General features: G+C 41.0%; 1 protein-coding gene across 1 annotated transcript; it reads right to left on the minus strand.

Moving 5' to 3' along the window:
* Positions 1 to 49,719: 49,719 nt before the first annotated feature.
* Positions 49,720 to 116,537, minus strand: OTC (ornithine transcarbamylase). The gene is made up of 10 exons (XM_081222105.1): positions 116,337 to 116,537; positions 108,712 to 108,850; positions 107,163 to 107,244; positions 87,721 to 87,808; positions 66,649 to 66,802; positions 64,479 to 64,601; positions 58,939 to 58,992; positions 58,709 to 58,858; positions 56,942 to 57,079; positions 49,720 to 50,725 (listed from the first exon to the last, which is right to left on the minus strand). Exons 1-10 carry the CDS (start codon positions 116,411 to 116,413, stop codon positions 50,666 to 50,668), a joined length of 1,065 nt encoding a protein of 354 aa, XP_081078231.1. The 5' UTR covers positions 116,414 to 116,537; the 3' UTR covers positions 49,720 to 50,665.
* Positions 116,538 to 141,994: the final 25,457 nt, after the last annotated feature.

Genomic DNA, 141,994 nt, shown 5'->3' on the forward strand with positions numbered 1-141,994 from the left:
TTCCTCATAGTGACCTTGAACTGATAAGGGGTGGGAATTAGTGTATAAATATCTCGGTGTCCTCAGCTCTCAGTAGGACAATTCTGAGACATGTTTTACACAATGTCTCAGAAAGTGCCCAGTGAGATGGAGCCCTGGGTTTCCCACAGCTGTTAACACTTTCATTTATACACATTTTATCAGTTTTCCTTCCTTCCTTCCTTCCTTCCCTCCTTCAGCATGTTTCTGGAGATCATACCTCTCCCAATAAACTACTTGTGCCCAAATCCTTGCTGAGGGTCCACTTTTTCAAAACCCCAAGCTAAGACAAAGATGAAGTAATAAATTAGGTGTTACAGTCTCTATTGACTCTAGGAACTTCTGGAAGAACCCATTCTGTTCTCCCTTTATCCTCCAAACAGTGTGCCTCACCCTTCTGCCCCTACAACCTTGTGCCATACATTGCTCATGACTTTGCCCTTAGGTAGGTAACAGTCTATCTTCACTGTGTTGATGGTCCTGGGGAGACCTGGCCTGAAAAGCTCCCACTTCCATGCAAAGCTGCTTTTATTCTGGTATCCGCTAGGCGAGTGATTTGGCTGCCTTTCAACTTTCAGTTAAAATCGTCACATTTGGGGGGCACTGAGACCATTGCCAGTCACTGTAGCTTCCTAAATATTCATAAGTATAACAGCTGGGGCTTGGTAAACACATTTTTCCAGACAGTGGTCGTTCGGAATTCTCTGAGTAATGACAACCTTAGTACTGGGATCAGCTATAAATTTATTCATCTAAACATCAAGGTCATGGACCCACTGAGACTCAAGAAGAACACTTGAGCCTATTTCTCTGAAGCAAATATTAATGAGCCGGATGTCTATTCTTGAGTCAGCTCACATTCCAATTATTATTAGCGGCTTGCATCAGTAAACTTGTATTTAGCATGACACCTGTTGCAAAGAGGATCATGTTTCTTTATGCCTGTAACAACAATTTAAATCTCTAGGAGCAGTCAGACCTTGACATTGAATCTATTTCTATAACAGCATTGACTGGAAAATCTTTTTGGCATGGTCAGATAGAGTGAGAACTAAGACCAAAAGAAGAAATTGGAATGTGATGCCTTTTCAAATGACTAACCAAGAGCTAGTAAGAATTGTGAAAGTATGTATTAAAAATGGAATTTACTAAATTCCATTTATTTATTTATAAAATCAATATATAAATATAAAAATCAATAATGGGGATGGTGGTTAAGTGGATATATACTTTTATTAAAACTCATTGAACTGTACACATAAAATGTGTGCATGTTGCATGTAAATTATACCTTCATAAAGTTGATTAAAATTAATACACTTTAGGGCTTCCCTGGTGGCACAGTGGTTGAGAGTGCGCCTGCCAATGCAGGGGACACGGGTTCGTGCCCCGGTCCGGGAAGGTCCCACATGCCACGGAGCAGCTGGGCCCGTCAGCCATGGCCGCTGAGCCTGCACGTCCGGAGCCTGTGCTCCGCAATGGGAGAGGCCACAACAGTGAGAGGCCCACGTACCGCAAGAAAAAAAAAGTTAATACACTTTATATATAGAAGCAATAACAAGTTAGAAAATATAATGGAAGAGAAGACCCCATTTAAAACAGCAAATAATAAACCAAAATAAATAAAATATAATACCTAGTTGGAAACTTATTTTTTTTTTTTTTTTTTTTGCGGTACGCGGGCCTCTCCCGTTGCGGAGCACAGGCTCTGGACGCGCAGGCCCAGCGGCCATGGCTCACGGATCCAGCCGCTCCGCGGCATGTGGGATCTTCCCGGACCAGGGCACGAACCCGTGTCCCCTGCATCGGCAGGCGGACTCTCAACCACTGCGCCACCAGGGAAGCCGGAAACTTATTTTTAAAAACTCCAAAACCTATATGAGAAAAACTATAACACACTTCTGAAATACACAAAAATACACAGGAACAAATAAAAACACGTACCATATTCTGGTTAGGAAAATGTATATCACTAAGATGTCAATTCACCTTAGGTTAATTTCTTAGTTCACATACTAACTGAATATTTAATAGTATTGAAGAATTATTGTTAATTTTTGGATGTGATAATGGTATAGCAAAAGAATCCTTATCTTTTGGTAATACGTTTTAAAATATTTATGAATAAAATAATATGATTGTCTGGGTTTTGCTTCAAAAAACTCCAGTGGTGGGAAGAGGGGAGAAGTGGTTGAAGGTATAGATGAAACAAGATGACCATTTTCGGGCCTCCCTGGTGGCGCAGTGGTTGGGAGTCCGCCTGCCGATGTAGGGGATACGGGTTCGTGCCCCGGTCCGGGAGGATCCCATATGCCGCGGAGCGGCTGGGCCCATGAGCCATGGCTGCTGAGCCTGCGCATCCGGAGCCTGTGCTCCGCAACGGGAGAGGCCACAACAGTGAGAGGCCCGCTTACCACAAAAAAAAAAATTTAAAAAAAAAAAAGATGACCATTTTCACGTCAAGTAGTTAGATAAAAAGTGTACATAGTCTGTTTTTAAGTAAATCAAATTCTATTTACAGATATCATTATAATTTTCTATTTTCCCTCCTTACAGTGGTTGACCAGACAAACAAAACCTGAAACATATAAACCAGTATTTCCCAAAACCAAAAGGAAAGGAAAGGAAACAAAAAGGAAAGAAAGGGAAGGAAAGGAAGGAAGGGTAAGGAAGGAAGGAGGAGTAAAGAGGAAGGAAGGGATGAAGAGGGGGAGGGAGGGAGAGAGGGAAGAAAAAACATTTATATGATCAAGTAAGGTTGGAATATATTTCAGATATTTTCTTTCTTTCTTTTTTTTTTTTTTTGCGGTACGCAGGCCTCTCACTGTTGTGGCCTCTCCTCTCGTTGCGGAGCACAGGCTCCGGACGCACAGACTCCGGACGCGCAGGCTCAGCGGCCATGGCTCACGGGCCCAGCCGCTCCGCGACATGTGGGATCTTCCCAGATCGGGGCACAAACCCGTGTCCCCTGCATCGGCAGGCGGACTCTCAACCACTGCGCCACCAGGGAAGCCCCTCAGATATTTTCTTACTCTTATAGATTCACAGTGCACATTAGCCAGTGATTCTTTTGTTTGTTTGTTTTTGTTTTGTTTTTGTTTTTTTTGCGGTATGCGGGCCTCTCACTGCTGTGGCCTCTCCCGTTGCGGAGCACAGGCTCCGGGTGCACAGGCCCAGCGGCCATGGCTCATGGGCCCAGCCGCTCCGCGGCATGTGGGATCCTCCCGGACCAGGGCACGAACCCACGTCCCCTGCACCAGTAGGCGGACTCTCAACCACTGCGCCACCAGGGAAACCCGCCAGTGATTCTTAATCAGGTGAATATCAGAACTATCCAGAGAGTGATATTTTTTTTCTCTTATTCCGTAGATCTGGGTGGGACCCAGTCATCTGTAGTATTTTAAAGTTCCCCAGGTGACTCGAATGTACATTTTTGAGTGGGAGTCACTATGAGCATATAAAATACCTAGAAAATTCCTGCAGTCAAGAAACTTGTTTGATATTACTTACCTTGATATTTCCAAAACTTATGTTACCAAGGAACCCTTTTATCGTATAACACTTACTAAGATCTCCCAAACCAGTGGTCTGTAACAGGCAGTAAAACACAAGCTCAAGCTTCCTTGAATGCTATGTAAACAGTAGGAGCTTAGATTAGATTACCTCCAAGGTATCTTCTAGCTATAAAATTTGCAAATTGTAAGGCCCAGATCTCTAGGGGTGAAAAGTAACTACCAACATAATTAACTTGTACCTTTATATTCAGCCAAATGATTCCCCCAATCAATAATATACTGATGAATTTAGATGTACTTTTAGTCCGTAATTTTGCTAGCTTTGTGTCTTCCAAACTTGCTCCCCTGTTTCATCCCCTACCTTTCAGCTTAAATATATCATCCGAGTAAGATTAGTAAAGTCTTTCCAATGTCTTTCTCACTTTTTAAGTGGAAGAAGTAGAATTTATGGCACTACCTTGAAAAATAAACTCTACCAATAGGATGTTTATAGCTTTCAAAAACAAAAGTTTAAGAAAGTAGCTTTTTATTGACCCCTCCAATTAAAAAGCAAACATCAGTGGGAGCAGAGGCCTTTGGGAATTAATGGTTGTTGCTGGGGTGACCAACCATTCTGGTTTGCCAGGGACCGAGCTGTTTCCCTGGATGCAGGACTTTCAGTGCTAAAACAAGAACAATCTCAGACAAATCAGGACAGTTGTTGCCAACTGCTGTTTGAAAAGGATGGAGAAGGTGTGCACTTTTCCCCGTGGTTCGTTACGCAATTGCTTTTATCTTCTGGACTTTTTCTACTCCTACCATCATAGTGGCTGACTGTGGCTCAATGTCATTCATTCCATTATTACCTTTTCTTGCTGTGGGAGTTGAAGGGCTGCATGCTTTTCAGTTTTACTTCTATCTTCTCTGAGTTTTAATCTGTCGTCCCATGGCAACAAGAGGCATAGAGAGCTGGAGAAAGCATGCTTGGCTAATGTCCATTTACATGACAACTGTGCTATATGTGGGTGGGGATGCAGGGACAGGAACAGGCACACACTGGAAAACATGATGTTGACTGGGAGTCACCGAACCTAACTTTACTTATCACTGCGCAGTAAGCCAGCTGGTACCCAATTTGCATTGTCCCTTATTGATTAATTGATTGAAACAAGCAGAAAGCCAAAAGCTTATTTTGGATGCATTAAAAAAATTCCTTACCCAATCCTCACTCCTAATTTATTTGTTGTTTACTTGGTTCTAAGGGCACCAAGTACCAATCACACTGGAAAGTTAATGCTTTTCTAGCGGTTTATTGCCACCATCCTAGCTAAGTTTATTGGACTGTGAAAGCACCAGAGGTGATAGATTATTGGTTAGAATTTTTATTGGTAAGTCACTGAGCCAGAAGTAGTTAAGTGTTACACAGAATAACAAGCCTGCCTCTGCTTTCCAGGTAGCAATTGTTTTTTTGTTGTTGTTTTGGTTTGGGTTAGGTTGGGTTTAGGTTTTTTTTTTTAAATACCACACATTTATTATCTCCCAGTTTCTGTGAGTCAGGAATTCAGGCACAGGTTAACTGAGCCCTCTGGCTCAGGAACTCTCATAGGCTGCAATCAAGATGTGGACTGTGGCTATAGTCTCACTGGGGAAGGATTCACTTCCAAGCTCACTCAGGTGGTTGTTGGCAGGATTCAGTTTCTTGCAAGTGTTTGGACTGAGGGCCTCAATTGTTTGCTGGCTCTTGACTGGAGGCCACCAGGAATTTCTTATCACATCGACCTCCCCAGCATGGCAGCTTGCTTCATCAAAGCCAGCAAGAGGGTCTGCTAGCAAGAAGGAATTCACAATCTTGGAACTGTCATGGAAGTATCATCTCATCACCATATTCTGTTTGTTAGAGGCAAGTCACTAGGTCCAGTTCACACTCAAGGAGAGAGGATTACATTCAGGTGTGAATACTAAGAAAGTGATCATGGGGTGAGGGGCATCTTAGATGTAGTTGCTTCCATTTAGCAATTTTGGAAGCAGCATAGCAAAGTGGTTGACTGAACTGCCTCTGAAGCCTTGTTTGGATTCCTGGCATTGCAACCTCATAGCTGTATGGCCTTGAAAAAGTTACTTAACCTCTCTAAGCTTCAGTTTCCCCATCTGTTAGTTCAGAATAATAACAGTACTTAGCTCTCAGAGTGGTTGTGAGGGTTAAATTTAAATGAAATTACTTATGTACACGTTTAGCATGGTGCCTGGCATGCGGTAGGTACTCAGAAATGTTCCTTGTCTTAGCCAAGGTTTCCTAGCAGCACCCTGAGAGACAGGCAGATGGGTTAGGGAGCAGGGCAGAAGAGGAAGTCAAGCCAGGGTGATATCTCAGCAAAAATCCTGCAAGGGTTAACTTCAGCCTGATCCTGCAGAGGAACTCTCAGTGTGAGTTAGCCCTCCGAGTTGTATCATCTTGAGGTCAGGCAGTTGGGCTTTCATACTCCCATGCTCGATATCAACAACTGGTCAACAACCACCCACCCCAAGGTAGAGTGGGGGGACGAAAACTCCCAGCACTAGCCCTCTGACCCTCTACTGGCAAAGCAGCTCCAGTAGCCTGAGGGCAGCTCTCTGAAGAAGAGCTGCCACAGGTGCTGGCCTGGCAATTCAAAGAACACTGACATTGGTGGAGGGAGGCCACAGAATAGGAAAATGGCAAAAAGGGATCTGGGTGGAGCGCTGATATTGTCCAATATGTTACCCAATTTAAAAAAGGAGGTTCCAGGCTGAGCGGGGGGGTAAAACAAGTTCACAGAAAACTGTAATTAGATGCAAAATGTAATCATTGCTGTAATTGAAGTTTCAGATGGTGTCTTGGCAGAAGTTTCAGCCAGATATTTACAAGGGAAGATAGGAAAGAAGGCATCCAAAATGATACTGAATATTGATCAAAATTTTAACAAGCAGAGATGAGGGTAGTGGTATGAACAGAGGCATGGAGATAGGGAATATGGGAACAGATTTAGGGAACAAGTAATTCGGTTTTCTTGTAGGGTATAGAGGGGGAGTGGGGGAAAAGCCAAGCATAGACGGGTTGGGGATAGATCACAAAGAAGCTTGAATGTGGGGATGATAAATTTGCACTTAACTGAGAAGAAACTAAGGAGCCATTCAAGGTTTTTGAACAGGGAAGCTATCATTGCTCTACTTTAGGAAATTAATTTGACTTTGCTGAATGTGATGGCTTAGAGTAAGAAAGGAAAGATAGGTAGAGAGAAATTAGAAGCTTATTACAAAAGCAATATGAGTGATTGTGAGGATTGGGAATAGGGTAGTGAGAATGGGAACGGGGGGCAGACGCAGATGTTACAAAGGCAGAGAGCTTACATATTTGGCAATTGACTGGATAAAGTGAGGAACAAAGAACAGGCTTCCAGCCTTTGGGAAAGGAGATAATTTGTGGGAGAACATAATTTATCTTGGGGCCTGTTGAGTTTGAGATGTTGTTGGATTATGCAGAGCCATCAGGAAGCTGTGAACACAGGGATAGAGCTTGAGGAAATAATTGAATTAAGAGATAGAGGTTTGGCAGATGAAAGCATGGACATTGATGAACTCAAGGTTCAAAAGTGAGAAAAAAGTAACGACCAGGGCTTCCCTGGTGGCGCAGTGGTTGAGGGTCCGCCTGCCGATGCAGGGGACGCTGGTTCGTGCCCCGGTCTGGGAGGATCCCACATGCCGCGGAGCGGCTGGGCCCGTGGGCCATGGCCGCTGAGCCTGTGCGTCCGGAGCCTGTGCTCCGCAGTGGGAGAGGCCACGGCAGTGAGAGGCCCACGTACCGCAAAAAAAAAAAAAAAAAAAAAAAAAAAAAAGTAACGACCAGTGGCAGTCTTGGAAAGCATCTAGGAGCAAGAGGAGGAAGAAAATCAGTGCAGAACACAGAGAAGGAGCATATGCAGAAGTAGAGTGAAGAGGCTTCAGTGTCATAACAGTCAGAAGAAGATGGGCTTCCCTGGTGGCACAGTGGTTGAGAGTCCGCCTGCCGATGCAGGGGACACGGGTTCGTGCCCCGGTCCGGGAAGATCCCACATGCCGCGGAGCGGCTGGGCCCGTGAGCCATGGCCGCTGGGCCTGCGAATCCAGAGCCTGTGCTCCGCAACGGGAGAGGCCACAACAGTGAGAGGCCCGCGTACCGCACAAAAAAAGTCAGGAGAAGAGACGGGCTCAAAGAGAACAACATGAAAAAAAACGGAGAGGTGGAGAGGAATAGGGAGAAGGAGACAGCAGTGGGATTGACAATTAGTTCATCTATGACATTTGGTGAGTGGTTTCATTGGGGTGGCAAAAATGGAATCCACACTTCAAAGGGATAAGCAATGAGCAGGTTATGAGAATTTTTTCAAGAAGTCTGATGGCAGTGAGTTTGGCAGCTTGTGAGAGGTAGGGTATAATTATTTTTCATACAGGATAAACCTAAAAATGTAAGCAAGGGGAAGGGACAATAAAACAGGAGTAATTAAAATATAGATTGATGGAGCCAGATCTAAAATATCACCAGAAGAGACTGAGGTCAAGAGAATATATGTATTCTTGCTGTCCTTGCCAGCACTGGTCAGGTAAATAACCCATTACAGCTTCCTGTGGCTGACGTAGTTGTCATCCCCTGCCCCCATCTCATTCCCTTTAAACTTCAAATCTTTCAAATTTTTACTCAAATAGTGTCTCTAGTAAAGTGTCTAATTTCAGATGAAGTTTGCCATTTGAGAGAGTAATTTGCAAAAGATGACTATAGCAGGGTGAGGAATAGCGGATGCGTGACTAGCAGTGAAAACTCACAAATCCACCCACCACACTCATCATTATGGAGGAGAGCAATTACCCTAGAACAAAATGCAATTTCCACATCTAATTTTTGGTTTCTGTGTTAACTAAAGGTTACACCAGCACACAGATAAAATATCCTTCAGTTGAACTTCATATGCCCAGTCACTCGAGATAACTCTAAAGGTAAAAGATCTGGGGACAAGTTTATTAGTCAAAGGCTCTAAATAGAATCAAAACTGAAAGAATCTTAAAAGTAGTCACTATATGATCTTCAATATATTTTTGTTGTTGTTGTTTGTGTTTCTTTTCTCAGATACTAGGAGAAGGGATTTGGGGTTCTAAAGTGAGCCTGGACATGAAGAAAGTAAAGCTACCTCTGTGACATTATTACAGTTTTCCCAGAGTATCATCCTGAATTACAAACATGAAATTAAGCTTCTTAGATGAAGCAAGGCTCTGCCTCGTGCATACAGTGACAGTGGCAGCTGTCTTCCCCTATTAAGGGATTAGTGGTGGTGGTGGTGATAGTGACCTCTGAAAGCTGTGCAGAACCATGCTGCACTGTGTAGTCACTTTCCTGCTGCTAAATTTATATGTGCCATGGTTAAAAACTTGGAATTAATTTAGCCATATCATATGTGCATGAGGTAGTTTCTTTTCACCAATCTGTAGCCTATAAGGAAAAAAACCTAAGGACCAAACAATGCAACAGGAAAAAAAATTCACACACATAAATTGAGAAAACACTGCTGAAATTAAAAAGCCTTTGAATATACAGATGGGAATGGCATGATATATCCCAGGAAAATTTGATACTGAATGAGCATGCTAGTTATTAATCTCTCAGCTCCAAATATACCCTTCTTTTATACTCCACTTGGTGATGCTGTGGCTGAGAATCTGGAAATTACATTTTTCATTTGCCAGATGGTTTCTCGTTAGGCTCTACCAATATTGGAAGGCAGGAGGAGGGAGCATCCTTCCTTCTCTTTGTATGATACTCCCCATCAGCATAGAACCAGCAAAGGTACTTTATTGGTTCCTGTCTCCAGCTTCTTTGGGTATTTCCATTACTGATTGGTCTTACCCCTTTGAGATAACAGCAGCAGCCAGAAGTATACACTCTTCAGAGGTCTGAGGTTCAACTCTGCAGGGTCTCTTCAAGCTCCTGAAGTAACAACACCAGACAACCAGCCAGGCAGCACCCCATTCTTGGGGACTGGAGTCCCCTCCTCCAAGCTTCTGGGTTCTGATCACCTCCTCCCTTTATTTTCCCAGTCTTAGAAGTGATCGCTGTTTTCCACAGGTGTAACCTCTGGGTTACCTCAGTGTTCTCCTTTTGTTCTTTCAGCCCTCTTACACCCATACAAAGTTCCCTATATTAAATACCCTCTGTTGAAATACCTAGCATGATGTCTGTTTTAATGACTGGACCCTGACTGATAGAATGAGCAAGAACAAAGCATATCCCAGTAAATTTCCTATACTTCAAAAACAAAGTGTCCTGTGGGCAGTAAAACATAAAGATAAAAAAAAGTGAAACATAAAAAAAAACATAAAGATAAAGATTTTTAAAAAAAGGTTGACTTTTGACTTCTGCTCAGTAATATTCAACCCTAGAAGATAGTAAATACAACAATGCCTATAAGCTTCTAAGGGAAAAAAGAGCCCTAAGAAGATTATAACCATCTAAAATGTTGTTCAAGTGTAGAGCCAACAGATAAATATTTTCAGACATGCGAGAATTCAGGAAATATATTCCTTTAAAATATTCTTGATGAAACTAAAATAAGGAATTTTCTCAAACAAAAGATGGAGTGTTTATGACAAATGAACTGGCAACAGGCATTAACTTCTCTTAAATATATCCCTCAGAAACTAACACACCATTGTAAAGCAATTGTACTCCAATAAACATGTTTAAAATATAGATATATGTAGACTGCAAATGTAAAATATGGCAATAAGCCAAAAATTTACTAACAAAACTCAAGAAGTAGAGGAGATACGTTTTCTAACAAATTGTCAACTGTTTGTAGAAATGCAGTAGACTTTTATACATTTTTTTAAATTCAGGGAACCTGCCAAACTTTTAACTCTTGTAAATTATAAATTCTGTCAGATTTTCTACATAATCACATCATCTGCTATAATGACAGCTTTTCCTTTTTTCTATACTTGTACATTAAAATTTTTTTCTTGTTTGGTTGCACCGGCTAGGATGTCCAGTACAATTGAATAGAAATGGTGATAGAAGGCCCCTTTGTCTTTTTTTTTTTCGGATCTTAATGGTAACCCTTTCATTTTGTCACCATTAAGTGCAATAATTGCTATCAATATTGATAGATGTCTTTTATCAGGTAAGAGAAGGTCCCTCTTATTTCTAATTTGCTGACTGTTATGATCATGAGTATGTATTAACTTTATTTTCAGACCGATTTTCTGTATCCATGTGGTTTTTCACCTTTAAATTGTCAATGTGGTGAATTACATTGATCAATTTTCTAATATTAAATTAATCTTGCATTTATGGAGTAAACTAAGCATGATCATCTTTTTAAACCTTACTAAATTCAGTTTGTTAACATAGTGTTTGGAGTTCCTATATCTATATTCTTCATTGAGAACAGCCTGTAATTTTCCTTTCTTGTACTATCCTTGATTTGTGTTTGGAGTCAAGGTTGTGCTAGCTTCATCAAACGAGTTGAGGTGCATCCCCTCTTTCTCTGCTTATCTTATGGTCTACCATATAATAAGTTTTTATAAGTGTTCTCTATGTGCATGAAAAAATGTGCTTTCTCCAGTTTGGGCCTGCAGTGTTCCATGAATGTCCACTGGACCAAGCTTCCTGATTGTCACATTAAAATCTTCCATATCATTACTGATTTTTCCGCTTAATTTGTCAATTCCTGAGAAAGATGTGTTAAAATTTCCCATCAATGTAGTGGATTTCTTTATTTCACCTTGTTTCATATTCTTACATATATTAGGCACATACAAATTTAGAAGGTTTATACTATCTTGACGATACCCTCCTCCTGAACAACACAAGGACCCTAATATTATCTCTGATTGCCACTCTTCATGCTTACATGTTTGTCCAGTATTTTTTAAATTTATTTATTTATTTTTGGCTGCATTGGGTCTTTGTTGCTGTGTGCAGGCTTTCTCTAGTTGCGGTGAGGGAGGGCTACTCTTCATTGCGGTGCGCAGACTTCTCACTGCAGTGGCTTCTCTTGTTGTGGAGCACAGGCTCTAGGTATGTGGGCTTCAGTAGTTGTGGCTTGCGGGCTCTAGAGCACAGGCTCAATAGTTGTGGCACACGGGCTTAGTTGCTCCGTGGCATGTGGGATCTTCCTGGACCAGGGCTTGAACCCATGTCCCCTGCATTGGCGGGTGGATTCTTTTTTTTTTTTTTACATCTTTATTGGAGTATAACTGCTTTACAATGTTGTGTTAGTTTCTACTGTATAACAAAGTGAATCAGCTATATGTACACATATGTCTCCATATCTCCGCCCTCTTGTGTCTCCCTCCCACCCTCCCTATCTCGCCCCTCTACGTGGACATAAAGCACCAAGCTGATCTCCCTGTGCCGTGTGGCTGCTTCCCACTAGTTATCAGTTTTACATTTGGCAGTGTATATATGTCAGTGCTACTCTCTCACTTCATCACAGCTTACCCTTCCCCCTCCCTGTGTCCTCAAGTCCATTCTCTACATCTGCATCTTTATTCCTGTCCTGCCCCTAGGTTCATCAGAACCATTTTTTTCTTTTTTAGATTCCATATATATGTGTTAGCATACAGTATTTGTTCTTCTCTTTCGTCTGACTTACTTCACTCTGTATGACAGACTGTGGGTCCATCCACCTCACTACAAATAACTCAATTTCGTTTCTTGTTATGGCTGAGTAATATTCCATTGTATATATGTACCACATCTTCTTTATCCATTCATCTGTCGATGGACACTTAGGTTGCTTCCATGTCCTGGCTATTGTAAATAGAGCTGCTATGAACATTGTGGTACATGACTCTTTTTGAATTATGGTTTTCTCAGGGTATATGCCCAGTAGTGGGATTTCTGGGTCATATGGTAGTTCTATTTTTAGTTTTTTAAGGAACCTCTATACTGTCCTCCATAGTGGCTGTATCAGTTTACATTCCCACCAGCAGTGCAAGAGGGTTCCCTTCTCTCCACACCCTCTCCAGCATTTACTGTTTGTAGATTTTTTCATGATGGCCATTCTGACCGGTGTGAGGTGATACCTCATTGTAGTTTTGATTTGCATTTGTCTAATGATTAGTGATGTTGAGCATCTTTTCATGTGTTTGTTGGCAATCTGTATATCTTCTTTGGAGAAATGTCTGTTTAGGTCTTCTGGCAGGCAGATTCTTAACCACTGTGCCACCAGGGAAGTCCCTGTCGAGTACTTTAGTTCTATCTTATTTTTCATTTTAAATATTAGACATTACTCTCTATATATCCACTTATTTTACTGTTTTATATACCCAATTTGGATTTTATCCATTATCTTTCCTTCTTTCATTTCAGATCTTACATCTGAGATTATTTTCTCCTACTTGAATGACAATCCTTTAGACTTGACTTTACTGAGGATCTGTTGATCCAGCTGTTTTAATTTTTGTTTTTCTGAAAAATATTTTTATTTCATTTTCATTCTTGAAATGTAGTTTCTGTGGGTGCAGAATTCTAATCTGACAGTCATTGAATTTCAGAATATTAAAGATATTATTCCACTGCTTTCTGGCTCCACTTGTGGCTATTGATCTAATAGCCGTTCCTTGTAAGTGACTATTAGTCTTTTCTCTATGGCTAATTTTGACATTTTCTCTGTGTTAATCCACAGTTGCACTAGGATATATGAAGGTGTGGATTTCTTTTTAGTTATCCTGTTCGGGATGCATTAAGACTTCATAATGAGATTTAGTGTCTGTCACCTATTCTGGAAAAATCTCATCTGTGATCTCTTTAAATAGTTCCTTTCCTGCATGTCATTTAATCTTTCTTTTATAGTTTTTATCTCCTGTTTCTGGGCTACATTCTAGGGAGTTCCTTTAGGTCTCCTGCCTATTGCTGCTACAACATATTCTTCTGATGGCTAAGCCTGTTTCCTCCCATGCTGCAGTGGTGCAGCAGGACTGGAACTCCCAGTTGCATCTTCTCTCTGTTCACGTGGGATTCATCTTCTGTCCCTCTCAGGAAACGAACTTAATTGGGGTTTGTTCCTGGAACCGTCTGTGGTTGGTAGTCCCTCACCTTGCCATCTGTTCCCAATTTTTGTTCTCCTCCTCCAGTAGTACAGGGACAGTCCAGGAAGTCTCTGACTAAGGAGACAGCCAATGAGAGAGTGGAATTCCAGTCACCTTTTCTAGTAGGCATCTATAACTTTATGAGTAATTCTCTTGAAACCCCCATCTTGGCTTTGAAAAAGGGGAGCATCCTCCCTCATCCCAATCAGAGAAAGGATGTATGGTAATGGTGACGGGTTAAAACTGCTCACTTTACAGATACTGAAAGGCAGTGGGCTCTCCCTTAGTTCTCCCTTTGTATTAACTAGGAGAAGGATGGCATAGGGTGGATGTGGTAGTGTCTGTTTTTTTGCTCTCCACTTCATACTCCTTGCAGGGGGTTGGCTAGCCCCAACTCTAAATGCTTGATGAACTTAGATTTAGAGTAATTAGTCTTTTGTTATCAACTTTGGGCCTTACTGTAACTCCAGGGCAACAGAAAAACCCACTCAATATCTGGTTATACATCAAAGCATTATTGTTGAGAAAGGTTGATCAATCATTAGGCTACTCAACTGTTACTGTCAGTTGTATTCCCAACTATACTTCTTAATTTACTGTGTTTAACTCAGATAACTAAATGAATATGTGTTTAGAAGAATCACAGTATCTTTCTGCATTCTTAGTTTTGATATAGTAATTTACTTGTAATTTCTAAAATTGCATCTGCTCTAAGGAATAGCTTGTCAAACACTTCAGAATGCATGAAGTTTACACAATTCAGTACACCCTAGCCTCATCGTGGGTTTTCCCCCAAACAATAGCAAACCAAAACATCAGCTTCTGGTTAGCTTTCCAAATTAGAGTATGTACAAGCACAGTCTATTGATTGTCTGGGATGAACACACACTGGCATCATCCATTAACAGCTCTAATTAGGGGAGCCATCAATTAAAGTAAAGCAGGCCTTGGGCTGAGAATAAACATGACAGAAAACAGGCATGATCTGCTAATTGTCTAATCACTAATGGACATTAGTGAATTGAAGGACATTATGACTCTCATAAAAACAGTGGAATTTTAAAATAAAAGGACATATGCTTATTGTAAAACAAGTTAAATAAAACAGAAGAGATAAAAATCTGTACAAATCCCCTGACTTAGAGATAAACACTATTAATATTTTGGTAAACAACCTTATAGACGTATAGATGCTTGCCTTTTGAAGGAATCATATTGTCAGTGTTTTGGGTAACTATAACACACATTACTATTTCAGATGCTTCTCAGTAGTCTCCATAACCTCTTGACATTCTTTCATTTTATAGAAGTAAGATAAATGACTAGCCAGTGTCCATTTATAGACACTTCTGAAGGGTGGTAATAGGGGCAATCTCCAGAAGCTGGGAATGTGAAGAAGCTATAAAAAATATTGAGAAGCATCCAAAAATTCAGGAGTTGCCCATAATTTTAGAGAAATTCCCCAACTATGATAAGGAAGACTGTATTTAAAGGCGTGACATTAACAAGTTAGTTTTGCCCTGTTGATCCCATGCTGGTGTTAAATCAATGGTAATTTCTTTTTGGTTTTCTTCTGTGTGGATCTTCTTTATAATTGTCTTTCTGGTGTCTCCTTTAATTGCCTAAGCAGGACTGCCACCTAGCTTCAGTTGCTAAGCTTTCAGAATGTCAGCGCTTCCTTCAAATAATGAGCGGCCAACTTGAAGTTCCCTTCAAATGCCTTTATCACTTATCACTTCAAGTGCCTTTATCCCAGGACAAAGGAGCTCTTCATTTGGACTATTATAGTTCAAGCTTTGTTATATTATCACTGCAGGCATTGAAGTTTTCAGAGGAAAGAGTAGAATGATTTATCCTTGTGTGAACAGAGGATAACAAGAATGAGCAGGACCTTTGACCACCCAGAGGATGGAGCAAAAGGGATAATGCCATGGTCCTTGGTTCAGGGTGGGGGGCAGGGGTATCATTCTTCCCCAGGGAGATTTTTTAAGTTTCGTATATCACTCAGAATATCAGGTGCCTTATAATAGAAATAATTACTTGATTACTGTCAGAATCAGTGATTCTCAACCCTGACTGCGCATTAGAACTACCCTGGAAGCTTTGAGACAGTACCGATGACTAGGCGCCACTTCCCGAGACAGTGATTTAATTGTTCCAAAGTGTTTCTCAGGCATCAGTATTTTTAGGCTTTTCAGTGATTCTAATGAGCACACAGGGTTGCAGAGCACTGGTCGAAATAAATAGAAGAGAATGGAAGTCTCATTATATGTACAGTTTAGATTCTGCAAGATGTCAGTTTGAGCATCTTTGGGAGAAGGAAAAATGGAAAAAAGGTAGGAAATTTTCCCATTTTGGTCATTTGTGCTTTAATGCTGTTTCCTTATAGGTAGGATAACCATATAGTTTATCATCCAAATCAGGACACTTGTGAAAGTGAAAGAGGGAGCTATTCACAATTATGCCAGGACAACAGTTGTTAACTATAACTGTCCAGGCAAACTGGGACCAATTGCCACTCTGCTTACAGCTGTGGCCTGCCTCTCCTCTTGGTCTCAGTAATGGCCCAAAGTTAAGCTATGCTGTTGCTGATGTTTTAATATTTGCCCATTAGAAGACTTTTAAGTCACTTTTTCAAAATGTGCTTTTACCATGTGAAATTTTGGCAATTGGTTTTTGGAAAGTCATTTTTTTGGGGGGGTGGTTAAAAAAGTCTACTTTCCCAAGATTCTTATATCACTTCACCACCACTCTCTTGCATGATGAGGCATGAAAGGAAACCCACATACATTGCATTTATTTCCCCCATTGTGGATACTTTTTAGGGCCTCCACCAAAGTTTAATGAGCGAGAAGTTAGAAACTACTTGTTCTAATTAAGTTTTTAGTTGTGTGTGGATTTTGCACACACATACTGTGTCCATTTCCCATTAACAAGGATAATTAAATGTTAACTGAATTTAACACATTTGTGAATGCATAGTCTTAATTAATTGCCTTTATTGATTAAGTTTGTTGAAAGCTCTATAAAGAAGTGTCATATAAGTGGAAGACATTATTTTATCACGGAAAGTTTGTATTTTAAAACGGGGAGTGGGGGGCTTCCCTGGTTGCGCAGTGGTTAAGAATCCTCCTGCCAATGCAGGGGACACAGGTTCGAGCCCTGGCCCGGGAAGATACCACATGCCGTGGAGCAACTAAGCCGGTGCGCCACAACTACTGAGCCTGCGCTCTAGAGCCCGTGAGCCACAACTACTGAGCCCGCGTGCCACAACTACTGAAGCCTGCGCACCTAGAGCCCGTGCTCCACAACAAGAGAAGCCACCGCAATGAGAAGCCCGCACACAGCAACGAAGAGTAGCCCCCACTCGCCGCAACCAGAGAAAAGCCTGCATGCAGCAACGAAGACCCAACGCAGCCAAAAATATAAATAAATAAATAAAACAGAGGGAATCCTCATTTTCCTGGGATGATTTGATTCAATGGGTTTTCAATTTTCTTTTTTAACCTCAGAACAATTTTAGCAAATGAAATCTTATGTGGAAATTCAATAGATAAAACAAGCTAAAGACCAGCTGCTTGGGTTGAGGTGAGGAGAGGTGATTGGGGTGAGAGTGAGGGGACAGGGCCTGTTTGCCTGTTCAGTCCACACCCCTCATCCCCACCCTTTCAGGATAAGGGAGCAACAAGAGAATAGAGGTAGAGGAGGAACTTCGGGCTTGGGAAATCTATATTATGTTCCCAATTTCAGTCCCGGATTTCTGCTACAGCTCAAGATATTAGTTTACTTCCAGATGTTTCCTTTACATTTGAGGGAGGATAATTGATTCTGCCATCTGCTTGCCACTCAGGAATGATATGTGAGCCAAAGGTGATAAATATGACATGCTTTGATTTCTGCCAATGACAATTTACATAAATCTAAAGTATTTTAGGTTTGTATAATAAAATTATTACTAATTATTTAAAAAGCAACAGGCCCAGAGAGAAAAAAGGAGGCAGAAATTTAGTTGTCAAGGTAAAGAATATTTTTGCAAGAATCCCACTCTCTTTATATCTTCTGTTATTCATAAAGTCAAAGTGGCAGGTCTACAATTCTGTGTGTTTCAGATTTCCTTCTTTTACAACCATTTTGTCCATCAATTGGTCTATGGAGAGGCAAATTGTGGTATATCTACACAGTGGAATATTATTCAGTAATAAAAAGAGATGGGCTTTTGATACACACAAAAACATGGCTGAATCTCAACATCACATTCAAGTAAAGGAGCCCAACACAAAAGATCATATACTCTGTGGCTTTCAGAAAAGACAAATCTAATCTATAGTAACAGAAAACAGATCAGCAGTTGCCTGGGGCTGGAGGTAGGGAGGATTGACTAGAACCATGTTCAAGGGCACATTTTGAGGTTTTGGAAATGTTTTGCATCTTGATTGTGGTGGTGGTTACACAGGTTTATAAATTCATCAAAACTCATCAAAATATACACTTAAAATAGATTAATTTTAGTGTAGGTAAACAACATGTCAATTTAGTTTATTAAAAAGTTTCATTTTCTTAGGACAAACAGTTTGTTCTTGGCACTGATGCTGGTGGAACAAGATGAAATATTACATTGAACTAGTCCCATTCAAGATATAGATCAGTTGGCATGCTTTTATCTCTTGGACATTATATCGAATACTAGAAGCTTAAACTCTAGATATAAATATTATTGTTGTATCTACTTCTATTTTTTTCTCCTAGTTCCACTTTATCCTCTGATTTATTTCTTCATCCCATTTTTAATGCTTGCTATTTTTTTTATGTTGAGATGCACCCATGCAAGTTATGTGAAATCCTTTCTAGTACAAGGTAGAATATAACTTTTTAAAAAAATAAAATAAACGTATTTGGGTTTCTTTTATTATAGACAAAAATAATGTATGTTTTCTCCTCACTATACTTATACACTTACTAGTATACACAAACACACATGCACACAATTACTAACCATTAATAGATTTAGAAATCCAATAAAGTTGGTGGATTTGAGAGGATAGTCCTTAACTGTGTTAGGACTAATAAATGAAATGTTTGTTGTTTCTATGAATCCTCTCCTAAAATAGATAGAACCTTGACCAAATATGACTAATAGTGGACACCCTGTAGTTGAGAAAGTTGGCAAGAAGTAATTCTAGACAATCCATTGGGAAAGTATGGTGTGGATTTAGATATTGTTTACCATGTTAATGGTGGCAATGGAGTTTAGTAGCCTTGCTGTGGTATTTTGGAATACTCAAAATCAGCTTTTCTTTCCTAAAATCAAAGCTGTCTCATGGCATGGATGAAGCGTGTTGTTCAAAGGAGGTTTGCCATTGGGAAATGTGCCCAAAGAAAAGTAAATAAATGAAGCTTTAGATAAGGAATTGATTAAATAAATCTACAAAGAAGCCTTATTAAGCACTTTCCTGTCTTATATATGGAATATACAAGATTTATAAAGAAATATGTTCCTATAAAGTAGGAATAAGGAAATCAGGCTAAAAAACACATAACTCCATTTGTAGGTACAGATGGTACCTGTATGTGATTGTGATAGGAATGGGCAATGCAGATATGTTAATGACTTTTAAATTATCTAAAAATATCAAGTTTAAAATTTGTTCAAAATCCAAAAAACAAAACTAAATAAAAGGTGACTAGTACAGTATAAAAAGTAGAGCAACAACCATCATCTGTAATTTTTATATCAATTAAAACTTGCTTTGTTGTGGGACTTCCCTGGTGGTGCAGTGGATAAGACTCCACGCTCCCAATGCAGGGGACCCACGTTCGATCCCTGGTCAGGGAACTAGATCCCACATGCATGCTGCAACTAAGAGTTCACATACCACAACTAAGGAGCCCACGTGCCACAACTAAGGAGCCGGTGAGTCGCAACTAAGACCTGGTGCAACCAAATAAATAAATAAATATTTTTAAAAAATTTTGCTCTGTTATAAGTTGAGCGCCCTTCCTTTAAACTGTTTTTCATAAACACAATTGAACTATTGGCAATTAATCTCTTTCTCTTCATTATGAATACTCATAAAGGAATAATAATATTACACAAATACTTTTCCTTCCTTAAGTTAAAAGAAGAGATGAACTACAACTAAGTTTCAGGTGTTAGAGATCTGCAGTAAAACTCTGACATCAGTATTATGCCTGCCCTTGACCCTTGCCCCTCAAAGTGTGTTACGTGGGTAGACCAGCAGCATCAGTATCACCTGTGAACTAGAAATGCAGACTTGCAGGTTCCACCCCAGACCTGTTGAATCAGAATTAACATGTTAACAAAATGTCAGGGAATTTGGCTGCACTTTAGTTTGAGAAGCCCTATCCTAAGCCATCCGTGTTGCTAGAATTATTCAAGATATTGCTAAGGTGGCCAACTCTCCTGATTTTCCCTGGACCGAGAGATTACCCTGGATTTAGGACATTCTGTGCTAAAGCTAAAAAAGTCCCAGGCAAATCAAGATGAATTAGTCACTCTAAAATTGACCAAACTTCAACTTTAGAATTGAAGAGAAAAAAAATAAGGATATGAGGAAATTATATGCTGGTTAGATGTCTGTTAATGTTAGCTCTTCTTTTATAGTCTATGCTTCCACTCACTAATTTTAAGCATTAAGAAAATAAATGAAATGTGGAACAGCTCTCTGTTCTGTGAGATGTTGAAATCTTACATCTCTTTAGGTCCTCCTGTGACTCAAGACATGGAGTCCAGAGTGAAAAGTCTAAGAGGTAAAATCTTTTTGCTTTGTCTGTAAACTGCTTGCCACAGGGTTAATACATTTGATAGTCTCAAGCAAGGCATTTTCTATTCCTTTCCTGGTTTCTCATTCAGGATTGTTGAACTGCACCTCTGGCCTGCATATGATTATCCTGCAGTTGCAAAACCTCTAAGGAAAGCCACCTGGGATAGAGCTGTTTGCTCTCATTAATTGGGAAAACAACCCTCTGTTTATTCCTCATGCTAGTGTCAGGGGGATCCTGGTTTAATTCCAGCACAGGTCTAGGTGTTGATTTCACATAAAGGGATTAGCTTAGGCGTCTGTGAAAGTTCTAAGGCAGTCTCCTAGGAGCCATCTGACTCAACACAGTGTGACTAGGGAAAACTGGGTGTACAAAATACACCGTAATTTTCTTTTACCATGTGTGATTAGAAAATATTTATGAAGTCAAATCAAGTAAATAAAATGCCAATGATGCTCTCTCATTTATCATAGACACCGGTGTTGCTTTTGAAACCATGCCTGATAAACGTCCCATTTGTACAGTGCTTACCACCCACCCTCCATGAGTATGGGATGGATAGTCACTCATTGAAGTAGATGCTGCTGGTGTTCTTCCCATAACCACACCCCCCATCCCTTTACCATTTCCATGCGTCTTGGCTCTATGTGGGTTTTCATTCCCAACAGCCAGCAACTACATCTCTTAGTCGGCTGACTACCCTCAGGCAGTTGGAGCATGATTTATTTGCCTAGAGACATGGAAAGCTGGAAGTGCTTGGGAGTCTATATCCCCTGAGAGCAGCCCTTAACCAGTGATTGACAGTGAAGAGAATTAATATTCCAGCTCCCTTGCCCCCTGATGGGGACAATTCTTAGATGTGTTTTCCACTGTCTCCATAACTCCCCTTTGAGATTGACTCAAAGCAATATTCCTTGGAATTTTGCTTTCTGTCGCACCCTGGCTTGGCCTCCTTTCTTTCTTGTCCCATTTCTCCTTTTGCCTACTGCTTTTTCCTAGAAATACCTCCTAATAATTCACTTTCACATGAATCCTTGTCTCAAGATCTGCATCTGGGCAACCTAACCTAAGACACTCAGTGTTACATAATTTGAAGAACATCTAAATCTCTCCTGTCTCGTAAAGACAGAGGTTTATACAAATAGACATGCAAATGGCTCTTAAGCATATGCAAAGATGCTCTACCTTGGTTATGATAAGAGAAATGAAAATTAAAACTACACTGAGATACTACTTCTCGCCTATCAGAAGGGCAAAAATTTTCAAGGTTTAACAATATACTCCATTGGTGAGGCTGTGGGGAAACAGGCACCCTCATTACAGAGCTATTGGAACTCAATGACTAACTTAATAGTCTTATTCTTAATAATAATATTGTTATTTTTGAGACTAGGGTATGTGAAGTAGGATAAATTATTAATTATGTTAATATAATAAAGAATAAATTTTTTCACTGTAAGAGAAAAGGGATACAAATATAAACTCAAGTAAGTTAAGAGCTCTATAAACTTAAATTTGCCTTGGGAATCTCAGTATAAACACATGATTTCTTTTGCACTTTCTAAAAATATACATATTTCTGGGACTTCCCTGGTGGTCCAGTGTTTAAGACTCCATGCTCCTACTGCACGGGGCCTGGGTTCAATCCCTGCTCAGGGAAATAGATCCCGCATGCCGCAACTAAGAGCTTGCATGCCACAACTAAAAGATCCTGCATGCCGCAACTAAAGATCCCGCATGTGGCAACGAAGATCCTGCGTGCCGCAGATAAAAAAAAAGATCCCGCATGCCACAACCAAAAATAAAGAAAAAACGATCCTGCATGCCACAATGAAGATCCCACACGTGGCAAAGAAGGTCCTGTGTGCCACAACTAAGACCCGGTGCAGCCTAAATAAATAAATATTTTTTATAAATAAATCAATAAAAAAATATATATTTCCTAATTCTGTTCACTGAAAAACTATAGAATTGATGAAAGCCCAGTAAGAATGAGGACCATAACATCCCAATTATGGTTTCTAAATAGTATTTGCTACAAAAAGGAATCAGAGGTCCTTAGAGTAATGTTTAGTTCCAAGTCTGGAGCAGGGAGTATATAAAAGAAATCTGAGACATTATGTTATTCTAGAAAGCAAGGAAGCTATCAAAGTGTGTTGGGGTCATGACAGAAAGGTTCCTGCTGGTGAAAGATGGGACAATTTGAGCATCAAAAAGAAAAATGAAGCACACCAGATATATAAATATCCATGATTTTACAATATTTGAAAAAAAGTGAGCTGCTTTGGAAGTTACTGGAACGTCAATTCATTATTCTAAAAATTGACTAAAGAGAAAGAATCCAATATTTATTCTGTTTCTTGTACAAACTATATTTTCAGATAACTACATAGTTGATGCACAGCATTTCTAGCAGAAATCATCATTAGTTGTCAAAATCATTAGGTGGATGTCAATGGGGACCTTTATAATGGAAGGATCACTCTGACGACACCTGAAACCCATGTCATCAGTCAAGCCACAAAAGGAAACAGTATGACCTTGTTGTCATATAAGCCAAATAAGATAATTTAGGACAGTTTAATTAAAGGACTATTTACCAAAGTGTGGACATGGTTAAGGAAAACCAACATGAAATGATGAAGTACCCTAGGACTCACATGAGCCGGGGGCATTGACTCTAGGCCTGAAGGGGTAAAGAGAAGGAGCAGTTACCATAACCTTAAAAGAGAACTGTAGCTTTAAAAGAAGGTCACGCAATGGGATCCGTGGCCTCTGTTAGAGAAGCGTAACCACTGCCAACCTGTGACAACTCAGCAGGGAAGCAACCACGGGGATATATACCTCAACTTTACTCTGTACCCATCCTATGACCTATGGGTGTCTATCATTGGAAAACCAGGAGCCAGAGGACAAAGAAGTCTGTTGATGGAGTCTATAAAAGTCAGCTCCTGGAGCAGAGAGCAGGATAGAGAAGAGTGGAGATAGAACTGGGAGATAAATAGAGAATATCTGACACACAAGTAATACATCCTTTCAGCACTAGTCTAATTCTTAACAGACCTGAACAAAAGACCGACTTCATAAGGATGCGCCCAGCATTCAGAATTTCTCAGTTTCTCCCTGATGTTGAAAACCGATGAGAAGCAGACTGGTGTTGCAATAAATTCCAACAGAGTCCTCAGGATGGAGGCTGCGGTGACCCTATTTGTTCATCCCATTTGCCAGCTGGCAGACTAAAACATCCATAGTGAGATTCAAGATTTGGTTTGGGCTCCAGCGACTCTAGAGAAAGAAAAAATCTGCAACAAATCCAGTCTCTCTGGCCCTTTGCAGTTTCTTTAAGTTGATTTTACACATTAATTTGCTTCAACAAAATCTTGTCAAAACTCCACATCTTCCTTCCTCTCCCACTAATTCTTCCAGAGCTCCTACTCTTTCTATCCATGAAAAGACCTAATGATTTTTGTCAATAACTAGGGTGACCATAATATACAGTTGATCCTCATGGTTCACAGATACCATATTTGTGAATTTGCCTACTCACTAAAATTTATTTGTAACACGAAAATCAATACTCGTGGTGCTTTTGCTGTCATACACATACATGCGCAGAGTGGTAAAAAAAACTTGAGTTACTCATGCATGTGCATGTTCCCACCTGAGGTTGAACGTGGCGATGCTCTGCCTTCTTGCTTCAGCTCTCATACTGTAAACAAGTGTCCTTTCTGTGGTCTATTTAGTGCCACATTTTCCCAACTTCTGTGCTTTTTGTTGGTGATTTTTCTGTTTAAAATGGCCCCCAAACATGTAGCACTGGAGTGCTGCCTAGCATTCCTAAGCACATGAGGGCTGTGATGTGCTACATGGAGAAAACACCTGTATTAGGTAAGCTTCATTCAGGCATGAATTATAATGCTTTGGGCCGTCAGTTTAATGTTAATGAACCAACAGTGTATATGAAATCAGGTATCTTGAAACAGAAAGGCAGATAAAACAAAGTTGTATATTGATAGATTTATGAAAATGCTATGACTAAAAGTTTGCAGGAACCTAATCCTGTATTTTCGCTAAGAGCACTGGTTCAATATTTGGTAATTCAGTGTTTGCACTGACTTTATAGAATGTAACTACTATGAATAGCAAGAATAGACTGTATTAAATAAAATACTTTAGGAAGTGGAAGATGGAATGCTTATAGAGAACAGACTTGTTTCCAAGGGGGTTGAGGGTGGGGAAAGGATGGGTTAGGAGTTTGGGATTAGCAGATGCAAACTAGTGTATATAGGACAGATAAACAACAAGTTCCTACTGTATAGCACAGGAAACTATATTCAATCTCCTGGGATAAACCATAATGGAAAAGAATATGAAAGAGAATATATATATATATATATATATATATATATATATATATATATATCTGAATCACTGCTGTACAGCAGAAATTAACACTGTAAATCAACTATACCTCAATAAAAATAATAATAAAAAAGAAAGATGGAATGCCTAGACAACAGGTGAAAATCGGGACTCATAATACTATAGTGTGTTGCAGCCAGCCCCCACTAGCTTACAGAGCTGATCCTGTGCATCTCTTCCTAACTCCACATTCATTGATGCCACATCAATAGCTTGAAATTTACACATGGAAATTGGTAAATCCTACGAATCAAAGAGCCAGTTGTTAAACATTTACCAGCACACCACTGACTATAACTCTTCATTTCTGTAATTTTCCCCTTAAATTCCTTTTGTTGAAGTACAGGAGTCACAGTGAAGCTGTCACCAATTACCTCAGCTAACTGTAGCCCTGGAGAAAATAATTCTTAGGTGGATGACCAGAGGTGTGTGGCAAAATCCTATGCTTACTGCCTCTTCCCTCATTCCGTCTTTAATTTCTCTCATAGCAAAATCTAACTGGAAGCTTGATGATGAAGGAATCTAGGAAGTATGGTATCCAGGCTTTAAAGGTGGAGATGATACTGAATATCAGTAAACCCTATATGACATGGAAGGAAAATAACTCTGATATTAGTAAATACCAATAAACTATTCAATAAATATTTCCTATGTGCCATCTATATGCCATTCACTGTACTAGGGGATTTTAAGCATTAATTTTCAAACTATGGGGAAAAATTTATAAAAAGTTATATTATTATTTTATTATGTTGTATCCAATGTTATTTTTTAATAAAATTGAACAAAGCAGAATACAAATACAGAAATACATGCATTACATGTAATATGAGTAAATATTGTTTGTAAAACTTTCAGATAGATAGATACATATATATCTATATATGTTTACAAAGTGAAATGCATTTCTTACTGTTGATTACAGTCAAAGTTTTAAAAAAAAAACATAGCTTTTAGAGCAAGGATTAGCAAACCTTTACTCTAAAGGGTCAGATAGGAAATTTGTTACACTTTGAAGACCACATGGTCTCTGCTACAACTATTCCACTCTGCCTCTGTAGGGTGAAAGCAGCATAGATAATAAGAAGATGAATGGATGTGGCTTGTTCCAATAAAACTTTATACACAAAAACAGGTGGATGGCGTCTAGGATTTGACTCACAGGCCATAGTCTGCCAACTCCTGATTTAGAGCAAATGTTTCTCAAACTATCTGTGGTAAAGCACCAGTTTTTTTGTTTTGGTTTATTCCTGCCCAGAACAGGTATACAGCTCACGCCATATGCAACTCATTCCAGCGAGTTCAGCAACAGCCAATCTGACCTATGCCTTGCTCAACAACATGAGTACAGTGAGCATGCACTTAAACAATACAGTAATGTTAATTACATTTCTAGAAAAGATTATAAATACATACTCTCAGTTTATGTACTTATCTTGCTGCGGACTGGCAACAAACAGTTCACAGATCAGGGACCAACCACATTTTGAGTAGCACTACTTTAGAGAATACAAAAAAATAAAAGATACTGCCATTGTATTCAAGAGGTTTATGAACCAATGGAGACAGACCTGTTAACAAATAACAGTAATACAAGGTAGAAAGCAATATGTGCTCTAATACAAAAACCAGTTCATAGCACATGAACATATTTTTCCCAAACTTGACCTATCTATCTGAAATGGCCACTTGTGCTTGAGATATATAGATATGGATATTCCACATCCAAAGAAATTATTTAATGCATATCAACCATTATTAAACCCTTTTTATTTGATAATAATCTGTGTATATATGTATATACACACACATATGTACATACATGTGTGTGTATAGATGTATATATACACACACATGTACATATATGTGTGTGTATAGATGTATATATACAAAAATTGTCTATCTTTTTTTGTTTTGAAAGGTGCTCTATGAAATTTAGAGGACAGAGTTCCTCTCATAGACATCACTATGAACAATTCTTGGTGAATGAAGACTTAGTAAACATCCAACTCATTTACTGCTATAGCTGGGGCTGATCAACTAGAGACAGAGGCTATTGTGGGGTTTTTTTGTTAATACTTTTATTTTTTTGTTTTATATATATATATATATATTTCATTTTTATTGGAGTATAGTTGCTTTACAATGTTGTGCTAGAGGCTATTGTTATTTGCATGTTAAATAGTTTGCTTCTCTCTCCAATTTCTCCCCGGCTTTTTATATATATATATATTTTAGAGTTGAGTTTTTATTTATTGTTAAAAACAAAAAAGCGCAGCCCTGCCGAGGCCCAGTGTCCCCTGGGGGAGCGTCCTCAGTCCAGTGGTCTCGGGGCCGGGGTAGGGGAGGCCTGGCCACAGACTCTCTCTCTGACACACGGACTCGAGAGATGACAACACTTGCTTTGTGTGGATAAAGTACGTGTATGGACACTTGAAAGAAAAGAAAACGTCAATTTTTTTCCAATGTCAAATAGTTTACTTCTCTCTCCAGTGTTTTTGTTTTTCACAGTAGTAACGTTTATTAGGAAGGAGGGATTCAATTAGACTTCCACATCACACACACAAGAAACAGACTGTAACCGTCGTTTCTAAAGAGGAAGGAGGGAGGCAAAGGGCCCTGACTCCCAGGGGTCAGGCCGCTTCAGCTGAACAAGGAGGAGAGTATGGGCTGAGGACGGATAAGGCCACTTCTCACCATTCGTCCAGTGAAGTTTAGTGGCTAAAATACTCCTACACAGCCCCTGCCCCCCAAAGCGAGCAGCCCAGTAGGAAGCTGTGTTCTCTAGCAGACACCTGGGTTATGGCTGGTGGCGGGGAGGAAGAATGTCTTGCTATCGCTTGCTGCTCCTCTGGGTTTCTTTGCCATTGATGACAGGGTTGCTGGAGGGGCCAGGAGGGCCGGCAGGTGTGTGGTTGGGCTGCCTTCGGGTAATTCGGGTGCTGGGGGGTGTGGGCCACCACCAGATCCATTACTCTTTATAAGCTAGTAGTGAAAACCATTTCGGAAATACTTTAAGCTGTATAACTACATAAGATGGTTGATGAGAGCAGGATCATAGTGTGATGGAGTAAAAATTCTTGACACTTGAGAGTTTCTGGCCATTACCCTCCCCATGTGCTTTAAAATGAACTGTTTCCTTGCTCTTTCCTTTTTCTGCCCTCCAAGGAGGGACTTCTGATGACAAGCTGGTTTGAGAGCTTCTGTGCTAGAGAGTCAGAAGAAAATGGTGAAGCAGAGTGTGTGGACGAGGGTTTCATGGGATCAGGAGTTGCTAGATGTGGACAAGACATCCATGTAAGCATGGGTTGCTAATGTCCACGTGTTGACTGGAAGGAGAGGAATAAGGCACCGCCCGTGGCGTGTGATGGGAGTGTATGGGAGAGGACTCAAGGAGGGCGTTTTAAGGCTTATTGCTGAGCACTGTGTTTCCCTTCGTGGAGCTGCTGAAATATAAGAAAAAGATTAACCTATTTAAAACATACCTTTAGTTGTATGAAATACATTCTTTCAAAGACAACACCATGTGAGGAATGGTTTTATAATATTGATATTGTTGTGTTTGAACTAGTAATATTAACTACTGTAGTGATGTTTTGTGCCTTTCCCGGTCAAGGTACTCAAAGGATGTTTGAAGCTTCACCTTCAGAGTCTGTCAGAACCACTAAGTTTTCTTTTGGTGAACGCAAAACTAACATGAATAATGTTGAAAGATTGCCACGAATCACACATTTGACACTTTATCTTGACCATTATAACCTGATTCATTTAAAATTGGATCATCTTTCCCCTTCATCAGAACCTATGGAATGAGGAAGAGATAAGTAATATTATCTTAGTTTTACAAATGGATGAATTTAGGTGCAAGAGATTAGATGCTTGCTCTAGGGTCACTTGGTGAATTGGGTCTCCTGATTAATTAAATGGCAGAGTTGGCATGGACGTCCAGTAAATTTTTGTGCTTAAAAGAATGCCCAGATGATTTTGGTAACTGGATCAGCTACGGATATAAGAATGAGGGGAATATCTGATCACCCTACTGATGTTCCAGCAGTTCCTTCATCTTAATACTGTTACCGAACCAAACTTGGGTCCACTTGCCTGTGTGCAGTAAAGCCAGTCTATTGACACCAGGTTGTGGTGAAGGAAAGTGCGGTGTTTATTGCAGGGCACCAAGCAAGGAGTCCAGGGCAGCTAGTGCTTAAAAGACCCCAACTCCCCAAACTCCCTGAAAGGCTTTCAGGGAAAGGTTTTTAAAGACAGGGTGAGGGAGGGGGGTGTTGTGTGGTATGTGATCAGCTGGTGGACAGTCTTCTGATTGGTTGGTGGTGAGGTAATCAGGAGTCAACATCAACCTTCTGGTTCCAGCTGGTCTGGGGTCTGAGTGCTTGTGGGCAACAGACAGTTAACTTCTTCCACCTGGTGGGGGCTTCAGTGTCTGCAGAACAGCTCAAAGGATTTGGCTCCGAATATTATCTATAGCCCTTGGGGAGGAACTAAAGGTCCTTGACTTTGTTTAATGGCCAAACTATTATTCTTTTGTCTTGCTTTATTGTCTTCCTTTCTTTCTGCATTTTCTCACTTCTCTGATTAAACTTATTCTTTTTTAAATTTTAATTTAATTTTCATTGGCGTATAGTTGATTTACAATGTTGTGTTAGTGATTAAACTTATTCTTTGCCTAAAGCTTTTCTACAGACAAAAGGCAGCTGGAGGACATGGAGCTCTGGGAAGGCTCCGTAGGGTCCTGCTCTGTTACACTATCTTGTGTGAATACCAGAGTGCTCCCCAGAGACCTCACTCTTAAGGAAGGATAATTTGGACTTTCTGTGCTTTTTTCTTTTTTTTGGGGGTGGGGGCGGTACACGGGCCTATCACTGTTGTGGCCTCTCCCGTTGTGGAGCACAGGCTCAGCGGCCATGGCTCACGGGCCCAGCCACTCCGCGGCATGTGGAATCTTCCCAGACCGGGGCACGAACCCGTGTCCCCTGCATCGGCAGGCGGAATCCCAACCACTGCACCACCAGGGAAGCCCGACTTTCTGTGCTTTTAGAAAGGCTTCACTGCCACCTATATCCTGGGCTCCACCTCCAGCCTCTCCTCTCCCCACGCATAGGACAGTCATACCTTCAGTTACTTTAAGTTAGGCTGACATCTGGTGGGATTTCAGACATTGAAATTTTAGAAAATAAGGTTTTTATTTTGCTGTTTGGAGGAACGAAGACCCAGGAAATATTACCAGGACAAGAGTGGGACAGAAGGGGACAGAGTATGAATTTAGCTTCAGTTTATTCTAAGCTGTGAAATAGAAAGCTTAAGTGAGAGAGTGGCATGGACATATATACATTTACCAAACGTAAAATAGATAGCTAGAGGGAAGCAGCCGCGTAGCACAGGAAAATCAGCTCGGTGCTTTGTGACCACCTAGAGGAGTGGGATAGGGAGGGTGGGAGGGAGGCTTAAGAGGGAGGGGCTATGGGGATATATGTATGCATATGGCTGATTCACTTTGTTATACAGCAGAAACTAACACACCATTGTAAAGCCATTATACTCCAAAAAAGATGGTTAAAAAAAGAGGTTATTCTTGATAACATACCCATGAATAAATGGGTCAAGGAGGAGTACTCTGAATCAGTCCTGTCACCAATAAGAGAGGAGAATGTCGCCAGCCTCTGAAACACTCCCCCATGGGTAACAGATCTATTAGGTAGATACTGTCCCACTCCTTGCCAGCAGAACACGGTTAATGTCATGGAGAAAGCTCCACGGTGGCTGGGAAATGCACATTTTATAAAAAAAAAAACCTAACTGTCTAAAACCTGAAATGTATGTATTTCATTTTCTCCAGAAATGCTTTGCAATCATCTTCCCTCATCACTGCATTTTTCCTGATAGAGAAAGCCTTTGTGTTTGTGGTACACGTCAAGTTCTTGGAGTGAATGATAGCACTGCAACTTGGATGATTCAGAAGGACTTTTAATTCTCTTTAATGTATTATTTTAGTAAGTAAACTTAAGGCAAACTGTTTTTCCAGCCTAATTGCTTTTGTGACATTCCCACTGAGTCCCCGTCGTTTATATAATAAGACTGATTCTGTTAGAAGGGAGACCTGCCTGGCCAGAGGGAAGAGAAATCATTGTTGGGCCTAAACTTATTCCCAGGCTTGACACGTCTTCCCAGATGCATTAGCACAATCTTATTTGCCTCGATCAAGGATAGGGCAAGAATGAGACCATTGATCCGAGTCAAGAACTCTTCCAAATTCTGTTCTGGTTCTTCTAAGGCAGGAATGCAAGCTCAGCATCTCGCAAATGGGTCATAACCTTTTTTAGGTCACAGACCTTTTGAGTATCTGATGAAAGCTATGTTGATCCAGGTCCTGTAAGATGGGATTAGCCAGGCAAGAGATTTATTGAAAGCTTGTGAGGAAAAATGAGGGGAGTGTGGAACTGGGGAGGCTAGGAGAGCCCTCAGACTGAGAAGGATATCTGATCTGACTCCCTGTAGAGGAGAGAGGGAGAGAAGGAAGGTTAGGTGGAAGCATCTTAGACTTCAGCGCTGTTTTAAGAGTTCAGTCAGGCTCTCAAGGAGTCCTCGAGCCAAAGTCGCCCATCAGGGCTTCCCTGGTGGCAGAGTGGTTAAGAATCTGCCTGCCAATGCAGGAGACATGGGTTCGAGCCCTCCGGGAGGATCCCACATGCCGTGGAGCAACTGGGCCTGTGCGCCGCAGCTACTGAGCTTGCACTCTGGAGCCCGCGAGCCACAACTGCTGAACCCGCACACCTGGAGCCCATGCTCCGTAACAAGAGAGGCCACCGCAGTGAGAGGCCCGCGCACCACAATGAAGAGTGGCCCCCGCTCTCTGCAACTGGAGAGAGCCGCGTGCAGCGGTGAAGACCCAACACAGCCAAAAATTAATTAATTAATTAATTTTTAAAAAAAGATTAAAAAAAAAAACAAAGTCACCCATCAGAAGAGTCCCACGTCTCCCAGGAACACGCCTGCCTTAGTTTCCCTGACTTACTTGCTCACTGGCTGGAAGCCATTGGGGCTACTGGTCAATTATACTCCCAAAAGTCAGAGGTCTCAGAGGGACATTTTCATGGCCACCAGTCTATTCCTTGCACTGCACAGAGCTACTTGACACAAATTCAGGGAATAGATCCTCTGTGGTTCCCATGGGCCACTCTTCCTGAGGGGAAAACTCATGAAAGAGGAGTTAGTGGGATGAACTACAACTGCTGTTGCTGCAGTTGCTCTTGGAGCTACAATTGGTGCTCATCCTCTGTCTCCTCTCCTATTCATTCTAGATTTCTCTCACCTTCAGGTATCACCTCTGTAGGTCTTGCTGGCTTGACCTGATGGTGTTATATAACCCAAAACTTCATTCCTGAGAGGTCTGAGCCCTTGGGAGTCATACCTTTCTGAGGCTGGGTTGGCTACACTTGCCCACACACAGTCATAATTGGGTAAGAAAGTACCAAGAGGTGCCCAAGTGTATCACCTGGGTAGCACACACATTCTCCATGCTGTCATAATGTAGAAGCAGCCTTATTACCTCCTGATGATCAGCGCCAATTACTCTTGTCACAATTGACTCGTCTTCTTGCCTGCTGGTCCCTGGGCTCAAGGAGTCCAAAGTGTCCTGGTGGTAGCCAGAGCTTGTAGTTCAATGGGACCCTTTCCTGCATTCTCTGGCAAGAATGTGCCCTCTTTGAGGACCATGACCACCATCCTTGTCATGCCTGGAGTTGATGGGACTGGAAGCACAGAGTCCTCCAGTGGTAAGTGGGGCCACTCATGCTTCCACCCCTTGGTCTCTGGATCCATGTATTCTTTCTACTAGGATACACAGTACCAGATACAGGTCTCTGATTTAATATATACACTGTGTCCTGAAGAGCACCCCCTTCTTTCAGAGTGTTGCCCCCAAACTGACACTTTAATTATTGCTTTCAAAAGCCATTCCAGTGTTCTATGAGGCTGGATGCCTCTGGATGGTGTGATGCATGATACCACCAGTGGAGCCCATGGTCATGGGCCCACTCCCTCACCTCCTTTGCTGTAAAATGGGTCCCCTGATCAGATGCCATGTTGTGTGGGATTCCACGCTTGTAGATCAGGCCTTCCATAATCCCCTGGATTGTGGTACTCGCTGAGGCTCTACAGGCAGGAAAGGTAAACCCAAGTCTGGAATAAGTATCTATACCTGCAAGGACAAACTACTGATGCTTCTCAGATGGAAGGGACTCATTGCTGTTGACTTGATACCAAGTGACCAAGAGATAGTGCCAGGTCTGGGAGCTCAGTTTGGGTCTCTACTGCCAACATGTTGGACATTTGGAGGCACCAGTAAACTAGATCAGCTTTGGGAAGTGGGAGTCCATGTTATTGTGGCCATCTTGGCAACCATGGCCACTACATGAATATGCCCATTGTGCCAATTCTGGGGTGGCTGATGACAAAGGCTAGCTGATGTCAACTGGCTGAGTCATTTTGTCTGCTTCGTTGTTAGGTGCCTCTCCTGTGATGGATGATTTCTGGTGGACATTTATGTGTGATACAAAGATCTTCACATTTTATACCCACTCCCATATTTCCATCCACATGCCCTCTACCCCAGAACTCCTTGTATCTGATCTTCTAGTCTTCCCTTCCAGGCCATTGGCCACTGCCCATGAATCTAAATATTCTTACCTCAGACCACTGTTCCTTCCACACAAAGTGGTTGACCAGATGTACCACTTCAGCTCCACCCATTGGGAAGATTATCCCTCCCATTTTCATTCAGGGCCACTCTCGAATGTGATGTAATGTAACCACCATCCATTTTCAGCTTTCCCTCACACACTGAGCAAGAGCTTTATTTTCCTCCTTCAGCTGTTTGTCTGAGAACCCTCCCCCATGTGTCTACAGGTTCAAGCCTTTGTGGGACACTGGTACAACTCTTATGGGTGACATGGGGATGTGGGCTACCTGCTCATGCAGTTAACTTGTGTCCTCTGGTCTTGCTTGAGCCCCATCCTGGATGTAACATTTCCATGTTGTTATGGACTGATGCTAAGCCTGTCTTACTTTATGACTTGACAGTTCAGAAAGAACCCAACTCATAATGTGTAGCTCCAGCTGCATGTTGATGCTCATGATCAAACATTTTGTCTCTACCTTGGCCCACTAAGCTATCAGGACCTGTTTCTTAAAGCGCATATTATTTTCTGCTGTGGATGGCATGCCCTTGCTCCAGATTCCGAAGGCCTACATTGTTTTTCTTCCACTGGAGCTTGCCATAAGCTCCACACTGTATCATTTTCCACCACTGATGCTTGTAACACCTTGGATTGTATCCAGAAGGTCAGCTGGATTGTATGGCCCATGTGGCAATGTTGCTTGTACCATAACCTGGACCTGCTGCAGAACCCTTTCCTACTCTGGCCCCTACTTAAAGCTGGGAGACTTCCATGCCAGAGTAATATTCCAGGAGTAGACTGGGCTGCCTCTAGGACCCAAAGAGGCCTACAAGATGCTGTGCTTCCTCTCTGTAGTAGGGGATGTGAGATTCAGGTCTGTTTTTAACTTTGGAGGGGTATTCCAGCATGCCCCTGACCCCTGGACTCCTCCACTGGGATCACCACCAATGAAATCTTTAGCAGGTAAATTGTTACTTTGTTCCAAGGACTCTCTGTGTCTCACTTACCAACCAGGATAGTGTCATCTTCACCTGCAGGGAAGTGAATGATCAAGTTCCAACTCCACATCTTACTGCCTATATTCTGAGCCACTCCTGGTGCCACTTATGTAGTCCAGGTCCTCTAAGAAGTAGGTGCCACAACAGAACTAGCCATGCAAGAGATTTCTTAGGGACAGTGCCTAAGACAGAAAATGGGGAGGGGATTGGGGGAGGCTGGATACTTCAAAGCAGGTCTGACTCTGGGTGAAGGAGAGAGAGAAGGGAGGAAGAAAGTAGGAAGATTGGGTGGAAGCATCTTAGACTGCAACACAGTTCTGAAGCAGTCTGCAAGACCATCAGGGAGTCCTTGAGCCAGAGGTGACATCAGAGAAGTCCTGCATCATTGGCTTGGAGCAGGCTGTGGGAAGCATGGCCTTGGTATCTACACAATGATACATTTCAGAGTGCAGCAGCTGGGACCATCAGTCACTTACGGTCCTTGCAGTAGGGGATCGGAGAGGTCTATTTTCATGGCTACCAGGAAGGTTTGTTTTCCTTCACAAAAAAGAATACTAATATGCCATGTAAAAATGTGTGTAATTTCATAGGGTTCATGGACCCTCATGGACCCTCTCAAGTCCACTCGTTGGATGGCATGGGTGGTTAAGAACACCTGTTTTCAGAATTTACTGCTGATGTCATTTAACGAGAATAGACTGCTGTGGGGTTTTATCTGAAAGACAAACAACACATCTTCAAAAGACACATAAATTCCTTAAGGATGTATTATAGTCTCTTCATTAAAAGGGGGGCCTATATCCTCTTAATATTATGTACAGTACTATATACATTGTAGATAATCTGCATATCTTGGATGGGTATACAATAAGGATCCCAGCCAAAATAGTCCCATTTTGGGGGCAGTTTTAACAGTAGGACTGGGAAGCAACAAAGGCTTTTCAATCTTGAAACCCTCTCTTGTCCCGTAGTTTAGCAGAGCAGAAGTTTGGTGAATCCACCAATTTCAGAAGGCTCAGAAGTTTGTTCTAATAAAAAAAAATGCCTAATTTCTTTGATCAAATAAAATGTTTTCAATATGTTATTCCTCCTTGGTAAGCAGTGCAGTTGAAGCAGTGTAGTGGAATACATTTACAAATCCAGGCAAAGGATGATCTTGTACAACTCATTTGATCCCTGTGTGTTGGATTCTCCTACCTTTTTAATGTTTAAAAATATAAATACTTTATAATTTTAATTGAGATGAAATTTACATAGTTCAAAGTGCACACATTTTGAAAGAACAGCTCAATAAATTTTTACATACACCCATGTGACCACCAATCAGGTCAAGATATAGAACATTTCCAGGACTCCCAGAAGGCTCCCTCATGTTCCTTCCCAGTCAGTACCTACCCCCTGCACATAAAAGTAACCACTATTCTGACTTCTATAACCATAGATTAATTTTGCCTGTCCTTAAACTTCATGAGCTCCTTTGTGTCCTGTTTCTTCCACTCTGCATTATGTCTGAGACTCATCCATGTTTTTGTGGGTGACTGTACTTCATTTATTTTCACTGTTGTGTAGTATTCCATTGCATGGTTATCTTATCATTTACTGGCCCATTCTACTGTTGATGGATATTAGAGTTGTTGCCAGGTTGGGGCTATTATGAAAAAAGCTGCTGTGGATTCTTGAAGGTGTCTTTTAATGGACATAAGTACTCATTTCTCATTAGTGCATATCCAGGAGTGAAACTGCTGGGTCAGTGAAATATGTGTGTTCAGCTTTGATAGATATTGCCCAATAGTTCTGTAAAGTGGTTGCACTACCAGTTTTCACTCCCATCAGTAAGGTGTCAGAGTTCTAGCTGTTCCCTATCCTATCCTGGCCTCACAGACAGTAGGTATCGTAATTCCTTTATATTTTGGTCATTCTGGTGGGCATTTTCCACTTTTAAGTAGGACTAACTGAGCCATTATCAGTCAGGGAAAAGGCATGTCAGTGCTCTCAGAACCTCTTAAAGAGCTTAGGATGGTTTTACCCCACTGGATACACAAGGTTGTGATGTAGATTTTTTTTACTGACTATTCATTACAGCATTCTTGGTTCTTTGGAAGCACACCTATAGAAGTAACAAAATAAGTTTTATAATTATAAAGGCCCTTAGAAAAGGCAGTGGAAATGATTCTTGGAAACTGAAAGTCTAGTCTATGGCCCAAATTGAAGTGGTACAAAGAGGGAAATGGCCTCTTCAGGGACCAGAGAAGAGGTTAGCTCCAGAGGAAGGAATGGATCGTGCATTTTATTACTGAGAATAACTGTCCATTCTTACTTAAATGTGTATAACTTCTCAGTGGTATTTAAAGGATTAATAATTTAATTATCAAACAACTTGGACTTTGTTAGGTCAGAGAAACAGCGAGGTTTACATCGATAAGGTTCTGCTGTTTTTGAGCTTTTACGGATGAAAGAGGAAGGACAAGAAAGCCATTAATAATTATAACTAAGTAGTTTCCCTACTTTATTCTACTCTCAGATCCATGGACAGGAAATAGGTCTGTTTGATCTATTAATCTGTAAATCAGGATTTGAAGACAAGAATTATAGATTCATCATCTCCTTTAATCCTTTCCCTTAACTATTCTTACCCTATAAAACTGCCTTGATTTGTCTGTGGGGCTCTATTTCTAAATTATTTTAATTCACAATAATTAAAAATGAACATATGTTTATTAATTGCTTTCCTTGTGCTAGGTAAATGGCTAGGGGTCCTTGCATCTATTATCATTTATGCTTCACACCAAGTATCTTGCTTAAGTTCTTCTCATCCCTGTGAAGCTAAGAGATTATATTTTATTAACACTGCTTTAAAGATAAAACTATAAAGGCAAAGAGGTGAAATGACCTGCTTTTGTATGTTTCATTATAATTTCAAGTTCAAAGAGCTTATTCTCTTTCTTTCACTTTTAGATTCAAGTTGCCAAGTCCTGTCAGTTTTCTCTTGGATGAAGGCTTCCTTTTCCACAACTGCTGCTCTTGTTCAGGGAACAGAATAGCCACAAGACTGGTTTCCCAAATAAATCTACACAGTATCACCATATCAATCTTGATGAAACACTGCTTTCATTATGTCCCTCTCTCCTGCCACACTATTCAATGGCTCCCCAAAGCCTGCAGGGAAATTTCCAAACTTAGTAGCTTTTTGGTGAAGGCACTCCTCAGTTTTACACCAACATACTTTTCCAAATACTTTCACACACAAATCCTCCATTTCAAACAATACAGACTACTTACTGACCATCAAATAAGAATTCCAATCTCACACATTTGCTCACAGACCTGCCAACCTGAATGCCCTTCTCCTTTTTCTTTGCCTAATCAAATGTTGCCAGGCCTTCAATGATAGACATCCATCCACTGACCTGAGGGGTTCCCTTATCAGGTATTTTCTCCCATCTCTCAACTCCTGTGGCATTTCATAGTTGTATTAAGGAGACAGCAAATTACGTATAGAATAACAACAGGATGAAAAGTGGCATGGTAGATTTGAAAATAAATTATATACTCCTTGAACTGAAAGAGCTCAAAATGTGAGATGACAATATAAATGGAAAATTTAATTAGGAACTTAAAGATATGTTAGTAGCATTTCTGAGCATGTTCTATGTAGTAGGCCATGCATTATTTTCCCTGGTCTTGCACATTTATTTCTATAAGTAGGCACTGTTATTATCCTCCATTTACTGTTGAGGAGTCTGAGACTCAGATATGTTATAGGACGTAGCCAAGATCATCCAACTAATAAGGGGAGAGGGAGCATTTGAATCGCCCATATTCTTCTTCTTCTTTTTTTTTTTTTTAACATCTTATCCCTTAGGGTATAGTGCACTTAAGATGTGATCTCAAGTTCCACTTGCTCCAGGAAGAAGACAGGGAGATTGAGGGAATGTAAGACATTGGAAGACTAGTAGGAAGGTGAATACAGAGAAACAGAGGAGGGCAAGAATTAACAAAAGAGAAATAAAAAGATGGACTGAAACATGAGCCAATAAAATGGAGCTTAGGATTCTGGAGCTAGCTCTGTCAACATTTGTCTTCCAGGGTCCTCCTTTTATAAACAAGTTGAAGATTTGTAGATTCTTAAATGGCTCAAATTCAGTCAGCCATTTGGTTCTCAGCTTTAAAGCTGTGGCAATGCCATTTTACTGGTTTGTCAGCAGTTGCGAAGACTTTAAGGACGAGCTCATACCAACCAAATATCTAAGAGATTGATGAATAAACCAGCTAACAGTATATTCATGTACAATGACACTATTTTAGAATACAGTCGACTCATAGCTGTCTTCACAGAAACTCCTAATGGATATGTCCTATCAATGGCTTCCCATTGTGCTTAGAATAAAAACCAAAATTCTTGCTTTGGCCTCAAAGGCCTACATGAGCTAACCCCTGTTGAACCTTCCAGACTTGTCTTGTGCTCTTCTCTCCCTTGCTCACTAAACTCTAGCTACATTTACCTTCTTCCAGTTCCTTGAAGAAGCCAAGCACTTTTTCACCTCAGGACCAACCTGTACGCTACTCCCTCTAGCTGGAATAATCTTCTCCATTCTTCACTTAATTAAATACCTTAATTTCTTTTACTGACCTTAGTTAAAGAAATGTAATTTTTACAGTTATATTTAATGAAAAGTCTTGAGGGGAGCTAATCTTATTAGCATAAGCACTTTGAGAATTAATTCAAAATGTCATATTTGTACAACTCTCAGGAAGATAACGAAGAGAACTCAGAGGACATTTAAATTCTAGTGACCATGTGAAAAGGCACTGTTGGAAAAATAGCCAGTAAGAACATAAGTTTTTAAACATTAAGATATGTGCTCTGTTCCTTGTTAGTGAGATGAGATCTTCAGAGAGATGTTCTATGATAAGACTTGTAAACACAAAATGTCTAGTGTAATCACTTCTGCTCATAAAACAGGTTTGTTATAGGAACTGTAGTTATTCACTTCAGGGATAAAGTAATTTCATAATAATAAATGGAATGGGCTCACTTAAGCAGTAAATGAACCTACCAGCCCTATGGCTCAACCTATAGCTGTAGAAGAACTGCCATCACCTCAGACAAATCTGCTCCAAATCCAGTGAAAAGCCTGCCCCCCCCACAATTATTCTTATCACTTAGGATTCAGTTTTAAGGTCACCTTCTCAGAAAGGCTTTCTCTGGGCACTGTATTTATAGCAGCACTACTTAAATTTTGGAAAATCACTTGGTAAAACTACAGATACCCTGCCCCTCCCTATTTCCATAAGCCAGGGCCTCTGTATTCTTTATTAGCTCTCCAGGTGATTCTGATGCTCACTGAAGTTTGAGAACTACTGATCCAAATGTGTACTCTTCCTTTTGTCCCTTTAGTCTCTATTAGAACGTCCTGTTTGTTTCCCTCCCAGCTCCTATCACAATATCTATTTACATGTGGTTGTCTGTCTCCCCTACTAGACTATGAACACCATGAAGGCAGGGATCATGTCTTGTCAATTACTATATCCCCAGCATACAACACAGTGCCTGGCACAAAACTGGGGGTCAAAACAACAGATGGCTCAGTATGCATAGGATGAATGAAATGGATTTTTGTTCATAGTGCACCCAAGACTTGCTTTATAGAAGTGAGTCATAAACTTTTATTTTTCATGAGAATCTTTTTTGGGGATGCTACTAAGTATTACAGATAAAATCAGAGTAGAGTCAGCTGTTCTGGTTAAATCAGGAATGGATGTTCCAGAGTTCTTCCCACTTGGCCTCCCTTGTATCCCTGAAGGAAGTATAGGACCTTGCTTCACAATGGGTGGTCCCTGGACCAGCAGCATCAGTAAATGGTACAAAAGGAATGGTGGGTAAGACTGCTGACACCATAGCACAAATCAAGGCAGTAGAACCAAAAGTCATTTTATTCTTCACTATCATATCCAGGCAGTTTTTTAAAAAAAAGCCAGATTCACTTATTAATGTCCTTGTTGAAGCAGTAAAAAATTATTAATATTAAATTTCAACCCTTGAGTACATGTCTCTTTAATATTCTGTGTGATGACATGAGAAGTAAGCATTAAGCATTTCTGTTGTATAACAAAATATGATAATAAGATATGTTGAAGATAAGAACATATGCAATTCTTTGAGTTGTGTGTTGAACTAGCTGCCTTTTGCATGGTACACAAGTTTTTTGTTTGCTTGTTTACATTTATCTATTTTATTTATTTTTGGCTGTGTTGGGTCTTCGTTGCTGCACGGTCTTTCTCTAGTTGCGGTGAGTGGGGGCTACTCTTCGTTGTGGTACGTGGGCTTCTCATTGCGGTGGCTTCTCTTGTTGTGGAGTATGGGCTCTAGGCACGCGGGCTTCAGTAGCTGCAGCACGTGGGCTCAGTAGTTGTGGTTCGCGGGCTCTAGAGTATAGGCTCAGTAATTGTAGCGCACAGGCTTAGTTGCTCTGCGGCATGTGGAATCTTCCTGGACCAGGGCTCGAACCTGTGTCCCCTGCATTGGCAGGCAGATTCTTAACCACTGCACCACCAGGGAAGCCCCTTGCTTGGTACACAAGTTTTAATTTTTAAAAAAACTGACAAACTATGGTCATTTGGACTTGGGTATTTGGCAGACATCTTGAAAATGAACGAGGTGAACCTTTCACTTCAAGCAAAGTAACTGACAGAATTTGTTGTCAAAGATAAAATTTGAGCTTTCAAGAGAAAATTAGAATTGTGTAAAATTTTTATCTTCTTGGCAATACTTAAAGATTATTCTAATGAGATAGGTGGTTGTCTTAGCCCATTCGGGCTGCTGTAAACAAAATACCATAGACTGGATGACATAAACAGCAGACATTTACTTCGCACAGTCCTGGAGGTTGGGAAGTTCAAGATAAAGGTGCCAGTACAGTTGTGTTCTGGTGAGGACCCTATTCCTGGTTCATAGCGCCTTCTAGCTGTGTCCTTACCAGGTGCAAGGGGCTAGGGAACTCTGGGCAGTCCCTTTTATAAGATGCTAATCTCATTCATGACTTAAGTGCTTACCCTCATGACTTAAGTGCACCCTCATGACTTAAGTGCTTACCAAATATCCCATGTCCTAATACCATACTCTTTGGGTGCTAGGATTTTTTTTTTTTTTTTTTTTTTGCGGTATGCAGGCCTCTCACCACTGCGGCCTCTCCCGTTGCGGAGCACAGGCCCTGGACGCGCAGACCCAGCGGCCATGGCCCATGGGCCCAGCCGCTCCGCGGCATGTGGAATCCTCCTGGACCGGGGCACGAACCCGCGTCCCCTGCATCGGCAGGCAGACTGTCAACCACTGCGCCACCAGGGAAGCCCAGGTGCTAAGATTTTAACATATGCATTTTGGGGGCACACAAACATTCAGACCATAGCAGTGGTGGTATTAACAAATGCAATTTTTAATTTTACATAATGTAATGTGCCATCATTTGGAAGATCTGCATAATTCAGTGAACTAATATTTTCCAAATAACCAGTGTAGAATCACAGATGGGCAAAAGATTTATTCAAAGTGAAGTTTTATGTAACAGTGTAGAAAAGTTCTTGATGTGGTTTCGGATTCCACACTGTAACTAATTTTTAAGGAGCTATCACTTGTAGAGTTTCAGTGTAACATCCAAGAATATTCGTGATTATTTGAAAAGGCTACTTCCCTTTTTTTTTTTTTCTTTTTTTTGCGGTACGCGGGCCTCTCACTGCTGTGGCCTCTCCCGTTGCGGAGCACAGGCTCCGGATGCGCAGGCTCAGCGGCCATGGCTCACGAGCCCAGCCGCTCCGCGGCATGTGGGATCTTCCCAGACCGGGGCACGAACCCATGTCGCCTGCATCGGCAGGCGGACTCTCAACCACTGCGCCACCAGAGAAGCCCCTACTTCCCTTTTTAACTACTTATATCTGTGAGGCTGGATAGTCTTCCTATACTTCAAACCAACATAGTACCACGGATGGAAAGCAGAAACAGGTATGAGAATACAGCTGTCTTCTATTAAGGCAGGCATGCAAAAATACAAATCAATGTCATCCACTCTATTCATTAAGTTTGTTTTGGAAAATATAGTTATTTTCATAAAATATTATAGGTTTACTATTGTTAGCTTTAAATAATATATAAATATTTTGAAAATTTCTCAGTTTTAATTTCTAATGTGATGTATACTGATAGATATATACCATATAAACAAACATCTTTGAGATCTTTATAATTTATGAGAGTATAAAGAGGTCCTGAGAACAAAACATTTAAGAACTGCTGCCTTAAGAACAATTTGAAAACTTCTTCCTTTAAGCAGTTCTAGCCCCAGAGATAAATAAACCCTGATGAGTTGTTCCTAATCCCTTTTCCCTTTTATCAGCTAGACCCCAAGTCTGACAGTTGCTAAGTGCCTCAGATTTATTTCACATAAATGTACATTCCTGTCATGCTTTCCTAAGCAAAAAAGTTGTCACTTTAGGGATGCAAGGATTCTTCAATATATGCAAATCAATCAATGTGATATACCATATTAACAAATTGAAGAATAAAAACCATATGATCATCTCAATAGATGCAGAAAAAACTTTTGACAAAATTCAACACCCATTTATGATAAAAACTCTACAGAAATTGGGCATAGAGGGAACCTACCTCAACATAATAAAGGCCATATACAACAAACCCACAGGAAACATCATTCTCAATGGTGAAAAACTGAAAGCATTTCCTCTAAGATCAGGAATAAGACAAGGATGTCCACTCTCGCCACTATTATTCAATATAGTTTTGAAATCCTAGCCACGGCAATCAGAGAAGGAAAAGAAATAAAAGGAATACAAATTGGAAAAGAAGAAGTAAAACTGTCACTGTTTGCAGATGACATGATACCATACATAGATAATCCTAAAGATGCCACCAGAAAGCTAATAGAGCTAATCAATGAATCTGGTAAAGTTGCAGGATACAAAATTAATGCCCAGAACTCTCTTGCGTTCCTATACACTGACAATGAAAGATGAGAAGGAGAAATTAAGGAAACAATCCCATTCACCATTGCAACAAAAAGAATAAAATACCTAGGGATAAACCTAGACACTGATGAAAGAAATCAAATATGACACAAACAGATGGAGAGATATACCATGTTTGTGGATTAGAAGAATCAATATTGTGAAAGTGACTATACTACCCAGAGCAATCTACAGATTCAGTGCAATTCCTATCAAATAACCAATGACATTTTTTAACAGAACTAAAACAAAAAATCTTAAAATTTATATGGAGACACAAAAGACCCCAAATAGCCAGAGCAATCTGGATGGAAAAAAACGGAGCTGGAGGAATCAGACTCCCTGACTTCAGACTATACTACAAAGCTACAGTAATCAAGACAATATGGTACTGGCACAAAAGCAGAAATATAGATCAATGGAACAGGATAGAAAGCCCAGAGGTAAACCCACGCACCTATGGTCAACTAATCTATGACAAAGGAAGCAAGGATATACAATGGAGAAAATACAGTCTCTTCAGTAAGTGGTGCTGGGAAAACTGGACAGCTACATGTAAAAGAATGAAATTAGAACACTCCCTAACACCATACACAAAAATAAACTCAAAATGGATTAAAGCCTAAATGTAAGGGCAGACACTATCAAACTCTTAGAGGAAAACATAGGCAGAACACTCTATGACGTAAATCACAGCAAGATCCTTTTGGACCCACCTCCTAGAGTAATGGAAATAAAAACAAAAATAAGCAAATGGGACCTAATGAAACTTAAAAGCTTTTGCAAAGCAAAGGAAACTACAAACAAGACAAAAAGACAACCCTCAGAATGGGAGAAAATATTTGCAAACAAATCAACGGACAAAGGATTAACCTCCAAAATATATAAAACAGCTCATGCAGCTCAATATTAAAACAACAAACAACCCAATCAAAAAATGGGCAGAAGACCTAAATAGACATCTCTCCAAAGAAGACACACAGATGGCCAAGAGACACACGAAAAGCTGCTCAACATCACTAATTATTAGAGGAATGCAAATCAAAACTACAATGAGGTATCACCTCACACTGGTCAGAATGGCCATCATCAAAAAATCCACAAACAGTAAATGCTGGAGAGGGTGTGGAGAAAAGGAAACCCTCTTGCACTGTTGGTGGGAATGTAAATGGTTACAGCCACTATGGAGAACAGTATGGAGGTTCCCTAAAAAACTAAAAATAGAACTACCATATGACCAAGCAATCCCACTACTGGGCATATACCCTGAGAAAACCATAATTCAAAACGAGTCATGTACCACAATGTTCATTGCAGCACTATTTACAATAGCCAGGTCATGGAAGCAACCTAAATGCCCATCAGCAGACAAATGGATAAAGAAGATGTGGTACATGTATACAATGGAATATTACTCAGCCATAAAAGGGAACAAATTGGGTCATTTGTAGAGACTGTCATACAGAGTGAGGTAAGTCAGAAAGAGAAAAACAAATATCGTATATTAACGCATATATGTAGAATCTAGAAAAATGGTACAGATGAACTGGTTTGCAAGGCAGAAATAGAGACACAGATGGAGAGAACAAACGTATGGACACCAGGGCGGGGAAGAGGGAGGGGGAGGGGGGGACGAATTGGGAGATTGGGATTGACATATATACAGTAATATGTGTAAAATAGATAACTAATAAGAACCTGCAGGAACTTCCCTGGTGGCACAGTGGTTAAGAATCCGCCCGCCAATGCAGGGGACACGGGTTCGAGCCCAGGTCCGGGAAGATCCCACATGCTGCAGAGTAACTAAGCCCGTGCGTCACAACACTGAGCTCGTGTGCCACAACTACTGAAGCCTGCACACCTAGAGCCTGTGCTCCGCAACAAGAGAAGCCACCGCAATGAGAAGCCCGTGCACCAGAACAAAGAGTAGCCCCTGCTCACCACAACTAGAGAAAGCCTGCGTGCAGCAACAAAGACCCAATGCAGCCAAAATTAAATAAATAAACTTAAAAAAAAGAACCTGCTGTATAAAAAATAAATTAATTAAAATTTTTAAAAAGTGTTATCACTTTGATTAGATTTTTGCACTTGTTGGCTTCCATGATTTGGTTTGGCAAAGAGCCTGGCCGCTCAGCTGGATAACATAGGTATCCACAAAGCAGCTTCTAGAAAGAGATGACTCAAGTGAAGCATCAGCTGCTGGCTTCTGCCAACTTCAGAAGACAAACTCATTCTTTGCCTTTTTTTAGGCAAAAAGCTATTCTACTCAGTGTTTCTGATGGTGGGATATAATTTTGTTACAAAGGGCCAAAGAAAAAATATAAAGTATTAGAAACAATCAATCAAATAAAAGGGGGCTAATATTTATTTAGCACTTGCTTTAAGCCAAATACTCTTATATATGTTAATTCATTTCATCCTTTCAGCAACACTATAAGATGGGCATTATTAGTCTCATTTTACAGATAAGGAAAGTAGGATTAGATGGCTGTTATATAGCAGAGGAGGGATAAAACCCAGGCCTCAGTGGCTCCAAAGACAGATTAATAGTCAGAGGATCTGGGTTATGTCAAATGCTTTATGGTGGTGGTTTATGGATGTGGGGATAAAGACACCTCAAATAATTCTTTAGAATTACCTCATACCAATGATTCTCAAAGTGTGGTCCCTGGACTGGCAGCATTGGCATCTGTAGGAACATGTTAAAATGCAGATTCTCAGGCCCCAATCTAGACCTGCTGAATAAGAAGCTTTGGGGGAAGTGAGGAAGGCAATGCAAAGGGCAGACCAGCTGCCAGAGTTGCCAACCTATAGTGTTTCACTGTGACAGAAATAAACCTGCAATATTGTCAGTTAGCTCAGGTGTACTCTTCTCTGGGGAGAGCAAATTGGTCTCCTATTCCATGCAGCTAATAAATTCCTCATTATGAATTTCAACATGTGACAGGAAAATAATATTTGTTATTTATAATGTTCTGCTTCCTTCTTAAGGAAGACTGATCCTGGTAACCAGAAAAGTTTTTTGCTTGCTTAAGCATGAGCTCTTCACCATTTGTCTAATGGCCTCTTATCTTCCTCCTCCTCCCTTGATGCCTGAAGGATCAGCAGTACAGATCTCTGAAAAATCTTATTCATGGATCTGCTTAGATCAGATTCCCTAGAAGCAGAGCCTGAGTTGGGGATTCCTGTGCAAATGATTTATTGAGGAAGCACTCTCAGGAGAAGAGAAGCAAGGGAAGGAGGTTAAGCATCAGGGAAAGCTAACCAAGGATGTGGTCTCAGACAGATACTGGCTTCCGCCTAATCCCCAGGGAAGGTCTGGAGCATGAATTTCACCACAGGGTTGGTCCTGCCCAGAAGGACGAGAGCCAAGTTTTTGTACACCTCTCTATCAGCTACTCACTGACTGTGGACTGCCAGTAGTGGGATGAGGGTGAGAGTGTAACCTCCTGGGCTAAGTGGTTCCTGATGGCTGAGGGTAGCAAAAGGGGCAGCTGTAAGCCATTAGTATCCCACCCTGACAGCAGCTGGGGGGTGGGCGAACCCAGGTTAATAGACATCTGGTTGAGACACCAACAGCATCTACTACATGAATGCTTTTTGGATCACTGTTCACATCCCTGAAATCTGTATCGATCTCTGCTTAGGTGTGAACTCTCCTCTCATCTGTTGGCCTCATAGAATCCAAGTCCTGGACCAGCCAGTTTCCCATTCCCCATTCAGCCATTGAAGTAAATCAAATCAAGTGGCTACACTTGTACGATCCCAGATAGTTTGCAGAGGGGTGTTGAACACATGCATTATCCCTCCCTGTAGAATATCTTTCTATCCTAGGAACATTTTGTTGTTATTTCCTGTTTCCTTCTTTTGTAAAATGAAGGGATGATCTGGATCATTTCTAAGCCTCATTCCAGTTTAAAAATTCACTTGCCTAAGGATTTTGCTCCAGAAGGCAGCTATTGTACTTGCATTGCCTCTGAGAATGAGTTTCACAAAAACATGGATTAGAAACTAAGTCCAGTGTCATTGATACAAGTCAGGCACTGTTCAAACTGTGAAAAGATTTAGTCCATATAAAGGAGTGCACTTCCATTTGTTCTGACCACGATTCTTTCATCAATAATTGATATTAAATTTACTGGATAATTATTAGGGATGAATTACTTTAAAATATTAAAGAACTGCAGAGTTGATTGCAAATTCCTGCCTCAGTGATCTGTGTCATGTGTTTGCCACACAAAAATGCAGATACTATCATTTCCATTCCCAATATTACAGTGCATCAGCACTTAAATTAAGGGCTTCAGGAAGGTTTCACAATGGCAAAGCAATATATCGTTGAAACTGTGGCAGAAACTGAGGCAAAACTGCAAAAGTATCACTGAAGTGTCCCTATGTGTCTCCTTTTAATCAAATACAAGCTGATATTGAAAAAAATTCCTGATGTAAGTAACTGAAAGTAGGTCTACCCCGACCAGATACTGGCCCTTTGTGTGACTTAAAACAAAGCACCTATTCAGGTTTATAAAACACTGAAAAGTGTCCCCTCTTGCTGGACAACTTACAAAAATGTCATTCCTTCCTCCTGGCTGTAAGGCCTATAAGGAGGCACAAGCCTTGGTATCTGAAGTGCAGACCAGGTTTTAACCCTTACTCACACCTTTTACCTGAGGCCTTTGCACAGAGTACATCTTGCCTGTCAATATATAGTGTTCCTGGTTGTAGATGTCCAATCATTGTGACTTGACCGGTTTTCCATTCTTTGATATGACCTTTCATATTTGTCATCAATCCTACAAAATTGCTGAGTAGCACCATGTCTGAAGACATGCTGCAGCTCATCTCCATTGATGAGAATGTCCAAGACAAAAATGCCCAAAAAAGAATGTGTTCTGGACACCCTCTCTGTATGTATTCTTCATTCCTTTTTATCATATGAGAAGATTTGCCTTGGAACTTTGGCATTGGACCAAGAGGCCCTCAGCATTTTAACTGAAGTTCTAGGGTCGCTTATTTGTGTAGGAGCTCTAATGTGGCATTGCCATGCTAATCTATGCAGATCTTTCTGCCTGGGGGTGTTACAATAGTCAAATTGTTAGCACAATATTTGTTCGAATATCTGACATTGAATTATTTTTCTAAAGTTCCTAGAAACATCACTGCAGAAAAAAAGAAACAACTGATAATTCTTCCCCTACATGGAAATCATTGCAGTGTAATAACATGGTGTTTTTACTTCCAGTGTTACAGTGGAGAAAGCCTGGAAGAAAGGAACTCTTTGACTAGTTATATTAATTAAGTCAATAGGATCTACTACACCAGCAACCCAAGGGTCATTGCTGGAGTTATTGTTAATCTCTGTCATTACAGTAGTTACATAGGAAAGGGAGTGAGGGAGGAAAGGGTAAAAAGAAACAGGAGATAACATAGCTTTGGAAAAATTAATATCAATACTAAATCTTCCTTCCCTGTTTTCTTTATTCCTGACAATATAAATAATGTCTTCTTAAGATGAAAAGTTAAGCAAGCAAATAAATTCCTACAGGCTTAGGTTGAGAACAGTGTTAATTTGTGTGTTCATAAAAAAGAAAGCTCTGGGGCGTTTTGAGGTAAGGTGACTAAATTTTGGCAAGAAAATAATACAAGTTCTTTCTGATTGAGGGAAGAAGATTATACCTTCTATTCGGTTCAGAGAATAGCCAGTAAAGAGATGAGAGCTCATTACCATAGGAGACTATTTAGAAAGTGGAGTGATACTCAGTATTATGTCCTTTGTGTGTAGACACATGGCACCTTCTAGTTAAATTGTTCTTATACCCTCTGCTGAAAGAAGATAGTTCAGGAAACTCCACTCTTTCTTTCTTAAGTGCTCCCAATAAATTACCATAAACATGAAAGTCACCTTTGATATTTACTAGAAAAATTGATTTTTTTCCTATAATATTATGAGCCTTCCCCCATCTCCCTACTAAATATGTTTTATTGCATCTTCATTGCACATCTGATTTGTAATTCATCTCAGACTCCCTCATTTAAGTCATAGCTATCTGCTGAAGAATATCAGTCAGTCAGCCTGGAAACATTCTTCCAATAGTAGAAATGGAATATAAAGGTAATTACTTTTCTTGTCCTCTGTAAAATATGTTACATTTTTAAAGTTTCAGGTATTTAACATTTGAACTAAAGATTTCAAATTATATCATAATAATTCAACAATACACATTGTGTTCACCCACAAGAGACATCTAGCTTTAATTACATAATAATCCAGTAATGAAAATTTTTATTATCTTGAAGAAAAATTAGAGGAAAAAAATGGACTAAAATGTAGCAAGTAGTAGATTTATGGAACTACCCAGTGTGTGGTGTGATTAGATGCATGACGAGCACAAACATGAAAAAATTAAATTGGTCCTGCTGGAGAATTTGAACCTACAAAAATGTCACTAATGGATGTTATATTCCTAGCTAGGTATTCATGGTTTTACCACTTGTTCCCAAAGGCTTCTGTAGGCTTGTAACATTAAGTATTTATTATAGAAAAGAGATGTGTGCTCTTCAAGGACCCTCCTTCCACAAATGACTAGAAAAAACTCCAGAGTTTGGACATAATTATAGCTGTTTTTCTAAGAATTTCATCATTTGCCTCCGTAAGTGAATGTCTGTCTACCTCATTTGCCTGAAAATTGTATTACATAAGCAAGATGGATCATCTGGCTCCCTTGTTGGTCCTAGGGGATATGAGCACAGCCCACATATCTACCAGCAGCTGACTGTCTGGTAAATGTTTACTTATAAATTAGTGTGGGTGATAATTTATTAAGGTAATAAGCGTAGATTACATTTGATGGCTTAGGCATTATGTGTTATGAACACAGTATTTTATGTTTAGTTGAAGCAAATGTATATGATTATGAATATGGTACCCAAATGTAACTCAGAAATTGTGAATTAGAAAGTTTAAACGAAGTTAAGCCACGTGTTACAGTGCATCAGCACTTAAATTAAGGGCTTCAGGAAGGTTTCACAATGGCAAAGCAATACATCATTCACCTATATACCCTGTATCAAGATTTGTTTATTTCTTAGATTCTCTTCTCCTTCCCTCATAAACTGACTCATTCTGTTACTGAAGAACATGGTTTCTCTCTTGAGAAGCATCACGGCATTAAAACTTTGGCTTCTGGAGCTGAGGCGAGTAATCTGTCATCAGGGACACCATGACAGCCTGGGATGACACACAGAGAAAGAGGAAGAAAGAAATGGGTAAACATTAGCAAGAGACTGTTTAGAGACCTACGGAAGAGGGTCCAGGTTGCAGCTTTGAAGGCCTATGGTTGAAATGTGTTTTCCCGAGGAAATGATAAGGGGACGGTTCTGAACTAATATTTATTTTTATTTGGATAAAGGGAGGTCAGGAGGGATCAGGGTGACCCAAATACATACACAAACACCATGCTTATTTAGGCCTCATTCCAGGACTAGTTGGGGAGAGAGCTGAAGTGAGATTCCAAGGTGGTAGCCATGACTGGATTTTCTAGTCATAAGTGAAACCTAGGTATTGGCTGGTTTTAGAGAAATAGAACCCCTCCCATCCTTGTGTTTACCCTGTGGTTTGGCTACTTGTAACCTAGAGAAGTTTAGAATAAATCAGATGTAGAGTAGTTAAGGTAAATCATTTAGGTTAATGAATAATGTCTTTCCGAATCTGGGTCCTCATGAAAGAGTATTTATAACCAAGAGTACAGCTTCCCATTAGGCTGCCAGCTACAAAATGGGAATTTTCACCTTTACTCTTCCCAACTTCCACAATAATGACAATAGTAATAAGATCAGAAACAGTGATGACAAATGTTGATTGAGTGCTTACTATGTACCAGACTGCCTTATCATGTGTTAGTCGGTTAAGAAGTATTTGCCAGGCACTGTGCTAGGTGCTACAGTGAGGTAGAGAGAACTGTTTGTCCATTATCTCATGTAACGCAACAACCTTCTAAGGCAGCTTGTGTTATTATCACTTATAGATGAGAAACTCAATCCTGGAAACAACACAGAGTACAGAATTGGGTTTGGACCCAGGTTTCTCTGACTCCACTCTTAAGAGGTAGTTTTACTGCCTTTCAGGTACTTGCTCTTGCTCTTTTTTTTTTTTTTTTTTTTTTGCAGTGCACGGGCCTCTCACTGTTGTGGCCTCTCCCGTTGTGGAGCACAGGCTCCGGATGCGCAGGCTCAGCGGCCATGGCTCACGGGCCCAGCCGCTCCGCGGCATGTGGGATCTTCCTGGACTGGGGCACAAACCCGTGTCCCCTGCATCGGCAGGCGGACTCTCAACCACTGTGCCACCAGGGAAGCCCGCTCTTGATTTTTGACCAAGCAAGAGCAGGTCTTGTCTTTCAAATGTGCCCATTGAAAGTATTTATTGAAGAGTTACCATGTGCTGGGCCCTGTGCTGACTGCTTTATGTGCATCGTACTATTTATTATCCATTCCTACTATGTGAGGTAGGAAGAGATATAAAATACAGATGAGGAAACTGAAGCATAGGTATTTTCCTGAGTGGTGGTAGTAAGGGGTGGATCTGGACTCGCCTGTCCTGGACCTTGACCACCATTTTCATATGAATAAACTGGGCTTAGAGGAGTTATGGTACTTTCCCAAGATCACGCAGAGAGCCAGAATATTAACCTGATTTCCAAAGCCTATGTTCTAGAACCAACCAGTATTCTGTATTGCCTGCAGGCTACAAAAATGTGTTGAGCACATATTTAGGGTATTTGTCAGGTACCCTTCTAGGTATAATGAAGGACATTACAGACAAGATCAATGCTCTTATGAAGGAGTTTTCATTATAGGGAGGGGACAGGCAAGAAACAAAAAAGAAAATATCAAGGAGTGATAAATGTCATTAGAAAATAAAAAACAGGATAAAGGAGGCTGGGAAACCATTTAAGAGAAGGTGGCCAGGGAAGATCTTGTTAAAGAATGACATTTAAGTTGAGATCTGAATGACAAGGAGAAAATACAAAGGTCAAACACTGGGATAAGAACATGTTCCAGGAAAATATTTTAATCTTTTTTATGGGTTCCTGGGATCACATCTCAGGTTTGGTTTGGTTTGGTTTTTAATGGTCACTGCATATGTCAAATTTATTTTCAAATATTAAATCTTAGAAAGTCAGTTAGGAATGGAGTTGCCAGATTTAGTTAGGCACATACATACATATATACATACATAAATAAATAAATAGGCATTTCAGATAAACAACAATTTTTCTTAAACTATAAATATGTTCCAAATATTGCATGGGACACATCTATACTAAACAATTATTTATTGTTTATTTGAAACTCCAATTTAGCTGGGTATCCTGTATTTTATCTGGCACCCCTAACTTGGAGAGAAGAGACAATAAAATACTATGAACTACGTTCGCAATAGTGTTGTGTATCTAAGGGTCATCACGATAGCAGTGCTTTGAAGTGGAAGATTTTTTGCAGGATCCCTTTAGGTTACTTCAGCTCCACAGTAAAATTTGTAGGCAGAGGAAGAAACCCGACTCTTGATGAGTCCTACAGCCTTAGTAATTATTGAAAAATACAAAATACAAAAGGTAGCTTTGTGGGAAGGAGAGGGTGCAGGTCCGTGTGTGTGTGTGTGTGTGTATATGTGTGCATGTGTGTGCGCGCGCGTGTGTGTGTGTGTGTGTGTGTGTGTGTTTTAAACAAAGAGATCAAAAGGCCTGTGCCCTATGGAGAGAATGATGTGATTACTGGAGTGTTCTGAACAGCACTGCTGGAAATCACCCAGCATGAGGGCCTTAAAAAGCTACTGTGAGTGGGCTTCCCTGGTGGCGCAGTGGTTGAGAGTCCGCCTGCCGATGCAGGGGACACGGGTTCGTGCCCCGGTCTGGGAAGATTCCATATGCCGCAGAGCGGCTGGGCCCGTGAGCCATGGCCGCTGAGCCTGTGCTCCGCAATGGGAGAGGCCACAACAGTGAGAGGCCCAACTACTGCAAAAAAAAAAAAAAAAAAAAAGCTACCGTGAGTGCTCAAAGAGTACACTTTTGCTTTAAAAATGTTACATGCTTTTAGAACAAGCCCTTCACCTTATTTAGTTATTACATTAGTCATTATGGGCACCTCAGAACTTGAGGGTAGATTGTATCTTTCCTTCCTTCTTCTATCCTGATTGTAAATGAAATTGTGTGTGGAAATCATTCTCTAGACAGTAGTGCTATCCAATAGGACTTTCTGCTATGATGGAAATGTTCTATGTCTGTGCTGTCCAATACAAATAGTGTAGCCACCAGCCATATGTGGCTTTTGAGCACTTAAAATGTGGTTAGTATGTCTGAGGAATTGAATCTTGTATTTTATTATCTTTTAATTAGCTTAAGTCTAAATATAGGGACTACCCTGGCGGTCCAGTGGTTAAGACTCCACGCTTCCACTGCAGGGGGCGCCGGTTCTATCCCTGTTCAGGGAACCAAGATCACACATGCTGCACGGCACAGCCAAAGAAAAAAAAACAAAAAAGTTAAAGAGCCACATGCACCTAGTGGCTACTGTATTGGATAGGGAAATTCTAGAGGAAAACAAGTATTGTGCCTTTAGAACATCCCAGAAGACTCTATCACAGCAATGCTGAGCCTAAATGCCATTCTAAATAAGCTGTCTAAGAATAATTTCTTTGCCTATGAAATAGGAATTTAGACAATCTCTAAGGTCTCATCCCTCTTGAAAATGCCATGCTTCTATGAATTGTACAGGCTATGTGGGGACTGCACAGTATTCATTTTTTTATCTCCAGTGCCTGCCAGAGGGCCTGGCACACAGTAGATGCTCAGTATATGATTGCTGAAATGAACTTAATTCAATGGGACTGCCAACTCATCTGGCTCAGAGACATAAAGAGGACAGCATGTGTGTCACCAACCCCCTTCCAGAATCCATGTCAGGTCTCACTAGTCAATTATGCCACTCTTTCCTTCCAAGACCACAGGCAGGCTTAGAACCTTCTGAACATAGGACTCTAAGTAGCCTGTTAATGAGATTGAGGACCTAAGATTAAAAATCATTTGCCATCTATATGGCTTGATCTGCTTATTTCATATGTGAGGAAACTGGGACCCAGAGAGGTAACACTTATCCAATATGACACAGCTGACAGCTGTGACATCAAAGACAGTTATAGAATTCAAGTCTCCTCACTCCCAGTCGAGTATTCTTTCTATTTTAGATTCTCTGCTTTCATTTTAATATGACCATGCCTCTTGTTTTCTTTAAAATACATTTTCCCATTAGGGAAAGGAAGATGGGAGATGGAGAGATGGTGGTAGGACTTAGATGGTGGAAAATGGGTGGCCATAAGATTTCACTGTGTGTATGTATAATATATACACCCTTGTAAACATTTCAATTATGTGAATGCATTAAGTACTTAATTTTTAAAGTAAATTCAATTGAAAGATGTGCATAATAAGCTCTTTAAATATTCAGATGTGCAGAGACTCTTCATAAATGATATTTTAGAAAGCTTACTTTTAGTTTCCCCCTCTGAATTTCAACAAAGGACCTATTTTAACAGATTTGGGTTGAAAAAAATTTATCTTTGTAACTTCAGTCATCTTCTGATAAAGAATAGAGCCTGAGGCAAATTCTTTGCTATGTTTCTTCCTGAGGTATCTGGTTGGAGAGGTCACATTTCCTTTTTGTCATCTGGATCTTTGCTTCTCAAAATGTGGTCCACAGGACAGCAGCATCTGCATTACCTGTTTGCTTGTTAGAAATGCTGAATCTTGGACCCCATCTCAGAACAATTCCAAATCTGCACTTTAACAAGATCCCTAGGTGATTCAAATGGACATTAAAGCTTCAGAGGCACTGGTCTAAATGACATGACAATTGCCATTTTGGCCAAAGTTAGTGTCCTGAGGTGGCAAGCTGGAAGGTACAGTAAAAAAAAAAAAAAAAAAAAAAAAAAAAAAAAAATCATCCCTCTTGTTAGATATGACAAATTTAGGCCTGATACACAACTTTTCATTGCAAAGGGAGTCATGATTGTCTTCCAGTCAGCTATAGTAAGAGCTCAAATCTCTGCTGGTCACTGCATTAGATCAACAATGAAGATGATAATGGTGATGATAATTATAATAACAATATTTACAGTGCGTTAGATAACATACTAAATGTTTTACATGCATTATTTAATGCTCACAATAACCCTATCTATATCCATTTATAGATTACATAAATAATTAGCAGATAGTCCTTTCCAGCTTGTTTTTATCAACTCCGTATACTGAGAGCTATAAACTGCATTTCCCAGACTCCCTTGTAGCTGGAGTGCAGGCATGCCACTCAGCTGCATCTTGCAGCCATAAGTGAACAACATGCAGTGGAAGCCATCTCTGGGAGATTGGATCTTCTGGTTCATATGCAGGTGGGGGAAACTATAATGGACTATCTGGCATTTTGTTTCCAGGGCATTAGGTACCAGGCTATGGGTGGCTGTGTCAGTGGTGTTTTGGTTACAGAAGAACCACAGTGTTGCTGGGCAATTTTCCTGCCTGTGTTGTTTCTGAATATGTGGTATACAAGAATGATTCGCTACACCCTCTTTCTCCAGAGATTCTGAGAGGTGCCTAATGTCTTTTAACAAATTCCTTTTTATTTCTCTACCTGAAGGGGACTCTATTGTTTGCCAGTAAGACCCTGGCTGGTATAGTAATTGAGATCAGTTAAATCGCTAAAAGATGGTGGTACTAAATTATGGCACTGGAGTATTCCATTTTCCAGAAAAGACAATGGTGTTTGGGATATTGTAAAGCAGAGATGTGAGGTTAATATTTCCTAGAATAGTGGTGATGAAGATGAAACTAGTGGCATTTTGTTAAAGGGACTAATAATTTTTAAGATTAGTCTTGCTGCAATTTTGGAAATGTTCTATACCTAAAAACAAACGTGTCTGTGGGGCTAAAGCCAATAGAGAACCAAACAGTTATCTAGGCAAGGAATGAAAGGAAGAAAGAGAGGAGAAAGGAAATAAGATTTCTTTGAATGCCCACTTTGTGCCAGGCACTGAATTTGGGGCTTCTATAAACATTAACAAGGGGATTTTTAAATTATTGTATAAGAATTATACAACTTATCATGGTTGGCAGGCAATGGTGGCTGGTGCTCACACTGATCAAGAACAGTAAGAATTTTGACTAAAATAGATATATTTCAATGGGGGTCAGTTTTACTCCATTGAAAATACACTATAAATGCTTTAAGCAATAATAATCTATTATGAACTTTCTGAAAAAAAAAGTAGATGCCATCTGAGCAAGTAATGTATGTGGGTAATCCCAGCTGCTTATTATTTACCAAAAGGCATGAATGACCAAGTAGGGGGCCACACAGAGAATTCCCTATCCTCCAGTCCCCATTTCTTGCTTACCATGATTGTCCACTTTCTGTTTTCGGCCTCTGGGAACACAAGTGATCGTGGAGAATAAAACACTTCATCGTCCACTTCTTCTGGCTTTCTGGGCAAGCAGTGTAAAAATGTCCAGTCAGAAGCAGCAACTTTAGCCATCTAAAGAAGAGATGGGGTTAAGACTGTGTTTTGACTCTTATATGTGGCTATCACATTTGTCTTCTTCAGTCAGTCTCTGACTCTGACCCGGGGTCAAAGGTCAATGCAAAGGGAGAGATAAAGGGGCAGAGTGAGGGTTTAAGCTCAAGGCACCCATCGGAAATGTATATGGTACTTTCAACTTATGGAACTTTCTAGTCATTTTTTTTGATTTGGGAGATCACCACTCCAAATTAAACCACTAACTCAGTTTTCTGGTACTCTGTCTAGTGAGTTAATGGACACTTCAGTAAAGAACTCTACTAGGGTAATATGTGGCTGATAGCAAAAGTCACCAGTTATACCCCCATGTATTTTAAAGGTTGCCTTTACATGATAGTGTTATATTTTTAGCTTATCTCCAAATTATGGTCTTTGGCACTTGAAGCATACTTCATTACTAGTTAAAACAATTTTGAAAAAGAGCTCTGAGATAGGAGTGCATTAAACAGGATTATGGGCACTATGCACTAGGTGGTTCATTCTTCATGCAAATGTCCTAGTAATTTTAATTTTCTCTAACAGTTAATTCCTGAAAATTACATTTTGCCATCCATTTTCATCGTTCACTTACAGATTCAAAACTACATTCCCTCATAAATTATTACCTCAAAATTACTGCCTTTGTACTAAATTTTTTTGTTTTTGTTAAAAAAACAATAGAAAATAGGCAAAGGATAATATATGAAAGAATATTATAGTTTATAGAAAAAGATATGGAAATGGCCAATAAACATGAAAAGATGTTTAACTTCATAGTAATCGGAGAAATACAAATTTTAAAAAGCATGAGATACAGATTTTTAAAAATTAAAAATGTAAATTGCAACTAAGAATGGAGAGAGTGTGGAGGGAGTATAAATTGTCAATCCTTTTTGGGTGGGCAGTTTAGCAGCATTTCTCATATTTTCAAAAGTATATACCACTTCATCCAGAAATTCTTCTCCCTAGAAGGAGGATTCTATTCTCTAGTAATACCTGCACAAAGAAATATATATAAAATGATCTTCATTGCAGCATTGTTTGTAATTGGGATAATTGGAAATAGCCTAATTTTTCAACAGGAAACATTTTAGGTAAAATATGTTCCACTCATACTTTGGAATTCTATGCAGCCATTAAAAAGAATGAAAAATATCTGAATGAATGGACAAGAAAATCTAAGATTTGTTAGGTGGAAAAAATAAGTCACAATAATATGTCTAACCTACCATTTATGATAAATCATTAGGGGTGGAGGGGTGTGTGTGTGTGTGTGTGTGTGTGTGTGTGTAGGACTATGTAAATACACAGAAAAGGTCTGCAAAGAGACACAAAAGGCAAAGAATTCTGATGCCTCCACCATTGTGAGAGGGAAAAGCTTGCTTCTCTCTTCTGCCTGGGTTTCAATTCCTTCATCCCAGACAAAAGTGTCTTTCCAAAGGACAGAGCTAGTCTTCAGGGGGAGAGAAGTCACTGGGGGATACAGTCAGCGAGTCCTTTATAGGGAACGAAGGGAGAGTCTGTTCTCCCCAAAGTGAATGAGTTGTTAGATGATTCTGGCCTTTATGAATGGAATTAATGAACCTTCAGAGAGGCATCAGTTTGTACCTTCATTGTAACCTGGTAACCCTGGAAAGCCTGGAGCCGCTTTTTCTTCTCCTCTTCTTGCCCCATACTTATCCAAGTGTCTGTAATTAATACATTGCCTCCACGAGCCGCTTCCAATGGATCGTTCATCAGTGACAGCTTGGTACCGTTCTGGCATACACGAGCAAGCCGGTTAAAGAACTTCACGGGACAGGGAAAGACAGTTACACCTTTACATATAAGGAGCATACCTCCTTGGCATACTGCTCTGCCAACTTGGTTATGCTGGGATCAGGCTCATAACCCTGCAGGGGGAAGAATGAACTGTTATTTAGGTAGTTTTCTTATAAATGCCTTCTTATACATGCATTATTTTCCTTTCAACAATATGCCTTATCTCCTTCCTGTTTTTGCTCTAAGTTGTAGCTCAACCATGTTCAGTAGAATATGATGTTGACATCTAGAATTTCAAACCTTAATGGTGCTTTGGGGAATTTAAAAAGGTAATCAGTTAACCCATTTGTCTTTTATTATCTTTGACCTCTTTCGTCATAAAGACAAATGGGGTGTGGTGCTTTCCGGCTCTTGGTAGCACCTCTTCTTGTCCTCTAATACTTTAAGAGGATTATATACATAATTCTACAACTTAATGCATTTTTGTTGCAGAGTCTCTCCACAAGCTGTTTTTTTTAATGCCTTTTTTGTTTGTTTGTCTGAAATGCTTTTTCCCATCCACGCCACGTGGATAATGCTTTGGGGTCTCAGCTCAAATGTTTCCTCCTCAGAGAAACCTTCCCTCACCCCGTGAGCTAAACACTCAGAGCCCACATGCACACATCTTACTCTTGTGCGCTCACCGGCGAGGGTTCTGTGTGCAGGGAGCTTGCTTTGAAATGGCCTTTACACAGCAAGTATACTGTTTTTGTTGAAATATATTCGTTTGGGTTGGTTTGGTGAGGGCAGGGTCGGGACTTGGGTGAGGCAAGCGCTCACTGTCAGGCGTGCAAACACAAATTTTGCACCCTGGGTACCTCGCTTGTTCAGTCTGATCTGAACCCTAGGTGGGGGGTGACACTGTGGGAACAGCTAAAGTCCCCCAAGCTATTCCACACCTCACAGGTAACCCCTCTGCCTCCATCCTCACCCTCCAATCTGCTCTATATGCAGCAGAAAGAAGTGTTTTCTCCGAAGCCTTCAATGTTTACTACTTGTTTCTTAAGTCGAAGCCGATTAAGAGTATCAAGGCTCCCCGCTGACATCTGCTTCTGTCTCTTTTAATTTTGCTCAACATCTTGCTGCAGGAAAGCCAATCTCATTGTCATCCTTGTACACGTCTTGCCCTTTTCTGCCATCACAGCCTTTCACCCTTGCACATCTCCCCCTTTGTCCCCTTCTGGGCGTCTTCATTGGAACATGTCAGCTCCTCCTTTATCAAAACTCTAGGCCAGCCTCACCTCTGGACCCTCCACGTGGAAGGCTTGTCAGTCCAAACACCATAATTATTCTCATCATCCTCCATCCTTCTTGTTTTTCTGAATTCTTAGAATTTATTTTTGACTCGGTTTTATAAATTCTCAGTAGGACATTGAGATGGGTGCTGTGATGTGTCACCCAGATCCCCCTTCATGAATAAAAGACTTACTGTCCCAGCTGCTGTGTGTGCATCGGAAGATGGCTTTCAGCTGTCAGCCCTCTTCGGGCACTGCCTCAGCTGCACAGAAGCCGACTCACCCAGGGTCACGTACCCTTCCAAGGCCACCTGCATCCAGTGACTGATTGACAGGAGGACATAAAAACCTGACTCCATCCTCCCAACTTGGGACAGCCCTAAATGGCCATGTCAGATCTAGAATTCTCCATTAGGTCAGCTGAGGCTGCTCTTGGGCCTGCATCGTAGTTCGGTTTCTCCCTCTGCCCACCGCTGCTTCCTTCCCCTCCCTTCTCAAGGGCACGCTGTCATAAACATCCTGCACATCCTGCATGCCAAACTCTCAGAATCTGCTTCCCAGGAAACTCGACCCACAACAGGCATGTTCAGATTTATTCGTTTGAAATTGTGTTTATTTGCACATAATTATCTATAATAGTTCCTTCTCTCATTAAAAAATTCTTGAGGAAAGAAACTATCAGATGACATGATACCTGCAGACATTTTGGCAGCTTTATCATCCTCAAATAGCCATAAATTCTGGAGCTTTGTTTACTGAGATTTGGGGAAAGTAATTAATTTAGTAAGGCTTGCTAATTTAGTAACTAATGTTGTGACCATTCATACTGGTAAACATAAATGCAGAGGCTTGGCTATTACCCCATGTACCTCCTGCCCTGAAAATTTAGCTTTCCCTTTGGAAAGCAGGTTTTATACTCCCTAAGTATAATTATTCTTAGAGAAGGAATCAATAAGCACTTAGAGAACCAACAGAGAGGTTTGGAAATTAGAAAATCACCCAACCTTGCATGCGCTGAGCCATGACTGAGAATACAAAGAGGAATTCTTTACTCACAGCTCAGCTTTCAATACTAAATCACTCATTGGCTTTTACATAAATCTTAAAACCAGACGAAGAAGGTGATTAACAGACCCAGTTCAGTCTAAATATTCACTTAGAACAATGTTAAAATCATTACCATCAATAGTTTATGGAACAATTTTACAATCAAGGACAAAATTATGTTTTCTTGAATATGTAAGTTATTCTTGGTTGAAGAATGAGGAAATAGATTAACTATGGTCTTGGAAACTTTTCAGTGCTTCTTAAGTTTACACTGTCTCCTAGCTTTATCTTTAAGGAAAATGGGTCTACTTATAAACTGATGGAACATCTTCTACACTTCAGACTTTCCAGAAGACTTTTTTAAACTGTTACTCCCACCAAAATTTAACCAGGTTTTAGTACTCTTTATCATTTAAATGAGTTTCTGCATAAGAACAATACTGAAATTACTCTGTAATATTGGGATTTTTTCCTTTGGTGTTAATAAAACATCTTTGACATGCAATAAAATGTTTAAATCATGTATTTCTCCAACAGAATAAAACCTTTCCAAAAACACCTTATAGCAGGGAACAACTATTGTTCATGTATGTTTTATCTGTAAAACCCAAATGCAGTAAGAGTTTGCATTAATATAAAGCCCTTCTTCAAGCTAGATTTGTAGTGAGAGTGTGCTAACTCTTCCCATAAAATGAGGAAGAACTACCTTATTCACACATCAGATCCGACCCTTTATTCCAGTTCATGCTGAATGAAAGAGGATTATCTGTTGTAAGGGTTAGCTCTCTGCATCCCCAAAGTTTACTATAATAGGGTGGCTTCCAATATATGCTGCTGCCTATGCCTGGCATTCCTTCTATGGCAAGTGTATTAGGTAGAATAGTGTCCTCCAAAAATTCCTTCCCCACCAGAACCTCAGAATGTGACCTTTTTTAGAAGTAGGGTTTTTGCAGATGTAATTAGTTAAAAGGAGGTCATAATGGATTAGGGTTGGCCTAAATTTAATATGACTGCTATCCTCATAAGAAGAGGAACATTTGGACAAGAAACACGGACATAAAGGGGAGAAGATGGAGGCAGAGATTGGAGTGATGCCACCACAAGCCAAGGAATGCCTGGGGCGACCAGAAGTAGGAAGAGACAAAGGACGGATCCTCCCCTAGAGGCTTTGGAGGGGGTGTGGCCTTGCCAGCACCTTGACTTTGGACTTCTAGTCTCCAGAGCTGTGGGATAATACATTTCTGTTGTTTTAAGCCACCCAGTTTGTAGGAATTTGTTATGGCAGTCCTGGGAAACTAAGGCAGCAGGTGCATTGACTCAAACTGGTTCAGCAAGAACACTAGAGAAAAGCGTTTTGTTTTGTCTTATTTGTTTTATTTGGTTTTGGCAGCAATGCCAGTGCTCTACCCAGATGCCCTCAGAGGACCCCGTTTTACATCTTTTGCCCCCTCTCCCCATTTCAGTGTGCTTTTAACACCTAACAGTTACAGCTCTTCTCCAGAAGATGGCCCTCTGGTCACCGACTGCTTTTCCTGCCAAACGTGCCAGGGGATTCACCACCCTACCTCCCACGCTGCCCTTGGCCAATGACTGGTTCCAAGGATAAAAGCCCATCTTCCTTGCCTTGGGTTGGGACAACTCTGGGGTATAACCTACACTCCAGAGCTCACTTGTTGGATCAGGCTGAAGCCTCCTTCTGTGGGACAGTGCCTGACATGGCACTTGGGTGACCAAATAACCCTAGCTTGCCTGGGACCCTCTCAGTTTTAGCACTGATAGTCCCATGTCCCCAGAAAGCCCTGGGTCCCTCTTAAACTCAAGAAGCAGAAGCAAGGAGGAATTTTTAGGCCTCACATATTCACCTCTGAATGTCTTAGCTTATCAGAGTGAACCACAGCAGTGACTACTGAGATAACAGCAAACACATGCTCGGTCAGAAACACTGGTGGACAATTTTGTGAATCATCATCCCTTAATGAGAAGATCAGTTCTATCTTTTACTTCATTTCTGAAATGGCTTCTATTTAGGGGAGCTTTCCCTTCAAAAGACTCCTGATAGGAAATTGTAACTAATGAGAAACATAATGGTGAAAAGAATTCAGTAGAGAGGGGGTATGTAAAAGGTTCGGTGGAGATCCTTCAGGACTGATTTGTGTATGAGTCTCTTGTAGAATTAGTTTTTATCCTCTAAAAGGCCTACTTATTTTGTATGAGGCTGGGAGTATCTTTTTTTTTAATTTTATTGAAGTATAGTTGATTTACAATGTTGTGTTAATTTCAGCTGTACAGCAAAGTGACTCAGTTATACATATATATTGATACATTCTTTTTCATATTCTTTTCCCTTATAGTTTATCACAGGATACTGAATATAGTTCCCTGTGCTATAAAGTAGGACCTTGTTGTTTATCCATCCTATATATAATAGTTTGCATCTGTTAATCCCAAACTCGAGGCTGGGAGTATCTTAACATAGGGCTTCTCCTAGGGGGATCTGCACTTTTTTATTTTGGGGTATTTATTTACGGACTTAATATGTAGGTAGAACATTTACATGTTAAGAAATTCAAACCACATAAAAGGATATACTGTGGGAATAGTCTCCCTCCTACCTCTATCCTTGAATCTCCCAGTTTCACTTCTCACAGACAACAATTATTACCAGTTTCTCGTGTATCAAAAGGGTTACTTTGGACCTATAAAAGAAGTCACGTTTCCCATACATCCTGTGAGAGATTAATAGCAGGGTAGGGAGTAAGTGGGGGTAGCTTCACAGCCAGGACTCAGATTTAAAAGGCTGAAGGGCCCCTGGATTTGAGTTTTGAAACACTAAGCTGGTGTACATGCCATTGCTGTGTCCTTCACATTAGAGTGAATTTTTTTTTTTTTTACCAAATCGTAGTACTCAAAAAATGACAGCATCTCCCCCAATTCTTTTGGGATTTCTACGCTGTCTGGATTTCATTACTTTCTTCAGCCTTTGTGGTAGCAATATACAAGAATGCCAGTCATCATAATGGCTGGTTTCAGGGTACTCAAAGGGATAATTCAGACATGCTTTTAACACAGACTTACAGGGTGAAAGGCACCAGGCAAGACTATCTCTTTTTGTAGAGATGGGAAATTGGAAACTCAAGAGGCCAGGTAGCTATAATAGTAGGGCTAGTAACATAACCTAAATTTTGTGGCCTCACCTGTCCTCTCCTTGAATGGAAGAGAGGTTTGTTTTTCACTAGGTAATTGCATCTGGGAATGATTTCAAAGGGGGTTAGTTTCAAGGCAGAAAGTTTCCCTACCTTTGGAGTAGCCACCTGAAGGTGCATCCCGAATTTCGCTGCACTCATCATGATGGAGTGCAGGATGTTATTCCCATCCCCAATCCAGCTGAGGGTAAGGCCTTTCAGAGAGCCGTAGTGTTCCTGAAAGGCAAGGGATGGAGGAGATTGCATCTGGGAGGAAATCCACTTATGTGAAGCAATCATTAGGGTTAAAATAAAGGAAACAGTCTACATCTCAATTTTAAATGGTTTCTTGGAAAGAATAAGCTACTAATTTTTTTTGCATTATACAGAGCAATTCAATGACATGAAGGTACAATCACAAAAAAATAGCCATATGTCCTAGTATCTTTTTTTTTTTTTTTTTTTTTTGCGGTATGTGGGCCTCTCACTGTTGTGGCCTCTCCCGTTGCAGAGCACAGGCTCCGGACGCACAGGCTCAGCGGCCATGGCTCACGGGCCCAGCCGCTCCGTGGCACGTGGGATCCTCCTGGACCAGGGCACGAACCCATGTCCCCTGCATCGGCAGGCGGACTCTCAACCACTGCGCCACCAGGGAAGCCCTGTCCTAATATCTTAAGCCAAGACATCATATGAACTCATATGGAGACTCATTTTCATATATTTCAAATCTGAATCTTTGTTGTATTTATTCTTTCATTCAACAAATTGAGAACCATCAATGTCCAGACACTGTCCTTGGCCCTGGAGATATAACAATGAACAAAGGAGACAAAAATCATTGCCCTTATGAATCTTACACTTGCTGGTATAAGAAAGGGGAAATACAATGCACCTAGAACAGTGTAGCATGGTAGTTGAGTAAGTTCCCGTTTATATAAAGTTTAAAAACCATTAATACATTTGGTTGTTTATAGATATTGACACATACAGTTAAAGTATAAAAACATGCTTGGAAATTATAAATACAAACACCAGGATAAATATTTCTTTGCGGGGTTGGAGGAAATGGACTTCAACTCTTATCTGTAACATTTTATTTAAAAACAACAAAAAATTCTAAAGTAAGATTTGGCAAAACTGTATAATGGGCACATGGATATTTGTTTTACTTTCCTTGAAGTGTCTGTAGGTTTCGTATATTTTATACATTTATATATTTATAAAGATAAGATTTTAAAAACAGAAACGCTAACTAATTTGAAGATCACAGAACTACTGGTAGCTAAGCTTGGATGTAAATCCAGGTTCATCTGATTTAGATTCCATGCCCTTAATAAGCTGCTGTTTATTCATTCAGCTCCTACTTTGAGAATTTCCTTTATGAAGGCATTGCACCAGGTCCTGCAGGGGACAATATGATGAATAGAACATTTCACTATCCCTGATGAATGTATAATCTAGTAATGATAAAGCCCCAAGGGGAAGCATTAAATTATCTGGTGTATATGTAAAGCCACAACTACAAACAGCCACTTGGTATCTAACATCGTTGTGTCATCCTCTCTGCATTAATCTTACCTTCATCACCAAAGGGTTTCATTTTGAGTTTAACCTCACATGTACATGTGTGTAGCTTATTCAAATGAGGAGGAAGATAGACCTACCTATCCAGTTTGCCCTGTCTCCCCAGAATAGTCCATAGACGCAGAAACCATGGTTGTTAGGATTCCCAGTGGCAAGACTGTGTAGATTGGCTGCGGCAAACCCAGTGGGATGAATCTTTCAAAGTTATTCAAGTTTTTAATTTGAAGGGACATGGCTAAATTTGAGCCTCAATTCTATAAATTCTGCATGCTCTTAACTCCAGTCTTAAGCAATTTATTAAAATGATAGAAAATGGCCTCCTTCTCAGAAAGTCATTTAGTAATTGACCATTTTGAATGTTCAAAGCACACTCCACCAGTCTTCGCTGCCAAGTCACAGAGCCTGATATATATGGATTACATAACGATTTTTCTATTTTCTGTGCTCCAGCATTACCTGTTCATCCACTGTGTTAAATATGGCACCAAAAAAAGCAAAGGTTTGAGAACAGAAGTATCTATAATCTGTCTTTAGCAATGTCCTGTCTTCCTTGGATATCTATTTGTACACATATGCTATAATTCTTTGCCAAGATATTATTTGAAAACAAAACACCAGTACCACAATTTAAATGCTTCCGTTTAGAGCTAGTTTGGAATTATTGATTTTGCTCTTGTGTGAGGCAAAGAAGTAAGCCAACCTGGAGAGTGAGGTAATCAGCCAGGATCTGGATAGGATGGTACAAATCTGACAGCCCATTGATGATTGGGATGGATGCTTCTTTAGCCAGGATGTCCAGATCTGATTGTTTATACACTCGCGCCAACACTGCATCTGTCATGCTAGACAACACACTGTGACAAACCAAGAAAAAATCATCTGAGTTGATTATGCTTAATAATTCCTTCTAAATATAGGGTCTTAGACAGTAATAAGAAATGCTAATACATTAGAATTTTTACTGTTACAACTACCTATCAACATGATGGATTTAAAAGCTAATAATAAACATGCAATCATTCCAGAAGCCAGATGTTGTTCCACTGATGTCTTAGCCAATGACCGCTGATTTTACTATTTTTTATGGAAATAAGAAACCAATTGTGAGCCTAGCAGTTGTGATAATGAATTATAATTGATATCCGGCAGTTGGTAAAGTTAAAAGAGACAAGACCAAAAACAAGATATACAGAGAAAAATTAATGAACTGGATTGCGGCATTTTGTGAGGGGGACATCACCCCACAAATATACACTTTCACTGTAAAATTGAAGGTAGCAGTGTGGCAGCCAAAGAGGTGCACACAAAGGTTGTTTTGCAAGAGAGAACCTTCTGGGAGGAGTGCTATTAGCTGACAGCCCCCAGCTGCTGCACCTTTGGAGTCTGCTGCAGCATTCCTACTGAGGCCACACCCTCCCCAGGCTGTTCCCACCAAGGACGGAGCACAGGAGGGCCCCAGAGCTGGGCCATTCTGCCTGACACGGAACATCTCTGATGGGCAGCAAAGATGGATATAACTATTCTCATTTTATAGCTGAAGGACCTGAGACACAAAGAAGTTTAGTAACTTGCCCCAGATCACACAGCTAAGTAAGTTGGAGGAGCTCATATTCAAACCAAAGTCAGTTTAACTCAAAAGACCACGTTCTTACCATTACAACACATTGCCTCAAATTTGCAGATGATAAAAACCTGGAATGAGAAACTGGGATCCAGATTTTAAGCTCTCTCTATATGTCAGAGTGATGGTGGTCCCTCAGCTAAAGCTTCAGCCTTACAAAACTAACAGGGATGGCCTTTTGTTTCAAATCTTGGTTTCTTCTTATTTAAAGGGAAACCCCACAGAAGAGGCTTCTAACCATTTTAGTTTTAAGGAACTCTTTTTAATGGCAAAAAAAAAATTGGAAAGCCTCCCATAATAGTAGTTATTTTAAATATATAGAGTCATTATTATAAGGTATCCAGTTAGCCTTTGTAATTTTGGTTCTGTAACGTACTAGCTGTGCGACCTTGGACATGTTATTTAATTTCTCTATGACTTAGTTTCTTCATCTGTAAAATCATAATAATATCTATCCCATTGCGTTATTGTGAGGATTCATGAGATAACCTATATAAGATGCATAGTATGATGCCTTGTTCATAGTAAAAGATCAAAAAGTAATAGATGATATTACCATGTCAAAAGAAAATGTATAAAAACTAGAGCTAGTATTTAGTAAGGATTTTATAGATTTGTATTTTAATCATCATATATTTGGAAAATTAGTCCTTCTTATATGTCTGAGACATTATTTACTCAGTCTGTAGAAAACTGTTGCTGCTTATAAAATTCAACGACCACTAAAAAAATTCCTTGCTCCCAGGGATTAGAGAATCAAAGATTGAAAACCATATTCCTATAACAATATTTTCTAGACTCAGGGTTTTTTTCAAATTTTCACAGATTTCTCATACCCATAGTTCCCAGATTTTCAGATTTCATGGATCAGCAAAATTTCTAAAAACATATGGAGATCAACATATGATTCCCAACTTTTTGTTTAGAAGATCAAGGGCATGAGAAACAAGAAAATAAACACATATAATATGTTAATATCTTCATTTAGTAAGAGAGGACATTTTAACAACAAAAAAGGTGTGAATGACCTAATCTCAAAAATGATCCTTGAATTAATTTAGCTTTTTGAAATTCACTATATTGTCTTTATTTTTCTTATTTTACAACTTCTGATGAAAACTTCCCATGGCAGGGCATCAGTGGAGGGGTCAAGATTTGGAAACCAGTGCTCTGAACTGTCTAAGAACATCGTACATTGTAGTTTGAAAGAGGTGAATAAAAGAGCCACTTTAGAGTTTCTCTTGTAAAACAGGTGACGTTTGATGGTTGACTGAGACCGGGGTTTTCAATTTTTGCTGCATATGAAAGTCACCTGGAGAATTTTTAAAACTCTTGAGGCCCAGGCCATAATCTCTATCAATTTCATCAGGAAAATAGAATCTCTAGGGGTGCAACCTAGAGATCAACATTTTAAAAAACTTTCCAGGAAATTCCAGTGGTGCAGCCAAGGCTGAGAACCAAAGCTAGAACCTCACTCCTCAAATCAACAGCATCAGCATCACCTGGGAGCTTATTAGAACTGCAGAATCACAAGCCCCACCCAGATTTACTGAATCAGAATCTGTATTTTGACAAGGTTTCCAGGTGATTTATTTGCATATTAAAGTTTGAGACTCCTAATAAAGTGAAAATTGACGCCACCATATTTTTGAAAGTATCATCCATTCTTTTCTTCAAAACCTAACCAGCCCCCCTCCACTCCCCCGCAAAAATCGAGAGATCAAGAGATGGCAGCCCACAAAGACAAAGGACTTTGTCCACAGTCTCATTGGCAACGAGTGCTTTCTAGTTCAGTTGAAAGAAAAAGGCATCTCAAATCCTGAAAAATGAATAATTTCCTCCCTTCCATTAAGGCCCACATCTTTACAGTAACCAGCTAGCCTGACCTATCTGATGTCCTAAGGCAATGGGTCCCAAACTTGGGTGTATATCAGAACTAAGTGAATAACTAATAAACAACAGAGGTCCAAGCTCCTGAAATAGGGTAGACTGGGTCTTTGTACTTATACCAAGTTTCCCAAATAAATCAGATAACCTTCCAAAATTTGAGAACCACTGTCCTTAGACATAGGCTATTATGTTAAAAGAATTTTAGATCTTCTCCCCTTTTTTCAAAATCACGATACAGATTCCCTTCACCGTACAGATATACTGATGTTTCATACTACAGAATGCAGGCTTTTAACTCCACCTTGAGAAAGTTATTTAGATGACGGTAGATATCCCAATAAGATCTATAATTATAATCAATTTCCTATTTCAGAAGAATTGGTTAATTTTATGATACCTAAAATCCTATGAGAGAGAGAGAGAGGTAGAGGGGTGTTTGACCCCAAAGGATTTCTTTAAATATGCATCACTTCCTACAGTGTGTAGAGACAGAATAAAAAAAAAATCTGGATTAACCATTACAGTTGACTTTCTGGAATCTCCCAGTCAGAAAAACAGATCTGACTTCAGTTGTAGCTTCTCAAATAATTTTAGGGAGCTAGGACCATGGCCTGCCAACCTCTTATGGTTTTTATGAACTTTACGATGTGTTGTTAAGTTTTGCTATGTGTGTCACAGATAAACGTTATCTTAACCTCATAGATGAGAAAACCAAGGTTAGGAAAGAATAAATTAGAGCAAGGTTAGGAAAGAATAAAAGGATGAGGCTGAAAGAGGGAGACACTAGGAGAGCAACTGGAGAAGTCAATGCCCGATACACTTGAGTTTTTCAAGAATATTGAAAATGGGCAGTTGTCGTCATTCCCTCCCTTGAACAATCCCAAGAGCTCTGGAACAAAGCAGCCAAAAGGCAAGCATGCATTTACTTTCCCTGTTTATAATGTGGAGTTGGTAACCCTGGAACCTCTATGGTATAATCTCATGGAACAGTGACTGGTCTGCTTTACTGAGGTTGCCCAACACCTCCTAGAACAGAGGTTCTTGACCTTGGCTGCACATTAGTATCACCTATGAAGCTGTAAAAACCCTGTTGCCATATTCTGCCCTTTGGAAATTTAAATTAGAAGCTATGGTGGGGGAGTCACATCAATACTTTTTTATATTGCTTTACATACTTTATAAGATTTAATTATCACAATAATTTTAAAGGTTAGGTATACATACTTTTTTTTTACATATACATGTATCTATTCTTTTTCAAATTTTTTTCCCATTTAGGTTGTTACATAATATTGAGCAGAGTTCCCTGTGCTATACCCAGTAGGTCCTTGTTGGTTATCCATTTTAAATATAGCAGTGTGTACATGTCAATCCCAGACTCCCTAACTATCCCTCCCCACCACCCTTCCCCGCTGGTAACCGTAACTTCGTTCTCTAAGTCCGTGAGTCTGTTTCTGTTTTGTAAATAAGTTCATTTGTAACATTTTTTTAAGATTCTGCATATAATTGATAGCATACGATATTTCTCTTTCTCTGTCTGACTGACTTCACTCAGTATGATAATCTCTAGGTCTATCCATGTTGCCGCAAATGGCATTAGTTCATTCTTTTTAATGGCTTAGTAATATTCCATTGTATATATGTAACACATCTTCTTTATCCATTCATCTATTGATGGACACTTAGGTTGCTTACATGTCCTAGCTATTGCAAACAGTGCTGCAATGAACATTGGGGTGCATATATCCTTTCAGACCATGTTTTTCTCTGGATATATGCCCAGGAGTGGGGTTGCAGGATCATATGGTAGCTCTTTTTAGTTTTTAAGGAACCTCCATACTGTTCTCCACAGTGGCTGTACCAATTTACATTCCCACCAACAGTGTCGGAGGGTTCCCTTCTCTCCACATCCTCTCCAGCATTTATTGTTTGTGGATTTTTTGATGATAACCATTCTGACTGGTGTGAGGTGATATCTCTTTGTAGTTTTGATTTGCGTTTCTCTAATAATTAGTGATCACATCAATATTTTTAAAGCTCCCCAGGTTAACCCAATCTGAAGACAAGGCTGAGAACTATTATCCTAGAAAATAGAGTGAGGAGGTGGGAGGAGAGTGGGATACTCTGCTGCTGGGTGGAACAATAGATCAGTGTAGAGGCGGAAGGTCTTAGTAGTTGCTGAAATCTCATACTATAGGAAAAGTGAGGGATAACGACACGATATGTTGTACTGGAAAGAACAAGATTTCATACACTTATAAAAGAAGCACAGTTGACCTGTGAACAATGTGGATTTGAACTGCACAGGTCCACCTAAACGTGGATATATTTCAATAGTAAATACTACTAGTACTACATGATCCATGGTTGGTTGAATCCATGGATGCTGAGGAACTGCAGATACGGAGGGTGGACTGTAAGTTATATGTGGATTAACCCCTGTGTTGTTCAAGGGTCAACTGTATTTTCCTTTCAGCTCAGTCACTACCAAGAGCAGTGCTGTGGCAGCAGCAGTAGCTATAATCTTCTCTCCCCTCAACACTTGTAAGCATCCCTAGTGCCCAAATTTTGGTCTTAATATTGTTCTATACCTAAAAAAGGAACCAGAAACTATTAGAGGATAGTTAATTCCATGTCCTTGGGCAGGATAAAATCAGTATAGGTCTGTAACACCCTGTTGTTGCTAGGAAGCAAAAATGATTTTAAAAATAGTAGGGCAGTGCTAAAAGGAAAAAGAACTAGCTTAACCATTTGTCAAGTTGTGATCATTTATAGTAAAAATCATTAAGTAAAACGTGCTTATAAAAGGCCATGATGCTCATAAGAAAAGAGTTAATATAAAGAAAATGTACAAAAATATAATTGTAATATCAAAGAAAGATGAATATTACCATGTACATTTAAATTTATTTACTTAAGTAGGAAAGTGCTTATATATAACTGTATAGATACAGATAGATATTTCGTGGGAATTTGTTAAGTGTATTTCTGTTCATAAAGTATAGATAATGTGCCATTTTTAATGTGTGTAAGCCACAAATAATTAACACAACTTAGATACCAAATAGTCCTAGAAATAGTAGAAACTGTAACATGAATGGACAGGCCCCATCCGCATTTGTGGTCTTACGTACAGTGAAGTAGAAGAGGAATCGTGCAGCTGGCTAGCACCCGTTGCCACACACAATTTCCAATTAGAAAGATGATACAGCCATTTATTCTAAAACAATAAGTTAACTGTCCTGAAGAAGAAATCTAAATTTTCAGACTCACGTTCCTGTCGCTCTAGTAGTGAGACCTCTTGGTGACCCAACTAATTATAAAACAATGCCAATCAGAAAGGCATATATTTCAAAATATGGAAACCAGGCCAGGTTAATATATCATAAAAATATTACAATGGGTCATGTACTGCCAGAGATTGAAAACAAATAAAAATTGAAGGATACCCCATCTTTTAACTTCTTTAATAAATCAAAATCCATATGAAAAACAGAAACAAGGATCCTATGGTAGACAGAATAATGTCCCTCCCCCAAGGATGTTCATGTCCTAATATCCAAAACCTGTGTATATGTTACCTTACGTGGCAAAGGAAATTTTGCAGATGTGATTAAATTAAGGATCTTGAGATGGGGAGGTTATCCTGAGCTGGGTGCAATCTAAGAGAGAGGATCCTTATAAGAGAGCCGCAGGAGGGGGGATTCCCTGGTGCTCTAGTGGTTAGGGCTCCGTGCTTCCACTGAAGGGGGCACGGGTTCAATCCTTGGTCAGGGAACTAAGATCTCACAAGCCGTGCGGTGCGGCCAAAAAAAAAAAAAAAAAAAAATGAGCGAGCGAGGCAGGTCAGAAGTGAGAGAAGATGCTGACTAAGTTGCTGGCTTTGAAGATGGAGGAAGGGAACCATGTGCCAAAGGATGTAGGCAGCCTCTGGAGGCTGGAAAGGCCAAGGAGTTGGATTCTTCCCTGGAGCCTCCAGAAGGGGCACAGCTCTATGGGCTCATTTTAGACCTCTGACTTGCAGAAGTGTAAGATAATAAATTTATGTTGTTTTTAAGTCACTAAATTTATGGTAATTTGTTAAAGCAGCAATAGGAAACCAATATCAGATCCCGTGATTAAAAGTGAAAACTAGGTTATAAAAATATATTCAAGCTAGTGGATGGCAGCTTGAATTTAATTTATCTTGAACTTAGCAAGCAGTTCACAAACCCAACCAAAATTAAGTGGTCAGCAATCCACTAAACCTACATTCCTAGCCTCTTGAGATGATTTTTCTTCTTTCCAGTCTGGTAAAATTACACACACACATTTAAATTCCAGGACCATGTAAGGATAAGAATAAAAGTAGGGGTAAGAATGTAAACAAAATTAAATCTATGATATTAATGGCATTGTGCTCAGTTTTATTGTTAAAATATTAATCAGCTCTCTAATCAGTGTGGTGTTTTATGTATATATTTTCCTTTTTAAAATATTTAGAGCATTCAAGAAAATCTGAAATGCTAGGCTTGTGATTAAGTGTTTTAAAGCATTTGATTAAATTGCAATCAATGTTTAAATGGTTGACGAGACTTGTTTTGTTCATTTAATATGTATTTGATTTAGTGGTTGTATAAGTAGTGCGTGAATGTTTAAAGCAATCATTCTGAAACTTAAACACGCATCAGAATCACCAGGAGGGCTTATTAGAACACAGGCAGTTGTGTTTCTGATTCAGCCAGTTGCGTTTCTGATTCATAAGTCTGGGTTGGGGCCCAGAAGAATTTGCATTTCTAACAAGCTGTCGGGTACTGCTTATGCTGCTGATTTGGGGACCGCACTTTGAGAACCACTGAGGAATGTTTGCTCTTTTTATTTTTATGTTTGCTCTTTTATGTTTATAGAAATACTAAATTCATAAGATTAAGATATTGGACTGTAAACAAAGTACAACGAGTAGGGAGTATTTCTATAGCACAAAAAGCCTCTTGGACATTAAAGCATCTATGAGCAAAGGGGAGTATGACAAAGCTTGATAGAAAATGTCACTTCAGTCGTTCAGCCACAGAAGCTGCAGGTGAAATGAATCGATATGGGGGAAGGAACAACTCCTAAGCTGTTTTCACATTGGAATCACTTGGGGAAACAAAGATATTAAAGACCTTTAAATAGACAATATTATTTTGTCAATAATGTTGCTTTCTGCTTTATGTTTATAAGTCATAGAGAAATCACCATTCTTATTTTTCTTCTTCCAGTCTACTAAAGATCTTAAAAAACAACGACTTTTCACTAGAAACAATGACAGACCTGTAACTCGGGCTAGACTTACAGGCCCATTAACAGTAATCTGGGCTTTCTATAGCTCTCCAGCAATTTGACATCCCAGCTTTAAACACTGTAAGAGCTGTGTTATATGTGTTACAAATGAAAGGTTGACAAGTTAAAAATACTCTCTGGCTCTGTAATGACTTTTCATTTTGGTCTCTTTTCATTTCCATTGAATATATAGAGTTCTGTTTGCCTTCCGGTGGATTCCTGCAGCTTTGCAGACAATCTTAGGCATCTGTCAACAATGGCAGCAAAACAGCTTTTGCAAAATCCAAAGTACCCAAATTTAAAGTTTCTCACACATATCAATTTGCTCTGGATGTTTAATTACCAATATGAGGATTTTTAAAAAATAGTTAACAAGTTAAAATATTTATTCAACTTGATTTTGCCTAAGTGTTTAAAATGTCATCTATTTTTCCCCCATCATCTCTTTTCCTACTGTTTAGAAAAAGGAGAAGCATGATGTAGGACTTTAAATGGAAAGATAGTTCAAGAGATAAAATGTTAACATTGATTATTTCTGGATGATGGCAGTACTGGTGGTTTTTTATTTTTTAAATCTCTTTTAGTATTTTCTACCAAAAGGAATATGACTGTAATAACCAGAAAAAAAACATATCATTCAAAAAAGGAAATTTCTCCCAAACATGATTTGGAAAGTAATTGAAAATGAAACAGGGCTTCTTAGATTAATGGCTAATTCTTGGCATTAATGAAGAAATGTGCAAGATGAGCCTGGAACATCTTGCCATGTCAAAAAAGCAGTGGAGTTATTAAAGACTAATAGAGTTATGTCAAAATGACCCAGTAGCCAACTTGAAGACAGATCACATTGGCCAAATATGGGACAATTTGAGCACCAATAAGAGTAATAACTGCAATGAATTGAAACCTTCAAATATATTAAAATGCATGAGTTTATGAAGATACTACAAAACAGAGGGACATTGAGAAGAGTCATAGCAAGATCAATTTTAACTCAATTTAAAAGAGAACTTTCAGGGCTTCCCTGGTGGCGCAGTGGTTGAGAGTCCGCCTGCCGATGCAGGGGACACGGGTTTGTGCCCCGGTCTGGGAAGATCCCACATGCCGCGGAGCGGCTGGGCCCGTGAGCCATGGCTGCTGAGCCTGCGCGTCCGGAGCCTGTGCTCCACAACAGGAGAGGCCACAACAGTGAGAGGCCCGCATACCGCAAAAAAAAAAAAAAAAAAAAAAAAGAACTTTCGGTCAGTTTCAATGAACTCTGGTCAGAAAAGTCAGACTGTATAAAAATGGAACAAGAACTGCAATGAACATACAATGGAATATTACTCGGGCATAAAAAGAAATGAAATTGAGTTATTTGTAGTGAGGTGGATGGACCTAGAGACTGTCATACAGAGTGAAGTAAGTCAGAAAGAGAAAAACAAATACCATATGCTAACACATATATATGGAATGTAAAAAAAAAATGGTTCTGAAGAACCTACGGGCAGGACAGGAATAAAAACACAGACGTTTTAGAGAACGGACTTGAGGACACGGGGAAGGGGAAGCTGGGACGAAGTGAGAGAGCGGCATGGACATATATACACTACCAAACGTAAGGTAAATAGCTAATGGGAAGCAGCCACATAGCACAGGGAGATCAGCTCGGTGCTTTGTGTCCACCTAGAGGGGTGGGATAGGGAGGGTGGGAGGGAGATGCAAGAGGAAGGAGATATGGGGATACATGTTTATGTATAGCTCATTCACTTTGTTATACAGCAGAAAGTAACATACCATTGTAAAGCAATTATACTGTAATAAAGATGTTTTAAAAAATGGGACAAGATAGCTCTGTATATAAAGAGCGCCCTGATACTGGATATTTTCATGCAGGCTCAAGAATGATTTTGAAGGAATGGGGTGGAAAAGGCATGAAAAGGATGGTTGATGTAAATAGCTCAAAAAGATCTTTCAAAACTCAAGTTTCTATTATTCTTAAATATTTTTTCCCCTCTGGTATGAAATCACAACTTGTTTAGGAATTAACTAAAACACCCAGAAAGCCAAAACAAAACAAAGCAAAACATAACAATAAATACCATAAACAAAGTCTCCCATGGCTCCAGGAAGGTCTGACACAGAGTCTGTAGTTGGGTAAACAGATACTAAAAACAAAGAAACAAACAAAACCCAAAACCCCAAACCCCAATAGTGTGCTGGGCCAGATCTTAAGAGCAAACATGGATATTGATGAGATGGGCAATCACAAAACAATCCTGATAATCTTAGATCTGAGTTAAGTAGTTCCTAAAATATTGGAACATGGTAGATGTGTTGCAAAAGCCAAAAGCAAACAGAAGTTGTATTCTCATAGGGTCCTCCCATTCATTCTTCCTTTTGTCCCCATCCTGCCTTGAATCTCTGTGTGCCCCCTAAATTCCAGTTGGTTATCAATGACATCTCCAACCAGTTGAATAGCTAATTGGCAAACAGTGGGAGGAATTTCTGGTTGTGCACAACGACACCATTGAGAACCCTGTAATCATTTAAAAGTGGGCATTTCCTATTTTTACTTTTTATGGAAGCAGGCCAAGGCCCTAGAGAAGACATAGACTTTATCCCCAATGTAAATTGGCCAAGGAATAAACTTGCTGACTGAGTCTCCCTCTGGGAGGGAGAATATTCCAGTGCTCTGATATCTCTACACAGATTATAATTTTAGTTATATCAATATAAGAATGATGAGGAAACAAGATAATACCTTCAGCACACCTAGATGGGCTCCTCTCAAATGGGCTAAGGTTGGAAGAAGCCCAGGAATGTTGAATGAAATTGCCATATGCAATTTATTTAGGAAGGCAGAAGCCTTTTGACCTATATGTTAGTTCCTAGTTTTGACGACCTCAGAGATAAATGGGTAGGGCATAATGGCATTCAGAATGACCTCCTCAAAGTGTGCCATAGGAATCTCAGTGTTGGGTCAGCATAAGCTGACTAGGAGATCACAAAGATGGCCAGAATTGAATCAGAGCTCGTCCTGAGATTGAGTTAGGCCATAACTTGATTCAACCAACATTACTTGAATTTCTTCTGTGGGCCTGGCCTTTAAAAGCACTATCTGATTTATCTTCATACAAACTCATTGAGATACGTATTTGTATCTCCATTTTACAACTGAGAAACCTAAGTTTCAGAAGCAACTGGTCCAAACCACAGGGCCAATGTGGTATGAGCTGTGACTTGAACTGAAGCCCAACCCTGCTTCAAAGCCCCTACTCTTTACGCTGTGGCAAACTGCCTCTGAACTATGACTATATTATATTTCATGTTGTGAACAACTGGCTTTTGTTACCACTTACCCAAGGACCTACAACTGCCATGCTGCTAGTTTCTTGGTGGCCTCTGTAAAGATTCTTGGAGATATCGTATTTCCTATTAGATACAAATTTATTAGTACCTTATCAGGTACATATTTCCCATTAGGTGCCAATATTTTACAACATTTTACCAAGAAACCTAAGTAAGATTACCTTTTTTGGTCTTAATATCATTGGTATAAATATCTTAAGAACAGTATTCCAGCTTTTCAAAACATTCCTTTCAATGTAACAATAGTTCACTCCTAGTCTTTTTTTTTTCCCACTGCTACTCTTAACAAATGTGTCTCATCCAAAAATCCCTTTATAACTTCCATTGTTTGAGCTATCAGAATGACAATGATTTGAAACCCTTCCATGCTGCTGCAGGGGCATGTGGATGTGTGCTTGTGTAGTGGGTTGAATGGTGTCCCCCAAATTCTTATCTACCAGGAAACTCAGAATGAGGCCTTGTTTGGAAGTAGGGTCTTTGAAGATGTAATCAGTTAAGATAAGGTCATAGTGGAGTAGGGTGGGCCCCTAATCCAATGACTGTTGTTCTTCTTAGAAGAGGAGAGGATACACAGAGATATACAGAGAAGGTAAAGGTGGAGGCAGAGATTGGAGTGATGCAGCTACAGACCGAGGAATGCCAAAGATTGCTGAGAGCCACCAGAAGCTAGGAAGGAGCAAGGAAGGATTCTTTCCTAGAGCCTTCAGGGAGAGCATGGCCTTGCTGACACATGGATTTGGGGCTTCTAGCCTCCAGAACTTTGAGAGAATAGATCTGTGTTGTTTTTAAGCTACCAAGTTTGTGGTAATATGTATGGCAGCCCTAGGAAACTAACAGGGGTTTATGCTGATTTTCCTTTCTACTGGTTTTACACTGGCAGAAAACACTTCAGCGATCAGTACCATGCGTGAGTTACATCTATAGGGGACCTAATTAGAGTAGAACAGTGTTACATTATTTGGTTTTGTATGGTGCCTTTCATACACATGGTTCCTGAAGCTGTTTTACTAAGTACTGTATTAAAGTGAAAATGACTGTGAAGGTATTATGCACCTTTCAATAGTGGACTCAGAGCATTAGGCATGAACAGGTGTCATTATGGAAGAAACAGAAAGCCTTGAAACTGGAGTGAAAATGTCCCACTACTGTTGCTAAGTTTCATCCTTTTTTTTTTAATGGTAATACTTTTTTTTACATCTTTATTGGAGTATAATTGCTTTACAATGGTGTGTTAGTTTCTGCTGTATAACAAAGTGAATCAGTTATACATATACATATATTCCCATATCTCTTCCCTCTTGCGTATCCCTCCCTCCCTCCCACCTTCCCTATCCCACCCCTCTAGGTGGTCACAAAGCACCGAGCTGATCTCCCTGTGCTATGCGGCTGCTTCCCACTATCTATCTACCTTACGTTTGGTAGTGTATATATGTCCATGCCACTCTTTCACTTTGTCACAGCTTACCCTTCCCCCTCCCCATATCCTCAAGTCCGTTCTCAAGTAGGTCTGCTTCTTTATTCCCGTCTTACCCCTAGGTTCTTCATGACCATTTTTTTTTTAGATTCCATATATATGTGTTAGCATACATCCGTTTTTAAACTTTCAAAGAATAAGTGATCTGAGTCATGCTAAACTGTCACTTCTGGTGTCACATCTAAAAAGACAAGCCCAGGGGCTTCCCTGGTGGCACAGTGGTTGAGAGTCCGCCTGCCGATGCAGGGGACGCGGGTTCGTGCCCCGGTCCGGGAGGATCCCACATGCCGCAGAGCGGCTGGGCCCGTGAGCCATGGCCGCTGAGCCTGCGCGTCCGGACCCTGTGCTCCGCAGCGGGAGAGGCCACAACAGTGAGAGGCCCGCGTACCGCAAAAAAAAAAAGACAAGCCCAGAGTGAGGAAAAAATATAGAATATCCAACTCTTAACCCCAGTAGAGCACCAGAGAATTGACAAAATCTGAAAACACCCTCAAATCTGAAGTAAATTTAACTGAATATATATGTATGTCTTTTGTGTCTTCTGATATGTTAGGGAGTAGAAAAGAGTCGCCGAGAGAGACTTTTCTAAAGAGGGAAGTGAGCAATGGTTCGTTTTCTCCAATGGGAGCCTGGCCCTACAGGGATCCACAGTGAACTGAGGAAACAATTCAAGTCTTAGGGCTGTCTTCCCATGAGTGTAGGATACACTCCCTTACTAGTTACATTATATCTAGCAAAATCCAGAAGAGAGATGATAGCCCAGTTGTGCAAAAAAAAGAGCTAACATCGCAGTCCTGAGATGGCTATCTTCAAAAGGCCTGCTTACAAGGTTGGCCCTTAGCTGGCACTTGGGCTTTGGGAGGGTCTCCACCACTCCTAGAAATAATAAGGATGGCTCACTACCTAAACTGTTTGTATAAACACTATGGATTATGCTGAACGCCTGCTTTCCTTCTGGGAGCCTAGAATTTGGCTTCACGCTAGGCAGAGGGTGCCTATTGTAAGCAGCTCCCAGTAAAAATCTTATGCACTGAGTCTCTAATGGGCTTCCCTGGAAGACAACATTTCACACATGTTGCCACAACTGATTGCTGGAGGAATTAAGCATGTCCTGTGTGATCCCACAGGGAGAAGACCCTTGCAAGCTTGTGCCTGGTCTCCCCTGGACTTGGCCCCACGTGCCTTTTCTCTTTGCTGGTTTTGCTTTGTATCCTTTTTTTATAATGAATCTTAGCCATGACCATAGGCTGAGTCCTGTGAATCCTCCTAATGAATCATTGAACCCGGGGGTGGTCTTGGCGGCCCTGACATAGCAACTCCTCCACAATATCAGTCGACAGCTCCATCTCAGTGCTCCCCTTCACTCCCCACCAGAATGCTCAGATTACATGATACTCAACTGAGACTTAGCTAAGGAGAATTCCCCTACTATATTTTGAAGAGTGAACAGGTTTTTTTTGTTGTTGTTGTTGTTGTTGTTTTTGCGGTATGCGGGTCTCTCACTGTTGTGGCCTCTCCCGCTGCGGAGCACAGGCTCCGGACGCGCAGGCTCAGCGGCCATGGCTCATGGGCCCAGCGGCTCCACGGCATGTGGGATCCTCCCGGACCGGGGCATGAACCCGTATCCGCTGCATCGGCAGGCAGACTCAACCACTGCGCCACCAGGGAAGCCCTGAACAGGTTTTATTATTGTAATCAAGTAAGAAAAGTGAAATACCTTTTATTTTGAATGTGTATTCAGGTCTTTTACTCCTTGATCTGGTTTTTCCTTCCTTTGGTGGCCAAGACAGGACCAACTTGTAAGGGTACATTTTTTTAAATTTGCAAGTTTAAAGTATGTTTCTTTGCAGATGTAAAAACATTGCCGGCTGTCCTTCTGTTCCTGAGTGCATCAAGTTTGTTCTTGCCTTAAGCTTTTTTTTCTTTTTTTAAAATAAATTTATTTATTTTATTTTATTTATTTTTTATTTTTGTCTGCGTTGGGTCTTCGTTGCTGCGTGCGGGCTTTCCCTAGTTGCAGCGAGCAGGGGCTACTCTTCGTTGCGGTGCATTGACCTCTCACTGCGGTGGCTTCTCTTGTTGCAGAGCATGGGCTCTAGGCGCACGGGCTTCAGTAGTTGTGGCACATGGGCTCAGTAGTTGTGGCTCATGGGCTCTAGAGCACAGGCTCAGTAGTTGTGGCTCACGGGCTTTGTTGCTCTGTGGCATGTGGGATCTTCCCGGACCAGGGCTCGAACCCGTGTCCCCTGCATTGGCAGGCAGATTCTTAACCACTGTGCCACCGGGGAAGCCCACCTTAAGCTTTTGTACCAGCAGCTCTTTTTGTCTGAGATGCTTTTCCCACAGCTTGGCATCCCTGGCTCTGTCTTTTCAGTGAGCTCTGCACTTCACTGTCACCTCCTCAGAGAGGCCTTCCCTGACCACCCAATCTAAAGGCGCCCCCAACTCCACCCACAGATCACCCTGCTTTGACTTCATCATAGCACTTATTTCAACCTCCTATTGTATTCATGCTTTATTTTTTGTTTAGTCAAAGTCTCCTCCCTCTAGAATATAATTTCCAGTTGAAAAAGTATTTTGTTTGATTTGATCACCGTTTTATTCTCAGTGCTAAAATCCTGGAAGAAAAGCTAGGCATTCAGTAAATATTTTTGAATAAATGAATAATTAAGTCATTTGACTAAATAAGTGACATTTTGGAAACTTCATTTAACAGGTTTCAGGAGAATGGCCCAATTTGCTCTTTTTTTTCTTGCCACATTCAGTATATTCCCCATCCGGTTCTTTTTCACCAATGGGTAGTCACTTTTTTTTTTTAATTATTTATTTATTTATTTATTTATTTGGCAATGCCACACAGCATGTGAGATCTTAGTTCCCCAACCAGGGATCGAACCCGTGCCCCCTGCATTGGAAGCACGGCATCTTAACCACTGGACCACCAGGGAAGCCCTGGGTAGTCACTTTTTTTTCCCACCAGGCCCCCAAAGCAGTGGGACAGGCAGACAGAGAAGCAACGCCGTTTATCAGTGTCAAGTGTGCACTTTTCTCTTGATTCAAAAGGGCCAGCACTATCATTTAAACATCATCCAATCTCTTTGCATCTTACAGAGTTTAAGGTCTACAAAAAGCAAGGAGGCAATTGCTATGGATTGCACCGTACATATCGGCAGAGTAGATGCCATTAAGATTCACTTCCTTGCTTCTCCTGTTCTATTACTTCTGTACAAGGCAGTGGATTTCTCTTGTCTTCTTCAGTTTAGATTTACTGAATTTCTGAATCTCAGCCATACCTTGTTTGTCAGAGATTTTGGCAGATTAAGCAGGAATAGGATGCACAAAAGAAAGTCATGTTTCCACAATAGCTACTCTAACCCCTTTTCTGACATCCCCATCTACCATTCCAGCCTCTTCTGTTATTGTACTAACCTTATTTACCTTGTACCCTAACGATTTCCTCCTGTCCCTCCCTAACTGCACCTGTCCCCAAGGTTCAGCCTTCTGGAATTCTCACACAGTGAGACTCTGCAGCTCATTTTCTACCACTGAGTTTATACTTCTATTTCTCCAGCTATCAACTTTACCCAAATTCTTTATCTCCAGTGGCTCGTGGACGTTTGTACATGGAGGTTCAACATTTAATGCAATATGTCCAATACCTAGGCTATCACCTTCTTCCCGAAGCAGAAACTCCTTTCATTTTCCTGCTTCTGCTACTATATACATATATATTTTAAGAATAACAAATCTGAAACCATTTTGCCTGCACTATCAGTGTACCCTTCACATTCAGTTAGCATGAAACCATATACATATCTTACTAGCTGTTCCTTCTTTACTAACACACTAGCATAGATTGACAGCACAACAGCCAAGATTACTACACAACCTCCCAATTCGGGGTCTCTCAAAGTGTGGTCCTGCCCCTCTTGCAGCAGAATCACTTGAGGAGCTTGTTAAAATATAGATTCCCAGACACCAACTGAACCCTAACCTGCAAAATTAGAATTCCTGAGTGTGGGGCATAGAATTTTGCCTTTTAACAGGTTCCCCAACATAATTCTCAAACTAGCTTTAGAACCCTTGGAATTCTCTCTCTACCTCCTATCTCTACCCAGATCCAAATGACTCTGCAGCTATCTACACATAGTTTACACTGGGACACACCTCTGTTTAAGGGCTATGACTTTAATATGTTTGCTTACATTTGAGAGTATAAAGTGGACCTTCGACGTCGGAACTCCCTCATTTTATAGAAAAGGAAACTAAGATCCAGAGAAATTTTCACCCATGGAGGTCACAGAGTAGGTAAGTGGCAAAGCTTGGACTAGATCTCAAGTCTTTTGATTTCCAAGCCACGCAGAAAACAGTTAACATAGCAGTCCTGGGCTTCCCTGGTGGCGCAGTGGTTGAGAGTCCGCCTGCCGATGCAGGGGACACGGGTTCGTGCCCCGGTCCGGGAGGATCCCACATGCCGCGGAGCGGCTGGGCCCGTGAGCCATGGCCGCTGAGCCTGCGCGTCCGGAGCCTGTGCTCTGCAGCGGGAGAGGCCACAACAGTGAGAGACCCGCATACCGCAAAAAAAAACACAGCAGTCCTGTCCGCTGTCCTTTGAAAGGCCTGAGCGTAAGATTGGCCCTTGGATGGCATATGGGAGCTTCAGTTTGGGGAGGGTTTCCACCATTCCCAGGACTGATAGGAGTAACTCCCTGTGCCTAAAATGTTTTTTGTAAACAATATGGTTTAAAATGAACACCTGCTTTCCTTCTGGGAGTCTGGAATTTGGGTACATGTCAAACAGAGCATGCTATGTGACCATCCCCCAATAAAAACCCTGGGTACTGAGTCTCTAAGGAGCATCCCTGCTGGATAACATTTTACATATGTTGTCACAACTCCTTACTAAGGGAATTAAGTGCATCCTGAGTGACTCCACTGGGAGAGGACTCCTGGGAGCTTGTACCTGGTTTCCTTCAGATTTCTCCTCACATGCCTTTTCTCTTTGTTGATTGTGCTTCGTATACTTTCACTGTAATAAATCATAGCCATGCGTCTGACTGTATGCTGAGTCCTGTGAACCCTCCTAGTGAATCATCAAACATGGGGGTGGTCTTTGGGACCTTGCAGCGCACAAGCCAATGTTTTCTGTAACTCATTTCACTGCCACTCTCATTGACTGTATAAAAGAGACAGTAGGGGTAAACCAAGACAGCATGGCCTTCAAACAACAGCATGATTTAAATGCTGACTTAGCTGCTAAGCTCCATTACTTCTCTGAGTCATGGTTTCATCATCTATAAAATAATTGGGCCAATAATACTTACTTTGTAAGTTTTCTTTTTTTTTTTTTTTTTTTTTTGGCTGCGCTGCATGGCTTGTGGGATCTTAGTTCCCCTACCAGGGGTTGAGCCTGTGCCCCCTGCAGTGGAAGCACAGAATCTTAACCTCTGGACCGCCAGGGAAGTCCCTGTAAGGTTTTTACAAAGATTTAGCAATAATAGTACAAGAGGTCCATAGTATACACCCTTTAAGAAGGAGCTATGGGGCTTCCTTGGTGGCGCAGTGGTTGAGAGTCTGCCTGCCAATGCAGGGGACACGGGTTCGTGCCCCGGTCCGGGAAGATCCCACATGCCGCGGAGCGGCTGGGCCCGTGAGCCATGGCCACTGAGCCTGCGCGTCCAGAGCCTGCACGTCCGGAGCCTGTGCTCCGCAACGGGAAAGACCGCAAAAAAAAAAGAAGAAGGAGCTATGATTATTTTCCTTCGAGTCTTTTGGATAAGATGGAATGACCAGAAGGAATTCTATGGATCCAATTTTATGTATCCATGTATCCATGTAGCAATGGAATTTATTATATGGACTAAAAAGTCCCAGTCATATTGGGACTTGTGAGCAGATTATTTTTCCTAGGATCTGTGTAGAGCTCCTCTAACTAAGGACTTGCAGTGCAAGTTGTGTGGAGAGCAAGCACGGAAAAAATATGTTTTTACTCATCCTCGGCTTTCAACCCATGCTTGGCTATTCGTCTCTTGCTTTTGGGGTCCTGCCTACTCCACTGATTTCTGGGCCCTGACCTCTTTCTTGCTGCCAATGCACACTCCTTAGCTCTTTGTTGCATGTTCATCTGTTCCTCCAGCTGTATCTTCTTCCAACCACGAGTTCACACATGACTCATTCACCGTCATTCACTTGGTCCTATATAGAGGATCCCCACTGAAACTTCTTTCCTGGCTGTGGCCCTGGCTTCAACCCCTAACCAGCTTGGAATAAAGTATATTTCACTTTTGTGGAAACAGTTATTAGGCAAATATAATTCCAGTCAGTGGCAGCATATTTGGAAGAAAAACTCATTTATGTTTATTTTTTCTTTTTGTCCCTTGCATCCAGAAGATGAACACAACACTTGTTAATACTAACATTGTCCCATCTGAAATAACGTAACTAAAAGGTTTAAAGATGAGTTATTTCAAATCTCTTCAGCAATTCAAATGAGGTGTATTTTTAGTATATACTAGGGTAGCTGCCATAAAAAGCAGCCAGTGTCTGCAAGGAGTTGCTTTATGGCACATCGTTTTCAGAAAATAATCATTAGTCTTAGATATCAAGGGCGAAATATTTAAACAAAGACATTTGCTCTATATTTCTCAATCAGACATGATACAATAGTGAGGGCACTGCATGGGGAGTCAGGGGACGTACGTTTCAGTCTCTAACTATAGTTTAGTGGTTAAGAGCCTTTTCCCACCTCCACTTTCATCTAGGTAGGGCTGAGCTAATAGTACTTGCCAAAAGAATGTGAGTGGAAGTGATTGTGCCACTTCCCTGCTAATGTGGCTTTAAAGCAAGCATCCTGTCTCCATGCTCTCTTCCCCTAGCTCCTGGCTGGATGCTGACACCCAGAATAACCTTGGAGGCCACATGTTGAAGATGGTAGGACCATTCTCATCCAGAGTTCCTGAATGGCCACACAAATAATCAGTCCTTCCGTCTTATCAATCAGGAATATTTGCACTATGTTAAGCCATTGACATTTTGAGATTTTTGTGTTATAGAAGCTAGTATGTCCCTAATTAAGTTGTTTCACTTCTTTATGCCAATATATTTGGGTCGTTATAAGGATTAAATGAGTTAGAACAATGCCTGACACAGAATAAATGTTCAATAAATGGTAGCTATTAATATCACTACCTGCTCTGATGCTAGCAGGTTATGGGTCATTGAACATGTCAGTTTCCCTGGACCTCCATTTCTTCAACTGTAAAACATAAGAGTCATGCTTGGACTTCCCTGGTGGCGCAGTGGTTAAGAATCCGCCTGCCAACACAGGGGACACAGGTTCGAGCCCTGGTCCGGGAAGATCCCACATGCCCAGAGCAACTAAGCCCGTGCGCCACAACTACTGAGCCTGTGCTCTAGAGCCCGCGAGCCACAACTGCTGAGCCCACATGCCACAACTACTGAAGCCCGTGTGCCTAGAGCCCGTGCTCCGCAACAAGAGAAGCCACCGCAATTAGAAGCCCGCACACCGCAACAAAGAATAGCCCCCGCTCACTGCAACTAGAGAAAGCCTGCGTGCAGCAACGAAGACCCAACACAGCCATAAATAAATAATTAATTGATTAATTAATTAATTTTTTAAATGTCGTGCTTGATGACCAAATTTCCCAAAGTTTGAAATTTTATAATCAGAAACCTCTTCAAATTTCTAAGAAAAATTATTATCTTAACCCATGGAAAGTGGCCAGAGGATGAGGGAGAGGCATTCAGAACATCAGGTAAAGAGGGAAAGAAGGAAAACAGAGAACAGTCCAAAGGATGCCGAGAGGGAAAACCACTATTTAAAGAGAAGCATAGGGCTTCCCTGGTGGCACAGTGGTTGAGAGTCCGCCTGCCGATGCAGGGGACACGGGTTCGTGCCCCGGTCTGGGAAGATCCCACATGCCGCGGAGCAGCTGGGCCCGTGAGCCATGGCTGTTGACCCTGTGCGTCCGGAGCCTGTGCTCCGCAACGGGAGAGGCCACAACAGTGAGAGGCACATGTAACGCAAAAAAAAAAAAAAAAAAAGAGAAGCATATTTTCTTTTTGACATTTATCCATCAATTCTGAAATAAGCTTCAAAGAGAAGATTTACAAACCGTGCTGTGTCCATGAGACTTTCATTCACACCCAAATGAATATCTTGTGTGGTAAGAAAACAAGGGTGTCCTCCCAGAAGTGCAAAGCCTACAGTAAAAGAGAGAGAAAAAAGGCATTTTGAAAAAAAGAAAGTAGCAAACAAAATTATGAGCAATCAGCACCATCTCAATTGAAAAGTCAAAATCTTTCAATCTCACCAGCCTCTCTGATAGGGAATTCCCAGGGAAAGCATAATGAGGAACGGAGAGAAGTAGATGAAATTTTCTGTACCAGCACTTAACTCTCCTTCAGATGTGTGCCCATTTCTCCACCCTCTTGTTCAGATCTGGGCAATATGGGGCATGTTCTCATTTGGAGACTATACCTCATTTTTTTTTTTTTTTTTTTTGCGGTACGCGGGCCTCTCACTGTTGTGGCCTCTCCCGTTGCGGAGCACAGGCTCCGGACGCGCAGGCTCAGCGGCCATGGCTCACGGGCCCAGCCGCTCTGCGGCATGTGGGATCTTCCCGGACCAGGGCACGAACCCGTGTCCCCTGCATTGGCAGGCAGACTCTCAAGCACTGCACCACCAGGGAAGCCCTATACCTCATTTTTATTCTTTAAAATATATAATGATGTCCACCAGGAAAATGGGAAAATAAACTGTAGTATGGGATGTCATGGATTACAATGGAATACTATTCAGTAATAAAAAGGAATGCACTACTATACACACAACATGGACAAATCTCACAAACATTATGCTGAATGAAAGAAGCTAGACACAAAAGAGTACATAATGTATAATTCCATTTAGATGAAGCTCTAGAATGGGCAAAACTAACATAGAGTGGCTGAAATTAAAACACTAGTTGCTTCTGGAGAGGCTGATAGGCTGGGAAGGAGCATTGGTGAACTTTCTGGGGTTACAGGAATACTTTATACCTTGACAGTTTGTACGTTACAAACCCATATACGTGAGTATATGTATTCTTCAACACTTATTGAACTGTACACTTAAGATCTGTGCATCTTCCAGTATATAGATTATAGGTTAATTTTTTTAAATAAATTTATTTTATTTATTTATTTTTGGCTGTATTGGGTCTTCGTTGCTGTGTGCGGGCTTTCTCTAGTTGTGGCGAGCAGGGGCTTCTCTTCATTGCGGTGCGTGGGCTTCTCATTGCAGTGGCTTCTCTTGTTGTGGAGCACAGGCTCTAGGTGTGCGGTCTTCAATACTTGTGGCACGTGGGTTCAGTAGTTGTGACTCGTGGGCTCTAGAGCGCAGGCTCAGTAGTTGTGGCACATGGGCTTAGCTGTTCCGTGGCATGTGGGATCTTCCTGGACCAGGGCTCGAACCCGTGTCCCCTGCATTGGCAGGCAGATTCTTAACCACTGCACCACCAGGGTAGCCCAAGCCCTTAATTTTTTAAAAATTGTAAATAAAGTGAGTATTGAAATGGCAATTTCAGGTCACTAGAAGTCAGCAAGATCAGAAGGTCATTCAACTGCTGTATTTATCCTCCAACCAAGACAGGACTAAGCACCATTCACATGTTGCCCTCACCAGTTTTCAACCCTCCATGGGATGTGAGATTATTGCAGACATCTGAGCAGATGAGGATGGCTCCTTCCCCACCCTCATAGCACATTCCACTGGTCTGGGGAGGATGACACAGAGAAGGGCCTGCCCCAAGCCATAGCTAGACTCTGTGGTAACAAGGAGAGCCCTTTTACCACATACCCTGAGGCAAAATTATGGGAAATGGTGACATCCAATCAGAACTTTACTTTCTCATTTGAGACAGGTTCAATAGGCAGGCTTTCTTAGATATACAATGTAAAGGCAAATAAGTATAATTACAAGATAGAGACTTGTCTGAGGAATTTTGCAAACATTACTTTTTTCCTCCTTATTGTAATATACCTACCTTTGTCTTTTGGAAAATATGCAACAGTCACAATTTTCTAATCCTACTTGTTTCCCATGAGAAAGGAGGAAATCATTAATGTCATGGTGAGTTGGGGGACAAAGAGTTTTAGACTCATGAAGGGGAATTTGACCCAAAGTCTCATGAAACAGCCCACTGAAACCTTAATGCAATTTGAATAATGCAATTTGAATATGGATAGGTGATATTAACAAATGATATTAACAAATCATTTTTATTAGGTGTGATAATGATATTGTAGCTATACAGAAAATATTCTTATTTATTTGAAATATGCATACTGGTATATTTTGAGGTAAAATTTCATTGTAGCTTTAATTTACTTTAAAGTATTTCACTAACTGGGACTTCTCTGGCAGTCCAGTGATTAAGACTCCGAGCTTCCACTGCAGGGGACATGGTTTCGATCCCTGGTTGGGGAACTAAGATCCTGCATGCCACGCTGCGTGGCCAAAAAAAAAAAATTTTTCACTAACAAAAATGAACAGATAGGCCCCGGAGGAAGATGGCGGAAGAGTAAGACGCGGAGATCACCTTCCTCCCCACAGATACATCAGAAATCCATCTACACGTGGAACAACTCCTACAGAACACCTACTGAACGCTGACAGAAGACCTCAGACCCCCCAAAAGGCAAGAAGCTCCCCACATACCTGGGTAGGGCAAAAGAAAAAAAGAATAAACAGAGACAATAGGATAGGGATGGGACCTGCACCAGTGGGAGGGAGCCGTGAATGGGGGAAGGTTTCTACACACTACAAGCCCCTTCGCGGGCGGAGACTGCAGGTGGCGGAGGGGGAAAGCTTCGGAGTAGCGGAGGAGAGCACAGCAACAGGGGTGCGGAGGGCAAAGCGGAGAGATTCTGGCACAGAGGACCGGTGCCCTCAGGCACACACCAGCCCGAGAGGCTTGTCTGCACGGCCGCCGTGGCGGGCGGGGCTGGGAGCTGAGGCTCGGGTATCGGCTTTCAGTCGGAGCGCAGGGAGAGGACTGGGGCTGGCGGCAGGAAGAGAGCCTGAAGGGGTTAGTGCACCACGGCTAGCCCGGAGGGAGTCCGGGGAAAGGGTCTGGAGCTGCTGAAGAGGCAAGAGACTTTTTTCCCTTTTGTTTCCTGGTGCGCGAGGAGAGGGCATTAAGAGGGCTGCTTGGGGAAGCGCCGGAGACAGGCACGAGCCGCGGGTAAGGCACGGACCTCGGAGACGCGCGTGGCCCGCCGCCGCCGCGGCCCGCCGCCGCCGCCGCGGCCCGCCGCCGCCGCCGCCGCCGCCGCCGCCGCCGCCGCCGCCGCCGCCGCCGCCGCCGCGGGGCCTGTGTGCGAGCGCGGGTCACTGTCCGCCCCGCCTTCCGGGGGGCCTGTGCACCCCGCCACTGCCGCGGTCCCCGAGACCCAGGGACGGCTTTCCCGGGAAAGCGCACGGAGCGCCACGGGCTGCTGCAACGTCACGCCGGCCTCTGCCGCCGCAGGCCCGCCCCACACTGCGCGCCCCTCCCTCCCCTCTGCCTGAGTGAGCCAGAGCCCCCGAATCAGCGGCTCCTTTAAACCCGTCCTGTCTGAGCGAAGAACGGACGCCCTCCGGCGACCTACGCGCAGAGGCGGGGCCAGGTCCAAGGCTGAGACCCGGGAGCTGTGAGAGCAGAGGCAGGGAAATCTCTCTGTGCAGCCTCGGAGGCAGCGGATTAAAGCTCCACGGTCCATTTGATGTGCCCTGCGTCTGTGGAGTGCATGAATGGACAGCGAATCATCCCAAATTGAGGAAGTGGACTTCGAGGACAAGATTTAAGACTTTCCCCCCTTTTCCTCTTTTTACAACGAATTATTCCAAATTAAGGAGGTGGACTTAGAGAGCAAGATTTCAGACTTCTCGCCCTTTTCCTCTTTTTACAACGAATTATCCCAAATTGAGGAGGTGGACTTGGAGAGCAAGATTTTTGATTTTTCCCCCTGCTCTCTTTTTGTGAATGTGTATGTGTAATCTTCTGTGTAAGATTCTCTCTGTATAGCTTTGCTTCCACCATATGTCCCAGGGTTCTATCGGTCCGTTGTTTTTTTTTTTTCAATAATTACTTTCTAATTTTAATAACGCTACTATATTTCATACTTTATTCTATTTTACTTTACCTGCTCTTTCTTTTTTTCCTACCTTCCCTTCCTCCCTCCCTCCCTCCGCTCCTCCTTTCCTTCTTTCTTTTTCTTTCCTCCCTCCCTCCCTCCCACCCCTTCTTCTTTCCACTTTCTTTTTCTTTCCTTCCTCCCTCCCTCCTGTCTTTCTTTCTTTCTTTCCTTCCTCCCTCCCTCCCTTCTTCCATTCACTCTTCCTTTTGCTTTCATTCCTCCCTCCCTCCCTCCTTTCTTTCCTTCTTTCTTTCCATCCTTCCTCCCTCCCTCCCTCCTTTCTTTCTTTCTTCCATCCTTCCTTCCTTTCTTCCCTTCTTCCTTTCTTTCCCTCTCTCTTTCTTTCTTCTACTAATTCTTTCTTTCTAATTTTTCTCCCTGTTATTCTGAGCCGGGTGGATGAAAGGCTCTTGGTGCTGCAGCCAGGAGCCAGTGCTGTGCCTCTGAAGTGGGAGAGCCAACTTCAGGACACGGGTCCACAAGAGACCTCCCAGCTCCACATAATATCAAGCAGCGAAAATCTCCCAGAGATCTCCATCCCAACACCAGCACCCAGCTTCAGTCAACGACCAGCAAGCTACAGTGCGGGTCACCCTATGCCAAGCAACTAGCAAGGCAGGAACACAACCCCACCCATTAGCAGAGAGGCTACCTAAAAACATAATAAGGCCATAGGCACCCCAAAACACACCACCAGACGTGGACCTGTCCACCAGAAAGACAAGATCGAGCCTCAACCACCAGAGCACAGGAATTAGTCCCCCCCACCAGGAAGCCTACACAACCTACTGAAACAAACTTAGCCACTGGGGTCAGACACCAAAAACAACGGGAACTACGAATCTGCAGCCTGCAAAAAGGAGACCCCAAACACAGTAAGATAAGCAAAATGAGAAGGCAGAAAAACACACAGCAGGTGAAGGAGCAAGATAAACACCTACCAGACCTAACAAATGAAGAGGTAATAGGCAGTCTACCTGAAAAAGAATTCAGAATAATGATAGTAAAGCTGATCCAAGATTCTATTTCCAAGATCCATAATCTTGGAAATAGAATAGACAACATGCAAGAAACAGTTAACAAGGACCTAGAAGAACTAAAGATGAATCAAGCATCGATTAAAAACACAATACATGAAATGAAAAATACTCTAGATGGGATCAATAGCAGAATAACTGAGGCAGAAGAACGGATAAGTGAGGTGGAAGATAAAATAGTGGAAATAACTGATGCAGAGCAAAATAAAGAAAAAAGAATGAAAAGAACAGAGGACAGTCTCAGAGACCTCTGGGACAACATTAAACGCACCAACATTCGAATTATAGGGGTTCCAGAAGAAGAAGAGAAAAAGAAAGGGACTGAGAAAATATTTGAAGAGATTATAGTTGAAAACTTCCCTAATATGGGAAAGGAAATAGTTAATCAAGTCCAGGAGGCACAGAGAGTCCCATACAGAATAAATCCAAGGAGAAATACACCAAGACACATATTAATCAAACTGTCAAAAATTAAACACAAAGAAATCATATTAAAAGCAGCAAGGCAAAAACAACAAATAACACACAAGGGAATCCCCATCAGGTTAACAGCTGATCTCTCAGCAGAAACCCTACAAGCCAGAAGGGAGTGGCAGGACATAATTAAAGTGATGAAGGAGAGAAACCTGCAACCTAGATTACTCTACCCAGCAAGGATCTCATTCAGATTTGATGGAGAAATTAAAACGTTTACAGACAAGCAAAAGCTGAGAGAGTTCAGCACCACCAAACCAGCTTTACAACAAATGCTAAAGGAACTTCTCTAGGCAAGAAACACAACAGAAGGAATATACCTACAATAACGAACCCAAAGCAATTAAGGAAATGGGAATAGGAACATACATATCAATAATTACCTTAAATGTAAATGGACTAAATGCTCCCACCAAAAGACACAGAGTGGCTGAATGGATACAAAAACAAGACCCATATATATGCTGTCTACAAGAGACCCACTTCAGACCTAGAGACACATACAGATTGAAAGTAAAGGGATGGAAAAAGATATTCCATGCAAATGGAAATCAAAAGAAAGCTGGAGTAGCAATTCTTATATCAGACAAAATAGACTTTAAAATAAAGACTATTAGAAGAGACAAGGAAGGGCACTACGTAACGATAAAGGGATCGATCCAAGAAGAAGATATAACAATTGTAAATATTTATGCACCCAACATAGGAGCACCTCAATACATAAGGCAAATACTAACAGCCATAAAAGGGGAAATCGACAGTAACACAATCATAGTAGGGGACTTTAACACCCCACTTTCACCAATGGACAGATCATCCAAAATGAAAATAAATAAGGAAACACAAGCTTTAAATGATACATTAAACGAGATGGACTTAGTTGATATTTATAGGACATTCCATCCAAAAACAACAGAATACACATTTTTCTCAAGTGCTCATGGAACATTCTCCAGGATAGATCATATCTTGGGTCACAAATCAAGCCTCGGTAATTTTAAGAAAATTGAAATTGTATCAAGTATCTTCTCCGACCACAATGCTATGAGACTAGACATCAATTACAGGAAAAGATGTGTAAAAAATACAAACACATGGAGGCTAAACAATACACTACTCAATAACGAAGTGATCACTGAAGAAATCAAAGAGGAAATTAAAAAATACCTAGAAACAAATGACAATGGAGACACGACGACCCAAAACCTATGGGACGCAGCAAAAGCAGTTCTAAGGGGGAAGTTTATAGCAATACAATCCCACCTTAAGAAACAGGAAGCATTTCGAGTAAACAACCTGACCCTGCACCTAAAGCAATTAGAGAAAGAAGAACAAAAATACCCCAAAGCTAGCAGAAGGAAAGAAATCATAAAGATCAGATCAGAAATAAATGAAAAAGAAATGAAGGAAACGATAGCAAAGATCAACCAAACTAAAAGCTGGTTCTTTGAGAAGATAAACAAAATTGACAAACCATTAGCCAGACTCATCAAGAAAAAAAGGGAGAAGACTCAAATCAATAGAATTAGAAATGAAAAAGGAGAAGTAACAACTGACGCTGCAGAAATACAAAAGATTATGAGAGATTACTATAAGCAACTCTATTCCAATAAAATGGACAACCTGGAAGAAATGGACACATTCTTAGAAATGCACAACCTGCCAAGACTGACTCAGGAAGAAATAGAGAATATGAATAGACCAATCACAAGCACTGAAATTGAAACTGTGATTAAAAATCTTCCATCAAACAAAAGCCCAGGACCAGATGGCTTCACAGGCGAATTCTATCAAACATTTAGAGAAGAGCTAACACCTATCCTTCTCAAACTCTTCCAAAATATAGCAGAGGGAGGAACACTCCCAAACTCATTCTACGAGGCCGACATCACCTTGATACCAAAACCAGGCAAGGATGTCACAAAGAAAGAAAACTACAGGCCAATATCACTGATGAACATAGATGCAAAAATCCTCAACAAAATACTAGCAAACAGAATCCAACAGCACATTAAAAGGATCATACACCATGATCAAGTGGGGTTTATCCCAGGAATGCAAGGATTCTTCAATATACGCAAATCAATCAATGTAATACACCATATTAACAAGTTGAAGGAGAAAAACCATATGATCATCTCAATAGATGCAGAGAAAGCTTTTGACAAAATTCAACACCCATTTATGATAAAAACCCTGCAGAAAGTAGGTATAGAGGGATCTTTCCTCAACATAATAAAGGCCATATATGACAAACCCACAGCCAACATTGTCCTCAATGGTGAAAAACTGAAACCATTTCCACTAAGATCAGGAACAAGACAAGGCTGCCCACTCTCACCACTCTTATTCAACATGGTTTTGGAAGTTTTAGCCACAGCAATCAGAGAAGAAAAGGAAATAAAAGGAATCCAAATTGGAAAAGAAGAAGTAAAGCTGTCACTGTTTGCAGATGACATGATACTATACATAGAGAATCCTAAAGATGCTACCGAAAAACTACTAGAGCTAATCAATGAATTTGGTAAAGTAGCAGGATATAAAATTAATGTACAGAAATCTCTGGCATTCCTGTACACTAATGATGAAAAATCTGAAAATGAAATCAAGAAAACACTCCCATTTACCATCGCAACAAAAAGAATAAAATATCTAGGAATAAACCTACCTAAGGAGACAAAAGACCTGTATGCAGAAAACTATAAGACACTGATGAAAGAAATTAAAGATGATACAAATAGATGGAGAGATATACCATGCTCCTGGATTGGAAGAATCAATATTGTGAAAATGACTCTACTACCCAAAGCAATCTACAGATTCAATGCAATCCCTATCAAACTACCACTGGCATTTTTCACAGAACTAGAACAAAAAATTTCAAAATTTGTTTGGAAAAACAAAAGGCCCCGAATAGCTAAAGCAATCTTGAGAATGAAAAACGGAGCTGGAGGAATCAGGCTCCCTGACTTCAGACTATACTACAAAGCTACAGTAATTAAGACAGTCTGGTACTGGCATAAAAACAGAAAGATAGATCAGTGGATCAGGATAGAAAGCCCAGAGATAAACCCACGCACATATGGCCAACTTATCTTTGATAAAGGAGCCAGGAATGTACAGTGGAGAAAGCACAGCCTCTTCAATAAGTGGTGCTGGGAAAACTGGACAGGGACATGTAAAAGTTTGAGATTAGATCATTCCCTAGCACCATACACAAAAATAAGCTCAAAATGGATTAAAGACTTAAATGTAAGGCCAGAAACTATCAAACTCTTAGAGGAAAACATAGGTAGAACACTCTATGACATAAATCACAGCAAGATCCTTTTGGACCCACCTCCTAGAGAAATGGAAATAAAAACAAAGATAAACAAATGGGACCTAATGAAACTTCAAAGCTTTTGCACAGCAAAGGAAACCATAAAGAAGACCAAAAGACAACCCTCAGAATGGGAGAAAATATTTGCAAATGAAGCAACTGACAAAGGATTAATCTCCAAAATTTATAAACAGCTCATGCAGCTCAATAGCAAAAAAACAGACAACCCAATCCAAAAATGGGCAGAAGACTTAAATAGGCATTTCTCCAAAGAAGATATACAGACTGCCAACAAACACATGAAAGAATGCTCAACATCATTAATCATTAGAGAAATGCAAATCAAAACTACAATGAGATATCATCTCACACCAGTCAGAATGGCCATCATCAAGAAATCTAGAAACAATAAATGCTGGAGAGGGTGTGGAGAAAAGGGAACACTCTTGCACTGCTGGTGGGAATGTGAATTGGTACAGCCACTATGGAGAACGGTATGGAGGTTCCTTAAAAAACTAAAAATAGAACTACCATATGACCCAGCAATCCCACTACTGGGCATATACCCTGAGAAAACCATAATTCAAAAAGGGACATGTACCAAAATGTTCATTGCAGCTCTATTCACAATAGCCCGGAGCTGGAAACAACCTAAGTGTCCATCATCGGATGAATGGATAAAGAAGATGTGGCACATATATACAATGGAATATTACTCAGCCATAAAAAGAAACGAAACTGAGCTATTTGTAATGAGGTGGATAGACCTAGAGTCTGTCATACAGAGTGAAGTTAGTCAGAAAGAGAAAGACAAATACCGTATGCTAACACATATATACGGAATTTAAAAAAAAATGTCATGAAGAACCTAGGGGCAAAACGAGAATAAAGACACAGACCTACTTGAGAATGGACTTGAGGATATGGGGAGGGGGAAGGGTAAGCTGTGACAAAGCGAAAGAGAGGCATGGACATATATACACTACCAAACGTAAGGTAGATAGATAGTGGGAAGCAGCCGCAGAGCACAGGGAGATCAGCTCGGTGCTTTGTGACCGCCTGGAGGGGTGGGATGGGGAGGGTGGGAGGGAGGGAGATGCATGAGGGAAGGGATGTGGGAACAGATGTATATGTATGACTGATTCACTTTGTTATAAAGCAGAAACTAATTAAAAAAATAAATAAATAAACTTAAAAAAAAAAAAAAAAAAGAGACATGTACCAAAATGTTCATTGCAGCTCTATTCACAATAGCCCGGAGCTGGAAACAACCTAAGTGTCCATCATCGGATGAATGGATAAAGAAGATGTGGCACATATATACAATGGAATATTACTCAGCCATAAAAAGAAACGAAACTGAGCTATTTGTAATGAGGTGGATAGACCTAGAGTCTGTCATACAGAGTGAAGTTAGTCAGAAAGAGAAAGACAAATACCGTATGCTAACACATATATACGGAATTTAAAAAAAAAGGAATGTCATGAAGAACCTAGGGGTAGAACGGGAATGAAGACACAGACCTGCTTGAGAGTGGACTTGAGGATGTGGGGAGGGGGGAGGGTAAGCTGTGACAAAGCGAAGGAGAGGCATGGACATATATACACTACCAAACGTGGGGTAGATAGGTGGTGGGAAGCAGCCGCAGAGCACGGGGAGATCAGCTCGGTGCTTTGTGACCGCCTGGAGGGGGGGGATGGGGAGGGTGGGAGGGAGGGAGATGCATGGGGGAAGGGATGTGGGAACAGATGTATATGTATGACTGATTCACTTTGTTATAAAGCAGAAACTAATTAAAAAAATAAATAAAAAAAAATGAACAGATAAATCAAAGAAGGCAACATATTAACAGTTGATTGATGTAAGGGGTCTTGGGGTGCTCATTATGCTAATCTTTCTACTTTCTGTTCATTTGAAAACTTTCCTAAGTAAAACAACAACAAAAAATCCACGACAGGGCTTCCCTGGTGGCGCAGTGGATGGGAGTCCGCCTGCCGGTGAGGGGGACGCGGGTTCGTGCCCCGGTCCAGGAGGATCCCGCGTGCCGCGGAGCGGCTGGGCCCGTGAGCCATGGCCGCTGAGCCTGCGCGTCCGGAGCCTGTGCTCCGTGGCGGGAGAGGCCGCGGCAGTGAGAGGCCCGCGTGCCGCAAAAAAAAAAAAAAAAAAAAAAAAAATCCACGACAAAACGATTGTTCTCATTTCTTTTACTACATTAAAAAAATAATTAGATTCTACCTATTTCATACTTAAAAGTATTCTCTTAAAAATGCCCCTACCAAATGGTTTTTTAGCTACAGGCCACTATGTTCTGACTCTAGCAGTGACTAGTCACAGAGCACTACCAGGTGCTGGCACTTCAGAAACTTTCTTCCATTGAATCCTTCACTCTGACAAAGAGCATATTAGATATTATTATAAGAATTTTATAGACAGGAGTTTTGAGAGTCAAAGAGTCTAAAAACTTGTTCAAGATTGTTTTTTAAGAACCTAGAGCTTTCTCCTAGGAGAGCCAGCCCCTAAGCCAACTTACATTGGGATCTACAGAGACAGGACAACGTAGTGGAACTGGATTGTCTTCATCTGAAAATCAGGCAGTTTGCCTAGAGCCCTAAGATCCCTTGCAGATCTGATGTGCTACATCCCAGGTAGAATGAGAGAACATGAAACACACAAACAGTCCTACTTGCTCTGGACCTTGTAATAAAGAATCTGACTCAATTTATGATGTTTGATTGCTACCCACCATCACTCTCCCTTCTCCTCCCGCCCTGTGCACGGGCATCTTCACCCCAGCCTCACCCTCACAATAAAACCACAAGCCATATAATTTTCCTGCTCTCTAATGCCACTTTGGGACCAATTTTGGAGCTAGCCCTACTCTCCCCAGAAAGCCACATTATGTGAATAATAAACCTTTTCATACCCTCTTGGTGCAAGTATGTTATCCTCACTGTCAACAATCAAACCAAATTTTGGTGGGAGGCACATCTTGTCTCTGTGGAGTGACCACAACAGGTCCTAGCCTCATGGCATGGTTCTAAAATTTATTCATTCATTCTAAAAGTATGTGCCTGGTGCTGTTCTAGGCACTGTGAAAAGCATTGTAAACAACAAGGTACAAGTCCCTGCCTACTTGGAACTTTCATTCTAATGGGGGAGATATAGATAATAAACTGAATGAGTAAATTAAATATCTTGTATGTTAGATGTTGACAAGTGCTACATGAAAAATAGAGCAGGGAGGGAGGATAGGGAATGTAAGGAATAGGAGTTATAATTTTAACGTGGTCAAGGAAGCCACATTGAAACATACAAGACAGTGGGAAGAGCATGTCTTGAGGTCCTGAGGAAGGGTCATGACTGGTGGATTCACGGCACAACAACAAAGTTAGTGTGGAATGTATAGAGTGTGTGAGGAGGAGAGTAATAGTTGGTGAGGCTGCAGAAGGAAGGTGGGGAGGAAGCAACAGCTTTGACTTTTGTCTGAGTAAGATGGGAAGCCATCAGAGGGTTGGAGCAGAGGATGACATGATTGGACGTATGTTTTAATAGAACATCCATAGTGGGGCAAGGGCAGGAGCAGGGAGACCAGTCAGGAGACTTGCAAAAATCTGGCTGAGAATTGATAGCTTGGACCAGCATAGTAACCACTGAAGCAATGAGAAAATGATTGGATTCTTGATATATTTTGAAAGTAGAGCCAGCACTCGATTGATAACCTTACTTCCCACCTCAATGAAAAAAATGGTAACAGAGAACTTCCAGATTCCATCACCCCATTTCTGTACTTGTCAGCATCTGTACCCATATATTCTGCTTCCCTTCCTGTTCAGCATAGATGAACTTTACATACCCCATGTATGAACTAGAAACCATGCCCCCTCACCTACTCAAGAATGTTGCTCTACCAACTCTCCCCTTTCTCTTACATTACCTGCATCGTGAATAAGCTATTCTAATTTTTTCACTCATTTATTTAAAAAATGCAAACTTTCTCGTGTCCTTATTTCCCCTGCCAGGTATCCATTTAATTCTTTGCAGCCAAACTCTTGTTTTTTCTTTCTCTCTCCAGTTCCTCATCTCATTTCCTTCAAATCTATTCCCATAAGTCTTTGGCCCCCCAACATGGCACCAAAACTCCCCTCACCAAGGTTACCAATGACTTTCACATTGCTACATCTAGTGGCCATTTCAGTTCTTATTTTTCTTGACCTTGGAGCAATTAACAAAGTTGTTCACCGCCTTGTCCTTGATAAACTTTCTTCGCACACCATCCAGGACACCACACACTCTTGCTTTTACGTCTACCTTGGTAGTTGCTCCTTCTCAATCGCCATTGCTGGTTCTTTCTCTTTTCCTTTACCTCTTAATGTCGATGTTCCCCAGGGCTAGTCCTTGGTCCTCTTCTCTCCATCTACACTCATTTCCTTTATAATTGTATCCGGTCCCATAGCCTTAAATACCATCTGTATGCTGATGACTCCCAAGTATTCTAGGTCAAATTTCACTCCCCTACTCCAACTAATATCCAGCTGCCTCCTCAACATCTTTGCTTGTGTGTGTCTAAAAGACATCTCAAACTCAATACTTCCAAAACTGAACTCTTGATTTTCCCCTCCATCCTGCCTGACCTGCTCTATCCTGCTCCATCCTGCCCACAGTTGCTCAGACAGAAACCTTGAAGTCATCCTTGATGCGTCTCTCTTACCTGATACATCAGGAATCTTGTTGGCTCTCCCTTCGAAACATATCCCGAATCTGGCCCTACTATGCCTTCCTCTGCCACCACCCTGGCCCCAGCCTCTATGTCCTATAGCTACCTATTGGCATCTTTCTCTGCTTCTATCTCATCTGCACCCCCAGCCCCAAAGTTTATTTTCAACAGAGCAGTCAGAGAGATCCATTTAAAATGCAAGTTAGATCACATTCCTCCTCTGTTCAAAACCCTCCAAAGATTTCCCTATTGTACTCAGAGTAAAAGGCAAAGTCCAAATAATGGAGTACATGTTTCTCCCTCACTTCCAGGCAGTCTTCTCCTTGCTGAGAGCGCTTATCACCTTCCAACGTGATATATCATCCACTTAAAATGTATTATGTCTATTGTTTATTGTCTGTGTACCAACTAGAATGTCAGCTCCATGAAGGCAGGGATTTACCTCTCTTTTTTTCACTGATATATCAATCTCAGGAACCTAGAATAAATACTGGTACATAGTAAGTATTCAACAAATACTTACTGAACAAATGCAGGAAGGATTTTTACCCTGGAGAGAGGACCCATTCTTTTCACTTGCAAACATCTCCTAATTTTGTCAATGGAATTTTCTATTACAAGTGAAAGTGAGCTAATGTGATTTAGTGACGATTATAATCACTAATCACTCTTGAGCCCTTAATCTATTTCGAAACAGGGAAAGTCACCTAAACAAAAATGAATACTGCACGTTCATCAAGGAAGTATTTATGGTGCACCTACTATGTGCCTGGCACAAGGATGAATGCCATTGAGGGTTGGGGACTGTGGAGGAAGATTTCAGAGAAAGTTTAAGGCCTCCCGGCAAGTTTGCTTGAAGTCATACTCTTACTTTGACTAGAAGTCATTTTGCTGTGACAACCCAGGATTTGTTTGTTGCCTTTTCATTTTTCTCTCTGTGCTATAACGAAGATTCCCGTCAAGCCTGGACTTATGAGGTAGGGGTAGGAAGAGAGGTTGCAGAAAGTGTTAAGAAATAGGAGTTGAAGCTGTGAATGAAAAATGTTGCCTGCCCTATCAGCACACAAATGATGCTGTGGGCTATCATCAGCCACTACCACCGCCCTGAGGGAACTCCGGATGGAGACAAAAGGGCTGCCCACTGCCAAGCCCTCAGTCACTACAGCCACCCCAGCAGTGCACCCTGAGGGGACTCAGGATGGGAAAGAACAGGATACTGGCCCTAGATAATTAAGGTGCATATCAAAGGAATGATTTCCATGAGCCCAGATTCTTGCTTCTTCCCATACATAGAAAAGTGCTAAATTCAATAACTTGAGATGTCTGGTTTTCTTTCATTAACGGTAATTTTTTGACGTTCCGACTACCTGGATTTTGTTGCAAACGCTCCTATATATCCTGGTTCCTCCCTCACCTCTTCAGAACAGTCCCTCAGAGCTGCCTGAGAGGCTGCCTCCCAGGCTTAAGTCCTCAGCAAGTCCACCGAATAAAACATAATTCTCAACTTTTAGGTTGTGCAATTTTTTTCAGTCGACAAAGCCTTCAGCAGTTCTTGAAGAAGATTAAATGGGAGGACATTGCTTCTAAGAAGGAATTGCCTCTGCAATTTTTGGTCACTGATCGAAAAGAAGCCTCAGACCCCAGTCCAAAAGTACAGGTCAAGCATTCACCAGTTCATCAGACGTGGATGGCATTAAGTGGTTCTGGAAGGTGTCAGAGGTTCTGAGAAGCCACCAGGAGCTGCCATTGCTGAGGAAAGGAAGACAGCTGGACGGGTCTCTACTCTCTCTTCACTCTTCATCCAGAGGAGTTTGTTTTTATCGGTTTCACTTGTTTATGCGTACACATCAGATATTTTTGAACAAAGGATTTCACCTGTTAATATCTTAATTTCTGTCTGGGAAAATAAAACTCCATCTTATTTTACTGTTTCTTTTCCTCACGGATCTCTGCAAGCTTTGGAAGAAGGGATATGAATAGAATTCACGCTCTGGAAGTGTAAAGGCTCTGAGAGCTCTTGCTGGTAGAATTAAGGCAGCTATTAACCTCTCTGTGCTTCACTTTCATTCCTGCAGCATAGTATCACGTTTTTTATATTGCCACCTCTGTAAAGATGATGAATTTGAAACAGCTTGGAAAGCACTAGCTTCCATTTCACCTTGAAAGTCAAATACCAGTGTTAAATAATGAAAAGAACCATCTCGTAGGATGCCGTGTGCATTTTTCCATCAGCTACTGTACTTACCAAGATTAATAAATGTATCCACCTATCTGCTCAATTAATTTGCAGTAAAAGAGTATAATCATCAGTAGACACACAGGAGAATTGTGCACTTTGGCAGGCAGGCATACACAAAGAGTGGGTGAGGAATGAATAAGCTACAACTACACACACAGCAACATCGATACAGCCCCCAAACATAATGCTGAGCAAAAGAAGCCAGACACAAAAGAGCATATGCTGAATGACTCCATTTCTATAAAGTTCGAAAACAGCAAAACTAATCTGTGAGGTTAGACGCCAGGATAATGGTTACCCTTTGGGGCAGAGCGAGGGTCGGGCGGGGGGAGTAGCAACTGGAGGAAGATACAAGGGAGGGCTTCTGGGTGCTATTCACATCCTGTTTCTCTATCTGGGTATTAGTTACAAGGACGTGTTTACTGTAATAATTCATTGAACTGTACACTTAATGATTTGCGCACTTTTCTCTAGGTGTCTTACATTTTAATAAAAATATTACATGGGCAATTAATATGGCTTGATTTGGGTGAAGAATTTTTTAAAATTAATTTTTATTGGAGTGTAGTTGATTTACAATGTTGTGTTAGTTTCTGCTCTACAGCAAAGTGAATCAGTTATACATATACGTATATTCACTCGTTTTTAGATTCTGTTCCCATATAGGTCATTACAGAGTACTGAGTAGAGTTCCCCATGCTATACAGTAGGTTCTTATTAGCTATCTATTTTATTGGGTGGAGAATTTTATTTTGTCCCCCGAGATAAGTATAAATGCTGCTGTGTCTTTGCAACTCAGGCCTCGGATGGAAGCCTCAAGGACTGTCCTCTGAGGATCACCCCATCCCAGAGGCTGACACAAATCTGGGATAGCAATTGACAGTTTTAATTACATCCTAGTTTCATTCTAAATACCAAGGTAACAGGCTTTGATGAAAAATTGTGTCAACCGACAACCATTAAGATGCGCGTGTACACAGTAGAAATGCTCTGCCATGTTGGGGGTTGAGGTTTACCATTTCTGTACGCATTTAAATCAGCTGCTTACTCTGACTGATTCTCCTACTGTTGAGTTTGGCAGGATGCCATATGCAATGAGACCCATGGGTATTTATTGAGGATAGTGATGAATACACTGTGAACCATAACTTTTTATGGTCATATGTTCCTTTTCTCGTATATTTGTTATAGTTTGTAATTTTGTGCAGATTTCAGAGCATTTTTTTTTTGGCCTTGCCGCACGGCATGCAGGATCTTAGTCCCCCAACCAGGGATCAGACCTGTGCCCCCTGCAGTGGAAGCGTGGAGTCTTGACCACTGGACCGCCAAGGAAGTCCCAGAGCGTTTCTCTATAGAAAACCATCATTTAACAAAATGCTTAATGCCACCTGTAGAAACAGCTTTATTGGAATAAAACATGACTAATAAATGTCTGAATTAAATTAGACACTTAAAAAATACATATAATAATAGCTTCTAATCCTGAGTCTGCCATTTATTAGCTATATGTCTGTGGGCCTTTTGCTGAAACTATTTCAGCCTGTTTTCCTCAGTGGTCTCACCCTCATGGAGTTGTCATGAGGACTAAGTGAGATAATCCATGTAGAGCACTTAGCACAGGGTCTGTACCCAAAAGCTTATTAAATCTTCACTCTTGGTTTTATTAGTAGCTCAACTACCACGTGATATGTGCATGGTAAAACTGATCACTTATTCGGGGTATTTAAATCGAAAATAACATTTGAACAGAGAAACGCGGTAGACAACACTAACAACCAAGAAAAAATAATCTGAAAGAAACTTAAAATTGAGAAATTTCTATATATTAATCGATTCTTTTGATGACTTCACAAAAGAACACCTCTCTTAAGTACTAATGATTTTAAAAGATGATAACCAACGTTGAAAAGGAGCAGAATTTCAGAATTACTGACTGGCTTATGCAGTATTCATTTTTCCTTTACTGAACATCAGATGTCATTGTGACCTTTTAAAGAACCCAGCTTTAAAGAGCAAAATGTTCTCAGCAGTTTTCTTCCTGGGACTTTAAAGATTAGATGACACCTTATATGTTTCCTTTCTTCCTCCTTCCTTCCCTCAAAGGGCAAGGGGAGTGCATTAGTAAGAACAGTAAACTTGAGATCTGAATCCTGGTGCCAACTTGTATTAATTGCATGAACTTAGCAAGTCACTTGATCACACTAAACTCCATTTTGTTATGTATTTGAGGTACCTCATTGCTGATCATTACAAGACAAGAATTACATGAAGTAGTTGTTTGCTTCTGAACCCTAGAAAGCTCTGATGCTTGTAAGTAGGATAAGATATGCAAAGGATCAACCAACATGTTTTTGTCTGTGGTACCTTTTCCTCAGTCCTATCCATTTGCCCATTTGGGCAGTCATATTATTGATTCAAGGGAGGTCTGATGGAGCAGAAATGCAGAGAGAAACAAGAGGTGATGTATGGCTTATGAGTTTCAAAACAGACTTTTTGAAACTCATTACAGAGATCATAGTTTGAGAAAAAAGAAATTTTGAGTTTCAACAGCTTAGGATTTCAGGCACAAACAACAGACTTGAAAGAATACATGGATAGTCAGAGCCAGTTTTTCCTCTTGCTTTATCACCTGGGAACTGGAAGGGGAAGAAAAGCAGCAAGAGCGAAGAAGCAACAGAAATAGACTTTTGACACTGTACCCTGCTGTCCATCCCCCAGGCCAAGGACTGAAGGGTGGGGAGCATGATGGAAATTTCAGATGAGTTTGGGGAACCCCAGAGCTGAGATCACCTGTGTCTTGCTTTTAAGACAGCATTCTAGGAGGGAGCAAATGTTCTAGAACTCCCTAGCACCCAGAAGGAGGAAGGAACGATAGAGTAGAGAGAGCCTTGCAATATCTCTGTGCCCACTGTGGCGTGCAGAGCTGCCAAGAGGTTGAGAGAGCCAAAGCAAGAGATATTTCAGATCCTGTGATCAAAGTAAAGCAAACTCCACAGTAAATGGGAGCCAGTCAAGGTCAAATAGGTCAAGGTCCAGAAGTCTCAGCAGATTTCAGCATAGACATGTGATGATGATGCCCTGATGACCAGTGACCAGATCCCCATAGCTCTAGATGCCTGGACATTGAGATACTCTCCAGGACTTAACCATGACTGTGGGGAAAAGGGGAAGATACCCTAAATTGACACAGTAAACACTTAAACAACTGAGGATTGCCTAGCATTGCAGAGATTGTTTCCATCATCCAGCAAAATTGATACAAACAAGGAAAAGTTCTTTACGTGTTAGAAAAATACACATTCCTTGCTTACATGAGTTGGAGGCCTGAGAATTTATGCCAACTGACATTCTGTACTGAACATGAAGAATTATTTGGGACTTCTACCCAAGTCCTCATGGAATCCCTAAGATGAGACTCATCCTTCTGCTTGCAGCTTCTATGAGAATTGGAAAGAGCATTCAGAGGCTTGCACTGCTAATTCTCAGTGACAATATTTGCCCTTTGTTGTTGCCAAAGAGACAAACAAATCCCCCCACTGGGCTACTCCTTCCAGGTCCTCACCCTCTGGCCCCCTCTTCAACACAAGTCCAAGTTTGTCTATGGACTCACCTGTTTCTGTGGACAATCTTGTTCGAGTACTTCTTTTTTCAAAAATCATGCCTAAGGACTTTCCTTGCAGTAAAGGCAAATACTGAAAGTCAAGGACAAGAATACAATTAAAATGAAATATACATTCTATATCCAATAGCAAGGATTATGTTTCAAAACTTATTCTTTACATTATCAGAAAATGTAGAATAATGAACACTGTTTCCAAACAAGTGTTCAGATGTTATTTAAAAAGTAAATTTAAAGTGTTTTTTTCATGTTGTATACAAATGGGGGAAGGGAACAGGAATTCCCACAGCTTACTGACACGTAACGAGAAAGTAGTATTAGTTGCTCTGGGTTCAACCTGAACATTTGTTCCAAAGTTTATTAATATTTCATACTGGAGCCATCTTCTTACTTAAATCCGTGGAAACCTCTACCAGTGTTCAATGACCTTGAAGATGCTTGGTTCAGAAGTGTTTTCTCAGCTAGGAATGTGCTTCTCTGTCACAGCGTGGGGTACTCAGACTCCTAAAGATGAAGCTCCAGAGTTTCAGCTACACTTTCATCATTCATCCTTGTGAGAGTACAAAGACTTTGTTTCTAGAAGTCATGTGGAAACCATCTGGAGAGTTTGGGTGTGGGGTGGAGCTCTACCACCTTCCTCTGCTGTAGATGGACTTCCCCATAGGATGAGTTCTAGAACAAACACATTCCTGCCAGCTAACCTTCCTCACCACGAAGTGTGAAGAACAAAAAGCCTGGGATCTTGGGGGACATTTTCTCCTTATTTCAAGGTCTTCTATAGGAACCCATAGCAGTTGGAGTCACTCCTATTTTCAGTTCGTTCTTAGGAACTTGGAGAGCTAGTGAACTAGATAAGAAAATCAAGGTTGTGTAAAACTTTCTCAACCTGAAACCAGCTCTTCCAAATGCTTCTGAACAAGCTTGGAATACGAAAACCCTTTCACAATTAAGCAGTCTAAATGAAGCTGCTGCATTAATTAAGCGTGTTTCAAACATAAATTGCTCAAAATGCAGAATAATGCTTCCAGCAAGGCACCATATCCCATCTCTTCTCCTACTTGGTTACCATTTAATTGTTTCTTTGCTAATCTAAATTTTTTAACACTGCCACATCATCCTGAATTGTTTGGAATTATCCTAATGATGATATATCTGATATTCATCCACAATTGAAACTTTGTTGCTAGAAAAAATGTATCATCCTTATTTTTCATTTGATAGAAAACACACAGAGAAAAGAAAGAAGGTATAAAAATAAAATCTTTCCAGAGAAATGATTCCTTAGGTTCTGACTCAGTTAATAATGACTTTCAACATTCCACATGAAAGAAATGCAATGAATTCTCATTGAATAACTGATTTTTATGCTTTTTATATGCCTGTACACTCAGTGATAATCAATTATCTTGCCTGTGTAGTTTCATTACTTAGCTACTGTTTAGGAATTTTAATGTATTTTCTTTTCCCTCTTTCTCTGGAAAGGCTGTCTTTAAAAAGGCTGATTGGTAGCAGTGGAAGGTAATGTGGAAATGCTACATACCTCTCCTTTCTGTTTTATCCTGAATTTCAGATCTGCTGATAGCCATAGCATATACTTAATTTCTTCTCCTGTAAAGTTCTTTAGAGTGAGGAGGTCACGACCCTTTAGCTGTACTTCATTTTGTAGTGGTTGTCCACATCTACAAAAAAGAAAAAGAGAACTATATATTTAAGAAAACAAAATCTATGTCCTATGGTAATTCACTGTTTAATTCTTGACACAAAACATAGCAACCACATAGCAACATTGCAAATGTGTAGCCTCATGTGTCTCTGCAAAGTGCTAATGCCTTAAAATTGATATGGCTGTGGTTTACATTTTAGATAGCCAGTATTCTGAATGTTGAGAGAAAAGAAAAATTTGAGGAAAGAGGCTGAATTCTTCTCGGCTGGAAATAACCATATGAGTGGCTTTGTTATGTATTAGTTAGGCAGGTTATCTAAACTCTCTGTGCACCTAAATTTCTCACCTAAAAAATGAGTATAATAATCTTATAGGGTTGTTATAAGGATGAAATGATTTAATACATGGAAATCAGACAGTGTCTGGCATATAATAAGTATTTGATCAATTTTAGCTATTATGATTGAAATCATTCAGTGGTACAAACAGAATTTGTTATGTACATACAATAGAAAACAATTTCATTCTTTTCCCTCTACTGCCCTTCAGATCTATGCTTCAAGATTTGTTCTTTATTGTCCCTGGTCAGATACAATGGACCCTGTGGCTTTTCTATTAACTTTTAGGGGGAAAAAAGTCCTCTGCTTATTTTATTCCTTCAAAGAGTCTCAGTAAAAGCATGTGTAATAATAACAATGATTTTTTTTTTTTAACTTTAAGAAATGTACTGCAGGGCTTCCCTGGTGGCACAGTGTTTAAAAATCCACCTGCCGGGCCTCCCTGGTGGCGCAGTGGTTGAGAGTCCGCCTGCCGATGCAGGGGATACGGGTTCGTGCCCCGGTCTGGGAGGATCCCATATGCCGCGGAGCGGCTGGGCCCGTGAGCCATGGCCACTGGGCCTGCGCATCCGGAGCCTGTGCTCCACAACGGGAGAGGCCACAACAGTGAGAGGCCCGCATACCGCAAAAAGAAAAGAAAAAAAAAAAAAAAAAAAAAAAAAATCCACCTGCCAGTGCAGGGAACATGGGTTCGAGCCCTGGTCCAGGAAGATCCCACATGCCGCGGAGCAACTAAGCCCTTACACCACAACTACTGAGCCTGCGCTCTAGAGCCCGCGAGCCACAACTACTGAGCCTGCGCACCACAACTACTGAGCCCTCGTGCCACAACTACTGAAGCCCGCGCACCTAGAGCCCATGCTCCACAACAAGAGAAGCCACCACAGTGAGAAGCCCATGCACCGCAACGAAGAGTAGCCCCCGTTTGCCGCAACTAGAGAAAAGCCCGTGCCCAGCAATGAAGACCCAACGCAGCCAAAAATAAAATAAATAAATAATTTTTTTAAAAAAAGAAATTCAGCAGATTTCTGAGAATAAATTTAGAGAGATCCACCATGATGGATTTTCAATGCCATGACTAAAGTCTGGAGACAAAAAAGATACCAAGAGCCCCCCCAAACAGAATTAATGTTGAGGCAAGAGCAAGTATGGCCTGTGGCCTAGGCTGAACACAGGACCTAAGAGTCATGGAGGAGACTTGACTGTGGTCTAGTATGTTGCTAAAGCTGAAATCCTCTAGGGCTCAACCACTCCAGTATTGTATTTGCACTACTAGGAACAATGGTTGGACATATGCATGTGAAACAAAAGCATTATAACCTTGGATCCTATGTAGAGCAGCCTGTGTCAAGTGCAAAAACCTGGAAAACTGGTGAGAGGACCTGGTGGGATAAGTTTTTGCCCATAGCACTATGAGGGCCAAATCCGAAGTACATTAATAATGAACTATACCAATATTTTGGTTACCTCTTTCCGTGAACCCCTTTTGGACAGAGTAAGTCCCCTGGGTTCTTGGGGACAAAAAGAGTGGAAAGGTAGATCTTGTAAATCTGTCATACTAGCCTGTGAGGGTTAGAGTAATTAACTGGAAAATTTTTTAAAAAACTGTATCTCACCTGGTGAGGGGGGTCGTACTGTTTACACCATTGAAAAATCATTAGAGCAGCCACCACCTTCCTCAATTCTGTCCAGGAGGCGGGGCAGGAAATGTTGTCTTGGGAAAAAGAGTTGTTTTTCATAGATATCAAGAGCTAACCAGGAAAATTTATCACTGGAAGGAAAGCAAACACAATGGTTCCAGTTTAAATTCCTATCCTGTTTACTGTCTCCTCGTAGACCTCCCCTTGGCTCCAAAATGGAGTTGCCACACCTCTTTCCTAAGCTACTTAAAAATTAGAGAAAAGTAGAAAACCTCCACAATTGTACCATGTTGAAATGCCTCCTCCACAGACCCCTTTTTTCCTGTCTGTATCAAGCATTTCTTGCTTTCTGGTGATAAACTCACACGCGAGTTAGCTAGGTAAAACCGCTGGCCTAAAGGGCTATTAAGTTCTCAGAGAGACCCGGTGCTTCAGTTGGAAGCAGCCTACTCTAGTTCATGAGCCAGACCAAGGCCAGAATCACTATTTTAGTGCTCCCATAAAATGCTTGGTCTCTTTGTACTCAAGTGTGTCTCCTTGGTAAACCAGACCTAAACCACATTATCATTCTTCAGCCAACACATAACGGGGAGAATACAATATTGGAGAAAACAATGGGAACCACATACAGATTTTCTGTCAAAACTGTCATGGCAGTCGGTTATAGCAGAGCTTTTGAAAAAGGCAAGACTCGTTCGTTACATTAATTTTATCCCTTGAAAAAATAATTACAGAGGTTTCTTGACCCCAAATCACTGAATGCTAAGAAGTTAGGCCAAGGTAATAGTAGACCCTTGTGTTAGCTTTACCGAAATATCTTCCTAGCTAGAAAATGGAAGAGTATTCTCTATTGGCAGAATGAAACCTTTCATTGCTACAGTCTGCATTTTCCAACTCTAGTAAATTGTTTGGAGTAGCGGGGGCGACCTGGATGTGTTCCCTTGTATAATTGTATTTTGTTGGAAGAGAAAGTGCTTAATTCGAGTAAAATGTGGTCAGTCAGAAACTGACTTTGCCAGAGTAGGAAAAAATTCAGTGTTAAATGATATTTTGATCCCCATGGAGAGTTTGAGATAAAGACTTTAGCTTCTGGAGGCATAAGAGAGGGCCAGTGGGCCTTATGGCAGAGATTTTGGTGTTTCTTTAACATTGCAGACTGATACAAAAGGCATATCTTCTTGGTGTTTTTTTCTTCTTTACTGAGATTTCTTTACTGAGATTTTGGCTATATCTTTAAAAAAAGGGGGGGGAGGATGGGAGGATATTGAGCAAGGGGAGATTGGCCAATTTGATCGATTTGGAAGGATCGAATTCATCAAAGCAGTGGAATGAAAAGAGCAGTGGTTTTAAATATTCAAATTTGAGTCCTAGTTCAACTATGACCTTGGGAAGATCATTTTCCATTTTTGGCATTAATTCCTCATCTGAAAAAGTAAGAAAATGAACTACAAATCAGTGATCCTTCATGTCTTTGTCTTCCACAACACTCTTGAAGTTCATAAATACAAGATTTCCCATAGGCCATACTGGAGCCATCTGAATTCTCAGTGGCCCAAATTTAATTTCATCCCTTTCTTTCCACCCCAGAAAAGTATATTGCAACGCATGGCAGGGAGAGTGACTCTCTTTTCACAAAACCCTTGAATATGATCCTATTGATTTGGAAAATAAAAGCACAAATCATTTCCAAATTTCTCTATTATTATTATTTATTTATTTATTTATTTATTTATTTATTTTTTGCTTTACACGGGTCTCTCACTGCTGTGGCCTCTCCCGTTGCGGAGCACAGGCTCCGGACACGCAGGCCCAGCGGCCATGGCTCACGGGCCCAGCCACTCCGCGGCATGTGGGATCCTCCCGGACCGGGACACAAACCCGTGTCCCCTGCATCAGCAGGCGGACTCTCAACTACTGCACCACCAGGGAAGCCCTCTATTATTAACAATAATAATAATTTATTAATAAAAATATACCTGCAACCTTTGGCACTGTTGCCACATGCTCATATGTGGTATAAATTACTATTGATCACTGGGTAACTAGATGGTTTCTAAGATACCTTAGATAGTCAGTATTCTAAAACTGTGAAACTTTGCCCTCATCTGAAAATTGAAGAGTGGGGTGAGGATTCGTGCAGACCTACTATTAAAGGGCTGGAAATGCGAAACTGTCGAAAATCTGTGGCCGCCTCTACTTCTTTTATCTTAAATTATTAAATTACTACAAATAACAAACTAGAAATAAAACCCCAATTCTACTGTTGGCCAAGGGAAACATCATGACCCCATTCCATTCCTGGTCTCATGCCCTGTATAATTTTCTGAAGTGAAGAAATATGTTTTGTTGTTGTTGTTTTAATTAATTTATTTTTGGCTGCGTTGGGTCTTTGTTGCTGCGCACAGGCTTTCTCTAGTTGCGGTGAAGGGGGGCTACTCTTCGTTGCAGCGCACGGGCTTCTCATTGCAGTGGCTTCTCTTGTTGCGGAGCACGGGCTCTAGGCGGGTGGGCTACAGTAGTTGTGCCACGCGGGCTTCACTAGTTGTGGCTCGCGGGCTCTAGAGCGCAGGCTCAGTAGTTGTGGCGCACGGGCTTAGTTGCTCCGCGGCATGTGGGATCTTCCTGGACCGGGGCTCAAACCCATGTCCCCTGCATTGGCAGGTGGATTCTTAACCACTGCGCCACCAGGGAAGCCCCAAGAAATATGTTTCTTAAAAGGCACTCATTTTCAATTATGATGGAAAATGTAAATAATCAAAGAGGACTGTTTTCTCTCCTCTACACAAGAGCGTGGATGGCCTGTAATTGCTTCTGCATGTCCATGTATGTATAGATCGGCATGTGTGTGGGATGAAGGGAACTTAATGAGTTCTGTAAGCCCTTAGAGAGGCCTGGAATGAAATACCTGAAAACCAGTCACCTCTGGCTCCAATCCATAACCTCCACAGAACTGGGTGGCTTAGCTCAATATTCTCTGAAGAAATTTCTATTTGTGAGATGAAATCGAACTGCACTTACAAATTGGTCTCCTCTGATAAAGAAAGATATTATTTTAGTGGTTTCTTTAAAAGCTATAAGTGGTTTCCTTAATAGGAACAAATCATAGGACACTGTCTATTATCCAAACACAGCCAGGTTCTAGAGCCTTGTTTGTGAGATGAAAAGCCTACGGATTGGGTGTTCTCGGCAGTCTTGGTGTCTAATCCTATTGATTTTGTAAAAAAAAAAAAAAAAAAAACTGACTAAAAATGATTGATCTGGGAGCCTGTGTAGATGGCTTCAGCCTCACTTGAGCAGTCATTTTATCATGCCCATGTGATATGGCTGCTCGCTTCAAAACTGTGCAGTCCCTATTTTGTGGCATCGCCAAACCCTAACCACATATTTCCTACTACTCTCTAGCACTACACTCACATGGTATGTAACAAGCGCCCTCCGCCTTTCCCAAGAGAGACAGGGGTGGGGAGGGGGGAATGGGGGGAGTGCGGGGATGCGGAAGAACCCGAATCTCTGCAGAAAGCTGAAAATCAAAGTAAAAGTACCATACAGGCAGAGATAATGGGGAGATTTTCTCTATTGTTAAGGGGTCGTCGAAGATTATAGGTCTTATTGGAGATCAGCAATTCTGAAATCATCTAGCTGGCAGGTAGGGTGGCTAACAAAAAGAGCAGGAAAGAAAAATACTCACGCCACCTGAAAAGAACACCATTTCAGAGTTATGCCATTTTTCAATAGAGACTCATGCTCTGTAGTTTCTAATGACATGGGTGATTCGAGGCTTTCATATTTTCAAATAGCAGGTATGGATTTGGGCTGATTTAGCCATGCTTTTGCCTCAGTCCCCATTCACTGTGAGAGATGGCTAGCCTGGATTTTCAGAATCATAGTCTGGCTACTGCATAGAGAAAATAGAATGTTAGTAAATGCCAAAAAATGCCTAAATATTTGGAAGAGGTTTTACTTGCAAAAATTTAACCTGTAATAATGGTAAAAAAAAAAAATCAGTCATCACTGTGATTTTCAAAAAAGAGTGTAAGTTTAAGCTCCAAGCTTTGGTTATTCATTCAGTTGATTATTTCCAGCTCAGTGATGAGTCTTTGTTAAAAACTGTGGAATGAAATTTCATCGCACTTTTATCTGATGTAACTCAGTGGGATGGAATGATAAAATAATGAACATTTGCCTGTCACTTGACAGTTTTCACACACATTATCCCACTGATTATTACTAGACTGTGACTTCATGTGTCTGGAATGAAATAACTTATTTACCTTATTTACCACTGTATCTCCAACACCTTGCTTAGGGTGTGGCACAAAGTAGGTGCTCAGTAAGTATTTATTAAATAAATGATTGAACCACCCTGTGATGTAGGCAGAACAGGTATTACTCTTTCTCCCATTTTATAAGTGAAGCAACATCACAGAAAAGTTTAGTGACTTGCTCAAGGTTATATAGCCAGCGAGTGGTAGTGCCAGGCCTTGAGCCCAGTTCTTTAGACTCTAAACCTGAGCTTTCCTCCAGATTCTTGGTTTATATAGTCTAACTCTGGCACTAACTAGTAAACCCCATAATCTGTCTGGGCCTCATTTACCTTATCTGTAAAATAGGAGAAGGCATTATTCTGTGGCTCTGAGGTCCCAACTTTACAATATCATTTACAATGTTGTTCTGGCTTCTGAGTGGTGCTAATGGTAGAGTGCAGAGAGTCCAGAGCTGTCAGGCGGCCAAGAGAAGGGAAGCCCAGGGCCACAATCACAGGGCCACTTCCTAACAGTGGGAGAAAACTTCAGACTAGAAGCTTCTAACTTTAAGAGTCATTGAGGTCATTTTGAGGTTGGTTTCGGTTGTCAGGAGGCACTGGGAAAATTCTGATTGTTAACAGGCAGTTACTCTAGAAGCTTTCTGGCAACAATGTCCAGATTTGATGGCCTTGCTTCCCCGATTAACCCATCACCCTTGTCCTCTTCCCCAGGGACACACTCCACACCACCTTCGACTGCAGGCATAGCCAATTGGCTGTGAGGAAGATGCAGCTTTGTAAATATTTATGTAGTCGTTCTTTTGGGGTCTGTTTTTTTTAAAGATCGAATCAATCCCCATGCCCCAGAATGATATATTGTTTTCAGGCAAACCCAAATACAAGCTGAAGGCCCTGTGGAAATTAGTTCCTCTCATTTCCTTCAGCCAGTTGCTCCTTTAGAATGTACACAAATGGAAGATGTCCAGAACATTTAGTCTGTCATACGTGCCACGGTTAGTAGCCCCCCACCCCACCGTCACCTCCCAGCGCCCCATGAAATCTGATTACAGAGGACTGAGAAATGAAAGCTCAGCTGGAATTAGAGACAGCTGTCTCCAACAAGGGTAGAACCTGGCACTATACCCTGCAGAAAGAGGCCTTAGGAGGCTGCACCTCTCTGCAGAATAGAGTTTCATTTATCACCACGGTTCCTAAGCAGAATAGAGTTTCATTTATCACCACGGTTCCTAAGTCAGACTCAAATCTCTGGCCATCACTTACCGATAATTTCGAACCGCGAAACTGTGACCGTTTCTAAGAGCTGCCTTGCTCAACAGGATCCTCAAATTAAACAGCATATTCTTTCGATAGTGAAAAGGATGATTCTGTGCTCTTGAAAACGCCGCACGAAGGTAGCCAGTGGGGTCCACCTGAAAGCTAAGAGTCCTTTGATTACAGTGAGAGAGCAAAGGTAATATCACCCTTCAACTACCTTATCAAATTCCCCTGGTTAGAGATACTGCAGGGCAGGGTCCAGGAGCATTTGAACTTTAAGCCAAGCTCCATCCACCACTGTGGGGTTTTTTTGTTTGTTTTGGTTTTGGTTTTGTTTTTCTTGGAGAAGGAATCCTGACTCTTTTGGTGCTCAGACTCCTCATTTTTCATAATATATTTATGCTGTCACATACTTGTACAAAATCAATTGACAGGTACTCGTTGGGTGTATAATATATGCAAGACACTGCAGTGCTGGCTGCTGTGAAGGTACATAGAAATAACTCATTCCAAAAATGCGAATTGGCAGTGCAAGACCCCAGATGTAGACGTGACATCCCTGAGTATTTCCAGTGATATCACTTTCCTCCACGTCCCAGCCTTTCTACAAAAACAAATAGAAAGATGTGCCCTGGAAGGTACTTGTGTGTGTGTGTGTGTGTGTGTGTGTGTGTGTGTGGCAAAAAGCTGGAGTGGGGATGGAGATAGAGTAAAAAGATCTCTGTCCTGGGGCTCCCATTGTGCCTTGCACATAGTAGGTCTTCAATAAATAAGGGGTTGCCTATTAATTCCATCAGAAACCCATACTCAGCAGAAGCGGGGAGGTGGGGTACCAAATGTTCCTCCCCTGGCAGCCTCTCCGGATCACTAAGGGGCCATCCAAAACTTCACACTCGTTCATTCATCCAGTTAGAGATCAGATATTTTCAAAATCTATTCTGTGTCAGATACTGGGCTAGGCTGGAATTTCAGGGACGGAAGATGATCTCACCTTTGCAGAGTTTACAGTTCAGTAAGGGTCATAGATCTGTAAATAAATATCCATAATACAAGCCCATAGGGGAGGTCCAGATAAAGTGCCTCCACATCACAGGGAAGGGAGAGAACTCTACGTGGGGAGGGTGGGAGGGCAAGGTAAGCACTTGCTAGATGTTTGTGGAATGCAAAAAAGAAAAAGTGTCATTTAAAAGCCAACCATGGCCACTTCAGGGGCAGGGATGGTCGTGACGTCATAATTAATATCAGCAGGGAAATTTATTGACACGATTCCCTTCTACTCATTAATATCAGCAGGGAAATTTATTGACACGATTCCCTTCTACTCACAGAGGATGAGGTGGGATAAAGAGAGGGAAAGACTGTGATTTCCAAACCTCTGGCAAATCTGTTCTGGAAAGACTATTCCAGGCAGACTGATTGCAGAGGTGCAGGGGTGAGAAGGTAGAGAATGAATGCTCCACGTGGGAGAAGAGATGGCAGCTTTGTTTGAGAAGATCACCTTAAAGCATCGTTGAAGAGGCAAAACTCAGTAGGCTCAGTAGTTTTGGCTCACGGGCCTAGTTGCTCCGCGGCATGTGGGATCCTCCCAGACCAGGGCTCGAACCCGTTTCCCCTGCATTAGCAGGCAGATTCTCAACCACTGTGCCACCAGGGAAGCCCAATAAATATTTTTTTTTAAATTTCCTGACATAACACTTTATTCAAAATAAGTCTACAATTGGAATACGATGTTTTTGTTTTGCTTTTTATCCCATAAATAATGATTATTATTTTTTATTACATTTACATACAGTAAGTGATTATTATTATGGTGTGATTTTAGGTACAAAATCCTTCCTGCCCCAAAAGATTTTCTTCTGCCTAAAAGTTTCATCCATAGTATCATTGTTTGGGATTAAGCATTATTTCAGATGAAATTTATTATGTAAAATACATAAAACAGCAACTGGCTAGGATTCGCAATAATACTGGCATAGAAATAAGTTTAACAGATCATTTTTCAGTGTTTCCTAGGACAGAAATCATGGTGAGAGGGTAATGACTTTTGTTGTTGGGGAAGCATACCTGCTACTTCTTAATGCCCGTGCCCACAGCTGTCTGGCTGAGGGTAAACTCCTCACTCCTGTGTGGGCGACCATGAGGCATGTTTTACACGCTCCTCCAAAGGTTCCCAGTGGGACTAAGCCTCGATTGCCCATGGTAGTAAACTGTCTGTCAATTCACCCTCTATTAGCTGCCTTCCCTTCCCTGTCTCACTTCCCTCACCCCCCTACCAGTGCTTCCTGGGATCATCTCCCAAATAAACCACTTGAACCCAAATACCTTTCTCAGTGTCTGCTCCTGTGGGAACCCAATCTTTGCCCAGGTCTACCTTCTCAAATATTTTTCAGTGCGCTGCTTCTTATTCGTTTCCCCCAGGCCCTCCCATCTCTGATTTGGGCTTTCAGTGTCAACATCTTTGTATCCTGTATACCATACCGAGCACTCACTCTTAGATTTGGTCCTGGTTACCCTGCAACTGGTGGTGTTCTGGTAAATATTTAACGATCAGCTCTTAAAAAAGAGAAAAAAGCTCTGATTTGTGGCACTGACCAATGTGTGTGGTATAAATGCTCCCACCATGGACAGCTTCAAGCTACCAAAGTGACATCGCTGAACACAGAGTTGGGAAGAGAGGCGTAAGATTGGCTCTTGCAAGCCATTGTGAGCTGGCTCAGGTACACCACTGCCAATGACTCCCACCCAGAAAGGAGGATTCTCTCAAGGATGGAAATGAATAATGGAACCTGATTGTTGAGGGCCTTGAAATCCAGATTATGGAGTTAAGAATTTAATCTGTAGTCAAAGGAAGATTATTAAAGTTTTAGAGCTGGGGCAGACAAAGGGACATATGTCATTATCTGCATTGTGTCTTGAAAACCTTAATCCAGCACCACTGTGTAAGAAGTGCAGTGGGGAGAAAATGGAGGCAAAGAGGCAGAAGTTACTGTTATGATAAGGGCCTGAGAGCATACTGGGGCTGTGGAAATAGAAAAGTAGGGATGGATGCAAGAGAGATTTAGGAATTAGAATCCACCTATTGGGACAATTGGTTGGATGGTGAGGGAAGGGAGATGGAAAAGTTAATGATTTCAAGTTTATTCTATCACACTTGAGTCTAAAATTCCAAATAGCCAAATGTCACCATTGGGGATATAGAAAAATGTTCGTTTTCTGACATTTAGAGCTTGTACACATCATGTATGAACTTGCAATATTTCTTTGAAATTGCTACTGTGGTTCCCTAGTGAAATCTAAGCACTGAAGAGGGAATCAATGTTATGTAAAGGAAATGGGAAGGACGTTTGAAGACCAAATGGGTTCTCCGGCTGAGTCGCTAACTGATGGTGAATTGGCCAAGTGACTTGACTCCTCTAAGATCCTCAGAGTCCTGATCTGTCCAACTAAAGGTTTTATAAAAATGGGCTATTACACTGCCTGGGAAACTTTAACATGCTAACCAAACATGAGGTACAGTGTCTAAGAGCCTTGACATAGCTATTGCCAAGGATCTAATGCAAATTTGAGCTCTGTACAAATAAGACATATGGCTGTTACTGCACTGAGAAGCTCTGTTTATTTCAGAGTGTTACTAATTACATAAATACTTTTTATAGCTGGTTGTCTGGAGTCTTTAAGATCCTAAGAAGCCACAGCATTTGCATGCAGTACACACATTAGTTACAAGCCCTGTGGGATTGTTGCTGGTAGTCTATCTTCCACTGGATATGAATAAAGAAGCATGTATCTCTGTCTGAGACTAGTAGCCATCCTGTGACCATGAGGAGAAGCAGCCTTAGAATGAACTGTGGTTTGGCAGAGTGAAAGAAGGAAGGAATGCTGGTCATTTATTACATCATTGAGTTGTAAAATCAACGAACCTCATGAGTCTCCCTACCACTGGACACCTTGTTATGTAAAATAATAAATGTTCTTTTTGTTTAAGTCACTCTGAATTGGGATTTTTGTTACTTGCAACCAAATGCATGCTAACTAATACAAAATTTGGCTTAGGTTTTTGAAGGTTTATTTCTCCTGTAACAACAGGGAAAGAATGATGTATTTCAAAGGTGTGGGTTCTACTTCAGAACCTATCATTTATTGGTTGAATGACCTTGGGCAAGTCAGTTTCCTTATCTGCAAAGAAAACAATATTCTTTTTCTCTATTTTTTTTCTTTTGGTTAAATGAATACATATGATATGCTTTGTTGTTTTTAAATTTTTTAAATTAGCATGCAGTAAATAACTTTTTTGTGTGTATGGTGCTATGAGTTATAACACATGTATAGATTCGTGTAACCACCACCACAATCAGGATACAAAACAGTTCCATGTCCCCCCCAGAACTCTCCCTTAAATCCTTTTGTAGTCACACCCTCCTCTCACCCCTAATTCCTGGCATATTGATCTTTCTCCTTATACTTTTGCCATTTCCAGAATGTAACATGAATGGAATCGTACATTATGTAATCTTTTGAGACTGGTTTCTTTCATAATGCCTTTGAGAGTCATCTGTATTGCTGTGTTTATCATTAGTTTGTTCCTTTTTATTGCTGACTAGTATTTAATTGTGTGGATATATCAGTTTGTTTATCCATTCCCCATTAAGGGACATTTGGGTTGTTTCCTGGTTTTGGAACTTATACACAGAGTTGCTACAAGCATTTAAGTATGGGTTTTTGTGTGAACATAAATTTTATTTCTAGGGTAAATATTTAGGAGTAGAATGGCTGGATGATATGGTAAGTACATGTTTAACTTTTGAAAAAACTGCCAAAATATTTTCCAGAGTTGCTGTGCCATTTTGCAGTTCCCCCAGGAATGCATGAGAGCTCCAGTTACTCTGCAGCCTTGTCAGCACTTGGTATTGTCTGTATTTTTCATAGTTGCCACCCAGATGTGTATGTAGTGGTTTCTAATTGTGGTTTTAATTTGCATTTCCCTAAATGCTAATCATGCTGAGCATCTTTCCATGTGCCATACATATATCTTCTTTGGTGAAATATCTGTTAATACTTTGGCATAGTTTATTTATTTATTTATTTAAAAAATTTTATTAAAGTATAGTTGATTTACAATGTTGTGTTAATTGCTGCATGGCAAAGTGATTCAATTGTACATATACATATCCTTTTTCATATTCTTTTCCATCATGGCTTATCACAGGATACTGAATATAGTTCCCTGTGCTGTACAGTAGGACCTTGTTGTTTATCCATTCTATATATAATCCGCTAATCCCAAACTCCCAATCCATTCCTCCCCCACCCCACCTCCCCCTTGGCAACCAAAAGTCTGTTCTCTCTATCTGTGAGTCTGTTTCTGTTTTGTAAATATGTTCGTTTGTAACATTTTTTTTTAGATTCTGCACATAAGCGATATCATACGATATTTCTCTTTCTCTGTCTGACTTACTTCACTCAGTTTGACAGTCTCTAGGTCCATCCATGTTGCTGCAAATGGCATTATTTCATTCTTTTTAATGGCTAAGAAGTATTCCACTGTATTCCAAGTATTCCAAGTATGTACCACATCTTCTTTATCCATTCATCTGTTAATGGACATTTAAGATGTTTCCATGTCTTGGCTATTGTGAATAGTGATTCTATGAACATTGGGGTGCATGTATCTTTTCGAATTAGAGTTTTGTCTGCGTATATGCCCAGTAGTGGGATTGCTGGGGCATATGGTAATTCTATTTTTAGTTTTTTGAGGAACCTCCATACTGTTTTCCATAGTAGCTGCACCAATTCACATTCTCACCAACACTGTAAGAGGGTTCCCCTTTCTCCATACCCTCTCCAGCGTTTATTATTTGTAGACTTTTTAATGATGGCCATTCTGACTGGTGTGAGGTAGTTTTGATTTGTATTTCTCTAATAATTAGCGAAATGAGCATCTTTTCATATGCCTATTTGACCTACTTTATTTTTTAAGTGGGTTGTTTGTTTTCTTATTTTTTTAGTTTTGAGAGTTCTTTATATGTTCTGGATATAAGACCTTTATTGGATATGTGATTTGCAGATATTTTCTCCCAGACTATAACTTGTCTCTTCATTCTCTTGCAGAGCAGAAGTTTTAAATTTGGATCAAGTTCTCTTTGTGGATTACACTGTTGATGTTATATCTATGAACTCTTTGCTGACCCAAGGTCACAAAGAGTTTCTCCTATGTCTTCTGAAAATTTTATAGCCTTAGAAGTTACATTTAGATCTATGATCCATTTTGAGTTAAGTTCTGTCTAAGGTATGAGGTTTAGGTTTAGGTTTTTGGGGGGCGGTTGGGGCATAAGAATGTCCAATTTCCTTTTTCTTAAGAGCTGTCTATGTCCTAGGTCATATCTAATTTGCTGAAAAATAAAAAAAAAAATCCTTTTGTATTAATGTCCCTGGAGTGCTTCATAAGCTATAAACCTGCATCCTGTTGTAAGAATGTATTCTTATGTGGCTTGGCTCTGCATGGGAATTGGCAAAAGAAAATAAATTAGAATTATGATAGTGAAGTAAATCACCCATCAGCTGGCTACTATTATATTCCTCTCCACTTGTAAATATGTCAACTACAGAGCTCCTGATAATCTGAAAATTACTTTAATTAGCAGATGGTGATGGGACTTTGTCAAAATATTGATTCGGGGGTGTTTTCTTGCTATGTCACTGCTAAGTATTTGTTCAAACATTCAGGCCCTAGGGGAAATTGTGAAATCAGTGAAAACTACCTCTGATCCCCTCTCCACCCCCTTTCCCACCCTACCCTTTCAACTGAGGCATATGAAGAAGGTAGAGGGGGTCCTACATGAAGACCAAAATCTGAACTAGAGCGTGAAATGCTGATCATCACATTTAAGGGTAATCTCTCTTCTCTGTTGTCTTATAAACCACGTTTCCATCGAAGTCATTCTTCTGTTAATCATTTACTCTGGCAGCTGTTGATTTTAAGCAGAGCCTAGAATTTTTCAGAGCTTAGATAGGGACAAAAATCTCAAGTTTTCAAACCTGAGGCTTTTTATTTTGTGTTCTGGTAAATGTCAGCGTTAGAAAACAAGATTGGGAAATTCACACACAATTTAGAAGGTAGAAAAAGGGTAAATAAATATGATCCAACCTTTATGTCAGAGGCAGATGAGTTGCAAAAGGCGAGGTTATCTTTCTTGAGTACACTTTTGTTTGCTCAAGCTCCCACCCAGAATCCTACAGCCATCTCTTCCCCCATAGGCTGATTCCAATCCCTCCCCTTGGAAGCACAGAGGTCAAGCTGTGCATAAAGGAGATTTATTAGCAGATCAGAGGCTATCAGGCATTAAGCAAACAGGGAAATCACAGAGGTTCAAAGTTCACCACTGTCTCAACAATCATCCCTGATGCTCCCTAGGACTGCCAGATACTTCTAGTGTCTGAGTGACGTGAGGGCCCTGTGAGGCTGTGGGCATCGTTTACTGCTGCCCAGGGCTTGGTTTAGAAGCACTGTCCCAATAATAATTTCCATAGCAATATTTTCCCCTTGAGCTTAGGACACATATACTGTGTGTTCTCAAAAATCACAGTTTAGTGAATGCCTTTCCTGCTCATTTCTAGTTCTTGGTGAAAGCTACGATCATCTTTGTGGTGGGTGCCTCTCTCTAGATACTACTTGGAAAGTCCTCTTGACCTGCTTATGATTGTTGTATTTGACCACATCTGCTAAGCAAGGGCTCTGCCCTCACCTTAAGCAAATAGGAAAACACAGCCTTCTTCTCTTAAGGCTGCTCCACTGGTAACAATTCTATGGCTTATAAAGATGGCACCTACTCAGGGTCCAGAAGATAAACTATGGGAATCTTGTCTCCAGAACAAGAGAGAAACAAGCCCTTTCCCTGGAACTTTTCTGAGTATTTGGAGTCTGGGTCGTGTGGACTGGGCACTCACCATTACCAATTTCATCCTCCAGCATTCTTTAACTGGAGTTCGGCATCCTTTCTTCCAGAGAACCAGGGAGTTCATGGATTCCCAGGTCATCCTCAACTGTTACACAGTGTGTTACTATTAAGGAATAAGCAAATCACCTGGCAAGCAATAGAAGAATGAATCCAGCGATGTGGGAGTCACTCCATTACTGTTTATTGTGAGCAAATTCCTCAGCCTCTCTAAGCCTCAGTTTCCTCTTCTTTTAAATGGTGGTACTAGCAGCCCCTATCTCATGGCTTTGTTGTTTAGATGGAGTGTGGTAATGGATATAGAGTGCTGTAGCACAGTACCTGGCTCAGTGTTCAATAAATGTTAGCTTTTATTAGTTACTAGCATCAGTACGCATGGTGAGAGCCCCCATGCCTGTCCCAGTTGTTGGCTTAGTATAGTCACTTTCCTAGAAATAGAAGTGTTGAGGCGCCCTGCTTTTTTCATCAGTGTCCTCTAATCAGAAATAAGAAAGAAACAAAAACAATGTTTCTCAGTGAGGAACTATATGGTGTGTTTTTTTCTCTCTTTTCCTTTTCCCCCTAAATGATGGAAAAACCAGGGACTTATTCACCCTCAGTACTTCAACTGCCTAACTTTTCAAGTTTCTAATCTTTTATTGTCTGATTGTATTTTCCTTCTGAAACCCTGCCATGCTAACCAACCTATCTCATTTGAGATGGAAACGAGATAAAGAAATTAATGATTACTAAGTGCTTTGAAAATACAAAGGACTCTATAAATGCCAAAAGTCATTATTGCCTTTCAGTATAACAAAACAGTATAATAAAAACTGATCATAAAATCTCTCTGCTACTATGGTCCCTACTCTTTTTGCAAGTTAAAATTTATGACTATAGCCTGTTTGTTCAAAGCCACGAGGGACATGAAAACAATCCAATCATTTTCTAAAGTAGGTGTCCCTAATCAATCGAACATAAAATGACTCCGGAGACATGAGCAAATCCATTTTGCAAAGTCCATATGAGAATAACACATCATGATCATCTTCTAATGATCATGATGATATTAGTAATGACATTACTGACTCTTCCCTCACCTGCAAGCTCTTTGTCTGCAGTGAATGTGCTGTTCACATCTCTTCTGCATGTATTTGTTACTTTATATCACTACCCAGTGTTTGTTCCTATGCGCCCTGCATCATAGCAGCAGGACACTGGACAGAGAGGATAAATAACCCGGGTAACCTTGGGTTAGGGAGAGGCCAAAGAGTAAATACATTATTGAGTTTAGAAGAAACTGTTTAATCAACTTAAAGCAAAAGCTATTTGCTAGGACTTCCCTGGTGGTGCAGTGGTTAAGAATCCACCTGCCAATGCAGGGGACATGGGATCGGTCCCTGGTCCGGGAAGATCCCACATGCCGCTGGGCAACTAAGCCACCACAACTACTGAGCCTGCGTGCCACAACTACTGAGCCCACGTGCCACAACTACTGAAGCCCGCGTGCCTAGAGCCCGTGCTCCACAACAAGAGAAGCCACCACAATGAGAAGCCCGCGCATCACAACGAAGAGTAGCCCCCTCTCGCTGCAACTGGAGAAAGCCTGCGCACAGCAACGAAGACCAAACGCAGCCAAAAAAAAAACAGCTGTTTGCTAGTTTTCCTATTATGATTCCATATAGGACAGCATTTTTTTTTTTTTTTTTTTTTTTGCGGTACGCGGGCCTCTCACTGTTGTGGCCTCTCCCATTGCAGAGCACAGGCTCCAGACACGCAGGCCCAGCGGCCATGGCTCACGGGCCCAGCCGCTCTGTGTCATGTGGGATCTTCCCGGACCGGGGCACGAACCCGTGTCCCCTGCATCGGCAGGCGGACTCTCAACCACTGCGCCACCAGGGAAGCCCAGGACAGCATTTTTTTAAAAAAAAATTTATTGAAGTATAGTTGATTTATAATGTTGTGTTAGTTTCAGGTGTACAGCAAAGTGATTCATATACGTATATATAGATTCTTTTTCAGATTCTTTTCCATTATAGGTTATTACAAGATATTGAATATAGTTCCCTATGCTCTACAGTAGGTTACCTTGTTGGTTACCTATTTTATATATAGTAGTTTAAACTAGCCAGGTATAACTGCCATACCTGGAAGCCCACCTATTTCTTTGTGTTTGGGGAAGCCTGGGGACTTTAGTAGGATTCTACAAATGAGTAATACATATGGAGTGATTCAAAGAATTGGGTTTCCATTAGAGGGTCTGAACATATTCACAACCCAGGATACAGGGTTGTTTTGAAACCAAATTCATATAAAAGTGTTTAACAATTTTGAAATTGACTACAAATTTCAAAACATTCTGTGATTTTTTGTTTTTATCCCGACACTGCCCTTTGATTTGACAAAGTAATGTTGGCACCTGACACTATTCCTTAACTTTATTAAGTGAGGATAATTAAAAGTTATTTGCATTCAGTTATTTGCTTATCTGCTTCTTTGATTGTGCTTTCTCTTTTCATCAATACCAATTTTAGTTTCATTTAATCAAAGTGGTGAAATAATTAGATAGATAAGAGATTTAAAGTAAAACTGATGCATCAACCTTGATAAGACCCTAAGGCGTCTTGGAATATTAACTTCCTTTATCACTGTTCTCCCTATGGTTCACCTAGATTTTTATATGCATTTTAACTTAGTGGGCGTGGGTACTGAGGGAGCTGTTGAAATCAACATGAAATGTCAAAAGGCAAGTAAGGTCAAAATACTTCAATATCTAATAGTATGGGGGGAATTCCATAAATATTATAATTTGCTGACACATGTAGAAATTTCACATACAATGAGAAACTGGGTCAAAAATGATCATTTAGGGCTTCCCTGGTGGCACAGTGGTTGGGAGTCCGCCTGCCGATGCAGGGGACGTGGGTTCGTGCCCCTGTCCGGGAAGATCCCACATGCCACAGAGCGGCTGGGCCCGTGAGCCATGGCTGCTGGGCCTGCGCGTCCGGAGCCTGTGCTCCACAATGGGAGAGGCCACAACAGTGAGAGGCCCGCGTACCGCAAAAAAAAAAAAAAAAAAAAAAAGATCAGGGCTTCCCTGGTGGCGCAGTGGTTGAGAGTCCGCCTGCCGATGCAGGGGACACGGGTTCGTGCCCCTATCCCGGAAGATCCCACATGCCGCGCAGCGGCTGGGCCCGCGAGCCATGGCCGCGGAGCCTGTGTGTCCGGAGCCTGTGCTCCGCAACGGGAGAGGCCACAGCAGTGAGAGGCCCGCGTACAGCAAAAAAAAAAAAAAAAAAAAAAAAAAAAAAAAAGATCATTTAAAATTACTCATTAGAGAAAAGAAAGATGTTAGATTCTGCATTTATTAAACTTCTAATGTAAGCATAATACCTTTCTTACTAGATTCTTGAGAGGTCTGAGATCATAGAGTGTTAGACAGAGATGAACCGTAAATATCTTAGTCCAACTCTCTCCTCCAGAGGACCAGAGAGGTACACTGATTTTCTCAAAATCTGGTAAGGGAGGGAGTAAAGAGAGAGAAAGCAAGTGAGGGAGTGAGAGATCGAAAATAGCTTCTGGACTCTTAGTGAAAGCTCTTTCCATGACTGATTGACAGACAAGGAGGGCTTTTCACTACTCAGCGTCCCAAACCCTCTCCAGTTCTCATTGTGTGAGTATTAGTGTAGAGCCTTAGTGTAAAAACCTTCCCTCCCTCTCTCCAAGCCCTGCAAAAGCCAGGTCATGGGCACATGATCCAGCAGATGCTCTCACCTGGGGCTTTGAATCTTGAAGGACTAAAGAAAAAGAGCCTGGGAGGTGAGATTTATAGTGCTGTAATCCACCAGCATTTCTGGCTGTGTCCAGTGACTAGTACACTCTTACCATGGTGACGAGGCCCAACGGTGGCTATCTTGCCTCCCTACTTTCCCTGCCTTATCCAAGCATTCCTCTCCAGACTGTCAATTCTATGAGTTTCCTGATGATTTCTCACTGTCTTTTTCTTTTACCCCAAGAACTCTGAGTGATTCAGAAATTGGTACCACAAAGTGAGCTGCAGGCAACTGGCCCTCAGGAAAAGTGATAAAATTGGGAATGGTTGAATGACATTAAAACTCCCCCTTAGAAATACAGTGGCAAAACAGATGCTTAAACCATTGCTTATGGTCACCTCAAATGCTGATTGAGAATATGATTTAAGGAGAACAGTAGGAAGGACATTAAGAGTTCAGTGATGGCCAATGAGATGGCTGCTTCTTATAGTGAATAGCTTCATGGTGAAAAAGTCACCTGCCTCAGCTGATCTGAGACGGTCAAAGATAAACTCAGACTTTGGTCTGATCCTGTGCTGATGAATTACAGTATCAGTGGTATTCACAACCCTGACAGGTTTTTTTGGTGCATATTGTGGCATTATTGGGTTAGACTGAATGCTGGAAAGTTGACATGGAAATATATGAGAGGATTTAGAGGACCCTAAGAATGCTGAACCCTTAAATCTCATTGACTCTCCCTTGCCATCTCAAGAAATCTTTCCTAGCTTGTCTAATGAAACTGTCCTTTTCTTGATTGAAGATGCTTTTTCACTTGAGGGAGTTGCCTTTTGCCAGATGAAGCCAGTTCTCTTCATCCTTCCCCACCAATCCCCAAGATTGTCAGATTTCAGCATGACCCTGGGAGGGGGCTGGCAATGACAAAGTCAAAAGCCAGAGAAGGCCAAAGAACTCCTGGATTTCTAGTTTATATTGGAAAAACTCTGGGAAATCTGTGTGAACAGAGTATAAGGATGCTTGATCGAGGATGAGAAATGTAATTTTGGATTGGTCTGGATCCAGTAATGCAAGATTCACTGTAGATTGAGCAGCTATACTGAATCCAAGGGGTGAAGAAGGGAAATGCTCCCAGGAGGCAAAACTTCAAGCCTTACACCTCTCTGGCATTTGACCTGGAGGGAGAGAAGCCCTGAGACATGGGTCTATACCAACTCATGAGCAGTAGTTAATGGTACGGCCAGATGATTAGGGGCATGGAAGGAACAAGATTAAAGACTGGAGACAAGGAGGTTTCGAGAAAAATGTGAGTGGGCTTCTCAGAGGAAATATTGATGTTCTTTGTGAATGCACACCAAAAAGCACAGTGTGCAGAAGCTTCTTACGTCTGTTTCATTTATTAATCTATCCATTAAAAAATGCTGCACTGGGCCTCCCTGGTGGCGCGGTGGTTGAGAGTCCGCCTGCCGATGCAGGGGACACGGGTTCGTGCCCCGGTCCGGGAGGATCCCATATGCCGCGGAGCGGCTGGGCCCGTGAGCCATGGCCGCTGAGCCTGCGCGTCCGGAGCCTGTGCTCCGCAACGGGAGAGGCCACAACAGTGAGAGGCCCGCATACCGCAAAAAAAATGCTGCACTGCATTTTACGGACATAAATATAAACACTTCCTATATAAATAGCAGCTACCAAAACAAAAAAACCAACAAACAAAAACACCCAACATTGTATTGAGAGAAATACATGCTCAATGAAGTTTAGGTATTAACAGCCCAAGGGGTTCTATCAGGAAGACATTGATTAGGGCCTTCTCTTGGATGGGCTGATTATATTATTTGGCGGCCCAACAGTTGAACCCCCGACTAGATTTGAGAATCTTAGTCCTGCTTTCTTGTATAAGGATCTAGAGAGGGACTTCCTTGGTGGTCCAGTGGTAATGAATCCGCCTTCCAATGCAGGGAACGTAGGTTCCATCCCTGGTCAAGGAACTAAGATCCCACATGCCGCAGGGCAACTAAGCCCGTGTGCCACAACTACTGAGCTCGCACGCCTCAGTGAGAGAGCCCGCGTGCTGCAACTAAGACCCGGCACAGCCAAAAATATAAAGAAAATAAATAAATAAACAAGTTAAAAGAAAACTTAAAAAAAAATCTAGAGAGATAAAGGGACCTTCCTAAGATCAGGAAATGGGGAAGGAAGGAAATGAGAGAGAAAAGACAGAGAACTGGAAATAAAAACCAAATCTCTGTACTCTTGTCTGATGGTCTTGCTGTTGCAGATTATAAAGGATATTTAGGAGGTTACTTGTTAATGGAGATTTGTCTTTTTTTAGAGGAGACAGAAAACTGCCTTGTCTTTTTTATTTATTTATTTGTTTTTTGGCTGCGTTGGGTCTTCGCTGCTGCGCATGGGCTTTCTCACGTTGTGGCGAACAGGGGCTTCTCTTTGTTGTGTGCTTCTCGTTGCAGTAAAACTGCCTTGTTTTTGAGCTCTTTCTGAATATCTAGAAATCCCCAAATGTGCGAAATCTTAAAGAAGGTAGCAGCCCAGTTCCCATCAGGGAAGCCAAAGGAGGCAATATTTCCTGTCCCCACCCCTTGGCAAAGAGGGTAAACTAGTAAGTGAACTAGCCTCAGCCAGTTGGATGCTCCCACCCAGGACTTTGCTCCCAAGAATGTAACCGATGTGGCATGGACGTATATACACTACCAAATGTAATATAGATGGCTAGTAGAAGCAGCCACATAGCATAGGGAGATCAACTCGGTGCTTTGTGACCACCTAGAGGGGTGGGATGTGGGAGGAGGGAGACGCAAGAGGGGATATATGTATAGCTGATTCACTTTGTTATAAGGCAGAAACTAACACACCATTGTAAAGCAATTATACTCCAATAAAGATGTTAAAAAGAAAAAAAAAAGAATGCAACCAAAAGATGAAGGCACGAGATTAGAAGCATAGTAGGGCTTTCATCCGGCAGTGGCGTCCTACTCAGATTGCTCCTGCTGGGTAGCTTTCCTTGATCTCTGCCTTTTTTTTTTTTTAACATCTTTATTGGAGTATAATTGCTTTACAATGGTGTGTTAGTTTCTGCTGTATAACAAAGTGAATCAGTTATACATATACATATGTCCCCACATCCCCTCCCTCTTGCGTCTCCCTCCCTCCCAACCCTCCCTGTCCCACCCCTCTAGGTGGTCACAAAGCACCGAGCTGATCTCCCTGTGCTATGCGGCTGCTTCCCACTAGCTATCTATTTTACATTTGGTAGTGTATATATGTCCATGCCACTCTCTCACTTTGTCCCAGCTTATCCTTCCCCCTCCCCATGTCCTCAGTCTCTAGTAGGTCTGCCTTTTTTAATGAGCCTCATTCCCCAATCTTCCCACTGATTCTCTGCACCAGCTGATAGCCTCTAGTGTGAGATATCTACCCAGGAAAGTTGCTGTGCATGGGCTTCATCAATGAGCTCCCATGTCTTCTAGCTTCTGGTTGGATTTGGCCATTGGAATCCCAGCTGGAGAATGGAGGGAGTAGAGTGAAGTCAGAAGATTTATTCTCCTGGTTTCCCATGAGGTTGCCTTGGGCTGGCTGTTCTTTGATAGAAATTCACTGTTCCTGTCAAGATGGCCTACTTTACACAGCTCTCCTTCCAAGTTGTAATGAACGCTTCATCTCTTTGGACCAAAGGAGAGCAACAGTTCCCCTGCTGTTAGCCCTGGGTCATTGCACTATGCCTTGTGGTTATGCCCCAACCCCCTTCCAACCCTTTGAAATTTGTTCCTTTGTAAACAAACCCTTTTCAAATTTTCCTAATAAGAAGATGTCATCTGTTTGTCAGAAATCTGACTGATATGCCTTCAAGTACATTTATTTTCTGGTTAGCTTTGTGCCGAAGAAACCCAACGGTCTTAGCATTCTGAGAGGAGGGGAACGAAGAAACAAAAGCCCGAAGTTGGGGTCAAAGGTGAAATTTTCAGTCACTGGCAATAAATGAGGCTGAACGTAGCCAAGGAACCCTGTTAGGAAAAAGTTACCCGTGGAAAGGCACAGATAAAAATAGTTCAAAATACACTTAGAGTCTTCAAGCCCAATTCCAATCACAAAGGGCAGTGGCAAACAGCTCATGTAAAAGGGAACTTTTGTTCACAGACATACGATTGCTGAACAGTCAGGCCATTCATATTTTAAGTGTCTGGACAGTCATTAAGTCCTCCCTTCCTCCCAGTCCCTATAGGGTTTTGCACAAAGGAAAATGTACATTGGTTCTTCCCCATGTCTCCTCCACAGTTTTCTTTGCTGTCAGACACACAGCTGCACCATGTTTGGAATGATGCAGCATGAAAAAGCTGTTAATCTAGCGCCACCTAGATGCACCAAGTCAAACTGCAGGGCTGCCTCCAGCTTCATTATAGGAGTACGTAGTGAAATTTTAAAAACACAGACCAAGGGACTTCCCTGGTGGTCCAGTGGTTAAGACTCCGCGCTCCCAATGCAGGGGGCCCGGGTCCGATCCCTGGTTGGGGAACTAGATCCCACATGCTGCAACTGAAAGATCCCGTAGGCAGCAACTAAGACCCGGCGCAGCCTAATTAATTAATTAATTAATTGAAAAAAAAAGCAGACCATGAAGCAAATAACGGGAATTTTAAATTATGATGGAAAGTAAATCATGTGGAAAAAAATTGCTGAGGAAAAAAAAAAAAAAAAAAAATTGCTGAAAGCCAGGGACTACAGGTTCTGTACACATCATCTCATTTAAACCGCACAATCCTGCAAGTTAGGGGTTATTATCCTGATTTAACAGATGGAGAATCAGAGGCAAAGAATAAACAACTTGCCCAGATGACTCAGGTAACGAGTGGTAAAGCCAGAATTCAAAACCATGTTATCCCAAGCCTATTTTCTAAATTGAGGTGTGTGACACACGCCCCCAGGGGATGCTCAAGACAATCCATCTTGTTAGTTATGTTTATTCTTTTTTTTTTTTTTTTTTTGTGGTACGTGGGCCTCTCACTGTTGTGGCCTCTCCCATTGCGGAGCACAGGCTCCGGATGCGCAGGCTCAGCGGCCATGGCTCACGGGCCTAGCCGCTCCGTGGCATGTGGGATCTTCCGGACTGGGGCACAAACCCGTGTCCCCTGCATCGGCAGGCGGACTCTCAACCACTGCGCCACCAGGGAAGCCCTATGTTTATTCTTTATCTCATCATTTTAAATCTTCTTTTTGTGTATATTTTACAATATGCATAATACATTAGTACAGTAGTACATGCATACAAACATGTACATACACACATATTGCTTCTGCTGGGTAGCTTTTCTCCATCTCTGCCTTTATTTTTTTCTGAACCTCATTCCTCCAACTTCTCACTGATTCTGTCACCAGCTGAGAGCTTCAAGTGCTAGATATCTGCCCAGGAAAGTTGATGTGCATCTGCTTCATCAGTGAGCTCTTATGTCTTCTGGCTTCTGGTAGGTTATGAATGAGGATATGTGATCTACAAGTTTGAAGACCACTGCTCGATGCTCTTTCAAAAGGCAGTATAGTGTAGTGATTTGGAGCATAGATTCTGGAACTAGACTGCACGTATTCCAACCTCAGCCCTAACACGTTTTAGCAAACTTTGGGTAACAACTTCTCTGTACCTCAGTTTTCTCTTCTGTAATAGGAAAATTTAAATAATTAAGACATAGAATGCTTGACCAATGTCTGGCACAAACAAGAGTATAATAATCTAAGCCATTATCATCACATTACATGAGCCTTAAAAGTAGTCATCTAGGAAATTACCTAGTCATACAAATACTGCCAAATACCCCTCACAACTCTTCTTTTGGAATTGTCTCCTGAGTTAGTGAGTCACCGGAGATCATCAAATATGTGTCTTTATAGTCAACTCTTTGTCACCCCAAAGCATATTTTTTTCTTGAAATTCTTTTATATTTTTCATCAATTTAAGTTCCAAATTATTCTTCAAAACAAGTCTATTTTCTAAATCTAATACAAGTACAGAGATTTAGGATTTTCCCTTCTATGGTTTTTTACAAGAACATACCTCAAGCTTTGGAGTCTCTTCCAAAAGAGTCAAAGCACGTTCCCAGCAATTTCAGCAAAGCTAGACTAAGTGACCTCCCAAAGAAGGAGAAATTTCATTTGGATATCAAAGTTTTGTCTCACAAAAATAATGCTCATATTCCTGCAAAAATAACCATTTTATTAGAACATAGTGTAATGTAGGGATTCCAGTCACCAGTGTCAAATAAAACTAAGTTTGATTCCTGGTTCAATATTTGCTAATAGAATCACTTACAGATCACTAACATCTAAAAAGTGATTTAATGATTCCTTGTTTGTAGGTTTGGGATGGGAGATGAGCTCAGTGAAATAGAGAGCCAGATGATGTAGGCTATTGTTAGGACTTTGGCTTTTATTTTGAAAGAGAAGGGAAGACATTGGAGAGTCTTGAAAAGGGGAAGGCATATCATGCCCTTAAAAGGATCATTCTGTTGTGAAAACTGTTAGAATGGAAGCAGGGACACCAATTAAGAAGTGATGGAAGGGCTTCCTTGGTGGCGCAATGGTTGAGAGTCCGCCTGCCGATACAGGGGACACGGGTTCATGCCCCGGTCCGGGAGGATCCCACATGCTGCAGAGCGGCTGGGCCCGTGAGCCATGGCCGCTGAGCCTGCACGTCCGGAGCCTGTGCTCTGCAACGGGAGAGGCCACAACAGTGAGAGGCCCACGTACCACAAAAAAAAAAAAAAAAAAAGAAGTGATGGAAGTACTCCAGGTGAGAGGTGATGGTGTTTTGGAGCAGGGAGGTAATAATGGAGGTGATGAGACATGAGGAGTTCGCAGATATATTTTATAGCCAAAAGGGATAATGTAGGTAAAAGGCCTCAATCAGGTATCTGGTATACAATAAAACCAATAAAGAGATACAATCATTACTACTTTATGCTTAAAACTTATATGGATAGCCAGTTTGTTCAGGAATATTATGAACTAGGATCTTCTAACATATACTCTTCCTTCCTAACATATTTTAATTTTTCCTAAATAGGCAGATGGCATAGTCCCAAGAGTTAGGGTCTTGTAGCCAGACAAGATGGGTCCAAATCTTGACTCCACCACTTACTAACTGACCATAAACAAGTTACTTAATCTCTCTGTACCTCAGTGTCTTCATCTGTAAAATGGAGAGACTCAATAAAATATACCGCAGAGAGTTTTGTGAGGATTCAATAAGTTATTGTATGTACTTAGAAATATGCCTGCCACATCATAAATACTCATTATATATTAGCTATTATGGTTGTCAGCTTCCGTTAGTTTTTCTGTTTATTATTTTTCATTTCAAACCTTTTTGTTTTGATTGAAAAAGCAAATTGTGTTTATTATTAAAAAATTAAAGCCATATAGATATGTATGAATTAGAAATTACAAGGCCCCTGTAATTCCACACCCTAGAGGTAACTACTACTGCATAGCACAGTAAAGGTTAGTCCATATTTTTACCTATATGTATATCAAACCTATCCATGTATTCATATCTATTAATTTACTTTTATATAGTAGAAAAATGCTCTGCATATTATTTTGCAACTTATTTTTATCACTTAAAATTTGGTCTTAGAAATCTTCCCATATAAGTACACGTAAAACTATTGTACTGATTTTCATGGTTGCATAGTATTCTGTTGTATGTAAGGCTGATAATTTACTTGTTCGTTAGCTTACTGAAGTCATTTAGGTGTCTTTAATTTTTTCTTAAACAATGCTGCAGTAAACATCCTTGTACATATTTTCGGTGCAAATCTGTGTATTTCTGTAAATTCTGTAAAAAAAATTTCTGTAAAAAAATTCTGGAAGCACTTATCTACAGAAGTGGTTATGATGAGTAAGAATTATATGCCTTTTAAATATATATATACATAATTTATACTGCCAAATTGTGTTTTGAAAAGGTCATACCTTTTCGAATTCCCACAGACTGTAAATAAATGTGCTTTTTTCTCCTGCTGACTAGATACTGGCAATCTTCTTGATCCTTGCCAGCCTAATAGGCAAAATAAATAAATAAATTTTATTCTTTTATTTGCACTTTTAATAGTAAATCGCCTTTTCATATGTTTAAAATTTGAATTTTTTTTTTGTACAAGCTCCCTACTTTTGTCATTGAGGGGGGTCTTTTTATCTATTTTTTTCCTTTTCTTATCTTTCAAATTTGAAAAAGGCAAGCCATAGGCAGAGAAAAAATATCCGCAATACATAAACTGACAAAGGACACTAGATGTTTACCCAAAAGAAGTTTGAGCATTTGTCCACAAAAACCCCACGAATATCCATAGCAGCTTTGTTTTTTAGAGCCCCAAAGTGGAAATGACCCAAATGTCCATCAATAGGTAAATGGATAAATAAAAGTATATCCATAAAAATGAACAAATTACTGATACACACAACATGAAATAATCTCAAAAACATTATGCTGAGTGGGAGAAATGAGACACAAAAGAAATTGTACAAAAGACAATACTAATCTATGACCGATGAAAAATCAGAATGGTGGTATTTTTCTAGAAGGTAGAAGTGGGGGAGGGAAATACATATCTGGCTTAAGGCGGTGGTTAAATGGTATAAGGGTATATACCCAAAGCCCATCAAAGTATACACTTAAAATGTGTGCATCTATTTTATGTAAATTATGCCCCACTCAAGTTGACTTAGAGATAAAAGAGTTGTTTTGTTTCTAATTGAAAACATTTTCATTGTGTATTAAAGTACAGAAAATAGTATAATAGTCACTCATGCACCACCACTCATTGAAAAGATGTTGACATTTTGCCATATTTGTTTGAGATCTCTGTTCTTTTGAAAGAAGCAAACCATTACTGATACTTACGAAGTTTCACTGTTCATCCCTCACCCTTCCTTCCTGTTCCAGAGGAAAGGACTCTCCCTAATATGACGTTCATCATTCCCATGAATGATCAAATTGTATATGTGTATGTCTTTATACAAATATTTTATGAATCATGTATTTAAAACTTTTAAGATAATCATAGAGTACATTTTTCATTTTTCTCAACATTAAGTTGTTGAGAATTCCTCATGTCCATACATGTAAAACTGGTTCATTTATTATAACTGCTATATGATATTCCTCTGTGTGAATAAACAGTCTATCCATTCCTCTACCGATGGACATTTAGGTTATTTCCACTTTTTTCTTTGGGACAGGTTATCTTTTCAACTTTAGTTTTGGCTTTTCTTTTTTTTTTTTTTTTTTTTGGCCACGCTGCGCGGCTTGTGGGATCTTAGTTCCCTGCCCAGGGATTGAACCTGGGCCACGGCAGTGAAAGCACCAAGTCCTAACCACTGGACTACCAGGAAACTCCCTGGCAAATTCTTTTCTAATGTGATTGTACTAATTTACACTCTCAGTAGCAAGTTTCCTGTATTCCTAAATACACTTATTAATGTTATTATTTTTGCCAATAATGTGAATATAAAATGTTATATCATTATTACTTATTTTGCATTCTCCTCATTTCCAGTAAGTTTAAACATCTTTTTATATGTTTACTGGCCATTTGAATTTTTATCTCTGTTAATGCAATACCCTTTGCTCATTTTTTATTTCTTAATATTTTTGTCTTTTTCTTATTGATTTGTTGGTATTCTGTGCATGTCCTGAATACTAGATCCTTTGTCCATTAAGTTGTCTATAATCACATTTACCAGTCTTTTCCTTTACTACTTCTATAAGCTACTTATGCTTTTCCATGAGTTAATCCCTTGCTACACAGAGTGTGATCCATGGACCAGTAGCATCAGTATCATCTGGGAACTTGTTTTAAAAATGCAGATTCATAGGGCCCTGTCTAGATCACTAAATTAGAATCTGAATTTTAACAAGACCAGTAGATGATTTGTATGTGCATGAAAGATTTTTAAATACTAGATTAAATGATTAAGAAAAATGCAAATTTTCTTCCTGGGGTAATAGCCCAGTAATCCCCACCTGCCTTCTGCTGCTTCTTAATAAATAAAACTTCCGCTTTGGACCTGTATGTCCTCAATTCATATACCCTGGAGCTGCACTACAAGATTTCAGAAATCAAGGAAGCTATTAGAATCTGATCTGTAAATTTGGATGTTTATGGGATTTCATAGAGAGGCTTTCAAAGTGGAGACATACCTGTTTATCTGATTCCAAAGAGAGAAATAAACAGCAATGGCAGCCACTTTATGATACAATTCAAAATGCAAGCCTTGGAAATTTTGCTGAATGCTGTCAAGAAAGGAACTAGATCAGCTAGGATGCATAATCCATCAAATGTCTTCCTTGTTCATAGATGCCTCTATTTTTAGTTGACACAAAATGCTCTAGAAATGAGTAGCAACAAGAATTAATAGGGGAAATTGCCAAGAGTTATATGTGTTGTCAGACTGTGATGATTTCTGTATATCAACATGATTTCCTGAGGCACGTATGAGTGGTTGGCCATGTATGCAGGGGACACCAAAGAGCACATGACCGCAGTCATAAAACTTTACTTTCGATTTCCCTGCCTTCAACACGACAGAGGTAACTCCACACGTTGAAACCATGTGGCTACAGGGATGTGGCAGAGGTATTTCCTACTCACTGAATGTCAGGCGCGTTCTCACATTCCCCTACCACCCTGCAGTGCTCAGGAGCACAGAACACTAGATCTGGCCAATGGGTTGTAAGAAGGAGAAACGTGTCCCCGCTGGTCTGAAACATTTAATTCCCTGCTTCCGCTCCCTCTTGGCCTGCTACAGCCACTGAAGAGGCCAGGAGTCACATAGGGTGCAACTACAAGATAGTTGAATTAGTAGCCTGGGTCCCTGAATGACCAGGTGAAGCAGACCCCCCTCCACACCCCGGCCACTGACCCACATTGGACATAACCCATGAGTGAGAAAAACTTTTGTTCGTGTTAAGCCACTGAGACTTGGGTGTTTTTTGCATTGCAGCATAGCCTGGGTTACAGTAAGCATAGCCTGACTGATACAGTAAGCATAGCGGACTCTGCCTTATTAACATTGTTGCGTGTTACTCTATACCAGGCACCAAGCAGAAAGTTCTACCTGTTACCGAGCCAAGCTTGCTGTGCTCGCTGCACAACAGGCCAATAAATCGGAGACAAGGTGTTCAGGCAAGGAATATGACTTTATTAAGAAAGCTAGCAGACCGAGAAAATGGCAGACTAGTAGTGTCTCAAAATAACCATCTTATCGGGGTTTGGATGTCAGTTTCTTTCATAGCACAGAGAGGGGGAGGAGATGAGGAAGTAAAGTAAAAAGGCCCTACGTTTTGTAAATATCCCCTGGAATCGCCAGCCTCGGGGAAGGAATGTGCTAATTTCTTCTTTCTTGCAGCCATCCACAGGTGGAGCAGGGTCCGGAAGTTTCCCTGAACAAAGGCACTTTGGTTTAACATTCAGGCAGAGGGGCGGGGTTCCCCGAGGCAGGCCATTATGTATAGACAGTATCCTTTTAGTGAACAAAAGCAGTGGAAAGCAAAGGTTAAAGTAAAAGAAACAGATCCGACATGGAGTCCGATTTGGCTCTTCCCTGTTACATGCCTAGTACCTCACAACAACCTTCTGAGATAGACAATAGTATTATCCTATATTATATGACATATACGATAGATAGCTATATCGTATGTATCAATAATCTGTAGATTATTGTCTCTATGTAGTTGTAGATATATATATATATATATAGCAGTAGTATATTGTGAAAGGACGCTTTCTTCCTTTCCTCTTGTTATGCTGGAAATAGTGTCTCTTCTTGCTAAGGCCTGTCCCTCCACATGGGACCTGGATGCCATCTCTTCCTCCCTTACGTTAGTGATTATTCCTTCACTCTCCTGAATCTGTGTTTTTCTCCTCTTCTATTCAGTTTGCCCCTCAGCATTCCCAAGTCTCTCCAGCCTTTGTGAAGGCCTTCCATTCGCCTCCCTTCCTCCTCCAACAGCTCTCTCCCTCCCTCCTGTCCCACCTCTATCTCCTGTCTCTGAAGTGTTCACCCTCACTTCTTTCCCTCAGCATTCCCCACTCTGCAACTATTATCCATACAATACGGTTCTTCCTCCATCAATCTACCAAACAGCTATTTTCAACCCCACTGATGATCTCTGTGTTGCTAAATTCAGTGGACAGTTTTCACCTTCATTTCTTAGCATCACTTGACAAGATTGCCCGCACCGTCCTGTTGAAACCTCATACTGTAGGCTTTTCCCCTCTGGTCACTGTCTCCTTTTCAGCTTCATCATCTGTTCCTGGGGGATTAAATTTTAGCCTTCATCACAACTCATCCTAGCCTCTCTTTTCTTCTCATCCTATAGTCACTTTGCCGTCTTTCACCTAGCAGTCTTTGCCAAAGCTGCTATCACTGTGTACACCCAGGCATCCTCCAAATGGATCGCTCCACCGGAGATTCTGCTCACCAATTGCCTGCTCAGTTCTGTGCCTCCACTTTGATGTCTTAGTGTGGGCAAGGCTGGACTGTCAAATTCTCTCCCCTCTACTTACTTAACCTCAACCCTTCCTGCTTCTTCCTCTGCGTTCCCCGTCTCAGTAGACAGGGCCACCGTCCGCCTATTTGCTTATTTGGGAACCTGGGAATAGGGTTGCATTAATCCCTCTGGGAGTGCTCAGCAGGAAAATGTACTTAACTATATTTTGAAATAAAAAAACAAACGAAAGCATATCATAACTAAAGTAAGTCTTTTAAATTCTGACTTTCCCACAGTGACTATGACGATGCTTTTTTTTTTTTTTTTTGCGGTACGCGGGCCTCTCACCGCTGCGGCCTCTCCCGTTGCGGAGCACAGGCTCCGGACGCGCAAGCTCAGCGGCCATGGCCCACGGGCCCAGCCGCCCCGCGGCACGTGGGATCCTCCCGGACCGGGGCACGAACCCGCGTCCTCTGTCTCGGCAGGCGAACTCTCAACCACTGCGCCACCAGGGAAGCCCAATGACGATGCTTTTAAAAAGAATATCAAATCCTCTCCAAAATAATTTAGGGCCCCTTCTTTTGCTGTTGCTCCAAGAGCTCCTGCCCTGCGTAGGAGTCAATAGTCAGACACCATTTTCTGTTGATTCTCCCTCCCAAAATATTTTCAAATCTGTCTGCTCCTCTCGGGCGCCAATGCACTGTGTCTAAAGCCAGCGTGACGCTTGTCTGAATTTCTGCAATAGACTCTGAACCCTCCTCCCTGCTGCAAACTCTTTTCCACAAAGCAGTCACGCAGAATGATTGCAGGAATACACATAACTGTTCCCATCAATCCACTGCTTAAAAACCCTCAGTGGCTTCCCATTGTCCTCAGGATAAAATCTCAGATTTGTAACAGGCCCAAGATCCTGCCACTTTGCCATGAGCTAGTGTCACCTCTTTGAGCGCCTGGAAAGAGCCAAGCTCCTTATGTGCCTTTGCAGGTGATTTCCTCTTTGCTCAGAGCTCTCTCACATCTTCTAGCTTCTGTCTCCTCAGTTCTTAGATTTAATGTCCTTTCTTCAGATAAGCTTTTCTTAACCTCTCACATCCGGTCTGTGCTCCTTGTTAAAACACTTTCTTAGTAACCCTCACTTGCTTTGTAAGTAAACGATTATTTGTATATTATTGGATAGTTTAATCTCCCCTCCTAATTTGAATGCAAATTCCCTGAGGAAGTCAGTACACGCTCTAGTACATACAGGAATTCAGGGATCCTTGAATCCAGCTTTGTCTGATTTTAGAGCCCATGCCCACAACTACCATGTGTACATATATCTACTCATCCTGGAAGATGGCATTTTGCCTCTTTGTTTTATGACGGCCAAGTGTTGATGCACGGGAAACTAAGTGTCAACTGAAAATAAATAAATAAAGCACAACCTAAAAGTTGAGAATTCTGTTTTATTTGGCGGACAAAACTGAGGAC

Source organism: Mesoplodon bidens, assembly GCF_964165515.1.
Source record: "Mesoplodon bidens genome assembly, chromosome: X".
NCBI lineage: Eukaryota > Metazoa > Chordata > Mammalia > Artiodactyla > Ziphiidae > Mesoplodon > Mesoplodon bidens.

Excerpts from the sequence above, each read along its gene's own strand:
- OTC (XM_081222105.1), bottom strand. The coding sequence starts at position 116,413 with ATGCTGTTTAATTTGAGGATCCTGTTGAGCAAGGCAGCTCTTAGAAAC. Across the intron at positions 107,245-108,711 it reads GGATAAAACAGAAAGGAGAG|TATTTGCCTTTACTGCAAGG; the intron begins GTATGTAGCATT and ends CTTGACTTTCAG. Across the intron at positions 58,993-64,478 it reads TTCAGGTGGCTACTCCAAAG|GGTTATGAGCCTGATCCCAG; the intron begins GTAGGGAAACTT and ends TTCCCCCTGCAG.